At 45.6% G+C, this 144,179-nt stretch overlaps 1 protein-coding gene across 1 annotated transcript; it reads left to right on the forward strand.

The window, feature by feature from the left end:
* Positions 1 to 17,419: 17,419 nt before the first annotated feature.
* Positions 17,420 to 115,746, forward strand: ANKS6 (ankyrin repeat and sterile alpha motif domain containing 6). Its single transcript, XM_073587790.1, has 16 exons — positions 17,420 to 17,956; positions 42,556 to 43,058; positions 53,533 to 53,577; positions 56,399 to 56,603; positions 57,964 to 58,070; positions 69,403 to 69,545; positions 71,314 to 71,524; positions 79,328 to 79,377; positions 95,627 to 95,827; positions 97,305 to 97,431; positions 108,045 to 108,214; positions 108,303 to 108,492; positions 108,921 to 108,988; positions 109,617 to 109,733; positions 110,490 to 110,586; positions 114,501 to 115,746. The coding sequence occupies exons 1-16, from the start codon at positions 17,664 to 17,666 to the stop codon at positions 114,548 to 114,550; spliced, it is 2,577 nt and encodes an 858-aa protein (XP_073443891.1). The 5' UTR covers positions 17,420 to 17,663; the 3' UTR covers positions 114,551 to 115,746.
* The last annotated feature ends 28,433 nt before the right edge of the window (positions 115,747 to 144,179 follow it).

Consider the following 144,179-nt stretch of genomic DNA (forward strand, 5'->3'; position numbering starts at 1 on the left):
TATTTGGGCGCATGGCAGAGCTCGGAAGGGAAGCAGCGCCATTTGACGTTTTTGGCTGGAATTGAGATCGGACACCATGTCGCGATTGGAAAACCCCTGATGTACCAAAACAGTGGAAACCCCCCACAAATGACACCATTTTGGAAACTAGACCCCCTAAGGAACTTATCTAGATGTGTGGTGAGAACTTTGAACCCCCAAGGGCTTTGTCAGGAACACCGCACTGCACTTGCTCACTGAGCCAGGGCGCGTGTCCTGAGTACAAAGACTGTGCACAAAGATAACTGCGGAGCGAGCAGCAGTGGTGACAATGCATGCTCCAGGAACTGAATCACGTGACTGCTGGGGGCGTGGCCTAAGCTCCACAGAGCTAGGAGCTGCAGGGAAACTCCTAGAAGGGTAACTACAGGACAATGTTACCAAGGAGCATAGACAGAGACAGACACCAGATCAAGCCAGGTCAAAGCACGAGATAGCAGGACAGTACCAAAGGGCTTAGACAGAAAGAATAGTCAGGACGTAGCAATAGATCAGAAAACCAGAACAGGTATTAGACAGTACAATAGGGGTAAACTGTAACGGAGTAACGATAGCCAAGCCAGGAGGTCAGAACCAGAAAAGACAATGGTACCAAAAACGAGAGACGGAGTACAAAGTGAAGGAACAAGCCGGGTCATACACGGGAAGCAAACAAACAATGCAGACTACACACACACCAGGGGTCAGACACACCAGAATAGCAGTATAACTGACAGAGAATGCCAGTATGGAGTGAGCATAAATACCCCTCCCAGATCCAAAGAGAGGCCGGCAATGTTAACCCTGTCAGAACAGGACATTAACCATGTCCTAACCATGACAGTACCCCCCTCTTAATGGGGGGCCACCGGACCCCCAGGTTTCTCAGGGTACCTGGCATGAAAAGCCCGCACCAGTCGATCAGCGTGCACCGAACTGGCCGGAAACCACGATCGATCCTCAACGGAATATCCCTTCCAATGGATAAGGTGCTGAAGTCTCCGGCGCACCCACCGCGAATCAATGATGCGCCCTACCTCGTACTCCAGTTGACCCTCTACCAACACTGGTGGAGCCACGGATGAGGGATCTTCTCTAACTGTCCCCACAGGTTTTAATAGGGACCTGTGGAAGACGTTAGAGATTTTGAAGGAGGTGGGCAACTGTAATCTGTATGCCACCGGGTTGATCACCTCTACAATCTTGTATGGGCCAATAAATTTGGGGTCCAACTTCATAGAGGGTATTTAAGTTTGATGTTACGAGTGGACAACCAGACTTTTTCTCCCACTGTCAACGCAGGAACCACCCCCCTCCTCCTGTCTGCAAAATGTTTGAACTTCTTCTGGGCTTTGGATATGTTCCCCTGTACCTCCTTCCAGAGGGTTTTTAATTGTTGTACCATCCCCTCGGCACCAGGGCAATCCGAATCCATACGGGAAAATTCCCCAAACTGCGGAACAAGCCCATAATTGACCAGAAAGGGAGGCTTTCCGGTAGACTGATTAACTCGACAGTTGAATGCAAATTCTGCCATGGGCAATACCTCACACCAGGCTTCCTGTCTTTAGGAGGCCAGGCATCTCAGAATCTGCTCCAATGACTGGTTGGTGCGTTCCGTTTGTCCGTTAGATTCCGGGTGATAGGCAGAGGAGAATGACAACGTGACCCCCAACTTCATACAAAACGCTCTCCAAAACCTGGCCACAAATTGCACACCCCTGTCTGACACCACGTTCACAGGCACTCCATGCAGTTGAACAATGTGCTGTATAAACAAACGAGCCAAGGTTTCAGCAGATGGTAACGCAGGTAATGGCACAAAGTGGGCTTGCTAAGAAAATCTATCAACCACTACCCATACCACTGAGTTGCCCTTGGAATGTGGAAGGTTAGTGATAAAGTCCATGGACAGGTGTGTCCATGGTTTATCCGGAATTAGCAAAGGCACCAATTCCCCGGCCGGCCGGACCTGAGAGCTTTTAGAGCGCGCGCACACCCCACAAGTATTCACAAACCTTTTTATATCAGTACCCATAGAGGGCCACCAAAAACCCCTAGCTACTGCCCCTCGGGTAGCTGCGATACCAGGGTGTGCACTTAACATAGAGTCATGAAATTCTTGGAGGAGTGTGGGACGGAATTGTTCGGGTACAAACAATTTACCTGGGGGTTTATTCCTGGGAGCTTGTGCTTCCAGAATCTCTCTCTGTAACTCAGAGGAGATTTCGGCTACAACCACTCCCGGTTGAAGAATGGAGGAAGGAGGTTCTGGAGGGGACACAGAATCAAAACTTCGGGATAAGGCATCTGCCTTTACATTTTTAGACCCTGGTCGGAACGTGATGGTAAATTGAAATCGAGAAAAAAAAAGTGCCCACCGAGCCTGTCTGGGGGTCAATCTCTTAGCAGACTCGATATAGGCCAGGTTTTTATGATCAGTGACGACCGTAATGGGATGAGCGGCCCCCTCCAAAAAATGCCTCCATTCTTCAAAGGCCAATTTAACTGCTAACAATTCCCTGTTACCGACATCATAGTTTCTCTCGGCCGACGAGAACTTCTTAGAGAAAAAGGAACAGGGTTTGAGGTTAGTCAGGGTAGAGGGACCCTGTGACAATACTGCCCCCACTCCCACCTCCGAAGCGTCGACCTCGACGATAAAAGGTCTTGACGAATCGGGTTGTACCAACACAGGGGCTGTAGTAAAACACTTCTTTAATGCCAGGAAGGAATTTTTTGCGGCCACAGACCAACTTTTTACATCTGCCCCTTTAAGAGTGAGGTCCGTCAAGGGTTTTACCACCTGCGAGAACCCTTTAATGAACTTCCTATAATAATTAGCGAAGCCCAGAAATCGCTGCAACCCCTTCAGGTCATGAGGCTGCACCCAATCTGTAATGGCCTGAACCTTCCCTGGATCCATGCGGAATCCCTCCCCGGATACAATTACACCCAGAAAAGACAGTTCTTGCATAAAAAATGAGCACTTCTCCAGCTTAGCATACAAATGGTTCTCCCGGAGTCTCATAAGCACCGTACGCAGATGATGCAAGTGTGACTGACTGTCCTCAGAGTAAATCAAGATGTCATCCAGGTAAACGACTACATAACGTCCAATCAAGTCAGAAAAAACAACATTAATAAAGTTCTGAAAAACCGCAGGAGCATTAGTGAGGCCGAAGGGCATAACCAGGTTTTCAAACAGCCCCTCAGTTGTCAGGAACGCTGTTTTCCATTCGTCCCCGTCCCGGATCCTTATAAGGTTATAAGCCCCTCGTAGATCGAGCTTAGAAAACCATTTGGCCCCCGTGAGTTGATTGCATAGATCAGGAATCAACGGGAGAGGGTACGTGTTCTTAACAGTAATTTTGTTCAGTTCTCGAAAGTCGAGGCACGGTCGCAACCCACCATCTTTTTTCTTTACTAAGAAAAACCCCGCTGCCACGGGTGAGACCGAGGGCCGAATATGCCCCTTGCGAAGGCTTTCTTTAATGTACTCTTTCATAGCTTGGCGCTCAGGCCCAGACAAATTAAACAAACGAGCCTTGGGTAATTTGGCTCCAGGTACTAAATCGATAGCACAATCATATGGTCTATGTGGTGGGAGCGCCTCGGCCTCGCTTTCGGAAAACACATCTTTAAGGTCTCTCAGGTACTCCGGAATACCCTCCAGACCGACAGATGACACAGATACAGATTTTATCGGATTGACAAAAGGAACCGGGTTACAACACAGACCATTATCATTACATCCCCAATGGGTGATCTCCCCCTTCACCCAATCGATAAGAGGATTGTGGCGTTGCAACCAGGGTATTCCCAATACCAGTCCTGCAGGCAGATTATTCATAACGAAACAACTTAAATTTTCCACATGAGTGGAACCCACTTTCATAGAAAAAAACTTCAGACATAAAACAAATTCCATCCCGGGTAAGAGGGGATGAATCCACAGCCACAATTTTAACAGGGTCTTTTAACCTGACTGTCCCTATCTTATTAAGAGTCACAACTTGGGCATCAATCAGATTAATGGAGGAACCACAGTCAACAAAGGCGGTGGTCATAACAGGACCGCCAGCAATTTCCAATTCAACCTGGAGGACCATTTTTATACGTGAGAAAAAATGTACCTGGGAGTCTGGACAACCTCCTCGATTGTTGCCCAGACTCAGTCGTTTCTCTGAAGGTTTCTCTGAAGAAGGGCAGGAGGGACAATTCCTTTTCCAATGTCCAGAGGCTCCACAGTAAAAACATAGTAGGTTGTCTCTGCGGTGCCTTCTCTCTTTCTCCTTAACCGAGACTGACCCAACGTTCATGGGCTCAGATACGGGTGAAGTGTCACACAATTTGGGGTACAAGGGAGACTTGTTGCATCATTCCTCTAGCACGGAGTCTCCGGTCCATACGGACCGCCTGCATCATGGCGTCCTCCAGGGTATCAGGAGGCGGATGTAATGCCAGAGCGTCCTGCAGAAGGTCAGAAAGGCCCCTGCGAAACAACCCCCTCAGGGCGGCGTCATTCCAGGATACTTCGGCGGTCCAACGTCTAAACTCTGAGCAGAACCATTCAGCAGAGTGCCTTCCTTGTGTCACACTCATCACCATATCCTCTGCCAGACGCACTCTATCAGGCTCGTCATAAATGTGCCCCAGAGCCTCAAAGAACAAGTTCACTGACATACGTTCAGGAGCAGAGGAAGACAGAGAGAAAGCCCATGCTTGCGGAGCCCCCCGAAGTAGGGAAATAATGACCCCCACCCTCTGGAACTCATCCCCGGAGGAGCGGGGCCTTAGAGAAAAAAAAAGCTTGCATCCTTCTCTGAAAGACCTGAACTCCTTTTTATCCCCTGAGAAGGGATCGGGCAATTTGACTGGAGATTCGGGGGACGCTAATGACACATTCCTACCCCCAGAACTAGAAGCCCCTGCATCGACAGCCCCCTGCACAGTAACCACCAACTGTTGCTGGGTATGGGCCATCGTGCGCTGTTCCACATTGAGTTTATGGAACATTTGGGTCAGGTGCTTGACCTGATCAGCCAACGCTTGTATGGGATCCATGAGGATAACACACACTTTTTTTTTTTTTTTTTCCTTCAGAGGAAAAAAAACTGAAACGGTCAGTTATAATGTCAGGAACACCGCACTGCACTGGCTCACTGAGCCAGGGCGCGTGTCCTGAGTACAAAGACTGTGCACAAAGATACCTGCGGAGCGAGCAGCAGTGGTGACAATGCATGCTCCAGGAACTGAATCACGTGACTGCTGGGGGCGTGGCCTAAGCTCCACAGAGCTAGGAGCTGCAGGGAAACTCCTAGAAGGGTAACTAAAGGACAATGTTACCAAGGAGCATAGACAGAGACAGACACCAGATCAAGCCGGGTCAAAGCACGAGATAGCAGGACAGTACCAAAGGGCTTAGACAGAAAGAATAGTCAGGACGTAGCAATAGATCAGAAAACCAGAACAGGTATTAGACAGTACAATAGGGGTAAACTGTAACGGAGTAACGATAGCCAAGCCAGGAGGTCAGAACCAGAAAAGACAATGGTACCAAAAACGAGAGACGGAGTACAAAGTGAAGGAACAAGCCGGGTCATACACAGGAAGCAAACAAACAATGCAGACTACACACACACCAGGGGTCAGACACACCAGAATAGCAGTATAACTGACAGAGAATGCCAGTATGGAGTGAGCTTAAATACCCCTCCCAGATCCAAAGAGAGGCCGGCAATGTTAACCCTGTCAGAACAGGACATTAACCATGTCCTAACCATGACAGGCTTCACAGAAGTTTATAACATAAAGCTGTACAATTAAAAAATCATATTTTTTCCATGAAAATGATCTTTTCACCCTCAATTCTTATTTTTCTAAGGGTAACAGGACCCTAAAAGTTATTGTGCAATTTGTCCTGAGTATGCTGATACCCCACATGTGGGGGTAAACCACTTTTTGGGCGCATGGCAGAGCTCGGAAGGGAAGCAGCGCCATTTGACATTTTTGGCTGGAATTGAGATCGGACACCATGTCGCGATTGGAAAACCCCTGATGTACCTAAACAGTGGAAACCCCCCACAAATGACATCATTTTGTAAACTAGACCCCCCAAGGAACTTATCTAGATGTGTGGTGAGCACTTTGAACCCCCCAGTGCTTCACAGAAGTTTATAACGCCCGGGCGTGAAAATAAAAAATTTGTATTTTTTCCACAAACATGATCTTTTAGTCACCATTTTTTTATTTTCCCAAGGGTATCAGGAGAAATTGGACCCCAAAAGTTGTTGTCCAATTTGTCCTGAGTATGCTGATACACCATATGTGGGAGAAAACTACTGTATGGGCACACGTCGGGGCTCGGAAGGGAAGTAGTGACGTTTTGGAATGCAGACTTTGATGGAATGGTCTGCGGGTGTCATGTTGCCTTTGGAGAGCCCCTAATGTACCTAAACAGTGGAAACCCCCACAAATGACCCCATTTTGAAAACTAGACCCCCTAAGGAACTTATCTAGATGTGTAGTGAGCACTTTGAACCCCAAAGGGCTTCACAGAAGTTTATAATGCCCGGGCATGAAAATAAAAAAATCATATTTTTTCCACAAACATGATCAATTAGTCCCCAATTTTTTTATTTTCCCAAGGGTAACAGGAGAAATTTGACCCCAAAAGTTGTTGTCCAATTTGTCATGAGTATGCTGACACCCCATATGTGGGAGAAAACTACTGTATGGACACACGTCGGGGCTCGGAAGGGAAGCAGTGACATTTTGGAATGCAGACTTTGATGGAATGGTCTGCGGGTGTCATGTGCGTTTGGAGAGCCCCTGATGTACCTAAACTATTGAAACTCCCCACAAGTGACCCCATTTTCGACACTAGGCCCCCCACGGAACTTATCTAGATGTGTGGTGAGCACTTTGAACCCCCAAGTGCTTCACAGAAGTTTATAACGCTCGGGCGTGAAAATAAAAAAATCATTTTTTTCCACAAAAATGATATTTTTGCCCCCAATTTTTTATTTTCCTAAGGGTAACAGGAGAAATTGGACCCCAAAAATTGTTTTGCAATTTGACCTGAGTAGGCTGATACCCTACATGTGGGGGTAAAACACTGTTTGGGCGCATGGCAGAGCTTGGAAGGGAAGGAGCACCATTTGACTTTTTCAACTCAGAATTGGCTGGAATTGAGATCAGACGCCATGTTGCATTTGGAGAGCCCCTGATGTGCCCAAACAGTGGAAACCCCCAATTCTAACTCCAACCCGAACCCCAACACACCCCTATCCCTAATCTCAGCCCTAACCCTAACCCTAGCCCTAACCCTAGCCCTACCCTAACCCTAACCCTAACCCTAGCCCTAACCCTAATGGAAAAATGGAAATAAATACATTTTTTTATTTTATTATTTTTCCCTAACTTAGGCTGGTTTCACATTTGCGTTTTTTTGCGCTGGAAAAAAATGCATACGTGCGCATGCGTTTTTTCCCCTATATTTAACATGGGTGCGCATACCTGCGCGCTGGTAAGCGCACGTATGTGATTTTCATGCGCTGCGTTTTTTTGGGGTGTGCGTTTGTATTTTCCAGACGCAGCATGTTGCATTTTTTGGCCCTGCAAAAAAGCGCATGCGCACGTATGCGCACGTTTTGCGCTAAAATTGGCCATTATAGCCTATGGATGCGCATATGTGCGCACTGGCATGCTCATGTATGCGTTTTTTTGCACATGCGTTTTTTTTTTACCATTAGTTTAGACAATGGAATTTAGGGGTTTGGGTAAAGTTAGGGTTAGTTAAGGGGGTTTAGGGTTAGGGTTAGGGTCAGGGTTAGGGTTAAGTATGGTTTGGTTAAGGGTTAGGGTCAGGGTTAGGGTTAGGGTTAGGGTTAAGTATGGTTTGGTTAAGGGTTAGGGTCAGGGTTAGGGTTAGGGTTAGGGTCAGGGTTAGGGTCAGGGTTAGGGTTAAGTATGGTTTGGTTAAGGGTTAGGGTCAGGGTTAGGGTTAAGTATGGTTTGGTTAAGGGTTAGGGTTAGGGTCAGGGTTAGGGTTAGGGTTAGGGTCAGGGTTAGGGTCAGGGTTAGGGTCAGGGTTAGGGTTAAGTATGGTTTGGTTAAGGGTTAGGGTTAGGGTTAAGTATGGTTTGGTTAAGGGTTAGGGTCAGGGTTAGGGTTAGGGTTAGGGTCAGGGTTAGGGTTAGGGTTAGGGTTAGTAAAGTCATGGTTTGGGTTAGTGTGAGGGGCCACCTAATGTTGGAAAAAACCGCAAACGCGGTAAAAACGCACTAAAAACGCATACAAAGGCATAAAAACGCTGCGTTTTTTTCATGCATGCTCATAAAAATGCTTGAAAAAAACGCAGCAGTTGTATGCTTTTGTATGCGTTTTTTCAATGCGTTTTTTTGCGGGAAAAACGCGCTGCAAAAAAAAGCAAGTGTGAAACTAGCCTCAGGGGGTGATAACGGGGGGTTTGATTTACTATTTATGGCGGTTTTTATGTTTGGCGGCTGTCACACGCTAAAAGACGCTTTTTATTGTAAAAATAGTTTTTGCATCACCACATATTGAGAGCTCTAATTTTTCCGTATTTTGACCCACCGAGTCATGTGAGGTCTTATTTTTTGCGGGACGAATTGACGTTTTTATTGGTACTTTCGGGCACGTGACATTTTTTGATCGCTTTTTATTCCGATTTTTGGGACGCAGAATGAACAAAAACCAGCGTTTCATGAATTTCTTTTGGGGGGGTGCGTTTACACCGTTCCGCGTGCGATAAAATTGATAAAGCAGTTTTATTCTTCGGGTCAGTACGGTTACAGCGATACCTCATTTAGGTTGTTTTTTTATGTTTTGTTGGTTTTATGCAATGAAAACAATTTTATATAAAAAATAATTATTTTTGCATCGATTTATTCTGCGAGCTATAACTTTTTTATTTTTTTGCGGATGATGCTGTGTGGCAGCTCGTTTTTTGCGGGACAAGATGACGTTTTCAGCGGTACCATGGATATTTATATGCGTCTTTTTGATCGCGCGTTATTACGTTTGGCGGTATGATAATAAATCATTATTTTTTGCTTCGTTTTTTCTTTTTATTTTTTAAGGGGTTCGCTAAAGGGGTTAACTAATGGGACAGTTTTATAGGGTGGGTCGTTACGGACGCGGCGATACCTAATATGTGTACTTTTATTGTTTTTTTTTTTATTTCTAAAAAATGGATTTATTTGGGGAATTTTTTTTTTTTTTTTTTTTTTCTAATTTATTTGGCGATTTTTTTAAATTTATTTTAACACTTTTTTTTATTTTTTTTTTTACTTTATTAAATAGTCCCAGGTGGGACATCACTGTCCTGTGACAGATCGCTGTCTGATCAGCAATCTGTCACAGGCACTGCAGAAGGCTTCCTCATGCCTGCGCTTTGCAGGCACTGAGGAAGCCAGCTTCCTGCAGGCCCCCGAAGGCCCCCGTCGCCATCTTGGATTCGGGGGCCTGCAGGAAAGGAGCCCCCGGCAGCAGCTCTGCACATTGCGCTGCCGTGGGGGGCTCAGGGAAGCACGGAGGGAGCCCCCTCCCTGCCGATGCTTCCCTTTAACTCCCGGTACACCGCGATCGTGTTTGATCGCGGTGTACAAGGGGTTAACGTGTAGGGGGGCGGTCCGTGACCGCCCCTGACACATTGTGCTGGGTGTCAGCTGTGATAATCAACTGACACCCGCCCGCGATCAGCGGCGCTCACCAACGTGGGCACCGCTGATCGCGGTAGACGTACTATCCCGTCCATGGGCATAGGGTCCCGGGTCCCATGGACGGGATAGTACGTCTCATGTCAGAAAGGGGTTAAAGGGGTCTGAATAGTTTTTGAATCCACTGTAAGTGTAATACCGCTGCACTACAACATATACAGTGAAGGAAATAAGTATTTGATCCCTTGCTGATTTTGTAAGTTTGCCCACTGCCAAAGACATGAACAGTCTATAATTTTAAGAGTAGGTTAATTTTAACATTGAGAGAATATCAAAAATAAAATCCAGAAAAATCACATTGTGTAAATTATATAAATTTATTTGCATTTTGCAGTGAGAAATAAGTATTTGATCCCTCTGGCAATCAAGACTTAATACTTGGTGGCAAAACCCTTGTTGTCAACCACAGCAGTCAGACGTTTCTTGTAGTTGATTATGAGGTTTTTGCACATGTCAGGAGGAATTTTGGTCTACTCCTCTTTGCAGATCATCTCTAAATTATTAAGCTTTTGAGGCTGTTGCTTGGCAACTCGGAGTTTCAACTCCCTCCATAAGTTTTCTATGGGATTAAGGTCTGGAGCTGGCTAGACCATTCCATGACCTCAATTTGCTTCTTTTTGAGCCACTCCTTTGTTGCCTTGGCTGTATGTTTTGGGTCATTGTCTTGCTGGGAGACCCAGCCACGACCCATTTTTAATGTCCTGGCGGAGGGAAGGAGATTGTCACTTAGGATTTTACGGTACATGGCTCCATCCATTCTCCCATTGATGCGGTGAAGTAGTCCTGTGCCCTTATCAGAGAAACACCACCAAAACATGTTTCCACCTCCATGCTTGACAGTGGGTACGGTGTTCTTTGGGTCATGGGCAGCATTTCTCTTCCTCCAAACACGGCTTGTTGAGTTAATGCCAAAGAGCTCAATTTTTGTCTCATCTAACCACAGCACCTTCTTCCAATCACTCACAGAATCATCCAGGTGTTCATTAGCAAACTTCAGGCAGGCCTGCACATGTGCCTTCTTGAGCAAGGGGACCTTGTGGGCACTGCTGAAGTTTAAACCTTTACGGCGTAATTTGTTACCAGTGGTTTTCTTGGTGACTGTGGTCCCAGCTGCCTTGAGCTCATTAACAAGTTCCCCCTGTGTAGTTTTAAGATGATCTCTCACCTTCCTCATGATCAAGGATACCCCACAAGGTGAGATTTTGCATGGTGCCCCAGATCAATGTCGATCGACAGTCAATTGATATTTCTTCCATTTTCTTACTATTGCACCAACAGTTGTCTTCTTCTCACCCAGCGTCTTACTTATGGTTTTGTAGCCCATTCCAGCTTTTGCAGGTCTATGATCTTGTCCCTGACATCCTTATAAAGCTCTTTGGTCTTGCCCATGTTGTAGAGGTTAGAGTCTGACTGATTGAGTCTGTGGACAGGAGTCTTTTATAAAGGTGACTATGTAAGACAGCGGTCTTTACTGCAGGTAACGAGTTGATAAGGAACGTCTAAGTGGTCTGTAGGAGCCAGAACTCTTAGGGTGTTTATCTGCGGATTAGCCTGCGGTTTTCCTCTGCAGTTTGACACCTCTACAATGGAGCAGGTGTAAAACTGCTGCGGATTCCGCACAAAGAAGTGACATGCTGCGGTTTTGAAACCGCAGCAAATCCGCAGCATGTGCACTGCGGTTTTTGTTTTCCATTTAAAATAATGGTACTGCTGCGGATCCGCAGGACCAAAACCACTGCGGATCCGCAGCAGAATCTGCAGTGTGTGCACACACCCTCAATGGTTGGTGGGGGATCAAATACTTATTTCTCTCTCACCCATGACAGCACCACAGAGAGAGGGTATCCGCCCTTCAGGGACAGGAACCTACAGATAAAAGGGCGGTACCTCTCCTCCGCCTTCAGTTGGGTTCCTGTCCCTGACGGAGGGATCCACAGTACGGCGTACCTGTGATTTCAAAGAAGAGTTCGGATCCGGGGCCGACCTGTCCGGTATACGGCAGCGGGGAGGCCCCTGTTGCGGCAGGAGCGGTGCCCGAAGCCGCCACCACTGGGGCCGATGCGGGCTGCCGGGTGAGCGGGGGGGAGATGTCGGAGCCGCCGCTCCGGAAAGGAGATCGGGGCTCGCAGGGACCCGGTGGAAGTGCGGGCAGCGCCATGGCACAGAGTACCAAGATGGCCGCTGTCCCGGAAGTAGAAGAGCGGCTTCCGAGTCCCTGGAACCGGCGCATGCGCAGGAGCGCGCTCCCCGGCCAGCGCGGTGCAGGATGGGAGTGGTGACAACACGGGGGCGCCAAATTTAAAAATGGTGGAATCAGAACTCCTGGCTGGAAGCGATCCTGATAATGGGGGATAGCGACCAGCAACAGGAGCAGCATGCCAGGCTCCAGCCCAAGCAGCAGCACCACCAACACCACCACCGGCAGAAGGAACGAAACAGAGATGGCCGTTCCAGCAGTCACTCTACGCGGCGCAGTACGTCGGCGGCAAGGAGCAAATCGCCACCAGGAGATCAGCCTATACAGGACCTGACTCCATCTCCCGAACCGGTACCTGCAGCCGCGCACCTTTGGGGGTAAGTGATCTTCGTGAATGTTCACCCTTGTAATACAATTCATCTCCCTTATTAGGGAAAGAAGAAGGGGAAAAAGAAGAACAGGGAATGCCCCACTTGCACTAGACCCCTACCTGTATCATGGGAGAAAAAACTATGTGAGTCTTGCACAAAAGAAATTCTTTGTCAGGAGACTCCGGATTTCGCATCCTACCTAAGGGCCGCAATCAAATCAGAGGTTCAGAGCGCCCTCGTATCCCTTAAGCATAGTGATAAAACGAGGAAGAAAGACACGATAGGAACCTCCCAGTCAGACTCTTCCACGTCGGGAGAAATCACGTCTAAAACCTCGGAATCCGGCTCCTCATCCACAGACGAGGAAACAGGAGGGCGTCACTGTTTTCCCCTAGAAGAGGTAGACAGACTAGTAAAAGCTGTAAGGTCTACCATGGGGGTATTGGACCCTAGGACGGATAAAACAGTCCAGGACATAATGTTCGGGGGACTAGGCCAGAAAAAACGGAGAGTATTTCCGCTTAACGAAATTGTGAAGGGCCTAATCAAAAAAGAATGGGACAAGCCAGACAGGAAAAATACTACAGTCCCTTCCCTTAAAAGAAAATATTCCTTTGAGGAGGAGGCATCTACGTCTTGGGATAAAGCCCCGAAGCTCGACGTAGCAGTCACAAAGGCCTCAAAGAAATTTGCCTTTCCCTTTGAGGACATGGGCACCCTCAGGGACCCCCTAGATAAAAAGGCAGATACCTTTCTAAAGGGGGCATGGGAGTCAGCAGGCGGTAACCTCAGGCCAGCCATAGCGGCGACATGTACTTCAAGAGCCCTAATGGTATGGGTGGTCCAACTTGAGAAACAGCTGAGGGAAGGGGCACCAAGAGATAAGATCTTAGATTCTATCCCAGTAATAAGGGGAGCGGCTGCCTTCCTAGCGGACTCATCGGCCGATTCAGTCAGGCTATCGTCCAAAACAGCAGCACTTTCAAACGCGGCCCGAAGAACACTATGGCTTAAAAGTTGGCCAGGGGACCTACAGACCAAAATGAAATTATGTTCAATCCCCTGTGAAGGGAAATTCCTTTTTGGGGAGACGTTAGATGACATCCTCCAGAAAGCAGGGGACAAGATGAAAGGGTTCCCAAATTTGGGGCCAGCAGCATTTAAAAGGCCCTTTCGAAATAGGTTTTTTCAGAGCAGACCACCGAGGGAACAAAAGTGGGATGACAAAAGAAGAGATAGAGGGTTCTTCTTTAGTAACTCTTCCCGAGACAAAAAGCCCTCCAAGTGACAGTACACCCAGGGTGGGGGGAAGGTTAACCCTTTTTCTTCCAGCCTGGAGAATTTCAAACAACCCATGGATAGTAAACCTAATCCAGGAGGGCCTAAGAATAGACTTTCTCTCTCTTCCACCTCAAAAGTATGTAACAACGCCGCTGAGATCCAGTACGCGAGAACAGGAAGTGCTAGAAAGCGAGGTCCTAGGCCTAGTAAAAAAAGGAGTCCTCCAGGAGGTTCCCCTGCAGGATATGGGCAGAGGGTTCTACTCCCGTCTTTTTCTAGTAATCAAACTGGACGGCACCTTTCGAACAATCATAAATCTGAAAAAACTAAATGAATACGTCAGGAATCAGAGCTTCAAAATGGAGTCGATCAGGTCCACCACCAAAATCCTGTTCCCAAACTGCTACATGACGGTGTTAGATCTCAGCGACGCCTATTATCACGTCCCTATCCACAAAGACTTCAGAAAATATCTCAGGTTAGCCGTCTCAATAAAGGGCAATATGCAAGAAATCCAGTACAGAGCCCTGCCGTTCGGAATATCGATAGCCCCGCGGGTATTTACCAAAATAGTAGCAGAAATGTTGGCTCATATAAGGGAACAAGACATAGTAATAATCCCGTATCTAGACGATTTCCTAATAGCAGGCAGATCGGCTCAAAAATGCAGGGAACAGAGGGACAGGGTGATGGACACTCTACAAGGCCTAGGCTGGCTTCTAAATCTAAAAAAATCAAGATTGGAGCCCAGCAGGGTACAAGAATTCTTGGGCCTAACACTGGACTCAAACATTCAGGAGTGTCGCCTCCCAGACCACAAAAAGGAGAAAATCGCTTAAATTACAGCAAGAGCAATCCAAAATCCCTCTATGACATTAAGGAAAGCTATGTCACTGCTGGGTTCCCTATCCGCCTGCCTGCCAGCAGTTCAATGGGCTCAGTTACACACAAGAGATCTCCAGTGGGACGTATTAGCCAACCAGGCAGCAATAGGGGGACACCTAGAGGGTCGTATTACCCTAAATTCAAGAACTATTCATTCCCTAGCTTGGTGGGGAAAACAGGAAAATCTGTCCAAAGGGATCCCCTGGGTAACAAAGATAACACACATAGTGACAACGGATGCCAGTCCCACGGGATGGGGAGCACACATGAACAACGAGGTGGCTCAGGACGTATGGGGAGATCAAGAATTAAAAGCTTCCTCAAATCAAAAAGAGCTTCTAGCAGTAGGCTATGCACTGACACACTTCCTACCCCTGCTCCAGAATCACCATGTCCGCATTCTTTCGGACAATCGAGTCACAGTGGCGTATATAAAACATCAGGGGGGAACCAGGTCCCAAGCCCTAATGGACACATCCGCCAGAATCCTCAAACTAGCGGAGGCAAACCTGCTATCTCTGTCAGCCCTACACATCCGGGGTACAGAGAATCAAAGGGCAGACTTTCTGACCCGCACCCAATTATGACAGGGGGAATGGGTACTAAAGTGGTCCATTTTTCGGCAGATTGTAAAAATGTGGGGGACCCCAGACATAGATCTGTTTGCCGATTTCAAAAACAAAAAAGACCTTCTACTCCCTAGATCCCAGGGGGAATCCTCTAACTCTGGACGCGTTTATGCTCCCATGGACACAGATTCTAGCATATGCCTTTCCCCCAGTCATGCTCATTCCAGCGGTCCTAAGGAAAGTCAGGGAGGACAGGGCAAGAATGATACTGATAGCCCCTTTCTGGCCCAAAAGAACCTGGTTTTCCTGGCTAAGAATGCTCTCAGTAACCGACCCATGGATCCTACCGGATCTCCTGGACCTGCTATCGCAGGGCCCAGTGTTACATCCTCCAGCACCGAACCTCCATTTAACAGCATGGAATTTGAAAGGGCGCTGATGAGGGACAGGGGATTTTCAGAGAACCTGATAACTACATTACAAAAAAGTAGGAAACCGGTTACGATGAGAGCTTACGGCAGAACATGGAAAAAATTCCTATCCACTTCTAGGGCAAAGGTTCAGGACGGGGTTCAGATTTATAAGATCCTAGAATTTCTACAAAAGGGCCTAGAACAGGGTCTGGCGGTCAACACATTAAAAGTACAAATAGCGGCATTAGGCGCCCTCTATAACCATGATGTGGCAGGTGACCCTTGGGTAGCACGGTTTATTAAGGCCGCAAACAGATCTAAGCCAATAGCTAGTCAAAGGTTACCGTCATGGGACCTGAATCTTGTACTTTCAACACTGACAGGCCATCCGTTTGAACCAATTTACTTGGCACCCCTAAAAATCCTATCACTTAAAACAGTGCTTCTGGTGGCACTAACATCAAGCTCGAAGAGTGAGCGATATTCAAGCCTTATCAGCGTGGCCACCTTTTGCAAAAATTCTAGAGGATAGAGTCATCCTAAAACCTGACCCGGCCTATCTACCTAAAGTATCATCACATTTCCATAGGTCCCAAGAGGTAGTCCTTCCTTCCTTCTGCCCAAATCCAAAAAATAAGGGGGAAGAAAAATTCCACACTTTAGATGTTAAAAGGTGCCTAGTACACTACTTAGAGGCCACCAAAAAATGTAGGAAGGAAGGCTCTCTCTTTGTATGTTTCCAGGTTCCTCGGAAGGGGCTCAAGGCATCCAAGAGTACCCTGGCAAGGTGGATAAGGGATGCGATTGCCCTGGCATACTCATCCAGTGGAAATACCATCCCGGAGGGGCTGAGAGCTCATTCCACAAGGGCAATGGCGACCTCATGGACTGAAAAATCTGAGGTATCAATAGAACAAATCTGTAAGGAGGCCACCTGGTCATCACCTTCGACCTTTTCCAGGCACTATAGATTAGATCTAGCCTCTACATCTGACCTGACCTTCGGGAGAAGGGTCCTTCAGGCGGTGGTCCCTCCCTAAGCTACCAATCTCTGTAATTCTCTCCGTGGTGCTGTCATGGGTGAGAGAGAATAGCTTAGTTACTCACCGATAACGGTGTTTCTCGGAACCCATGACAGCACCCGCTTATTCCCCTCCCCTTCACGAGTATGGTGAGCACGTTTTACTGTTAGTAGAGTGTTTCCGTTTAGGCACGGTGCTTTTGATAAATAAGCAGTATTATAATATTATGTATATATTTCTGAGGGCCCTGCTCGCAAGCTTACAGTCTATGAGGAAAGAGGTAGACACGAAAGGTGGGTGGTAACAGTTGCCCTGATTGTATGGACCAGCCATAATGTTAAGTGTGTAACAGTACAGACACAGAGGGCTAATGGATGCATAAAGCATGTGGGAACATGATGCGGGGAACCTGGTTATGGTAAAACTTTTGATCTGATATTTTATTGGATTGCACTCATCCGTATTTCTCGTATGAGAGAGAGAGAATGAATTTGTGCCAGAACGAGTTTTGGGGTTAATAAATGTCATGAAAGGAATGGATCCATCACCCATAGGCGTCCATTCTACCAGACGACGGACAGCGACGGATCCGTCACCGTGCGCCTTTTTGACGCAGACAAAGAATGTTCCAATGGAATTTTTTTCTGCCAGACGGACCCCAATTTTATGATGGACCCGACGGACGCAACGGATGGCCAACTGTCACAATCCGCCGCCAATACAAGTCTATGGGGAAAAAAACTGATCCGCCAGGCAAATCCTTCAGATCCGTTTTTTTCCCCAAACGGCAGATTTGAAAACGGAAGTGTGAAAGAGGCCTAAGCAATGATTTCTCTTCTGTATCTCGCCCCCTGGTAACCGGGCATCTGGGGGCTCCTTGCCCCTCACATACCGCTACTATCTGGAGGAGCGGAGCCAAGAGGGGTCAGTGCTAGGAACACATCCATCGGCGCATGCGCAGCTGGCAGATGAGCCGGGAATAGTTGGGAACGTCCCGTTGTCGGGCTCCGGAGGAATGTCGCCGTTATCTGTGTCCAGAGCGGCAGTGACGGTGTAGAGAGCTGGACACCCCCGCACTCCCAGGCTCTGCTCCCAGTGACCGCGGATCCGCTACTTCCTCCGTCCTGGGCTGCTGTGGTGGCAGGCTCCGGCCGCCTCTCCATGGAGTGCACGATCCCGGCTCAGTGCCAGCTGCTCTTCCGAGCCTGTGAGGATGGGGATCTGGACACTGCCCGCAGGCTGCTGGAGCCCGACTCATCCGGCCCCGCGGAGCCTCCCGGGGACAGCCCGGCTCTGGTGCCCGTGGACTCCACTGACGAGGACGGGAACACCGGGCTGCAGCTGGCGGCCGGCGGCGGCGGCCATGAGCCTATCGTCCGGTTTGTGCTGAGGAAAGGGGCCTCTGTGGACAGCAGGAACCATTATGGCTGGACCCCGCTGATGCAGGCTGCCAGGTACAGACGTCACCGCCCTCCCACTGTGGGGGCACTACTGCACCCAGCACGGCCCTATATGGCAGCAGTGTACCCCATAGGTGTCAGGAGGACATCACTACCAGCCCTGTGCACATAGGGTGGGCCCAGAACCCCAGCCCACATCTGTATACCACTGTGGGGGCACTACTGCACCCAGCATGGCCCTATATGGCAGCAGTGTACCCCATAGGTGTCAGGAGGACATCACTACCAGCCCTGTGCACATAGGGTGGGCCCAGAACCACAGCCCACATCTGTATACCACTGTGGGGGCACTACAGTACCCAGCATGGCCTATATGGCAGCAGTGTACCCCATAGGTGTCAGGAAGACATCACTACCAGCCCTGTACACATAGGGTGGGCCCAGAACCCCAGCCCACATCTGTATACCACTGTGGGGGCACTACTGCACCCAGCATGGCCCTATATGGCAGCAGTGTACCCCATAGGTGTCAGGAGGACATCACTACCAGCCCTGTACACATAGGGTGGGCCCAGAACCACAGCCCACATCTGTATACCACTGTGGGGGCACTACTGCACCCAGCATGGCCCTATATGGCAGCAGTGTACCCCATAGGTGTCAGGAAGACATCACTACCAGCCCTGTACACATAGGGTGGGCCCAGAACCACAGCCCACATCTGTATACCACTGTGGGGGCACTACTGCACCCAGCATGGCCCTATATGGCAGCAGTGTACCCCATAGGTGTCAGGAGGACATCACTACCAGCCCTGTGCACATAGGGTGGGCCCAGAACCACAGCCCACATCTGTATACCACTGTGGGGGCACTACTGCACCCAGCATGGCCCTATATGGCAGCAGTGTACCCCATAGGTGTCAGGAAGACATCACTACCAGCCCTGTGCACATAGGGTGGGCCCAGAACCACAGCCCACATCTGTATACCACTGTGGGGGCACTACTGCACCCAGCATGGCCCTATATGGCAGCAGTGTACCCCATAGGTGTCAGGAAGACATCACTACCAGCCCTGTACACATAGGGTGGGCCCAGAACCACAGCCCACATCTGTATACCACTGTGGGGGCACTACTGCACCCAGCATGGCCCTATATGGCAGCAGTGTACCCCATAGGTGTCAGGAGGACATCACTACCAGCCCTGTGCACATAGGGTGGGCCCAGAACCACAGCCCACATCTGTATACCACTGTGGGGGCACTACTGCACCCAGCATGGCCCTATATGGCAGCAGTGTACCCCATAGGTGTCAGGAGGACATCACTACCAGCCCTGTGCACATAGGGTGGGCCCAGAACCACAGCCCACATCTGTATACCACTGTGGGGGCACTACTGCACCCAGCATGGCCCTATATGGCAGCAGTGTACCCCATAGGTGTCAGGAGGACATCACTACCAGCCCTGTACACATAGGGTGGGCCCAGAACCACAGCCCACATCTGTATACCACTGTGGGGGCACTACTGCACCCAGCACGGCCCTATATGGCAGCAGTGTACCCCATAGGTGTCAGGAGGACATCACTACCAGCCCTGTACACATAGGGTGGGCCCAGAACCACAGCCCACATCTGTATTCCACTGTGGGGGCACTACTGCACCCAGCATGGCCTATATGGCAGCAGTGTACCCCATAGGTGTCAGGAAGACATCATTACCAGCCCTGTGCACATAGGGTGGGCCCAGAACCACAGCCCACATCTGTATACCACTGTGGGGGCACTACTGCACCCAGCATGGCCCTATATGGCAGCAGTGTACCCCATAGGTGTCAGGAAGACATCACTACCAGCCCTGTGCACATAGGGTGGGCTCAGAACCACAGCCCACATCTGTATACCACTGTGGGGGCACTACTGCACCCACCATGGCCCTATGGCAGCAGTGTACCCCATAGGTGTCAGGAGGACATCACTACCAGCCCTGTGCACATAGGGTGGGCCCAGAACCACAGCCCACATCTGTATACCACTGTGGGGGCACCACTGCACCCAGCATGGCCCTATATGGCAGCAGTGTACCCCATAGGTGTCAGGAGGACATCACTACCAGCCCTGTACACATAGGGTGGGCTCAGAACCACAGTCCACATCTGTATACCACTGTGGGGGCACTACAGTACCCAGCATGGCCCTATATGGCAGCAGTGTACCCCATAGGTGTCAGGAGGACATCACTACCAGCCCTGTACACATAGGGTGGGCTCAGAACCACAGCCCACATCTGTATACCACTGTGGGGGCACTACAGTACCCAGCATGGCCTATATGGCAGTGAGTGTGCTCCATAGGTGTCAGGAGGACATCACTATCAGCCCTGTGCACATAGGGTGGGCCCAGAACCACAGTCCACATCTGTATACCACTGTGGGGGCACTACAGTACCCAGCATGGCCCTATATGGCAGCAGTGTACCCCATAGGTGTCAGGAGGACATCACTACCAGCCCTGTGCACATAGGGTGGGCTCAGAACCACAGCCCACATCTGTATACCACTGTGGGGGCACTACTGCACCCAGCATGGCCCTATATGGCAGCAGTGTACCCCATAGGTGTCAGGAGGACATCACTACCAGCCCTGTACACATATGGTGGGCCCAGAACCACAGTCCACATCTGTATACCACTGTGGGGGCACTACAGTAGCCAGCATGGCCCTATATGGCAGCAGTGTACCCCATAGGTGTCAGGAGGACATCACTACCAGCCCTGTACACATAGGGTGGGCCCAGAACCACAGTCCACATCTGTATACCACTGTGGGGGCACTACAGTACCCAGCATGGCCCTATATGGCAGCAGTGTACCCCATAGGTGTCAGGAGGACATCACTACCAGCCCTGTACACATAGGGTGGGCTCAGAACCACAGCCCACATCTGTATACCACTGTGGGGGCACTACAGTACCCAGCATGGCCTATATGGCAGTGAGTGTGCTCCATAGGTGTCAGGAGGACATCACTACCAGCCCTGTGCACATAGGGTGGGCGCAGAACCCCAGCCCACATCTGTATACCACTGTGGGGGCACTACTGCACCCAGCATGGCCCTATATGGCAGCAGTGTACCCCATAGGTGTCAGGAGGACATCACTACCAGCCCTGTACACATAGGGTGGGCTCAGAACCACAGCCCACATCTGTATACCACTGTGGGGGCACTACAGCACCCAGCATGGCCCTATATGGCAGCAGTGTACCCCATAGGTGTCAGGAGGACATCACTACCAGCCCTGTACACATAGGGTGGGCTCAGAACCACAGCCCACATCTGTATACCACTGTGGGGGCACTACAGCACCCAGCATGGCCCTATATGGCAGCAGTGTACCCCATAGGTGTCAGGAGGACATCACTACCAGCCCTGTGCACATAGGGTGGGCTCAGAACCACAGCTCACATCTGTATACCACTGTGGGGGCACTACTGCACCCAGCATGGCCCTATATAGCAGCAGTGTACCCCATAGGTGTCAGGAGGACATCACTACCAGCCCTGTACACATAGGGTGGGCTCAGAACCACAGCCCACATCTGTATACCACTGTGGGGGCACTACAGTACCCAGCATGGCCTATATGGCAGTGAGTGTGCTCCATAGGTGTTAGGAGGACATCACTACCAGCCCTGTGCACATGGGGTGGGAGCAGAACTTCTACCCCAAATACTGACCAAGCCCCGTATACAGTGCCAGCCACTTCTACCTCAAATACTGACCAAGCCCCGTATACAGTGCCAGCCACTTCTATCCCAAATACTGACCAAGCCCGGTATACAGTGCCAGCCACTTCTACCCAAATACTGACCAAGTCCCATATACAGTGCCAGCGACTTCTACCCCAAATACTGACCAAGCCCCATATACAGTGCCAGGCACTTCTACCCAAATACTGACCAAGCCCCATATACAGTGCCAGCCACTTTACCCCAAATACTGACCAAGCCCCGTATACAGTGCCAGCCACTTCTACCCCAAATACTGACCAAGCCCCATATACAGTGCCAGCCACTTCTACCCCAAATACTGACCAAGCCTCATATACAGTGCCAGCCACTTCTACCCCAAATACTGACCAAGCCCCATATACAGTGCCAGTCACTTCTACCCCAAATACTGACCAAGCCCCATATACAGTGCCAGCCACTTCTACCCCAAATACTGACCAAGCCCCATATACAGTGCCAGCCACTTCTACCCCAAATACTGACCAAGCCCCATATACAGTGCCAGCCACTTCTACCCAAATACTGACCAAGCCCCATATACAGTGCCAGCCACTTCTACCCAAATACTGACCAAGCCCCATATACAGTGCCAGCCACTTCTACCCCAAATACTGACCAAGCCCCATATACAGTGTCAGCCACTTTACCCCATATACTGACCAAGCCCCGTATACAGTGCCAGCCACTTCTACCCAGATACTGACCAAGCCCCATATACAGTGCCAGCCACTTCTACCCAGATACTGACCAAGCCCCATATACAGTGCCAGCCACTTCTACCCAGATACTGACCAAGCCCCATATACAGTGCCAGCCACTTCTACCCAGATACTGACCAAGCCCCATATACAGTGCCAGCCACTTCTACCCAGATACTGACCAAGCCCCATATACAGTGCCAGCCACTTCTACCCAGATACTGACCAAGCCCCATATACAGTGCCAGCCACATCTACCCAGATACTGACCAAGCCCCATATACAGTGCCAGATTCCCTTGCGCTAACTTCTTTCTGTTCTTGATGTCATGAAGGACATGGATCTGTCCTAGAATAGTCACAACTAGCACTAGAATGGTCCCTATTGACTATAATGGGGGGTCGTTAAGTTTGTCCATCATTCAGAGGCTCAATCACAAGTGGCAGCTAATGTGAGGGATGTCTCCGTGCTGCGATCTCCTCCTCCCTGCTGCGGACACTCAATTGCACATTACAAAATACGTACATTAAGGCTATGTGCACACGATGCTGATTTGTTGCGGATCCGCAGCGTTTTTTTCTGTGCGGAAATGGACCGGAAACGCAAAGGATTACTAAAGCAAGGTTAGTCATTGGGAATCCTGAAGTGCTGAATTGCACATGATGCGGAAAATTCGATCCTTATTGCAGCGTTTTATTTTCTGCAGCATGTCAATTCTTTTTGTGGATCTGCAGTGTTTTTCACCCATTGACTTCCATTGAGTCAGTCAAGTCCGCAGCTAAAACACAGGTATAAAAACGTTTGCGGATTTGCTGCAGATTTGGTGCCAAAAACGCAGCAGATTTCTCAAAGGAAATGATGTCAGAAGGAGGACGAGTGTGTGAGCGTAGAATCTAGAATAGAGCCGATCTTGGATGAAGCACATCAACAGTGGAGGTTGGATTGAAAACGACATCTTTTTTTTGTACGAGACAATATATATTTATTTAGAAAACAAACCCACAAGCAAATCCCATGAATCCGCATCAAAAACGCATAAAATCCGCACAAAAAACGCATGGATTTTCCATTGCGTTTTCTGCCAAGAGATGCAGAAATTTCCGCAAGCAAATCCGCCACGGGCGCACACAGCCTAATATGAGATGAGGCTGGTGTGATACCTCTGCAAACCCTGGTGTAACCTTTCTTTTGACAGTGCTCCTGCTTGATATTTAAAAATGAGAATTTTCAAAGCAAGTACACTAGCCTCATCAGGCCTAGAAGATCTATGCAATAATGTGTGCAGTTTGTGTTCTGGTGACAAATCGTCCTTATATTGGATCTGACATCTGAAAAGATGCCTTTGTACAGGGACTAGCCCCCTACCATTGTATTAGTGATTGTTTCAGAAAAGGGCTTCTTGTATGAATCAGAAGTCACAGTGTGCAAGTTTCAAGACCTTTTATGACCTATGACCATTTTGGTCCTCGGTCTCTACGGGGAATATGGAGCAGACTCTGGAGCTGAGCCTGCTCCATACTAGCCAGTTGTTGGCATGTGCCTGTAGCTGCAGTGACCAGAGCTAGCTCCGATTGCAGCAATTTAACCATCAAATCTCTGACAGCAGCATATAAATGATGCCGGTGCGCACATGTATAAGCTGCCATCAGTACCCTGCGATCATGGAAACCAATGTGATACAGGCTGTGCAAGAAACTGTGCCTTAAACACCACAAAGAAAAAACCGCAATAGTAGAATTGTCATTTTTCGGTTGCAACATTTCTTTCCATAAAATGCAATAAAAAGAGATCAAAATGGCATATGTACCACAAAACAGTAACAATAGAAACCTCTCGGCATGCAAAAAACAATCCTTCACACCGCTCCGTCAACGGAAAAATAAAAGTCCCCAAAAAAGCTAACACAGAATTTTGTTTTTTTTACATTTCAGACCTTTTTTCCCCCGTGTAAAATAATAATACTAATAAAACAGGTTTGATATTGCCCTAATGGTACTGACCTGGAGTCATGTTGGCAGGATATTTATACTATACATTTTCTGAAGTCATTACAAAAGCGTAATGACCCATCTGGTTTTGGAATTAGCACAGTGGGGTTGGCCCACTCATTCCGGGACTCCTCGATGACTCCCTACTGAAGCATTTGCTTCACTTCAGCAGCGATGTCTTGCCTCTGGCACTTGGTACGATTTCATCCGTACCCTTACCCGAGGCTTAGTGGCATTGTCATGCTGTATCACCAACGTCTGCCCCGGCAGCACTGAGAATACGTCCATAGTCCGTTGCACCAGAGCCCGAGCCTCCCGTCACTGCTGTTTTGTGAGAGTGTCATTTATTTTAACCTCACCTCCTGCCTCATCCTTGACTGGTGACAAAGGGTTCCCCATTGGTACAACCGGAGTTGCCTCCATGACCAAACATTTCCGGTCCTTCCAGGTTTTTAGCAGGTTTTCATGATACAGTTGTTCGGGTTTTCTCTTTCCGGGCTGGTACACTCTATAATTCACTTCTCCCACCTTCCCCTGTATCTAATATGGCCCTTGTCACTTGACCATGAGCTTACTGTCTGTGGTGGGCACTAGTACCAACACCCGGTCCCCTTCTTTAAAGGCCCCAACTATGACTCTTTTGTTATACGTGCGGCTCTGCACGGCCTGGGCATCCAACAGATGCTCTTTATGGGCCTGACGGCCGCAATCCAGTCCTGCATGCCCGCCACGTGCTCGATCACACTGATGCGGAGTTGGCTCCTGTTCCCATGTCTCCCATGTTTCCCATGGGGAAAAAGCTGTGCACGCCTGTGGTACATAGGGTGGGAGCAGAACTTCTACCCCAAATACTGACCAAGCCCCGTATATAGTGCCAGCCACTTCTACCTCAAATACTGACCAAGCCCCGTATACAGTGCCAGCCACTTCTATCCCAAATACTGACCAAGCCCGGTATACAGTGCCAGCCACTTCTACCCAAATACTGACCAAGTCCCATATACAGTGCCAGCGACTTCTACCCCAAATACTGACCAAGCCCCATATACAGTGCCAGGCACTTCTACCCAAATACTGACCAAGCCCCATATACAGTGCCAGCCACTTTACCCCAAATACTGACCAAGCCCCGTATACAGTGCCAGCCACTTCTACCCCAAATACTGACCAAGCCCCATATACAGTGCCAGCCACTTCTACCCCAAATACTGACCAAGCCTCATATACAGTGCCAGCCACTTCTACCCCAAATACTGACCAAGCCCCATATACAGTGCCAGCCACTTCTACCCAAATACTGACCAAGCCCCATATACAGTGCCAGCCACTTCTACCCAAATACTGACCAAGCCCCATATACAGTGCCAGCCACTTCTACCCCAAATACTGACCAAGCCCCATATACAGTGTCAGCCACTTTACCCCATATACTGACCAAGCCCCGTATACAGTGCCAGCCACTTCTACCCAGATACTGACCAAGCCCCATATACAGTGCCAGCCACTTCTACCCAAATACTGACCAAGCCCCATATACAGTGCCAGCCACTTCTACCCCAAATACTGATCAAGCCCCATATACAGTGTCAGCCACTTTACCCCAGATACTGACCAAGCCCCGTATACAGTGCCAGCCACTTCTACCCAGATACTGACCAAGCCCCATATACAGTGCCAGCCACTTCTACCCAGATACTGACCAAGCCCCATATACAGTGCCAGCCACTTCTACCCAGATACTGACCAAGCCCCATATACAGTGCCAGCCACTTCTACCCAGATACTGACCAAGCCCCATATACAGTGCCAGCCACTTCTACCCAGATACTGACCAAGCCCCATATACAGTGCCAGCCACTTCTACCCAGATACTGACCAAGCCCCATATACAGTGCCAGCCACATCTACCCAGATACTGACCAAGCCCCATATACAGTGCCAGATTCCCTTGCGCTAACTTCTTTCTGTTCTTGATGTCATGAAGGACATGGATCTGTCCTAGAATAGTTACAACTAGCACTAGAATGGTCCCTATTGACTATAATGGGGGGTCGTTAAGTTTGTCCATCATTCAGAGGCTCAATCACAAGTGGCAGCTAATGTGAGGGATGTCTCCGTGCTGCGATCTCCTCCTCCCTGCTGCGGACAAAATACGTACATTAAGGCTATGTGCACACGATGCTGATTTGTTGCGGATCCGCAGCGTTTTTTTCTGTGCGGAAATGGACCGGAAACGCAAAGGATTACTAAAGCAAGGTTAGTCATTGGGAATCCTGAAGTGCTGAATTGCACATGATGCGGAAAATTCGATCCTTATTGCAGCGTTTTATTTTCTGCAGCATGTCAATTCTTTTTGTGGATCTGCAGCGTTTTTCACCCATTGACTTCCATTGAGTCAGTCAAGTCCGCAGCTAAAACACAGGTATAAAAACGTTTGCGGATTTGCTGCAGATTTGGTGCCAAAAACGCAGCAGATTTCTCAAAGGAAATGATGTCAGAAGGAGGACGAGTGTGTGAGCGTAGAATCTAGAATAGAGCCGATCTTGGATGAAGCACATCAACAGTGGAGGTTGGATTGAAAACGACATCTTTTTTTTGCACGAGACAATATATTTATTTAGAAAACAAACCCGCAAGCAAATCCCATGAATCCGCATCAAAAACGCATAAAATCCGCACAAAAAACGCATGGATTTTCCATTGCGTTTTCTGCCAAGAGATGCAGAAATTTCCGCAAGCAAATCCGCCACGGGCGCACACAGCCTAATATGAGATGAGGCTGGTGTGATACCTCTGCAAACCCTGGTGTAACCTTTCTTTTGACAGTGCTCCTGCTTGATATTTAAAAATGAGAATTTTCAAAGCAAGTACACTAGCCTCATCAGGCCTTGTATGAATCAGAAGTCACAGTGTGCAAGTTTCAAGACCTTTTATGACCTATGACCATTTTGGTCCTCGGTCTCTACGGGGAATATGGAGCAGACTCTGGAGCTGAGCCTGCTCCATACTAGCCAGTTGTTGGCATGTGCCTGTAGCTGCAGTGACCAGAGCTAGCTCCGATTGCAGCAATTTAACCATCAAATCTCTGACAGCAGCATATAAATGATGCCGGTGCGCACATGTATAAGCTGCCATCAGTACCCTGCGATCATGGAAACCAATGTGATACAGGCTGTGCAAGAAACTGTGCCTTAAACACCACAAAGAAAAAACCGCAATAGTAGAATTGTCATTTTTCGGTTGCAACATTTCTTTCCATAAAATGCAATAAAAAGAGATCAAAATGGCATATGTACCACAAAACAGTAACAATAGAAACCTCTCGGCATGCAAAAAACAATCCTTCACACCGCTCCGTCAACGGAAAAATAAAAGTCCCCAAAAAAGCTAACACAGAATTTTGTTTTTTTTTACATTTCAGACCTTTTTTCCCCCGTGTAAAATAATAATACTAATAAAACAGGTTTGATATTGCCCTAATGGTACTGACCTGGAGTCATGTTGGCAGGATATTTATACTATACATTTTCTGAAGTCATTACAAAAGCGTAATGACCCATCTGGTTTTGGAATTAGCACAGTGGGGTTGGCCCACTCATTCCGGGACTCCTCGATGACTCCCTACTGAAGCATTTGCTTCACTTCAGCAGCGATGTCTTGCCTCTGGCACTTGGTACGATTTCATCCGTACCCTTACCCGAGGCTTAGTGGCATTGTCATGCTGTATCACCAACGTCTGCACCGGCAGCACTGAGAATACGTCCATAGTCCGTTGCACCAGAGCCCGAGCCTCCCGTCACTGCTGTTTTGTGAGAGTGTCATTTATTTTAACCTCACCTCCTGCCTCATCCTTGACTAGTGACAAAGGGTTCCCCATTGGTACAACCGGAGTTGCCTCCATGACCAAACATTTCCGGTCCTTCCAGGTTTTTAGCAGGTTTTCATGATACAGTTGTTCGGGTTTTCTCTTTCCGGGCTGGTACACTCTATAATTCACTTCTCCCACCTTCCCCTGTATCTAATAAGGCCCTTGTCACTTGACCATGAGCTTACTGTCTGTGGTGGGCACTAGTACCAACACCCGGTCCCCTTCTTTAAAGGCCCCAACTATGACTCTTTTGTTATACGTGCGGCTCTGCACGGCCTGGGCATCCAACAGATGCTCTTTATGGGCCTGACGGCCGCAATCCAGTCCTGCATGCCCGCCACGTGCTCGATCACACTGATGCGGAGTTGGCTCCTGTTCCCATGTCTCCTTGGCTAAATCCAGCAACCCCCTCGGATGCCTGCCATACAATAGCTCGAATGGGGAAAAAGCTGTGCACGCCTGTGGTACCTCGCTGATAGTGAACATTAGGGCAATAACGTGTCCCAATCCCTCCCGTCCTGGGAGACCACCTTTTTGAGCATGGCTTTGAGGGTCTTGTTAAACCTCTCTACTAACCTGTCGGTTTGTGGGTGGTACACCAACGTGCATAGCTGTTTGATCTGGAGCAGCTTGCGTAGCTCCTTGGTCACCTTGGACATAAAAGGAGTCCCCTGATCTGTGAGGATCTCCTTTGGTAGCCCAAGGCGACAATACAAGGCAAAGAGCTTGCGGGCTATTTGTTTTGCCAAGGTGTAGCGGAGAGGTTTGGCCTTTGGGTACCATGTAGCGTAGTTCACTATGACCATAATATGTTGATGGCCATGGGCAGAGTTGACTATAGGTCCCACCAGAGCCTTTGCTATCCGCTCAAATGGTGCCTCTATGACAGGCAAAGGTACTAATGGACTCCGGTATTTCAAGGTGGGTGAGGTTAGTTGGCACTCCGGACACATGTCACAGTATCTTTGGACCTTCGCGTAAATCATGGGCCAAAATAAACGAGCAGTATGCGCTCCTGCGTCTTTTTGGCCCCCAAGTGCCCTCCCAGCATGTGGGTGTGAGCCATTTCGAGCACCGCCCTATGGTAGGATTGGGGCACTGCCAGCTGTTCCATCATCTCATCCTGGATTTTATCCACCCTGTATAACAAATCATGGTGGATAGCCATGAGGGGAAAAACTGCCTCGGCATTCGGTGGCTGAGCCACTCCATAATTCTCAATCACCCTTTCTCGTGCCCGTCCAGAGTGGGATCCTGGAGCTGAGCTGTCCCGAAATTACCAGGGAACACTTCCAGCTCAGGGATCTGTGGGTTCTCCTCGACCTATCCTGCCAATACCTCTAAGGGAATCCTCTAGGGGTTAAACTCTGACTCTTTCCCTAGGTTGGCAACCCCTACGGCAGGTATCCCTGACACGGGATCTTCGGGTTCCGCGCCCGGAATAACATTTACCTTGGGATGGTTAACCCTGGTCTCCCACAGGGACCAGAATAAGCGCAAGTCTTTTCCAACACAGTCCCATATGAAAGGGTCTTCACCACTCCCACCAAGTTTTATTTCTCCACACGGTGTGGAAAAAGTAATCTTCGCGGTCGGCGGTCGGGTACTCTTGGATTTCCCCATGTATACACTCCACCCCCACTTGCCATCCATTGGGGTTGTCCCTGGCAACAAAGGACCCATGGACCAGAGTCACTAAGCTCCCCGAGTCCAAGAGAGCCTCCGTTTGGTACCCATTGATGGGTACCCATTGATGAGTACCCGGCACAGTTGAGGTTCGTTGCCGACAGTGCCTGTAGTTGTGGTGCATACTGGCTGGGCATACATAGATATATGGCGAGTATACCCGCAGTCCTTGGGTTCAGCTGTCGGGGCAGTTGGCAGCCACATGTCCGGGCCCTTGACAATTAATAGCTGTGGCACGACTAGACCTTGGGGCTGTTTTAGGGGAAGCGGGTCTCTTGTCACTACCACCTCATTACGGGCTTGGTCCTGGTTGGTCACAGCAGAGGGTCAGGGACCTTTCCCCGGCTCCTGGGCTTGCGGTGCCCAACGTGACAGCGGAAGTGGAGCAGTGTCCTGTATAAAGTTCTGAATGGCCGTATACCGCTCAACCAGTCCAACCACCTGGTCCAGAGTGCCTGTGTCCCCTTGTCCCACCCAAAAATGTATGGCTGCTGGCATAGCCCGCACCAGCCGGTCGACAACCACCCTCTATACCATCTGGAAAAGGGTTAAGGTCTCAGGGTGAAGCAATTTTTTTTACCAGCTGCAGCAAGTTATATGCCTGAGACCTGGCAGGTTCAGACTCCGCAAAGGATCACTGGCACACCTTCTGAGCCCGCACATGTGTATTAACCCCCAGTTGGGCAAGGATCTCACTTCTCAGCTTCTCATAGTCCAAGGCACCCTCCCGACTGAGATCCAGATAAGCCTTCTGGGCATCTCACGTCAGGAAGGGGGCCACCACTTCAGCCCACTGTGACATCGGCAAGCTCTCCCGCTCAGCTGTGCGCTCGAGCACGGTGAGGAAGGCTTCCATTTCGTCCTCAGGACTCATCTTCCTCAGCGCTGTCCGGATTTTTTTCCCGGATCTCAGAATGGATAGGGGTCGCTGGTGAGGGCGTTTCGTGCAGGGCTGCAATCTATTGCAGGATCAAATCATTAGTTTTCTGCTGGTGCTTGTGCTCTGCTGTCGTTGCTGCTGCTCTTGCTGCCATTGCTCTTGTTGTTGTTACTCCTGATCTTGTTGTTGCCGCTGAAACTGCAGCTACTGCTGCTCCTGCTGCCGTTGCTGCGTGAGAGCCAACTGCTTGAGTATTTCCTCCATTTTGTCAGTAGGCTTAAGCTGTAGCGTTGCAGGCTTAACTACTGACATGCCGCGGGCTTTGGGTATACCTCAGTTCACACTGCCCGCATTCTCCACCAAATGTAGTGCAGCGGGGTTGGTGCAGTGTGACAGACAAGCAGCGACCACAGAAAAGTTCCAACCAAATGTCAAAATAAACTTTCAACTGGAACACAAAAGATATCCTCCGGATCGCAGCCAGGAAACAAGACAGTCCATAACCGAAACCGGTTGCCGTGGGCGATTGCACCGCCGTGTCATGCGGAGGTGTGCCAGGCCTTTTGGCTCTGCTTCACACAGGTCGAAGCTTTGCCGAGCCTCCTGTTCTTCATGCTTGCAAACCAAAACTGACACATCCAAACTCTTTGCTGCAGGGTTTTGTACAAGGAACCTGTGGCCACTTGGAAGACCTGGCCGGGAGGAAGTGAACCGTCCAATTGCCATCCTGTAGTCCGCTCCAAAAATAAAAATCCATGACAGGTTTTCTTAAATTTGCCTTGGGCAAATAGCTTGCACAAGACCAACACTTATGGTACTTTTATTTTGCATTGCAATCACAGCTATGCCTGTGACTGCAGTTCCCTCCCACGGCCTTAATACGCTTCTGTGCGCATCCTGGGGGACACATAGCGACCCTCGCATATAACACCGGTCACTGCCCCACAATGGACATGTGAAGGAGGCCTAAAGGGAATGTGTGTTGTCAGATAATGATCTAATTTCTTTCAGGTTTTTATATTCCATGTATTTTCTTTTCCAATGTTTTTTCCATATCACCTCTTAACCTTAATAAAAATTTTTATTTTTACACTTTTAGTCCCCTCCTCTTATTCCAAGAGTTCTAAAACGTTTTCAATGTTTTGTCTATATAACTGTATGAGGACTTGTTTCCTGCAGGGAAGTTGTAGCCTTGAAATACACCATTCATTTTACCATACAACATACTCAAAAAATGGGAAAAAAATTGCAAGTTCAGGGAAATTGCAAATAAAAAACAAAAAATTCCACCACAGTATTTTGGGTTTTGTTTTTACGACATTCATTGTATAGTAAAAATATCCTGCCAACATGATTTCAGTTTCAGTACCATTAGGGCAATATCAAACTTGTTTTATTAGTATTATTATTTTACATGGAAAAAAAAAAGGTCTGAAATGTAAAAAAAAAAAAAAATTCTTTGTTAGCTTTTTGTTAATGAGACAACTTTTTTTATTATTCCGTTGACGGAGCGGTGTGAAGGTTTGTTTTTTTTTTGCATGCTAAGAGGTTTCTATTGTTACTGAATTGCTGTTTTTTGTTAATTCCGCCTCCCAAAAATCGGAATACAAAGCAATCAAAAACTGTAATTTGCCCCAAAAAGATAGCAATTAAAACGTCAGCTCGTCCTGCAAAACAAAAAAGCCCTCCCATGACTGCCGAAATATGGAAAAATTATAGCTCTCAAAATATGTTGATGCAAAATCTTTGTTTTGCAAAAGAGAGGGTCTTTTAGTGTGTGACAGAAGCCAAACATAAAAAAAACTGATATACGGTTCTGGTATCGCTGTAATCGCACCAACCTGAAGAATAAAGTAATCTGATCACTTATACCGCATCAGGAACGGCGTAAGAAAATAAATTAAATCAGTTATTCACCTGCTGGTGATTTTTTTTATTTTTTTTTTTCATTCTGCCTCCCAAAGATCGCATTAAGGCTTGACTCGCATTTATCCTGCGCTCTGCGATGAGTTCTTACATCGGGGTTTCTGTGTAAATCTCTGAAACACGTGATTCAGACGGAACCCCAGGCAGAAGATTCCCTATAATGAGGCAGATGGAGACACTGTGAATGCTGTCAAGCCTATGATCCGGCGGTGTCCATCTTTTTAGGCGTTTATAAAAGTGCTCTGCCACAGTTTTGTGCACATTTTAAAAGGACACCGCTGAACAGAGTCCAGAGAAACTCTGCTGCCTCATTATAGTGATTGAATCTCTCGGGGGTTTCATCTGAATCATGTCACTCAGAGAATTCGATGGAAACCCCAATATAAGTGTTCAGCGTAGAGAGCAGGATAAATGTGATCCCAAATGTTATGTAAAATGTTCCCGATAAAAGCTTCAACTCAGTCCACGAATAAAGCAAGCCCTCACTCAAGTCTGTCATCTGTTAACGGGAACATAGGGGTCTTCCCGTTACTGGTAGCATAAAGGCTCTGGAAAAGCGCTGTGGCTCCTCTCCCCAAAAAGTAATTCGGAAAATTCTGTGCTCCCAAACCCAAATGCCCCCCCCCCCTCCTTTCTGAGCCCCACAGTGTACCTAAACCACATATTGAGTCCACATGTTTGGCATTTCTGCAGCGATGAGAGCCCAGGTAATTTACAGGTGCATGTCTCCAGAAGCATTAGCTGGGTCACTACAACGCACTGGGCACTACAATGTTAAAGGCGCTACAATAGCAGTTTACCATTTTCACTAAGCAGCATTCACTGCTGCTTGGTATGGAAAACAACTATGGAGTCAAAATCGTCACTACACCTGTAGAAAAATTTCCAAAATGGGATCACTTTAGAAGGGATTCTGCTCTGCTAGCACTTGGGGGTTCTTGATATGCGCAAACTAGTCTAGCAAAATCTGCGCTCCAGGAGGCAAATAGCGCTCTGTCCCACCCAAGTGTTTGATGCCATTTTTACCCTTTTCCCAGTGTGAAAATATAAAATCTGGGGGTAAAACAAATTTTTGAAGGTAAAAAAGTCTATATGTTTTTTATTCACTGCCAAATGATATAAAATTCAGTGACCCACCTGTGGTGTCAATATGATCACTGCACCCCTAAATTAATGCTTTGAAAGGTTTAGTTTGTAAAATGGGGTCTCTTATGGGGGGTTTCTGCAGCTCTGTCACCTTAGGAGCTCTGCCACTGTGACATTGCACCCTCAAACCAGTGCAGTGAAATCTTAACTCCAATATGGCGCTCCTTCCCATTTCAGCTTTGCACTGTTCCTCAAAAGTAGTTTTCGACCACATACAGTGGGTACAGAAAGTATTCATTCCCCTTTACATTTTTCACTGTTTCATTGCAGCCATTTGATAAATTCAAAAAAGTTCATTTTTTTTCTCATTAATGTACACTCTGCACCCCATCTTGACTGAAAAAAAACAAATGTAGAAATTTTTGCAAATTTATTAAAAAAAACCTGAAATATTACATGGTCATAAGTATTCAGACCCTTTGCTCAGACACTAATAATAATCTTTATTTTTATATAGCGCTAACAAATTCCGCAGCGCTTCACAGTTTGCACACATTAGGATCGCTGTCCCCGATGGGGCTCACAATCTAAATTCCCTATAAGTATGTCTTTGGAATATGGGAGGAAACCGGAGAACCCGGAGGAAACCCACGCAAACACGGGGAGAACATAAAAACTCCTTGCAGATGTCCTTGGTGGGATTTGAGCCCAGGACCCAAGCGCTGCAAGGCTGAAGTGCTAACCACTGAGCCACCGTGCCACCCACACTCATATTTAAGTCACATGCTGTCCATTTCCTTGTGATCTTCCTTGAGATGCATCTACTCCTTCATTGGAGTCCAGCTGTGTTTAATTAAACTGATAGGACTTGATTTGTAAAGGCACACACCTGTCTATATAAGACCTCACAACAGCTCACAGTTCATGTCAGACCAAATGAGAATCATGAGGTCAAAAGAACTGGCCAAGGAGTTTAGAGACAGAATTGTGGCAAGGCACAGATCTGGCCAAGGTTACAAAAGAATTTCTGCTGTACTCAAGGCTCCTAAGAGCACAGTGGCCTCCATAAGTCTTTTTAGACCTGGCCGTCAAGCGAAACTGAGCAATTGTGTGAGAAGAACCTTGGTGAGAGAGGTAAAGGACAACCCCAAGATCACTATGGCTGAGTTCCACAGATGCAGTAGGGAGGGAGATGGGAGAAAGTTGTACAAAGCCAACTATCACTGCAACCCTTCACCAGTCAGGCCTTTATGGCAGAGTTGCCTGACGGAAGCCTCTCCTCAGTGCACGACATATGAAAGCCCACATAGTTTGCTTAAAAAAACACATGAAGGATTCCCAGATTATGAGAAATAAGATTCTCTGGTCTGATGAGACGAAGAGAGACATTTTTGGTGATAATTCTAAGCAGTATTGTAGGGAAGGTGACCGGACGGACGGACTTGTCAGAATAGAGAAAGGAAGGTTTGCACAGTTTAGACAGGTGTCAGTTACTACAGTGGGGAAACAGCTGAGAAAGTGTAGTGGACGTGCAGTACCTTGGGTTGACCATTAGAGGGCAGGGAGGAGTGTGAGCAAAGGACTTGACATCAGCTTAGGAAACCGTTGGTCATGGGGGGCGGAGTCACAGGGAACCCGGGAATGATATAAATTTGACAGGAGGGTCCCAGAAAGTTCCAGTCCCCAGGGGGAGCTCCAGTGACAGGAGGACTACGACAGTTTGTGCGCTGTGAGGAAAACCGTACCAGGGGGGACTGAGGAGAGAGAAAGTCAGGGGGGTGGTCCTGACACACGAGTACCGCAGTATAGACGAGGCACTGAGGTAAAGCATACCGTACTGAGGGAGAGACGACTGATCAGTAAAAGTACTGTTGGTTTACGGGCCTAAGGCGGCCACAGTGACGGATCTAACAGGAGCGTCGAAGAGTGAAGAGGGGACGGTGCGTTTATGTACTTCCCCGGTGTAAAGTACGGTGTGCGGGAAGCGGCCCTGGAAACGGAGGGCCGATACGTGAAGTGAAGCAAAGAGAATTGAAGTGCGGTGTACTTCGGAGGCCGTCAGGCGGACGGCAAGAGAATAAACTTGGACCTGTTGTACCCGAAACCTGCCTCATATTGTGTCTGTACGTTACTGCGCGGTATATCGAGGGACCACCCCCCCCCAGTCCGGCCTACCAATCCTACAGTATATGTGGAGAAAACCAGGCACTGCTCACCCACCTGCCCAATACAATCCCAACAGTGAAACATGGTGGTGGCAGCAACATGCTATGGGAGTGTTTTTCAGCTGCAGGAACAGGATGACTGGTTGCAATTGAAGGAAACATGAATGAAAACATCTTCCAGAGTGCTCTGGACCTCAGACTTGGCCGAAGGTTCACCTTCCAACAAGACAATGACCCTAAGCACACAGCTAAAATAACAAAGGAGTGGCTTCAGAACAAGTCTGACCATTCTTGACTGACCCAGCCTGAGGTAAACCCAATTGAGCATCTCTGGAGAGACTTGAAAATGGCTGTTCACCAATGTTCACCATCCAACCTGACAGAACTACAGAGGATCTGCACGGAAGAATGGCAGAGGATCCTCAAATCCTGGTGTGAAAAACTTGTTGCAACATTCCCAAGAAGACTCATGGCTGTACTAGCTCAAAAGTGTGCTTCTACTCAATACTGAGCAAAGGGTCTGAATACTTATGACCATGTGATATTTCAGTTTTTCTTTTTTAATAAATTTGCAAACATTTCTACATTTCTGTTTCTTTTCAGTCAAGATGGGGTGCAGAGTGTACATTAATGAGAAAAAAAAAATGAACTTTTTTGAATTTACCAAATGGCTGCAATGAAACAGAGTGAAAAATTTAAAGGGGCCTGAATACTTTCTGGACCCACTCTACGGAGTACGTGTACTCATAAGAAATAGCACAACAATTTTGAGGTCTATTTTCTCTTGCCATCCTTGTGAAAATGAGAATATTTGAGGCTAAAACAACATTTTTTGGGGAAAAATATATTTTTTTTCATTTTTTTTTTTTTTTTTTACAGATCAACGTTGTAAAATTCTGTGAAGCACCTGTGGGTTCAAAGTGCTCATCACAAATCTAGATAAATTGAGGGGTCTAGTTTCCATAATGGGGTCAGTTGTGGGGAGTTTCTACTGTTTAGGCACATCAGGGGCTCTCCAAGCATGACTTGGCATCCATTAATGATGCCAGCAAAGTTTGTATTCAAAAAGTCAAATGGTGCTCCTTTCCTTCTGAGCCCTGCTGTACGCCCAAGTAGTAGTTTTCCTTCACATATTGGGTATTGGCATACTCAGGAGAAATGCCACAACAAATTTTGGGGTGCATTTTTTCCTGTTATCCTTGTGAAAATAAAAAAAATGGGGCTAAAAGAACACTTTTGTAAAAAAAAAAAAAAAAAAAAAAAAAAAGTTACTGTAAATGTTTTTTTCCTTCCTCATTGCGTTATTTCCTGTGAAGCACTTGAAGGGTTAATAAACTTCTTGAATGTGGTTTTGCACACTTTGATGGGTGCAGTTTTGAGAATGGGGTCACTTTTGGGTATTTTCTGTTATACTGACCCCCCCAAACTCACTTCAAATGTGAGGTGGTCACTAAAAAAAAATGGTTGTGTAAATTTTGTTGTAAAAATGAGGAGTCACTGGTTAACTTTCAACTCTTATAATTTCCTGGTAAAAAAAGATAGTTTCCAAGTAGTCATGTGGGAAATGTTATTTATTAACTATGTTGTGTGACATAACTCTCTCTGGTTTAAGGGCATAAGAATTAAAAGTTTGAAATTTTCACTATTTTCACAAATGAACCCAAGTGATATTGAAGAAATTTTGCGACTTTCATGAAGTATAATATGTCATGAAAAAACCATTCTCGGAATCAGTGGGATCGGCTGAAGCGTTCCCGAGTTATTACCTCATAAAGTGACAGTGGTCAGATTTGTAAACATTGGCCCGGTCAGGGAGGTGAAAACAGGCTCGGGGGTTAAAGAAAATTCTACCGCAGATCTAAGTGAAAATAGAAGACCCCTATCTTTGGAATTGTATGGCGGATTTGAAAAAAGCAAAAATGTCAATGCTTGGGAGTAGTGGGAATAAAATGGCAGCACTGACTGGAGGTTGTCCAGGTTTGGAATGAAAGCAGACTTGTGAACCCCCACAGTGCGCGCCCCGCCGCATGCTGTCAGGATTCTCCGGTGCCAGCCGTGAGAATGTGCAGTCACTAGTGATGAGCGAGTATACTCATTGCTCGGGTTTTCCGAGCCTGCGCCGTGTCCTCTGAGTATTTTGGTGTGCTCGGAGATTTAGATTTCGTCGTCTTATCTGCATGATTTGCGACTTGTAGACAGGCTGAATACATGTGGGAATTCCATAACAAACAGGCAACCCCCACATGTACTCAGGTTGTCCAGCAGTCGCAAATCATGCAGCTGAGACGACGAAAACTAAATCTCCGAACACGGCAAGATACTTGGAGGACACCCGAGCATGCTCGGGAAAACCTGAGCAACGAGTATACTCACTCATCACTAGCAGTCACGTGACCGCCATCCTGCGATTTGCATACATGTGGTCACATGCGGACTAGACATGCTTGGCTTTGCTGATTTGACCTGTTTTGATCACGGCATTGCACGTCCAGTTAACCCCTTTACTCCCAAGGGTGGTTTGCATGTTAATGCCCGGGCCAATTTTTACAATTCTGACCACTGTCCCTTTATGAGGTAATAACTCTGGAACGCTTCCATGGATCCCGGTGATTCTGACATTGTTTTCTCGTGACATATTGTACTTCATGTTAGTGGTAAAATTTCATTCATATAACTTGCGTTTATTTGTGAAAAAAATGGAAATTTGGCAAATTTTGAAAATTTTGCAATTTTCCAACTTTGAATGTTTATGCTCTTAAATCACAGAGATATGGCACTCACAAAACTTAAGCAACATTTCCCACATGTTTACTTTACATCAGCACAATTTGGGAACCAAAATTTTTTTTTGTTAGGAAGTTATAAGGGTTAAAAGTTGACTAGCGATTTCTCATTTTTACAACACCATTTTATTTTTACGGACCACATCACATTTGAAGTCACTTTGAGGGGTCTATATGATAGAAAATACCCAAAAGTGACACCATTCTAAAAACTGCACCCCTCAAGGTGCTCAAAACCACATTCAAGAAGTTTATTAACCCTTCAGGTGCTTCACAGGAATTTTTTGAATGTTTTAAAAAAAATGAACATTTAACTTTTTTTCACAAATAAAATTACTTCAGGTTCAATTTTTTTATTTTACCAAGGGTAACAGGAGAAAATGGACTGGAAAAGTTATTGTGCAATTTTTCCTGAGTACGCCGATACCTGATATGTGGGGGGGAACCACTGTTTGGGCGCATGGTGGAGCTCGGAAGGGAAGGAGCGCCGTATGACTTTTTCACTGCAAAATTTGCTGGAATTCAGATCGGATGCCATGTCAAGTTTGGAGAGCTCCTGATGTGCCTAAACAGTGGAAACCCCCCACAAGTGACCCCATTTTGGAAACTAGACCCCCCCCAAGGAACTTATCTAGATATGTGGTGAGCACTGTGAACCCCCAAGGGCTTCACAGAAGTTTATAACGTACAGCCATACAATTAAAAAATCATGTTTTTTCCATAAAAATGATCTTTTCACCCCCAATTGTTGTTTTCCCAAGAGTAACAGGACCCCAAAAGTTATTGTGCAATTTGTCCTGAGTACGCTGATACCCCATATGTGGGGGGTAAACCACTATTTGGGCACATGGCAGAGCTCGGAAGGGAAGAAGCGGCGCCATTTGACTTTTTTTGGCTGGAATTGAGATCGGACGCCATGTTGCGTTTGGAAAGCCCCTGATGTACCAAAACAGTGGAAACCCCCCAATTCTAACTCTAACCCTAACCCCAACACACCCCTAGCCCTAACCCTAGTCCTAATGGGAAAATGGAAATAAATACATTTTTTTTAATTCTATTATTTTTCCCTAACTAAGGGGGTGATAACGGGGGTTTGATTTACTATTTATGGCGGGTTTTATATTTGGCAGCTGTCACACGCTAAAAGACGCTTTTTATTGTAAAAATAGTTTTTGCATCACCACATTTTGAGAGCTATAATTTTTCCATATTTTGACCCACCGAGTCATGTGAGGTCTTATTTTTTGCGGGACGAGTTGACGTTTTTATTGGTACCATTTTCGGGCACGTGACATATTTTGATCGCTTTTTATTCCGATTTTTGGGAAGCAGAATAAACAAAAACCAGCGTTTCATGATTTTCTTTTGGGGATGCGTTTACACCGTTCCGCGTGCAGTAAAATTGATAAAACGGTTTTATTCTTCGGGTCAGTACGGTTACAGCGATACCTCATTTGTGTTTTTTTATGTTTTGGCGCTTTTATGCAATGAATATTTTATATAAAAAATAATAATTTTTGCATCGCTTTATTCTGCGAGCTATAACTTTTTTTATTTTTTCGCTGATGACACTGTGTGGCGGCTCATTTTTTGCGGGACAAGATGACGTTTTCAGCGGTACCATGGATATTTATATAAGTCTTTTTTATCGTGCGCTATTGCACTTTTTGTTCGGCGGTATGATAAAGCTTTGTTTTTTGTTTCGTTTTTTATTTTTTAAGCGGTTCAATAAAGGGGTTACCTAGTGGGACCGTTTTATAGGGCGGGTTGTTACGGACGCGGTGATACCAAATATGTGTACTTTCATTATTTTTTTTTTTTTATTATTTTCAAAAAATGAATTTATTAGGGAATATATATTTTTTTTTTATTTAGCGATTTTTTTTTTTTTTTTTATTTAAATTTTTTTATAAATTATTTTTACACTTTTTTTTTTAACTTTATTACAATGTCCTGGGGGGGACCTAACTGTCATGTGACAGATCGCTGATTCGGGGACCTGCAGGGAAGGAGACCCCCGCAGCAGCGCTGCACATTGCGCTGCTGTGGGGGTCTCAGGGAATCACGGAGGTAGCCCCCTCCCTCCTGATGCTTCCCTAAACCCCCGGTACACTGTGATCATGTTTGATTGCAGTGTGCCAGGGGTTAATGTGTCGGGTGTCAGCTGTGATGATCAGCTGACACCCGGCCGCGATCAGCTGCGTTCCCCCCGTGAGCGCAGCTGATCGCGCTAGACGTACTATTCCGTCCATGGGACTTACAGTAGCTCCCAGGTCACGTGGACGGAATAGTACGTCTAATGTATCAAGGTAGTTAAACTATGGGTGGAGGTATGTGAATCGCATACTTTCATGTAACTGCCTGTTCTCACCACCGGCACCAGAGATTCCTGACAGTGTGCGATGTGCTCGCTTGCTAGGGTGCGGACATCTGCTGTCACACAAAGTGTGAAAGGGCAGGGTCCTCTCTCCCCTCTGTATCAGTCTGTGATTGTTAGTTTGTTTACTGTAAGTGATATCTGTAATTCGTATGTAACCCCTTCTCATGTACAGCACCATGGAACCAATGGTGCTATATAAATAAATAATAATAATAATTTTCATCCCAACCTTGGGCAACCCCTTACAACAGAATGAGCATGTTGGTGGAGAAAAGCCCGAGAGATCCAAGCACCTGTGCTGCTTCTATGTCCTCTCTGAGGGGCGCTAGAAGTATGTAATGTAAGATCCTGAGTGTGGATCATGGCTGGGCCCATGTGTGCTCACAGGTACAGAGCTGTAGTTTGACAATAGAACACATTGTTACTTTGCTTCTTTACAAAATGCTGACTGCCAAGGGGTGCGCCATTGTCCAGGGCAGGTGACCTGGGCCTGTGCTATTCAGTGGCCACATGTAAATTGGCCTGCAACCACTACTCTGATCCTCGCAGTGCTGTTTACAGGGCTGCAGTGTTATCCTGCTTACTCGGGTAGTAGGTATGTCACAAAGGCTAGAGATTGGCTGCAGCAATCATTTGTTGTAGACTGGCTAGTTATTCTTAGTTTATCATTTTAAACCTTCTCTGTCGCAGAATATTTTCTGGACATGTGAGCTCCCTTTATGGGTCTCGTACATCAGGACACCTCATTGCACTATTAAAGAGAATGTAACACCAGAGGATGGACCTAATACTATATGATCACAGCTCACCTCCTCCCTCTCCCAGCGTGATGACCTCTTCGCTGGTCAGAGCAGGCCTAGCAGACTTTCCCATAGAAGTCGAGCCCCAGAATTGAAAATTACCCTGGGAACCCCAGCAATTCCGAGAAGGGCGCACCACCACATTCATTGTGGAGTGTTGTCCTGTGCTTTCTTTGGTGGGGATGCACACCTCCGCTCCATTCAAGATGGGGTACTGTAGAGCCTGATTATCTGGATCCAGAGGCCTGTTTTCGGTATCTTTGAGGGCTCCAGTTGTTGCACCCACAGCGATCAGTAAGTTTTCCCCATCCTATGGATATGGGATAACTTTGATTTTGGAAATACCCCTTTTCAGGCATATTGATTTTGTAGTGGGGGGTCATCTGTCTAGAAGGCGAAAACAGAGCTAAATTGATCTTCCCGGCACTTATATATTGGATGAATGATGAAGGCTGTGTGATTTTTTTCGCAGTCTGTTTTATAAAGGTACAGTTGTCTGTGTGCTCTCTCTTTTTATGTATTCCTCCATGAATTATGGTAACGCTGAAGCTACAGCCGACGCTATGTGATATTTAATCTTCTCACTTCTTTTTTGCTTCAGGTCTGGACATTTAAATGTTGCACTTATACTTTTGGAGAACGGCGCAGATGTCAATGCACAGAATCGTCTGGGAGCAAGCGTCCTGACCGTGGCTTCAAGAGGCGGCCACACAAGCGTGGTCAAGCTGCTTCTCGATAGTGGAGCGTTTGTGGACAATTATGACCATTTTGATGCCAACATAGTGACTAGTAAAGGCCACAGAGAGGATATGCCCGAGATTACCGCCCTGATGACGTCTGCCCAGCATGCTCATGAGGCAGTGGTCCGTCTATTATTGGACTGGCGAGCCGACGTCAACTATCGTGTGAAGACTGGATGGAGTCCATTGATGTTGGCTGCTCTTCATGGACGCGTGAGTGTGGCCCAGCAGCTGGTAGATAGGGGGGCTGACCCTGATCAAGTCAACTGTTTGGATAAAACACCTTTTGAGATTGCCTTGAACGCCAAACACAAGGACATGAAAGATTACCTGGATTCTATTACCACAATTAGACCTAAGACCGGTACGGGGCAAGTGTTCCTTTTTTATATGTCTACTTATTCCTGTAAAATTTTGAAGTAAATATTTATTGCATTTTTATACAGTTCACAAAGCATTATTATATCATGTTTTGGCTGTTCACATTAGTTGGAGTGGTTGCTACAAGGCAACATTTCACTCTCTAGACAGTGCCAGTCAACCCTTGATCTGACCCTTAAGACACCCAAAGAGGAGAGCAGAAGCGCTCCGGTAACCTCCAGTATTAGCAGAGTGGTGCACAGACCTATAGACTTTCTATAGAGACAGTGCAAAGCTGTGCTTGTAGATAAGCAGAGGACCTGAACCTCCATGGACTAGGGTAGGTGCACACGCTCAGTAATTGGCAGCACTTTGGATGCAGCACGTGTCTGCTGCCGGTCTGGAAAGACGTGCTGCATGTCCGTCTCCGCAGGTAATCCACGGGCATCTCATAGTGGGCATGGGATTTCTACAAATCATCCACTATGCTGTAACATCTGGACACTGCACAAGTACACAGCGTCCAACCCACAGCGTTTACTGACCGTGGGAAAGTACCCTAAAACTACTATATGGCTGGATGCAACAGATTAAAGATATACAGTTAGTAATTTTCTATTTTTTTTTTTTTTTACTTTCTACAACTACATGTAAATTGGCAATTTTGTTAGTCATATTCTGGTATTCACTCATAAGTAAAAAGTTGTCCAGCTTTCTAATTTCTGATGTTATGCCATGTTGGTACCAGCTCCTTGCTGTACATGCTAAGCTTATCAACATATTTTATGGTATATGTCAAAACTAAGCTGCATAGCAGTGATCCAAGGCATCAGGGCCTTTACCCCTCTGTCCTTCCTCACCGGTCCCAGCCTCCCCTCCTCTCTGTTGACCCCCAGATGCTAATAATTGGCACTGATCTGAGCTTCATTGTTTGGGGGTGTTGAGGGGGAAGCAGTATAGCGTGGTTTGCCTATGTAGCATCAGACGGTAGTGGTCCTGCTGTGCTTACATTGTATATAGCCAGTTATCTGAGAAGTGGCTACAGTCAGATGAGAGCAGGGCTGACCATGGAAAGAATGATGTCTGTATATTACACGGCCCACTTTCACTTACAGCAAACTAATACCTTCAAAGAAACCTTAAAGTATGTTAGAAAGTTATAGAATTTCTCATCTAATCAATGATTAAAGGTGTGGTCCATTACTGACATATTGATGATCTGTCTCATGGATGATTTCAGCAATCTGAAATCCGTGACCCCCACAGATCCGCTGTCACCAGGTGTGACCACGGCCAGATGGAAGCAGTGCATGGAGCGGAGCTGCTCCATTATTCCCAGAAGAAAACCGAAGGCCATGCATCTCTGGGTTACATACTGCTCTATGTTTTAAGGAGCCTTTTACAATAAGTGAAGTTGTAAAGCTTTTTCCTCTGGATTCTAGACCATACATAGCTGAAAACTGTCCTGACGCTTGATCTTGCACCGCACCTATGGGGCAGACTACTAAGGTCTGGGACTGGTGATCTGAACAGGACCTAATGTACAGTACTTGGAGACGGCCACCAGGCAGTGTGCAGGACGGTGGGGTTATGGCCCATACTCTCAGGCTCTGACCTCACCTGGATGTAAACCGCGGGTCCGAGAGTCAGACCCCCACCGATCTCATACTGATGGCTTATCCCATGGATACATCATTCGTGTCAGTGCTGGATAACCATTTTAAGCTTGATTACTGTTATTAACACTTTTTTTATTTTCAGGCAATAACAAACAAAAAAACCTAAAAAAAAGTGACGATCTTCTCTTTACTTGTTCTCTTTCTAATTTTTTCTGATTCGCTAAAAACTACCAAAATCAGTATGAGAATGGAAATTGTGCCGTGCTCTCTGCACAGATACTGACTGTGAAAAAGTGACTTTAATTATGAAAACAGAATATGAGATGTAGCTTAAAGAAAAAGTCTTAAATCCTCTGGTGTTATGGGCACAGAACACTGATACATGTACGGCCGCCATGAAGTAGTAGTGATATGTAAGATGCCCACTGACTTGCAGCAGGTCTATGATCATATGCATCACTGATACATTGGGAGCAAAATGCCATCATCATCATCATCATCTAAATTGATGCATTTTACAACAATGGATACTTTTCCACTTATTAAAATTGATTCCAGGGAAACATGGAGCTGTTGCCTGTAGCAATAACAACAATGCTGTACTTTACAGGATCTATAAATGATATGATGGAATTGTTAAAGGGAATCTGTCAGCAGGGTTCTGCTATGTAATCTGAGGACAGCATGAGGCATGAGGTAGGGTTTAACCTCTTAGCGACCAGAGGTATTTTTGGTCTTGCGTTTTCATTTTTTGCTCCCCTTCTTCCCAGAGCCATAACTTTTATATTTTTCCTCAATATGGCCAAGTGAGGGCTTATTTTTTGCGGGACGAGTTGTACTTTTGAATGCCATCATTGGTTTTACCATGTTGGATAACAGAAAATGGGAAAAAAATTCCAAGTGCAGTGAAATTGCAAAAAAAGTGCAACCCACACTGGTTTTTTGCTTGGCTTTTTTGCTAGGTTGACTAAATGCCAAAACTGACCTGCCATTGTAATTCTCCAGGTCATTAAGAGTTCATAAACACCAAACATGTATAGGTTCTTTTTTATCTAAGTGGTGCAAAAAAATTCTGAAGCTTGTTAAAAAAAAATTTGCCATTTTTTGGGATCTGGGGCTGGGTGAGGGCTTACTTTTTGCGCGCCGAGCTGACGTTTTTATTGATACCATTTTGGTGCAGATACGATCCTTTGATCGACCATTATTGCATTTTATTGCAATGTTGCAGCGACCAAAAAACGTAATTCTGGCGTTTCAATTATTTTTCTCGCTACGCCGTTTATCGATTTGGATTAGTTCTTTTTTTATATTGATCGGGTGATTCTGAACGCACTGATGCCAAATGTGTATATTTGATTTTTTTTTTAATGGTTTTATTTTGACTGGGGCGAAGGGGGGCGATTTGGACTTTTATATTTTATTTTAAATATTTTTAAAACCCTTTTTCCTTTACTCTGTTTCAGCTCTGTTCTATGTAGCAGATATGCTCACTTGCTATGAGCTCCAAACACCAGACGGCGCTCATAGCGATCCATCAATGACAACCACAGGGTTCTTCTCCTAACCCCAGGTTGTCATGCCAACCCGTCGGCGAAACATGGTCATGTGACACGGGCACTGATGGGAGGAGGAAAGGTTGCTCTTCCTGCGCGTGAATATTAAATACCACTGTCATGTCCTGGAAAAGGTGCGGGCTCATCGCCAGAGCCTGCACCAAACAGGGGTAGGTGTCCAATGACGGACTGTGTCCGTCATTGGATGTTAAGGGATTAAACACTGAATTCAAAGACGTGTCACTTGACTTGTCCAGCTGTGTACTAGTTTTCACTTAGACTGAAGTTTGAATCACCTTGTGATTTACATTACTGTGACTAGGTGGTACTGAGTCCTGGTCTGACTCCGCCCCCTCCTGTGATAGGCACCTCACTGTCTATAGACTTGAGTACACACAGCACATTTAGGCTAGTAATGAATAGCCCACCAAGATGAAGAGAACTATGATTAACACAATGAATAAATCTTTATTAAACAATTAAGTAATAAAATTAATAAAGCTCCACAAGGTGCCTCATATAGAGGATGCCGCTGTGTAACTGACCCTATGAGCATATATTTATCAATTGCTGAAATCGTCAGTGAATATAATCAAGTAATTAATTGTATTGGTAATGTAACCAATTACAGAAAAAATCCCATGAATCTGGAGTACTTTAGACCCATGACAGGAATTCAAAGAGATCAGTATATACTGACACACTCAGCCAATAGAAATCTAAACAGCCACGCCAGCCTAAACATGCAAAAATCCAAAGTACTAAGTTCAAGAAAAAGGGGCCTAGTCCTTGGAAATAACAATAGACACATGCCGCACAATAAATCCAAGTAATGAGTAATCTAAGTGATACATCGTTGGATTCCATGATCTTCTCCCAGATGAGACAGGATAACCTGCTGACAGACTCCCTTAGTGAGCTCTGCTTGGTGTCTTTCTATATTTACCTGGAAGATTACTCTACAGTGTAAAAAGCAGTAGAAAGGTGATGGAACAGGAAAACCCTCAGCTTTTTCTCCTTCTCCTCATTGGAGGATACAGGACTGTGGGTGTATGCTACTGCTGCCAGGAGGCTGACACTAAGTGGATGAAAAAAAGGTTACCTCCTCCTCCACAGTATACACCCTCGCCCTGGTTGCCGGCGAGACCAGTTCATGCTTGGTGTCTTAGGGTACACACACGTCTGGTCTTTTTCCAGACTCTTTCATTTTTTCTTTTTTCAATGAAGATGAGACAGGGGCGACGGACCCTATTGAAAGGGTCCGATCTCCCCAAACCAATAATGGGCGAGGGAGTGTCACCTCCACGTATCCTCTCTGGCAACGTGGGACAAGATGCCGGACTCAGCCCTGACCACCCTAAGGTATTGAAACCTTAGGCTGTACAGAGGCATACGACAGTCCGTGCGGCCCCACTGCATCACCAATGCTAGACTGCGGTGATGGAAGGTGGCGGACGGTCAGTCTCATCCCTCGGAGGGAAAGATGGAGTTAGGGTGCCTGCACTGTCCTTTACACGGCCCCCTCCCCTCTAACCTGAAGCTGGTCAGCCGAAGCGCTCCATCCAGGGAAGGAAGGAGGGTGGGCTGGGAGGGCTCCTGAAGAGCGTTCTCCGTGGCAGTCCGGCCCATACTAAGGCCTGGTGTCCAATGCTCTGGCCACAGCTTCCGCCGCAAGACGCTGTCGCAGGCGCGCGCACCACCACCTGTATCGTCCGGCAACACCGGGTCCTTACTCCCCTGGCTGGGCCTGTGCGGTGCGCCCCCCCGTGTCTCTGGGCGGGTACCAAAAATTTAGTCCCCGGCCGGTGTTAGGCCTCAGGTGGAGTCCAACGCCCATCGACGCGTCTACTTACAGCGGGCCCGCCCCCGGGTCCTGGGCGGACGCCAGAAATTCAGTAACGAGAGCTATCGAGTCCCTTCAGGCCCCAGATAGGGGCAGGGACAGAGGCCTGTCTGTTTTGGAGGGACCCTCCACCTCACAGAAGCCTCCGGCCTGCAGGGGCCGCTCTTACGCGGAGGAAACGAACCCATACAGCGTCACCCGGCCATCTGATGCCTCAGGCATCCATGAGCTCCGCCTCTCGCTCTCCTTCACCAGTGGGTGATAGCGAACAAAGCTCGGATTATTATGCCGATGGTCCCTTAATTTGGATGCTCCTGACTACCAGGAAACAGTCGACAGGCTCATTGGGGCCGTCAACCAAACCCTGGGCATTGACGTTGAATCCACCTTGACCTGTGGTCACAAGGTGTCATTCAAACGAGCCAGACAGCCTCATAGGGTATTTTGCTCTCTCCCAGAATTCGAGGACATAGCGCAACGACACAGGGGACAGCCCGACAAACGTTTTTCAGGGTGGAAGGCACTGGATGCAAGATATCTGTTTGCTTCTAAGCTCTGTAAAAAGTGGGCTGAATCCCCAACAGTAAATCCACCTGTGTCACGTTTGGGTTCTAAGACTCTGTTATCCCTACATAACGGTTCTTCTATTAGGGATTCACAGACCATGTCATAGAGAGCCTGGCTCGCTCGGTTTTTGAGGCCTCAGGATCAACCATCACTCCCTCGTTTGCGGCAACTTGGGTGGCTAAGCCCATGATTTCCGTGTCAGAATCATTAAATATAGCCCTGCAGGGCATGGACCTGCCATCAGAAGTGGCTAAAATTTCGAATCAGATCGCTCTGGCAGGAGACTATCTGACTAATGCATCTTTAGATGCGGCTAACTGCGCAGCATTGGCTGCTGCAAATGCAGTTTCCATCAGGAGAGCTCTGTGGTTGAGGACATGGTGGGCGACTCCTTCTTTGCTCTATCAGAGCGGCCGTTTATTCAGTGAGAAGCTAGATCAGCTTATCTCCGACACCACAGGGAGGAAAAACAACTTTCTCCCTCAGCAAGGGGTGAAGCAGACATTCCGTCACCAGCTTCAGGCACGGTTTAGGCCGCGGAGGCCAGCCCCGCCGGTGCAGGTCGGCCCAGTGAGGACAAACATCGTCAGGTCTCATACAGGACCAACCTGTTGGGAAAGATACGGTCTCTCCAGTCAAAATCGAGGGGGATCTAGGTCCCACAGATTTTCAGCCAGATGACTGGAGGCATTCTCCGGTCATCACAAGCAGTGTAGGCGGTCGCCTCCTGTGGTTTTGCCCCGTCTGGCTCACCGCCGTACACGACGCGTGGGTAATAGAGCTGGTGTCCTCGGGGGGTACAAGATCGAATTTATCAGTTTCCCCCCAGGACTATTTTTTTTAGTCTCCCTCTCCCAGATCGGAAACCCATGCACGCATCCTGTTCAAGGCCGTCAATACTCTCCGGCACAGCAGAGTTATCATCCCCGTACCGGAAAACGAGAGACTTCTGGGTTTCTATTCCAACCTGTTTGCTGTCTCCAAGAAGAACGGGACTGTAGGGCCCATTCTGGACCTGAAACTGCTGAACAAATTTGTCAGGGTCAGGCATTTCCGGAGGGAGTCTCTTCGCTCGGTCATATCTGCCATGGAGTAGGGGGAATATTTGGCCTCTGTCGACATCCAAGATGCCTACCTTCACATCTCCATCTTTCTGTCACATCAAGGGTTCCTAGGGTCGCCATCAGCGACCTACACTACCAGTTCACAGCCTTTCCCTTCGACCTAGCCATCGCCCCCAGAGTATTCTCAAGGGGTCATGGCGAAGGTCATGTCCATTCTACACTCTCGGGGCCTAGTCGTCTTGCCATATCTGGACGACCTCCTAGTCATGGGCCCGTCTTTCCGGGCTTTGTGAGGAAAGTGTCAACATCACGCTGAATACTCTTCGCCGATTAGGGTGGCTGATGAATTTTGAAAAAGTCATCCCCTGTTCCAGCTCAAGAGATTGCCTATCTGGGGATGATCTTCGACACCTCCTGGGGTTTGGTGATTCTCCCTCGTGACATAGCCCTAGTCCTCCGGCAGGGGGTCCGGGCACTTCACCGGCTGGTCGCACGTACCATCCGGTTTGGCATGAAGGTCTTAGGGAGAATGGAGTGCAATGGAGGTAATTCCATTTGCCCAACTTCATCATAATCCCTTGCAGCACGCCCTCTTGGCGGCTTGGGACAAGAACCCATTCTCTCTCGAACACCGGTGCTGGCTGTCCGCGCAGGTCAAGCAGTCACTCAGATGGTAGACAAGGAGTTCTTCCCTTCTGCAGGGGAAATCTTTTCTCCTGGACCATTAGCTGGTAGTCACTAACGACACCAGTCCCCTCGGTTGGAGAGCGGTGTTTTCGCCATCGCACAGCCCAGGGACATTGGTCACCTCGGGAATCGCGCCTCCCGATCAGCCTTCTAGAGATATGGGCGATCCGGCTGGTTTACAGCACTTTTTCATCATTTTCTAGCAGGCCATCCTATCCGGATTCAATCAGACACTGCCATGGCCGTGGCATACATAAACCATCAGGGGGGCACCCGCAGCAATTCAGCCATGCTCGAGGTAAAGCATATACTTTTGCTGGGCCGAAAGAAACCTCTGTGATCTCGGCAGTCCACATTCCGGGCATAGAGAACCTTAGCCGGCAGGGTCTTGCGTCCGGGGAATGATCTCTCCACCCTGAGGTTTTCCATCAGATTTGCCAACGCTGGGGAACTCCAAATGTAGAACTGATGGCCTCCAGGTTGAACGCCAAAGTGCCCACGTTTGTCCCTCGGTGCCGGGATCCACAGGCAATCCCCATGGACGTATTTATCCTGCCATGGAACCGGCTTCGCCTTCCGTACCTGTTTCTTCCACTACCACTGCTTCCAAAGGTCATCAGGAAGGTCTAGGCAGAAGGGGTCCCAGTAATACTGAGTGCCCCAGATTGGCCTCCTCGGGCATGGTACGTAGATCTAGTGCAGCTACTCGCCGATGTCCCCTGGCGGCTGCCAGAGCACCCAGACCTATTTCCCAGGGCCCAGTCTACCACCAGAACTCAGGGGCCTTGTGTTTGACGGCTTGGCCATTGAATTTTGGATCCTGACCCAGGCTGGGTTTGGCCGGAATTTGGTTGCTACAATGGTTAGTGCCCGGAAGCCCGCCTCTGCACGTATTTACCGCCACACCTGGAAGGTTTTCGTCACATGGTGTAGGGATTGCGGTTATTTTCCACTGAGATTCTCCTTTCCCAACATTTTAGCTTTTCTCCAGTCTGGCTTAGACTCAGGTTTAGCTCCAGGTTCCCTCAGGAGACAGATATCGGCCTTATCCATGCTGTTCCAGCGCAGGATTACTACCAATCTGCAGGTAAAGACCTTCATCCAGGGAGTCTCCCACTTGGTTCTTCCCTATAGGGTCCCTTTGGACGCCTGGGACCTTAACCTGGTCCTAAGCGTTCTGCAGGAAGCTCCATTTGAACCACTACAGGATGTCTCTTTAACATACCTTTCCTGGAATGTGGTGTTCCCTGTAGCTAAAACATCAATCAGGGCGTCTCGGAGCTGGCAGCTCTATCCTGTCGAGCCCCGTTTCTGATTTTCCACAAGGATAAGGTGGTTCTCAGGCCAGCTCCTCCTTTTTTACTGAAGGTCGTTTCCTCGTTTCACATTAATGAGGATATTGTCTTGCCCTCTTTTTGCCCAGCACTGGTACACGCTGTGGTAGAGGCTCTTCACACGTTGAAGCTCTCAGGAGGTATGCATCATGGACGACATCCTTTCATCAGACAGACACGCTGTTCCTGCTCCCCGAGGGTCGCAGGAAGGGTCTTGCTGCCTCAAGATCGACCATAGCCAGGTAGATTCGGCTGACGATTCAGGAGTCTTACCACATCAGAGGCGCACCTGTTCCAGTGGGGATCAGAGCACACTCTGCTCTGGCGTTAGGCGCCTCTTGGGCTTTTCAGCACCAGGCATCGACAGGACAGGTCTGCAAAGCGGCAACCCGGTCCAGTCTGCACACATTCTCCAAGCACTACTATATCCATACTCAGGCTTGAGCAGACGCGAGCCTGGATAGAGGGATGCTCCAAGCAGCGGTGGCGCACCTTGAGACAGGAGGTGCATATAGCTTGGACTGGTGAGTCAACTTCCCACCCAGGGACTGCTTTAGGACGTCCCACAGTCCTGTGTCCCCCAATGAGGTGAAGGAGAAACATGGATTTTTGTGATACGCACCGTAAAATCCTTTTCTCCGAGACGCTCATTGGGGGACACAGCACCCACCCTGTTAGCCAATTGGCTCTTTTTGTTTTATTGATATGTATTTACTAGATTATGGCCCGATGCTATCTCATCGGGAGGATGCGATAGCATCACACCTCTTGCCATGTTAACCCTCAACACACACACTCCTCAACACACACTCCTCTCACCTTTCACCATCTCCACTCACTCTTTCACTCCACATACGACCCCTTCTCTCACTCCGTCTCTCATACTCACGCCGTCATCGCCGCTGCTCCACGATCCCCGACATCATCTTCCGCCGGCGCCATCCTGGATCCAGACGTTGTCCACGCCGGCGACATGTTCTTGCGGCGACGCCATCTTGAGTATCGTGAAATCCCGCGATAGTCAAGATGGCGTCGCCGGAAGAACATGTGAACATGTCGCCGGCGTGGACGACGTCGGGATCCAAAATGGCGTCGACGAAATCTCGCGAGTTTTCGCCGACGCCATTTTGGATCCCGACGTCTTCCTCGCCGGCGACATGTTCTTGCGGCGACGCCATCTTGACTATCGCGGGATTTCGCAGATCCAAAATGGCGTCGCCGCAAGAACATGTCGCCGGCGTGGAGGACGTCTGGATCCAGGATGGCGCCGGCGGAAGATGATGTCGGGGATCGTGGATCAGCGGCGATGACGGCGTGAGTATGAGAGACGGAGTGAGAGAAAGGGTCGTATGTGGAGTGAAAGAGTGAGTGGACGTGAGTGGAGATGGTGAAAGGTGAGCGGAGTGTGTGTGTTGAGGGTTAACATGGACAGAGGTGTGCGGTGACGTCACCGGTTACAACTGGACGGAAGTTGTTACAACCGGAAGTTGCTTAGGGCATTTATTATTATAGATGATACTAGGTGGGTTTTTCTAGACATGTTACCTGCATTAAGGTTGATTTTGTCTGTTGTTTTGATCTCCTACTGCTTTTGCACCGAACTGGTCTCGCCGGCAACCAGAGCGATGGTGTATACTGCGGAGGAGGAGATAACCTTTTTTTCATCCACTTAGTGTCAGCCTCCTGGCGGCAGTAGCATACACCCACAGTCCTGTGTCCCCCAATGAGTGTCTCGGAGAAAAGGATTTTACGGTGAGTATCACAAAAATCCATGTAATCGCTCTAATATGGTTTATTTCTTTTTACTCCAGATGAAGAAAAGAGACGTCCAGACATTTTTCATGCTGTAAATATGGGTAAGTTATTTGTTTATACAGATTAATGTGAATTTTGTGTTTTCCAGTCTGGGCCATCTATGAAGTGTTTGGTGTTAACCCTGGGAAGTCTGACTCTGTCCTCGTTTCAAAACAAAAAGTGTGTTTTTAACCTGTGTGGGCGATAGGATGTAAATATTTACTCATGTTGGGAGAGCATGTGAGCAGACCCCCTCAGGATCCGAGCTGTCACACTCAGCTGCTGGCTGTGTTACATAGTTGTGTACGCTCTGATTGCTGCTGTTAACTATTTAGATGCCTCTGTCAATCTCTGACAGCAGCATTTAAATGGGGTGCACCAGCTGCCCATAGGCTCCCCGCATTACGGTCGCATGGTCCCAATGGGTTACTTGTGGAAGTAGGTGGCCTGTGATACCTGCCCCACTCATAGTTTTTGTGCTGAAGAGGTCTGGATCTCTAGTTGTGGAGTCTGCAGAGCGTTGGCGTCTTCTATGTTCTGTTTGCCGCAGATCTTGGTGTCCCCGCTCTATAACTTTACATCATTTGCTCCAATGTGGCTGAGTTACTATAGTTTCTAAACGCTTCCACTTTTCAACTGTAGTTCTTGGCGTATTTAGGAAGGCAGGAAACTCAAGAACTGACTTGTTACAAGAGTGGCATACTACTGCAGGACCGCACTCACATCATTGTGTTCTTTACAATGGCTCACTCTTTGGGCTCATGCATGACTGTATTTTCAGTCCAAGTGTGATGCGACAAAACCTCTTAATATCGAGCCAGTGTGAGAGGAGAAAGTCGCAGTATGCATGAAATGTGTTGATTTCAGATTGCCATTAGCCATGCAAGTCAATTAGTCCGTTTAGTATTGGACAGCCGCCTGCTCGCTTAGTATTGGACAGCCGCCTGCTCGCTTAGTATTGGACAGCCGCCTGCTCGCTTAGTATTGGACAGCCGCCTGCTCGCTTAGTATTGGACAGCCGCCTGCTCGCTTAGTATTGGACAGCCGACTGCTCGCTTAGTATTGGACAGCCGCCTGCTCGCTTAGTATTGGACAGCCGCCTGCTCGCTTAGTATTGGACAGCCGCCTGCTCGCTTAGTATTGGACAGCCGCCTGCTCGCTTAGTATTGGACAGCCGCCTGTTTGCTTAGTATTGGACACCCGGCTGTTATGAATGGGTCACCGAGGAGGAAAAAAACCTAAACATGCTAAGCCCAGAAAAACCAGAGAGGTTGGTAACTATGCAGATTGCAGATCCCTGATCCTACCACACAACTAGTAGCAGCCGTGGAGCGTGCCTACGATGAACCTAGACGCCTCGTCACGGCCGGAGGACTAAATAAGCTTAAAGCAAGAAAAGGGAAAACTAACTGCCCCAGAGCAGACACCAAAGGAATAGGCAGCCCCCACACATGTATTGACGGTGAAACAAGATGAAAACACAAACACAGGTAGGAAAATAGGCTGAGCAAACGATGGGGCCCAAACTAACTAGAAAGGAGAGGAAAGGACAGACACTGTCTGCAATCTGACCAAAACCCTACAAAATAATGTCCAACACTTCTGATAACAAAATTAACCCTGAAGTCACTAGACTTCTCCCACTATATCAGCACTCTGAAATATTCTGAGAACGAGCAAAAAGAGGCCAATCTAATAAGGGACAAAAAGCAAATTGGCAAACACAGATAAATAAGAGTGGAAATTCAGCACAGCCCAAGCCGGGGCTGGCTGACCACACAAAAAACTGAATAGAACAACAAAATCAAGTATGAACATTAACAGAGCAACTTAGCTTGAGCTGACTGGAACAGAGCTGAGAACCAAGACCTGACAAGCAGAAGGAATCACCAGCAACTGAATAGGGCGTCGGCTGTCTTAAATCCAATCTGAGACTCCTGAGATCCAATCGTCATCCTCATTCTCAGGTGGCAGATCTCCACCAATCAAATCAGCCTCACTACCTCCCATTACCACCAGAGGGAGTCTGGAAGGAGAACTCACAACTGGTGAACCAGAGAATGAACTCACACCAGGCTTCTTGCTTAGTATTAGGCTGCCACCTGTTTACTTAGTATTAGGCTGCCGCCTATTTGCTTAGCATTAGGCTGCTGCCTGTTTGCTTAGTATTAGGCTGCCGACTGTTTGCTTAGTATTAGGCTGCCGACTGTTTGCTTAGTATTAGGCTGCCGCCTGTTTGCTTAGTATTAGACAGCCGCCTGTTTGCTTAGTATTAGACAGCTGCCTGCTCGCTTAGTATTAGACAGCAGCCTGTTAAAGGTTTCTCAGGGCAACAATGGGGAACTAAAGTCTTCACAGTAAGGGTGTGTGCACACGTTGCGGATTCTGCTGCGGAATTTTCCGTGCGGATTTATCTAAATCCACAGGACAAAAGACCTGCGGTTTATCTGCGGATTTTCTGCAGATTTGCCTGTGGTTTTCTCCTGTGGTTTGACACCTGTCATGGAGCAGATGCCAAACTGCTGCGGAATCTACACAAAGAAGTGACATGCTGCGGATTTAAAACTGCAGCAAATCCGCGCGGAAAATTCTGCACTGTGGGCACTGCGGTTTTCATTTTACATTGCTTTTAATGGTAGTGTACACCTCAGCAGAAACTGCTGCGGGGATCCGCAGGACCAAATCCGCGGCGGATCCTCAGCGTGTGCACACACCCTAACGCTTTTCATTGCGGGATCTTTTCTCACAAGTAAAAGGATGAGGACAAGAGGCAGTTTAGAATTGTTAGAACTGATTTACTATTGATGATGTAAAGTGGCACAGCTTGTTACGTCATAATTTGGTAAAAAAAAATGCATTCACCCTTCTAATTGTATCTTCTAGGAAATCTCTCATTGGTTAAAGAGATTGTGGATGAGGATCTCAGTCACGTCAATGCTGTAAATGCTGATGGGGCATCTCCGCTAATGATGGCAGCAGTCACTGGTAAACTGGACGTGGTGCAACTCCTGGTTGAGAAGAATGCGGATATAAACAGGCAGGACAGTGTCCATGCCTGGACCGCACTGATGCAGGCCACCTACCATGGGTAAGACCACTGATGGCCTCCAGCATGCAGATGGTTCAAGAATTGGGAGCTACAGATGTTTTTTTTCTATACTGATTGTTAATGGTCATAATTAACTGAAATTGAAGATTATATGAAGATTTGATTCAAAACATGACCTTTTTCTTCCTTGTTGCTTTTTTCTATAATCTGAAGTGTGGAAAAAAACAAAACAAAACATATAAAACTCCTAATATGAGCATAAACGAGGATTCACATTGAATTGAGTAGGAAGAATCTTTCAAGCGTTTATTTTAGGCGATGTTTGGGGTGTGTTTTTTGGTGCAGATCAACTCCTAAAACCCTTCATCTGCACATAGTCTTAGAGACCTGAGGGGGATCAGTGAGGTAATTGTGATACAGTCTCGGAGCCGGCTGCTCACTTTACACAAGAATGAGATGGGGAAAAAACTCTTTAACAGGGTTTTCCTGTGAGCAAAGTTCATTTTAATCAATAGATCTTGGAATAATAATTTCCACAATTAGATGAATTAAATGTCCGAGTGCTGAGATAATCTTATAAATGTGCCCCTGCTGTGTACTGTGTAATGGCTGTGTCTGACCGTACAGGAACATGGCCTGATCATACCACAGCTCCTGGGCAGGGGAGGAAGCAAAAGAGTATACAGACAATACAGCAGGGGATCACAGCTGCTGCTTTCGGTGAGGTAAACCCAAGTTTTTAAAACAGGCAGTGAAATGTTTTACTTTACAGAATCAGCTGTGATCCCATGCTGTAATGTCTGTATACGCTCTTGCTTCCTCCCCTTCCCAGGAGCTGTGATATGATCAGACCATGTTCCTGTATGGTCAGACATAGCATTACACAGTACACAGCAGGGGCACATTTATAAGATTATCTCAGCACAGGAACATTTTTTAATGCAACTAATTATGGAACTTATTATTCCAAGATTTCAATGTACTTTGATTGTGGAACAACCCCTTTAAGCACCAAAACACAACTCCTATATCTCCAGTCATTGTGATTGATGTGTCTGAAAGCATTTGGTCTAAAAACTAGGTGCAGAAAAATATCCAAAAATTGCTTTCCTGTTTCTATTAATTTATGTTGTTCAAGTTTTGTCTAAACTGCAACTTTGTCCTGTGTATGGACAAAACATAGAAACTGCTGTTGGGGACTGTCGCTTTAAGCATTTTATTTCTCGATTGGTTCCATGGAGACATAATCGACATTTCCCTATAAGGGAACTAACCGGAAGCTGCTTGTCTACAATTTAATATCCAAAAAAAATACATTTTGGGAAAACCTTTAATGAATTCTCAAGTTAATTGCAACACAATAATTGTAGCCCTTTAATTACTTTTTTTATCATCCTAGAAACAAGGAAATTGTGATATACCTGTTAAATCTAGGAGCCGATGTGAACCTGCGTGCAAAAAACGGCTACACAGCGTTTGACTTAGTGATGCTACTAAATGACCCAGGTTAGGAGATTTCTTTTTTTTTTTTGTTAAACAATGCATTTTTATTGAAGACTAGTTGAAGAGCCTGTCGTTACCCTGGCAAAGTAACTAACTGTGGTTAGTTATAACAAATTATAATGATTATCGTCCATCCCATAGTCCAGTGCTCATATACCCATCATACATCCTCCATCCCATAGTCCAGTGCTCATATACCCATCATACATATCTGCCATCCCATAGTCCCGTACCCATATACCCATCATACATATCCTACATCCCATAGTCCTGTGCCCATATACCCATCATACATATCCTACATCCCATAGTCCTGTGCCCATATACCCATCATACATATCCTACATCCCATAGTCCCGTTCCCATATACCCATCATACTTATCCTCCATCCCATAGTCCCGTGCCCATATACCCATCATACATATCCTCCATCCCATAGTCCTGTGCCCATATACCCATCATACATATCCTCCATCCCATAGTCCCGTTCCCATATACCCATCATACATATCCTCCATCCCATAGTCTCGTGCCCATATACTCATCATACATATCCTCCATCCCATAGTCCCGTGCCCATATACCCATCATACATATCCTCCATCCCATAGTCCCGTGCCCATATACCCATCATACATATCCTCCATCCCATAGTCCCGTGCCCATATACCCATAATAATAATAATAATCTTCATATTCCGCAGCGCTTTACAGTTTGCACACATTTTTTTCATCACTGTCCCCGATGGGGGCTCACAATCTAAATTCCCTATCAGTATGTCTTTGAAGTGTGGGAGGAAACCGGAGTACCCGGAGGAAACCCACGCAAACACGGGGAGAACATACAAACTCCTTGCAGATGTTGTCCTTGGTGGGATTCGAACCAAGGACAACATCTTGGTGGGATTCGAACCAAGGACAACCACTGAGCCACCGTGCTGCCAACCCATCATACATATCCTCCATTCCATAGTCCCGTGCCCATATTCCCATCATACATATCCTCCATCCCTTACTCCTGTGCCCATATTCCCATCATACATCCTCCATCCCATAGTCCAGTGCCCATATACCCATCATACATCCTCCATCCCATAGTCCAGTGCCCATATACCCATCATACATCCTCCATCCCATAGTCCAGTGCCCATGTACCATCACACATCCTCTATCTCATAGTCCCGTGCCCATATACCCATCATACAAATCCTTCATCCCATAGTCCTGTGCCCATATACCCATCATACATATCCTCCATCCCATAGTCTCGTGCCCATATACCCATCACATAGCCTCCATCCCATAGTCCCGTGCCCATATACCCATCATACATATCCTCCATCCCATAGTCTCGTGCCCATATACCCATCACATAGCCTCCATCCCATAGTCCCCAGCCGGGTGGCGCTGAGCAGGAAGTTCCTGGAGTTGTGCTGTTATGTAACCTGGCAGTGTGGCTCTGTGTGCGGCTGCTGATTTTTTATGCCGGTAACAATAGAGCCTGGCAGTAATAGAGGAGGGGGTCATTCACTTCTGTCATGTGCTCTCTGCTCCTTTCTGGGGGGCAGACAATGGCTGGGGAGCTTATGTTCCTGGGGATGCTCGATTTCTCCCACCTGGTCAGTGTTTGCTGAGGTGTTGTGGAGCGGGAAAACAGGAAAGCTGTTTCTTATAGCAACCAATCACAGCTCAACTTTCATTTTTTAAACCGCTCTGGTGTGGTGAAACGAAAGATGCTCAGTGACTGGCTGTTAAGGACAACAGAGGAAATTTAACCTGTGCGTGTGTGTGTGTGTGTGTGTGCGTGTGTGTGTGTGTGTATATATATATATATATATATAATATATATATATATATATATATATATATAATATATAAATAAATATATATATATATTAATATTTTAGATATTATATGGGGCTTTGCGTGTGTAGTGTCCGTGGCTTGATACACACAGATATAATGCATGATGAAAAACAGTAATGCAAACATATAAATGAAGGAACTGTAAGGGGGACGAACACAGAGCATGGAGATATGGGGGAGGTGTAGATGGAGACAGAGGAGGCCTATCAAGCCTCTAGGTTGAAAGTATTTTGTGGAGAATTGAGGACAGGGCGGTAACTGTCTGCAAGCTAAGAGATGGAGTGGCAACAGGGGTGTGCTTGGTGTATTCCACCCAGGGCTGCTAAACTATGGCTGATAGTTTTTCATTAATCGTATACCATATAACATATAAAAAAGACGTCTTTTCACTTCAGCTAGGTCTAATCCTGATTATTTTTTTTTTCCATGATGAGGATCTGGTTTAGTTGCTAAATATATAAAAGATTAGGACTTGAGCGTGTTTAGTGATGTTAAGAATTAAAAATTTCCTAACTCCCGCTAAAATATAACCTTTATTGATAATAGTAAATAAATAACCACCATACTAAGGGCCCCGTTACACATAGCGAGATCGCTGCTGAGTCACAAGTTTTGTGACACAACAGCGATCTCACCAGCAAGATCGCTGTGTGTGACAGTGATCAGCGACCGCCCCCCCTGCCGGTATCGCTGATCGCTGTAGGAAACCGCTGGACTCTTCTTTTGTCACTGGTCTCCCGCTGGCCAGCACGCATCGCTGCGTGTGACAGGCGAGAGACCAGCGATCTGCTGGTAGCTAATGTACATCGGGTATCCAAGGGACGTGCGTCCCTTAGATACCCGATGTGTACGTTAGTTACCAGCGCGCTGATGCATCAGCGCGCTGGTAACTAACGAACACAGCGACGCCGCGCGCTGGGGGTTGCTGTGCTGATCGCTGGTGAAGCTGTCTGATTGACAGCTCACCAGCGATCACATAGCGACTCACCAGCGATCCTGACACGTTGATATCGTCACGTCATTACATTGGAGCCCTCGGTCACCTATCGGAGAGGCCGTAACCTAAGGGACCAACTAGTTCATGGTCATCTGAAATCTAAACCAACAAATCCAACGTGGCGTGATCGCACATCTTTCACAGGCACCTTTAGATGTGGTTCATGTAAAGCTTGTGAATTTATAGAAGGGGTTCATTTGTAAGCGATGTCACTGGCAAAATCTATCAGAACAGAGAATTCATCAATTGTCAAGCTGAAAGAATAGTTTTCTTAGCAAGATGTGACTGTCCAAAAAGCTACATTGGAAAAGCTGGGCGCCAGTTTATGTGAAGGATTTTGGAACACATAGGAGAAATGAGAACATTCCTATCTCGAGACATATTTGGGATAGGCATAGTGGGAATGTAAAGGCAATAAAATTTCAAGGGATTGAGAGGATTTGGGGTTTCCCCCCAGAGGGCGTGATCATGATAATAAGATCTCGAGGAAGGAGGCCCAATGGATCCACAGATAAAAAAACGGCACCAAGGGGCTTAAATGAAAACATTAATTTACTCCCTTTATTTAATACTTTGTTTCCCAGAAACTCCACCTCACTGATGTAGTTATGGTGTTCTTTCATAGGGTAAAAGTATCTTGCATCTGTTCAAGAATCTTTCAATTATTTGCCTTGGGTCATGCTTTTTGATTAGTAACGGGAGAGGAGTTCGTTCTTCCTATCAATTCTACTGACTTACATCACAGTGAGCCTATGGTAATAGGATCCATTTGATATTAACCAGAGCACAAGTGGTTAACTCTCACTGTTTCTGTGCTCCTGTATCTGGGATACCTCCGGTACTCTGGTGACGCTGTGGCATCCCCCACTGACGTGGCCGTATCTGATTGATCTCTTGAGAGAGGCTCCGTGATTGGTCGAAAGGGGATGTGCGTCAGAGAGGAGGGCGGGGATATTCTAATAAAGGTTCAGTGTCCGTGCTGCCAAACGCGGCTCGTTTCAAGGCTGGGAGGAATAGTTCCTGTGCAGCTGTAAAACTGGCAATATCGCTAACCCTCCTGATGTGCCCACAATAATAAGTGGGTGAAACGCGTCGAGGTGCGGGGTATAGACACAAGGACATGGGGGATACCTTATCAAATCCCTAGCTGCTATACAGTGATTGTGCCTCACTGAGATTATAGGCAGATGGTGTATGCACAGAGACCGCCTGCCTTCCAGTGTTGAATCAGGGAGTGACTTTAGTGAGCAGTTCAATTGAATGAGCCACTTTAGATGGCACTGAATATATAGTGTTGGGCATAGTGCAAATTAAAGGTGCCCCTGGATAGTGCAATAGACCCTTTGGAAAGCAATATGTTGCCGCAAGCACAACTTCATATTGAGGTCTCTTAAGAAAACAATATTTGTCGCAATCACAATCTAATATACAAGTATACATTGATAAGATACTTGTCAGTGGGAACAGTCAATTGATTAATAATATTAGCGTCCAACTCTAAGCTACAAGACACAGAGTGGATCAGACTGCAACTTAGTACTGTGGTTATTTTAATACTTTCAATAAAGGTTAGATTTTAGACAGTCCACCTAGTGAATTTTTAAATTTAGTGGGCTCCTAGTCAGAGGCTTAAGGTCGTCATTCAGTGATTTGATGATAAGAATTAGTTTATTGAGCAGGGCTCCCCAGGGGTCTATTTAAAGGTTAAGGTCAGTAACTGAAAGAACGATGAAGTAACCCTAATGTAGAGCCTGCCAACTATGGAGTATAACCACCATATGAGGTCACCAATGGATTTACAGCCTCTGAAGCAATTGGAAGAATAGTTGGAGACTACTTTTGCTACCCTGGCTGGGGTTGGATACCATCTTGTTTATACCTTGTAATTTGTTTCTAACATCAAAGACTTAGCGGTCTCTGTTTCTGTAGGGTATATGATTTAGGAGACTAACCAAGGAAGGGGCTGAGTGCTGGAAGAGGAATAGAGTTGAGGAAACATCTATCATTTGGGGTTGTTAGGTGTAGGGTTGTTGTACAGTTGTTCAAGCTGCTGTTGAAACAGACTTGTGATTTGTGGGTTAGATATGAGACCAGTGTCGGTCCGTAGTCATATCAGTTTGTTTAGTACCTGGAGACATTTTACTGCGACGAGCTGCTGGTTCAAAGAGAAGAAATCATCAAAGTGGCTACTGAGTCTTTGGGATATTTCTGGGTAGTAAAGCAGGGAGTAATTCCGAGCCCAGTTAAATGAGCGCAGTCTTCAATGCAGAGAGAAACAGGTCAGCTGGATTGGAGTGTGGTTTGACCATGGGGATAGAAATGTTCATCATATTGGGTATTAACACTCGATGGGCAAATACATGATCAATTCTAGTGAAAACTAAGTGGCTCAGGGAAAATAGGTGTAGTCTTTGACTGTAGGATGCAGTTCTCTCCATAAGTCTATCCAGTGATGAAGAGAAAGGTGCTAACGGAAGGAGACTGTCTACTGAAGCCGGAATGATAGGGGCCTGGAAGCTGGGGGTCAGTGGACTTATCAAGTTTGGGGTTAAGTATGCAATTCGAGTCGCCTCAAAGCAGCCTTGAGCATGTTCTGGCATTAGATTGAATAGACAGGAAAGAAAGGCAGACAAGAGTGTTCAGGGCATAGTAAGAAATAAGTCTACCAATTCATCCAAACTAGTGTCCGTTACTATTTAATAATGGCTATCCTTGTCAGTAACTTGTGAAGAGAAGACAGTTTAGTTTTATTTGAAGCATTAGCGGTGTTGAAAAGTGGGTGAGAGGGGGACATAAATTTGGAGGGTGATGATTTGGAGAAATGTCTCCTGACGACAAATCACGTCTGCTTGTAGAGATCTGCAGTAACGGAATGCTTAAGGTCCGCACATTGTGGGACAAAATGGATAACGGCATGGTATTGGAGGTTGTGGGATCCTACAGTCAGGTTTTACCTATGGGGTGTAGTTCACATTTGAGGTACTAGTTCGGGTAAGGCAGTTTATTTTACCTCCTCGGGCAGGCGAAAAGGTTGAGAGTTAGGCATGAAACAATTGAACGAGGGGTTACCGCATCAAGGGAGAAGGAGAGGAAGCGTGGTGAGCAACTGAAATGGCTGATCAGTATGCCAAGCAGTAGTGTGTAGTAACACTGGAGGGTCATGACTGTTTTTTGTTAAAAGCAACGCAGTGAGAAAAATAGTGGCAGTGGGGAGAGTTTGAGGGGATGGGGATAGGCTGGGTTATCTTGTAGGGTTATAATCTAACTAAAGCGCAAAGAGGTTAGCTTGACTAACTGTATGGACGGCATTTATGGTTCTAGCAAATAAGTGGGTGGTAGTATGATCTCGGCTAGAGTTGTTAGGTGGGGCGACAGGGAAGTGAGCTCTTCCAGGGGGAAACTAGCGCATGAAACATTTGGTACAAAGTGTAACAGTAGGTTGAAATGAACCCAATAGTGGTTTTACAAGTGTAATAAGGGTAAAATTATAGGGCGATAGGCGGCATAATAAAAGCAAATATTACAAGGAAAATAGTGGTCATAGATATAAAAGTAATCCGAAAGGCATAGCAAGTGTCTCCAAAAGTTGGTAACTCAATGTAGCTAGGTCACTTATCCATCCTGAAGGTGTAGTAAAATGGAGATAAGTAGCCTAAAGTTCACGGAGAATGTACAGGTCACTATGCCTGGAGTGACCATCCTTGTAACATTGTGGGGTAGTTGAGGAAGGAGACTGAGCAATCTTGCTCCAGGAGGCGTAGTTTAGTAAGACAGCGTTTGGCACCTTCCAGGAGAGAGGACTGTGTGAACTAGTTCCAGTTGGGTGAAAATCAGCTTGAACGAGAATCCCCAGTGGTATTTAATGTTTTTGGATCGGAGGATTTCCAGGTATGGTTTCATGGCCTGCCTTTTGGCAATGGATATGAGGCCACAACCGGGAACAGATCATGGGCATGGCCTTGGCACTTCAGGATTGTGGAGTTCCATGCGGCCATTAGGAGCCGCTCTTTTTTCTTGTAGAAATGAAGCTTGAGGATGATTCCGCAAGGGGATGGGCCATCCGATTTACTCTTACTCCGTGCTCTGTGGATGCGGTGCATCTCTATGTGCTCTGTAGGAATTCCTGAAGGTAATTCTTGGAAGAGTGCTATTGCGGTAGATAAGTGGTCTGTTATTGCTTTAGGCAGTCCCCTAATGTGGATGTTTCTGCTGTGGGCGCAATTTTCGAAATCCTTTAGCTTGTCGTTAAGGGAGAAGTTTTCCACGTGAAGCATCTCCATTTCTTTATCGAGAGTGATGAGGAATGAAGTAGTAGATTCCATTTTGTCTGCTTAGTTTGGGATCCTAATTTTCTTATTTCTTTAGATAGCTCTTTGGTCACATTGGTTAAAATTGTGAAATCGCGGGGCTGCTTGGTCCATTTGGGCGTTGCAAGGATTCCTAATTGTGGTCACCTGGATCATTTCGGAGTCCACTCTGTCTGTGGAAGTGGAGCAGGTGTACTTTGTTAGCGAGTGTGGACACGGGGACATATTGATATCAAGATCAGTCAAGGATTGATTTCTAAAGCTAGAATTTGCAGAGGCGGTTCTGCTAGGACAGTTGTGACTTATCCTATAGTCCAGAGGTTATTACCCAGCACCAGAAAAAAATAAGTCATGGAGTAAGCATATTATGTGTTGTGTTCACCAGGGTAGGAAGGAGAGTTAACCCTTTATGAGGGTCTGTATTTCTACTCATAGGAGATTTTGTTGTTTGGTAGACTTGTTTGTTCAGGCATAAGGTGTCTTGATATACCGACAAATAAAGCCTCCTATTAGTATTAATATCGTATTGGAGGCACGGAGAGACAGTGTCTTTAGTTGATGGATTTTGTGGTTGGATGAGCAGTTATAGGGAATGACCACTAGGTGTCAGCAAAGTATAGCAAAGGACAGTACAAGTTAAAAAAAAATTAGCGCTCACTGTGCCAGGAGGTCCTAGATCCCAACAATATCAATGGGCAGCAGTCTGAATTGCAGGGAGAGACTGAATGGCCCCAATTGTATTATAGTACAGAGAGGATTTGCTTGGAGGGCTACAGGGACCAAAGACTTCACCTCTGGTGGATCCTCCGTTGCTGAGGGACCGAGGGTGAAAACTTCAGGTCAGACCCTTCCAGGGGCCTAGTGGTTCCGCACAGAGTCTTCAGAGGGCAGGAAGTTCCCATCACAGGTAAGGGATGTCTCTCTTATAGTGCTGTGCAGCCAGAGGAGGGAGGACCGCTTACTGATGGTGCGCATCTAGCAAGGGCCGTGCAGACCTGGGCATGCGACTGCGCAGGTACTCGCCCCGCAGAGCTGAAGATTTGGAGGGAGATTTATCCCTCAGGAACTCCCACTCTGCCAACATCCTGGCCCCACAGGAGTTGGAGGTGGATGATGCAGGCTTCGAGATAGAGAAGTTCCCCCAGTAAGGGTCACAGCTTTCAAGCCTCCCGGTAGGCCTCAACACGGTGCGGAACCTTGACCACACAGGAGCGGGCAAAAGTGGGCTCAAACAGGGCCCAACCATAACACTGGGTGAGCGGAGGTGTTCTGGGCCACTGATGGACCTTGATATCCTTCGTTTAGCAGGGATTATATTAGTTGGGCTCCGAGCACATCCAGGTGCATCTAGCTGTCCCCGAGATTTATCCTTTTGATTGCGTTAGTGATTACAGGAAAGGGGCTTGCATGGCTAAGAAGTATAAGTTTATTTACAGGTGTGTGAAAGTGTTTGCCCCCTTCCTGATTTCTTATTCTATTGCATGTTTGTCACACTTAAATGTTTCAGATTAATAAATATATGTAAATATTAGACAAAGATGACACAAGTAAACTTAAAATGCAGTTTGTCTTATTGTGTTAAGGAAAAAAGAAATCCACACCTGCAGGGCTCTGTGTGAATATGAGATTGCCCCCTAAACATAATAACTGATTGGGCCACCCTTCACAGCAACAACTGCAATCAAGCGTTTGCGATAACTGGCAATGAGTCTTTTACAATGCTGTGGAGGAATTTTGCCCCACTAATCTTTGCAGAATTGTTGTAATTCAGCCACATTAGAGGGTTTTCAAGCATGAACCACTTTTTTAAGATCATTGCTACAGCATCTCAATCGGATTTAGGTCAGGGCTTTGTCTAGGCCACTCCAAACTCTTAATTTAGTTTTTTCTTAAGCCATTCAGAGGTGGACTTCCTGCTGTGTTTTGGATTATTTTGCTGCTGCATAACTCAAGAACATTTCGGCTTCAGGTCATGAACAGATAGCCGGACATTCTCCTTCAGGATTTTTTGGTAGACGGCAGAATTCATGTTTCCATTTACCACAGCAAGTTTTCCAGGTCCTGAAGCAGCAAAACAGCCTGGAACCATCACACTACCACCACCATATTTTACTGTTGGAATAATGTTCCTTTTCTGCAATGCTGTGTTACTTCTATGCCAGATGTAATGGGACATACACCTTCCAAACAGTTCAACTTTTGTCTCGTCAGTCCACAGAGTATTTTCCCAAACGTCTTGGGGATCATCAAGATGTTTTCTGACAAAGCTGAGACTAAACTTTATGTTCTTATTGCTCAGCCTTGGTTTTGTTCTTGGCCATTTTTTTGCAGGCCATTTGTGCAGTTTTTCTTATAGTGGAGTCATGAACACTCACCTTAACTGAGGCAAATGAGGCCTGCAGTTCTTTGGATTTTGATGTGGGGTCGTTTGTGATCTCTTGGATGAGTTGTCGCTGCTCTCTTGGGTTCATTTTGTTGGCCGGCCACTCCTGGGAAGGTTCACCACTTGTTCCATGTTTTTGTCATTTGTGGATAATGGCTCTCACTGTGGTTCGCTGGCATACCAAAGCTTTAGGAATGGCTTTATAACCTTTTCCAGACTGATAGATCTCAATTACTTAGTATATCATTTGTTCCAGAATTTGTTTAGATCGCAGCATAATGTCTATCTTTTAAGGATTTTTTGGTCTACTTCACTTTGTCACGCAGGTCCTATTTAAGTGATTTCTTGATTGAGAACAGGTGTGGCAGTAATCAGGCCTGGGTGTGTGGCTAGGGAATTTGAACTCCGCTTCCAAAAGATGTGATAAACCACAGTTCATTTTTAAAGGGGTGGGCAATCACTTTTTCACGCAGGGACCTGTAGGTTTGGATTTTATTGTCCCTTAGTAATAAAGACCATAAAGATAGCAAAGTAAATTGTCTAATATTTAAATTTACTTGGTGATCTGAACCATTTAAGTGTGAAAACATGCTCCGAGCACTTTCAGGTGCTATTATTTTAACCTAAGCAAAAACAGGTACAAAAAAATAGTGCAACGTGTCCTTGTTCCCTTTCATGACTTCATATTTTATTCCTGGCTATAGTTACCTTCTAGCTTTGCCTAAAAAGATACAAAACTGTACTAAGCCACTCAATGTAATCCTGGCATTACCGGAATATTGCTTTTATATATTGATCTGGATCTACAAAGCTATAGTGTTTTCCACAAAGAGCTGTAAATAGGACTAATGTCAGAGCAATCATGCAAGGCTGTGATCACTGGCATCCGAGCTATGGGGACATCTTGGGAGAGTGCGGTCAGACAAATAATTGACGTCTTGTACATCTATGGACAGCTTTACAACTGTGGATTTAATGCTGTATAACTGATCACACATTTGGATTGACACTTTTTTAGACTGCTCTTACTGGAATAATATTCAATTACATAAAGAATTCAAATTGTAGTCACTGTAGCCCACCAGTTGGGGGCAGTATTTCACAGGCCTGCACTTCAGATGTCCTACTATAGGCTGTATTGGACTTCTACATCAGTAGGTCTGCATTGTCCGTTCCTAAAAGTAATGTCTGACTGGAGAAGAACAGTTGGCATCGGGCTGTGGCAAGCTGGATTTGGTTACACTTCCAGGTATATACAGTATATATGCCCAGCTAATCCTTTTTATATGACTTGTAAGGTACACCATCATATCAAACAATAGATTTTTACACTTATATTATACCATTCACATCAGTGGGAAATCTGTCAAACATTTGTTATAGAGGGAGAGAGCATTTTCCCATTAACCACTGAGGATCTCTTCGTTTGGGTACGTTCACATGTAACTTTTCTGCTGCGTCTTTTCCATGCTTTTTCTTTATGCGGGAAAACATGCAAGGTTTTACTGTCGCTTTCTAAAATCTCATTCACGCGGTGCATTTTTTTTTTTTTAGCTTTTTAAAGACTGCAGGATGTCAGTTCTTTCAGCATTTTTGCTGATTTTCTTTTGTTTTACCCATTTAATTAAATCAAAAACTCCTAAACTGGTAATAATGTGTGTGTAATGTACGCAGTGTTTTTCCTGTCATCACTCGTTTTTCATACATGAAAAAACGGTGCGAAAAAAGCAGGATCTGAACATACCCTTACAGTCTCTGTTTTATTTGTATTTTTCTTCCAGACACAGAGCTTGTACGACTCCTCGCCACTGTCTGTTTGCAGGCAGACAAAGAGAAGGCGAAACAGAAGAATAAAACTCTGTTCCCCAAGAACAAGCAGTCACTTAGCATCCCGCTGCCACCAGATGACAAGGCTGGATTACAGGTACAGCCTAGATTGTTTATGGCAAATGCACTGTATTACAGAGCTGAATCATTGAGAAAACCCTTTCCTTAGTGCCATTATATTTCCCATTCCTATGCTTTGTTTATTCTGTAATTGTGCTGGAAACAGTGGGTTAGCTCCAGTCCTTGTGTGATATAACCCGCTCAGCTCTGTGGAAAGCTGGCCATACACGTTAGATAAATGTCAGCTTCAACATCTCAGCGGAGCCTCCATACACAGGAGCGCTCACTCAGCCGAGCCTCCATACATAGGAGCGCTCACTCAGCCGAGCCTCCAAACACAAGAGCGCTCACTCAGCCGAGCCTCCATACATAGGAGCGCTCACTCAGCCGAGCCTCCATACACAGGAGCGCTCACTCAGCCGAACCTCCGTACACAGGAGCGCTCACTCAGCCGCGCCTCTCTACACAGGAGCGCCGACTCAGCCGAGTCTCCATGCACAGGAGCGCTCACTCAGCCGAGCCTCCATGCACAGGAGCGCTCACTCAGCCGAGCCTCCATGCACAGGAGCGCTCACTCAGCCGAGCCTCCATGCACAGGAGCGCTCACTCAGCCGAGCCTCCATGCACAGGAGCGCTCACTCAGCCGAGCCTCCATGCACAGGAGCGCTCACTCAGCCGAGCCTCCATGCACAGGAGCGCTCACTCAGCCGAGCCTCCATGCACAGGAGCGCTCACTCAGCCGAGCCTCCATGCACAGGAGCGCTCACTCAGCCGAGCCTCCATGCACAGGAACGCTCACTCAGCCGAGCCTCCATACACAGGAGTGCTCACTCAGCCAAGCGCGCCTGTGTTCTCTGAGACTGATACGTTGTCTGGCGGCTTATATCAGTGAGAACAATGTGATTGCAGGATGAAATCAGACATGCGTGATCAACCTCTGTTCCAACCATCAGTCAGCCGGTGCCCCCATGCACATTAGACTGTCAACTGAACCTGTCAATATTTTCAGGTTTAGCTGCCATTAGTCTGTGTATAGGACCTTGCCTGTCTTCTTAGCTCCCACAATGCACTGTTCTGTTAAGACATGATCATTACCAGGGGGAAGGTACAGTGAAGAAAATAATTATTTAATACCGTGCTGATATGTTTCCCACTGGCAAAGACATGTACTAACCACTGCATACCCGGAACACCCTACAAGTCTTGCCATTCTGCCCCAGTTTTCTGGCCTTCGTAATTTGGTCATCTGATCTGTGTCTGTTTGACCATTTTTCCTGGTTCCAAAACATCAATTTCAAGAACTGACTATTGAAATGCTGCCTAATATATCCTGCCCTTATAACAGGTGCCATTGTGAAGAGATAACCAGTGATATTGACTTCACTTGTTGGGTGTCCTATTGTTATTGCTGCTCAGTGTATCTTTCAGATTATTTGTTGAAATCCTAAATGTTTTCTAGCAGTTCTCCATATGAAGCCCCCAACGTCTGTGCACTCATAACTGCAAAACGTCTTCAATAAAAATGATGAAGGGAAATATTAACTAGAGGAAGTTAAAGGAAATGTTCTAGATCCTTCCAAGTGAAAATCCCAGACTTAAATAGATGTTTTGCCCCTTGAATATTACGTCCTGTTCAATGTTCATGTATTCTTGCAGTATACAGTGGTTTATAGTTTGGATTGTGATTGTAGAGAAAACCACCCTCATTTCAGTTGGATCTTTGATGCTTTTGTTATTGTCTAATTTTAGGTTTTCTCTTTATATAAGGTGACTTTTTTGTTGTAACATGTGTTTCAATTTTTCAGTCGTGGTGGAACAGGATGTCTAATCGTTTCCGTAAGTTGAAGCTGACCCAGACACTGCGACATGGTTTCTCCTCCAACCGCCTTGTGCCTTTGACTGAAAACGCTAGTGCATCTCTTGACTCTATGACAAGAACTCCTTCCCAGATAGATATAAGCAATCCACGAAGACCAGAATCTGCAACAGCCTGGGCAACTTCCTCCAAAGATAGTGGTGAGATCACGCACATGCACCTTTCATACTGTCACATTGTTCCATTATAAGGAAAATCTGAGTGAGCAACGAGCACTGATGCACGATGATGCTAGGACAATTGAAGGCTTTCCGAAGCCAATGATTGCATAGTAACATAGTTATTAAAGTTGAAGGAAGACTTTAGGTCCATCTAGTTCAACCCATATCCTAACCTGCCCTAACATGTTGATCCAGAGGAAGGCAAAAAAAACCCATGTGGCAAACAGTAAGCTTCACATTGGGGGAAAAAATTCCTTCCTGACTCCACATACGGCAATCAGTCTAGTTCCCTGGATCAACGCAGTATCAAGGAAACTATTGTATATACCCTGTAATATTATACTTTTCAAGAAAGGCATCCAGTCCATTCTTAAATTTTAGTAGGGAATCACTCATTACCATATCATATGGCAGAGAGTTCCATAGTCTCACTGTTCTTACAGTAAAGAATCCGCATCTGTGAGTATGCTTAAACCTTCTTTCCTCCAGACGTAGAGGATGCCCTCTTGTCCCCATCACAGGTCTAAGAGTAAAAAGATCATTAGAAAGGTCTTTGTATTGTCCCCTCATATATTTATACATTGTAATAAGATCACCCCTAAGCCTTCGTTTTTCCAAACTAAACAACCCCAACTGTAATAACCTATCTTGGTATTGCAGACCCCCCAGTTCCCTAATAACCTTGGTCACTCTTCTCTGCACCCGCTCCAGTTCAGCTATGTCTTTCTTATACACCGGAGACCAGAACTTTACACAGTATTCTAAGTGTGGTCGCATTAGTGACTTGTATAGAGGTAAAATTATGTTCTCCTCATGAGCATCTATTCCTCTTTTAATGCATCCAGTTATTTTATTTGCCTTTGCAGCAGCTGCCTGACACTGGCCACTAAATGTGAGTTTGTCGGCCACCCATACACCCAGGTCTTTTTCAGTGACGGTTTTGCCCAGTGTTTTACAACTAAGCACATAATTATACATCTTGTTTGTTCTACCCAAGTGCATGACCTTACATTTATCCCCATTAAAGCTCATTTGCCATTTATCAGCCCAAGCTTCTAGATTACATAAATCCTCCTGTAATATAAAATTGTCCTCCTCTGTATTGATTACCCTGCAGAGATTAGTGTGATCTGCAAATATTGAAATTCTACTCTCTATGCCCCCTACAAGGTCATTAATAAATATGTTAAAAAGAATCGAGCCCAATACTGACCCCTGTGGTACTCCACTGCTAACCGTGACCCAGTCAGAGTGTGCTCAATTAATAACCACCCTTTGTTTCCTATCCCTGACACAGCTCTTAACCCACTTACACATATTTTCCCCTATCCCCATTTTTATCATTTTATGTATCAACCTTTTATATGGCACCGTATCAAAAGCTTTTGAAAAGTCCATGTACACCACGTCCACTGCATTTCCTTGGTCCAGTCCGGAACTTACCTCTTCATAAAAGCTTATCAGATTAGTCTGACAGGAACGGTCCCTTGTAAACCCATGTTGATTTTGGGTCATGAGGTTATTCTTCTTCAGATACTCCAGTATAGTATCTCTGAGAAAACCCTCCAGGATTTTACCCACAGTAGAGCTCACTGGCCTATAATGCCAAGTTCAGTTTTTGCCTTTTTGAATATTGGCACCATATTTGCTATACGCCAGTCCTGTGGTGCAGACCCTGTTATTATGGAATCTTTAAAGATTAAAAATAATGGTCTATCTATGACTGTACTTAATTCCTGCAGTACTCGGGGGTGTATTCCATCCAGGCCCGGGGATTTGTCAAATTTTAGTGATTTTTAGATGCCGCCGTACTTCCTGCTGGGTTAAGCAGGTGACATTTAATGGAGAATTTCTATCCCTGATCATGTTATCCGTCATGGGATTTTCCTGTGTAAATACTGTTGAAAAAAAGTCATTTAGCATATTGGCTTTTTCCTCATCCTCATCCACCATTTCACCCAGACTATTTTTAAGGGGGCCAACACTATCATTTTTTAGTTTCTTACTATTTAGTTAAACAATATTTTGGGATTAACGTATATACTCGAGTATAAGCTGACTCGAGTATAGGCAGAGGCCCCCAATTTTGCCACAGAAAACTGGGTAAGCTTATTGACTCGAGTATAAGTCGGGTATACATTGTCCCCTCATCCCTGTCCTGCTCTGTGTGGCTCTCCCCCCTCCCAGTATGCATGGCTTGGCTCTCCAGTCCCATCCTTCTATGTATGGCTCAGCTCCCTGTCCTCCCCCATGCTTCCCTGTCCTCCATGTTCCTTAGTGCACCCCCGTCCTACTCGGTGCTCCCCTTGTCCTGCTCCATGCTCCTCTGTACTTCCCAATCCTGCTCTGTGCTCCCTAGTGATGGGCAGTCCGGCTCTTTTTGGTGATCTGGCTCTCATGGCTCCGCTCACCAAAAAGAGCCGCTCTTTTTGGATCCTAAATGGATCCCTATTGCATCCGTGTTCAGGCGTCCGAAACCACGTGCACCTACCCCATAAACCCCGCCCACTTTCCAGGGACTAATTAAATTGCTGAATGGGCGGACTTTTGTTTGGGTGGGCGGAGTTACGTCTGCTGACCACCGGGATTTTACACCCAGTGAGAGCCATTTGGGGATTTTAGTGGCTCTCACTGGGGTGCCGGATCGTTCGCGAACGACACATCACTAGTGCTCCCCCCATCCTGCTCCATCATACTCGCCCTCCTGTGCAATCGCTGAATGTCCCCTGCATCCTCCAGTATCCCAGGGCTGACAGCTTCTTCCTGCATTGAGCGGTCACGTGGTACCGCTCATTAAGGTCATGAATATGGATGCCACGCCTATGGGAGTGTAGTCACGTCCATATTCATGACCTTAATGAGCGGTACCATGTGACCGCTCAATGCAGGAAGAAGCTGTCAGCCCTGGGACAACGGAGGATGCAGGGGACATTCAGAGTTTGCACAGGAGGGTGAGTATGATGTCCCAGCCACTGGCTCCTGCCTCCGCTCCCCCTCCCCCACTGGTTTATGCACAATGACTCGTGTATAAGCGGAGAGGGCATTTTCAGCACAAAAAATCTGCTGAAAATCTCAGCTTATACATGAGTATACGGTATTTTTACTTTCTCTGGCAATGAGCCTCTGTGTCAATCTTTGCTGTCTTGATTTGCTTTTTGCAGAATTTATTTAATCTGCTGTATTTATTTAATGCCTCATCACTACCTACTTGCATTAATTCTCTAAATGCTTTCTTTTTGTCAATTATTGCTCCCCTTACAGCTCTATTTAACCGTAGTGGTTTCCTCCTATTTCTAGCATGTTTATTTCCATATGGTATATATTGTGCACAGGTCCTATTTAGGATGCTAATAAACGTCTCCCATTTTCTTTGTGTATTTTTATGTCTCAGGATATCGTCCCACTTAATTGCACCAAGATCATCTCTCATCCGTTGGAAATTTGCCTTCCTGAAGTTTAGTGTCCTTGTAACCCCTCTACTACACATCTTATTAAAGGATACATGAAAACTTATTATTTTGCGATCACGATTACCCAAGTGACCCTCAACCTTTATATTTGATATGCAGTCTAGCCTGTTGGTTAATATTAGGTCTAGCAGTGCCCCCCCTCTTGTTGGGTCCTGAACCAGTTGTGAAAGGTAATTGTCTCTCATAGATGTCAAAAACCTATTACCTTTGCTGGAACTGCAGGTTTCGGTTCCCCAATGTATTTCAGGGTAGTTGAAGTCCCCCATAATAATAACTTCTCCTTGAGTCGCAGCTTCATCTATTTGCTGTATGAGGATATTCTCTGTTGCTTCCATTATTTTTGGAGACTTATAACAAACACCTATCAGTAATTTATTATTTTTCCCCCCTCCCCTTTTCTCCACCCACAGCGACTCTAGATTTCCATTAGATTCACATATATTGTCACGCAGGATGAGTTTTAAGGATGATTTTACATATAAACACACGCCTCCCCCTCGTTTATTTGTATGGTCATTTCTGAACAGACTATAGCCCTGTAAATTAACAGCCCAGTCATGGCTCTCGTCCAGCCATGTCTCAGATATCCCCACCTTATCATAATTATGTTCCAACAAAATTGATTCTAATTCCTCCATTTTGTTGGCGAGGCTTCTGGCATTAGTATACATGCACTGTATGTATCTCTCTGTATCTCTATTCTTTCTTAAATTAACTGTTTTAACCCCACCCCCCATGCCACCCCCACCCCCAATTTCATTATTTGTGCCCAGGTCTCTATCTGCACTGTCTTCCCCTCCTATAAAAGGAATACCCTCCCCCCCAGTTCCTAGTTTAAACACTCCTCCAAACATCTAGCCATTTTCTCCCCAGCACAGCTGCACCCTCCCCACTGAGGTGCAGCCCGTCCCTAGCGTAGAACCTGTAGCCAACTGAGAAGTCGGCCCAGTTCTCAAGGAATCCAAACCCCTCCTTCCTACACCAATTCCTGAGCCACTTATTAACCTCCCTAATCTCCTGTTGCCTCTCTGGCGTGGCATGTGGTACAGGAAGTATTTCAGAAAATACCACCTTGGAGGTCCTTGCTTTAAGGTTGAGGCCTAATTCCCTGAAATTATCTTTAAGGACCTTCCACCTACCTCTCACTTTGTCATTTGTGCCAATGTGCACCATGACCGCTGGATCCTCACCAGCCACTCCCAGTAATCTGTCAACCCGATCAGCGATGTGTCGGACTCGAGCGCCAGGTAGGCAGCACACCGTTCGACGATCCCTGTCTTTGTGACAGATTACCCTATGACAGCCCCCTAATAATTGAGTCCCCCACTACCAGCACCTGTCTGGCCTGCCCTGCTCTCCTATTTCCCCCCTTACTGGAGCAGACACTCCTCCGGCTTTTGCAAACTTATTGGGGTGTGCTAGATCAGGACTAGCCTCCCTGGCACTCTTCCCTCTACCCCGACTTCTAAGGGTATGTGCACACGCTGTGGAATCTGCTGCGGGTCCGCAGCAGATTCTGCTGCGTTGTACAGTAACTATTTCCTATGGAAATAAAAACACGCAGTGCACATGCTGCGGATTAATCCGCAGCATGCCAATTCTTTGTGCAGATTCCGCTGCGGTTTCCTACCTTCACCATTGTGAGGTGAGAAACCGCAGGGCAAAACCGCAGGCTAATCCGCAGGTAAACCGCAGGTCTTTTAACCTGTGGATTTACCTGCGGATTTTACAAAATCCGCAGGGAGAAATCCGCAGCACATAGCCTAACTGTCACCCAGCTAGCTGCTTCACTGTCCTGCAGCTCCAACCTAGCATCCCCCCCCTCATCTATCCCAGTGAGCGTCTGCTCATTGAGCAGAAGACTCCTTTCCATATTGTCTATGGATCTCAGTGTTGCCAGCTGCACATTTAGATCCAGTATCTGGGCTTCCAAATGCACAACGTGCTCACATCTCACACAGCAGTATGCACCCTCGACCGTCTGGTCAAGGATTTCATACATGTGGTAAGATGTACACTGGATGGCATTGCCAATAGTGGAACACATTTCTAATGGTGATTGCACCAGACAGAAAAGATAAGTAAAAAAAAAAAACAAGACAGAAGACGGCCATACACTTTAGTTGGCTGTTAGTAGTACAATGCTTCAGTTGACAACAATTTGCACATACCAGATTTTGCACTGCCGATCACATCTCCCCTTACCATCGGTTGGCGGCTTCCCCATACACATTAGACTGTCTGACAAATTGGTCGATATCTGTAGGTTGGCTGAAATTAGTCTGTGTGTGGGAGCCTTTAAAGGCCAATTCATCACTTGTTTTGTGTGTTTTGCACCTGATTTTTTTGGAGGGGCATTTTTTAGTCACTTTTTTGTGTGTTCATCTGTTTTGTTTTCACCTGATTTATCATTTCCAACTTTTCTAAAGAGCCAACATTTTTGCTCAAATTTGCTCCTGTTCCCCTTGGAGTGATGTTATGGATGCCTGAATTTTTTTGTGCTTTAATTGTGACATTTTGTGAGGCACGCAAGTTTTTTTTATGCTAAAAAGTCACCAAAAAGGTTAAAAGACATTTTTGATGTTGCACAAAATTCACGAATTGTGTGTACAGTTTTGAAAAAATTTAGCTCCAATAACCTTTGAGTACCACAAGAAACAAAAAAATAAATAGTGACTTAGAAAAAATCAGTAAATTATGAATCTGTGCCTTCATCTCCACAATCTTCTCAGGTTAAACTCCCATCTCTGTCCAAGCCAATTTTCCCTACAGCCAGGGATTCCTGAAATTTAAAAATAAACCTAAAAGAGTTGAAACTGATGACTCTGGCCTGTACCCTTGGGTGTTCCCCACTTTGTTTTTGGGCTGTCAACTCTGGACTAACATGTCCCAGAGTTCATAAATTATAGACATTTCTAAACCTTTACATTAATGAATACCATGAACACACACAATGTTCCTCATTGCTCAAACTACCGTATATACTCGAGTATAAGCCGACCCGAGTATAAGCTGAGAGGGTGGTGCTGCACAAGGGTTAATGGTGGTCCAAAAAGATGCTCCATAGATAAATAGCCCCCATAAAATGTGGCACAAGGGTTAATGGTGGCCCAAGAAGATGCTCCATAGATAAATGCCCCCATAAAATGCTGCACAAGGGCAAATGGTGGCCCAAGAAGATGCTCCATAGACAAATACCCCCATATATTGCTACTGCTGCAACTAAAAAAAAAATTACATACTCATCTATCGTCGCTGGGAGCCAGGTGCTGGTGTTCTCAGCAGGCGGGGACACCGGCGCGCTATGGGGGACAGGTGCTGGTGTCGCCGCTGGCTCAGGCCTCCGGCACTGTTGATATTTACCGGTCTCCGTTCCATCGCAGGGCGTAGCTCTGTCTCCCGGGTCTCTACAGTGAGGTTCAGCAGAGGGCACTCACTGACTACGTCATCGCGCCCTCTGACCTGAACGTCACAGTCAGAGGACGCGGAGGACGGGGCAGCGGTGGAACGGGGACAGGTGAATATTGCATTGCTCCCCGACCTCCCCCGTTATACGCACCCCCCTGTCTCTGCAGCCCCTGCTTGTTCCATGGTGTCGACGCTGCAGCTCTTCCAGGTTCCAGCGGTCACGTGGTACCGCTCATTAGACTCATGAATATGTGCATATTCATGAGTTTAATGAGCGGTACCACGTGACCGCTCAACGCAGGAAGAGCAGGGGTGCTGAGACCATGGAACAAGCAGAGGCTCTGCAGAGACCGTGCCAGGAGAGGGTGAGTATGATCTCTGACACCCCTACTCCCCCTCCCCTGCCGACCCCCTTATATGACTCGAGTATAAGCCGAGAGGGGGACTTTCAGCCAAAAAAATGGGCTGAAAATCTCGGTTTATACTTGAGTATATATGGTGATCTCATTTTACTGTCTACTTTGCACCCAGAAATGTGTCAAATTTCAGAACATCTAGTAACATTACACATATGATGCTACAACACCTTTCTCAGCTTAACCTACTAGTACCCTTATTTCTCTCTCAGCCTTGTTGCCCTCCTCCATCTGTGTTGGCTTCATTTATGTTTCCACAGTTTCTCCTGTGTGTTGGTACTTTGCTATTAGTTTTTTTTTATAGTGAAGTCCTTTTTTTTACATGCATTTTCTTTTAAAACTACTTTTAGGAAACATAGAAACTTTTCCTTGTAAAGCTATATACCAATACCATTCTGTGGTGATCATAGTTAATCTTGATTTTAACTGAGGTTTTAACTAAAATTGGCTTTAATTTGTTATAAATTGTTATCTGTATTTCATTTTAGGTCTCGGAACCACAAAAACTGAGGGTGATGATTTACTACTGGCTACTATGGTAAGCTTGCATTCATTCTTATAACATACAGCGGGTGCAATAAGTATTGAATACATCACTAATTTGCTAAGTAAATATGCACTGCTCAAAAAAATAAAGGGAACACTTAAACACAATGTAACTCCAAGTCAATCACACTTCTTTTAAATCAACCTGTCCAAATATGAAGCAACATTGATTGTGAATCAATTTATCTTGCTGTTGTTCAAATGAACCAGACAAGAGGCAGTAATGATAGGCAATTAGCAATATAACCTCTATAAGTGAGTGGTTCTTCGGGGGGTGACCACAGACCATTTCTCTGTTCTCATCCTTTTTGGCTGTTGTTTTGGTCACTTTTGTATTTTGCCATTGCTCTCACCCCTAGAGGTACAGTAGCATGTGGCGGTGTCTACAACCCACAGAAGTTGCTCAGGTTCTGCAGGTCATTCAGGATGGCACATCAATTCGAGCTGTGGCAAGAAGGGTAGCTGTGTCTGACAGCCCAGTGTCGAGAGAGTGGAGCAGATACCAGGAGATGTGGAGGGGGCCATAGGAGGGCATCAGCACAGCAGCAGGACCACTACCTCGTCCTTTGTCCCAGGAGGAGCAGTGCCAGAGTCCTGCAAAATGACCTCCAACAGGCCACTAACATCAATGTGTCTGCTCAGATGGTCAGAAATAGATTCCATGAGGATGGTATGAGGGCCTGACGTTCACACGTGGGTGTTGAGCTTACAGCTCAACATCGTGCAGGACAATTGGCAGTTGCCAGAGAACAACAATATGGGCAGATGCAACATTGGTGCCCTGTGCTCTTCACAAATGAGAGCAGGTTCACACTGAGCACAAGTGACAGAGTCTGGAGACGCCATGTAGAATGTTCTGCTGCCTGCAACAGCCTCCACCATGACCGGTTTGGTAGTGGGTTAGTAATGGTGTGGGTAGGTATTTCTTTGAAGCACCACACAGTCCTCCATGTGCTAGCCAGAGGTACCCTGACTGCCATTAGGTACCGGGATGAGATCCTCAGTAGCATTCTGAAATCATATTCAGGTGCACTGGGCCCTGGGTTCCTTCTGATGCAATGACAATGCTAGACCTCATGTTGCTGAAGTGTGTTAGCAGTTCCTGCATGATGAAGGTATTGATGCTATGGACTGGCCTGCCCATTCCCCAGACCTGAATCCAGTCGAGCACATCTGGGACATCATGTCTCGTTGCACCACTGACTGTCCAGGAGTTGACTGATGCTTTATTCCAGGTCTGGGAGGTGATCCCACAGGAAAACATTAACCGCCTTGTCAGGAGAATGTCCATGCATTGTAGGGAAGTCATATAGGCATTATTTCCTTGACTTGATGCATTTCCACTTTCCACTGCACAGTTGCTCGATGGCGCCTGCGTAGAAGAAGGATGAAGACACGTACAGGTGCATCTCACAAAATTGGAATATCATCAAAAAGTTAATTTATTTGAGTTCTTCAATACAAAAAGTAAAACTCCCATATTAGAGAGTCATTACAAACAGAGTGATCTATTTCAAGCGTTTATTTCTGTTAATGTTGATTATGGCTTACAGCCAATGAAAACCCAAAAGCCATTATCTCAGTAAATTAGAATACTTTATAACACCAGCTTGAAAAATGATTTTAAAATCCGAAATGTTGGCCTACTGAAATGTATGTTCAGTAAATGTATTCAATACTTGGTTGGAGCTCCTTTGGCATCAATTACTGCATCAATGCAGCATGTTATGGAGGTGATCAGCCAGTGGCACTGCTGAGGTGTTATGGAAACCCAGGTTGCTTTGATAGCTGCCTTCAGCTCGTCTGCATTGTTAGGTCTGGTGTCTCATCTTCCTCTTGACTAAGAGGAGAGTTTGCTGACCAATCAAGCACAGGGATACTTTTGTTTTTAAACCAGGTATAGGTACTTTTGTAATAAATTCAATGAAAAGATCCAGCTCACCAGAGACAGCATCCTGACATCGGAGCACGAGACCGCTGTGTCAAAGCGCTTGATTTAAAACAATGAAGAAAAGAATGTCCAGCTCCACGATGTAGTGAATACATAAATCCTTTTATTCACTTAGATACAGGAAAGATGTATATCTTTGTACCGTGTTAGCCAGTAGATAGAAAAATATTCAGAATTGAGAGTCCTCAGTGGTTGATACCACTGAGGACTCTCAATTCTGAATATTTTTTTATTCACTTAGTCACTTCAAAGGTGAGGTTAAAAGGCCAGCATAGAAAAACAAGGCTTGCGTTCTCAACTCGTTTCTGGTGACTTTTTTTTTTTTAAATTCTTTATTTTCAAATTTAAACCACACCATAAGGCACAACACCATTTAACAAGTACAGTTAGCGAAGTATTGCTTAGGAGTCGGTCCACGGTGAAAGGAAAGAAAAGAGGGGAGGGAAATGTGGGTGGGAAAAAAAAAATAAAAAAGAAGGAAGGGAAGGGTAAAGAGGGATACATAATAATGAACAATATCAACAACAACAACAAAAAGTAGCTGTCGGCATGAACACTAGCATTTGATGGGTGTATTTAAAAAAAATAAAAATAGAGTAGGTGGACTGTTCTGTAAGCAACCGTGGGATCAGCTACCCCAGTATAAAGGTCATCAGGTCAAGTAAGACTTTACGTGATATTAGATTTCTCACCAAGAGGATTATCCTCTAGATATCTAGTCCACGGGGCCCAGGTCGACACATAAGATTTATGGTTAAAAATCTCCCAGCTAGACAGCTCCTCCAGACGAGAAACCTGATTTATCTTAACGTGCCACTCCTCCAATGTGGGGGGGGCAACATCTTTCCAGTGTACAGCTATCAGCTGTTTTGCAGCACTTAGCATCAGTAGTAGTAGACCATGCTTTTTTGGTAAGAAATCTTTTGACGGGCACGAAAGAAGAACTTCCGTAGCCCTAAGATTAGTCTTTATTAGTTGTAATTTTTTGAGAACTAGCTCAACACCATCCCAAAAATGTCTGTTTGGGACTGTCCCAGAATATATGTGTGTGATGTCCTCCAGAGTTGAGGCATCTCCAACAAGCATCATTATCAGCAAGACCCATCTGAAAGAGCTTTGCGGGAGTCCAATGCCACCTGGTCAATATTTTGTAAGAATTTTCTCCTTCATCTCATTGGGGGACACAGAGACTGTGGGTGTGTGCTACTGCCGTCTGGAGGCTGACACTAGGCATACAAAAAACAAGTTAGCTCCTCCTCCGCCGCATACACCCTCGCCCCGATAGCGGGCGGAAACCAGTTTTTGCTTAGTGTCTTATGGAGGCACACGCAGTCTGGATCTCTCCAGACTATTTTTTTCTAGTTTACCATGAAGATGAGACAGGGGCGACGGATCCTATAGAAAGGGTCCGATCTCCCCAAACCAACAACGGGCGAGCACGCATTGAGTATCGCCTCCGCGTATCCTTTCCCGCACCGAGGGACATATCTGGGACTTTTCCCCAGACATCTATTTTTTTTCTTGTTTTTTTGTCTTATGAAGATAAGACCGGGGCAACGCATCCTATTGAAAGGATCCGATTTCCCCAAACCAGCAACGTGGGACATTAGGCCAGACTTAGCCCTGTCCACCCCTAGGTATTGAAACCATGGGCTTGCACAGAGGCACAAGACTAGTCTGTGCGGCCCCCATGACTCCACCAACGCATGACGGCGGTGCTGCATGGCGGCAGACGGTCCCTCTCCTCGCCCCGGCAAGGCGGTCGGAGCTAGGGTGCCTGCACCGTCTTAAACAGAGTACCTCAGGTATGTGCTGGAGCGAGTGGAGGGCCCTGGGCAGCGTTTTCGGAAAGGCACGCTTTCCCCTTTCCCTCCCCCCCCATCCACCTTTCCCTCCCCCCCCTCTAACCTGGTTCACCTCCCTCCGGGTATTGGCATGGTCCGGGAGACTGTGGGGAGCTGCAGCCGGATGGCCGAGGTAGCGTTCTGCCGCAGGCGGGCGGACCGCCTCTAATTTAGCCCGCGGCTTCGGCCTGGGCCGCGGGCGGAAGCGCCGCACTGGGCGCATGTCATCTCCGGCGCCGCCCCCCGTCGTCAGCCGGGCATGGGGAGGCGGGCGGCCGGGGTAGCGGTCGGGCGGACCGCTTCTAAATTTAGCCTGCGGCTTCGGCCTGGGCTGCGGGCGGAAGCGCCGCCCTGGGCGCACGTCATTTCCGGCGCCACCCCCCGTCGTCAGCCGGGCATGGGGAGGCGGGCGGCCGGGGTAGTGGTCGGGCGGACTGCTTCTAAATTTAGCCCGCGGCTTCGGCCTGGGCCGCGGGCGGAAGCGCCGCCCTGCGCGTGATGTCATTTCCGGCATCGCCCCCCATCTCCAGGGCGGGCGCCGGATTAAATTGAGGCCCCGGCGGCAAGGCAGGGTAGGCCGCGATCACAGAGGAATCGCAGCTTACCAGGAGTGAGGGCACGAACTGAAGCAGGGGGAGAGACGCGCAGGAGCGGGTAAGTGCGACCCCGTCCCGGAGCCACACTAAGGCACTACACAGTACCCTCCTCCCCCTCCGCCTACCCCCCCCCAAGCCTTTAAGGGATTTTTTTGTGTGTGGGCCGACGCCAGCAGTATGTCTGGGAAAGGAAAAACGCACACGTTCCTTTATGCCGCATGCGTTTCCTGTGGGATGATGTTCCCACGAGCGCAAACTATTAAGTTATGTGAAGCCTGCGACTCCGAACGCGCCCAGGAGCCCTCCCCTGCGACAGAGCCCAGGGGTCTGGATCCCCCAGAATGGGCGTTATCACTCTCTCGGTCCATGGTTTCACTCACGAAGGCGATTGAGACCCTTCAGGCCCCGGATAGGGGTAGAGATGACGGCTCGCCTGTTTGGGGGGGTCATCCACCTCACAAGAGCCTCCGGCCTGCAGGGGCCGCACACTCTCTAGGCAGACGCACAGGAAAGAGCCCGTACTGCGTCTCCTGGCCCCTCCGGTGCCTCAGCATCCGTGAGTGCGGCATCTCGCTCACCGTCACCATTTTCTGGGAGCGAACAGAGTTCAGGTGATGACTGGGAAGAGTCCTTGGACCTGGATACCCCGGGGTACCGGGAAACGGTAGACAGTCTTATTGAAGCAGTCAATCAGACTCTGGGTATTGACGATGATGTCTCCCTAACCGCAGGTCATAAGGTATCCTTTAAGAAGACCAGGAGACCACATAGAGTATTTAGCACTCATCCTGAGTTCGAGGATATAGTGCAGCGGCATAGGGAACGTCCAGACAAACGTTTTTCAGGACAAAAAACGCTGGAAACGAGATATCCGTTCGCATCGGAATTTTGTAAAAAATGGGCGGAATCTCCGGTAGTGGATCCCCCAGTGTCATGCCTAGCTTCAAGGTCCTTGTTGTCAGTACCTAACGGTCCTTCCATTAAGTACCCCACGGATCGACTCATAGAAGGTTTAGCTCGCTCGGTGTATGAAGCATCGGGATCAGCGCTCTTTCCTTCTTTTGCGGCAACATGGGTAGCCAAAGCCATGATGTCATGGTCAGATTCTTTAAACAAGGATAGAGATTTGCCGACAGAAGTGGCAGAGATAGCAAGTCAGATCGCGATGGCGGGTGACAATTTAATTAATGCATCCTTGGATGCGGCTAATGGCGCGGCTGTAGCGGCAGCAAATGCAATCGCCATTAGGAGAGCCTTGTGGTTAAGGTTATGGCGGGCTGATTCTATTTCTAAGAAGTCTTTGACTTCCCTGCCTTTTCAGGGCAATCGGCTATTTGGGGAGAAATTAGACAAGCTCATTTCAGATGCTACAGGGGGAAAAAGCAGCTTCCTTCCACAGCAGAAGATTAGGCCGCCTTTTCGTCAACCTCAGGCGCGCTTTCGAGCATTTCGCACCCCCGGGTGGATGGCAGCGGCCAGTACCTCCACCCCAGCTTGCTATAACCAAGACAAGGAGCGTCAGGTCACGTATAGAACCAACCCGCTGGGTAGGATGCGGGGCCGCCCGCCCAGATCAAGGGGGGCCAGGTCCCAGAAGCCCTCAGCGAAATGACTCGAGGCATCCAGTACCCGAGGACAGCAGAGTAGGCGGACGTCTGCGCAGGTTCTGCCGCGTCTGGGTCGCGGTGGTGCGCGACACATGGGTGGCAGAATTAGTGTGTTCCGGGTACAAAATAGTTTGTCAAAGATCCGCCAAGACGATTTTTTCTTTCCCGGCTTCCCAAAACGGAATCCCGGGCAGAGGTGTTGCGGCGCAACAGGGTCATTGTCCCTGTACCAGAGTGCGAGAAGGCCCAAGGATTTTATTCCAATCTGTTCGCAGTCCCCAAGAAGGACGGAACAGTAAGGCCGGTTCTGGACTTAAAGCTCCTGAACAGGTTCATCAGGGTCAGGCGTTTTCGCATGGAATCTCTCCGGTCGGTCATATCGTCCATGGAGCACGGAGAATATTTGGCCTCGATCGATGTCCAGGATGCCTACCTGCACATCCCTATTTTTCCCCCGCATCAAAGGTTCCTTCGGTTTGCAATCGAGGGCCGGCATTTTCAGTTTGTGGCCCTACCTTTCGGGTTGGCCACGGCACCCAGGATATTCACGAAAGTGATGGCGGTCGTCATGGCCGTTCTACATTCTCGGGGCATAGTGGTTTTGCCGTACTTAGACGACCTCTTAGTAAAGGGGCCGTCCTTTCGGGCATGCAAGGAGAATGTGAGCATCACACTGGATACGTATCTCGCCTAGGATGGTTGATCAACGGGAAGAAATCTTCCCTTACCCCAGCTCAGAGGATTTTATTCCTGGGGATGATTTTCGACACTTCCCGAGGGTTGGTAATTCTCCCTCAGGACAAGGCTCGGGCGCTCCGGCAGGGAGTCCGAAGTCTTCAACAACCGGGCCCTCACACTATCCGGTTCGGGATGAGGGTTCTAGGAAGGATGGTGGCGGCGATGGAAGCAATTCCGTTTGCTCAATTTCATCTCCGTCCCCTGCAGCATGCTCTCTTAGCGGCTTGGGACGGGAGTCCGTTCTCCCTCGATCATCAGTGCAGGTTGCCCTCTCAGGTTCGACGGGCGCTGCAGTGGTGGACACACGACTCCTCTCTTCGACAGGGGAAGCCTTTTCCCCCAGATCATTGGTTGGTGATCACGACCGATGCAAGTCTTTTCGGCTGGGGGGCAATCTTCCGGCATCACACGGCCCAGGGGCAATGGTCGCCTCAGGAGGCTCGTCTTCCGATCAACCTGTTGGAGATTTGAGCGGTGCGGTTGGCGCTGCAGAATTTTCAGCACTTGCTAGCAGGACGTCCAGTCCGAGGTCAGTCAGACAATGCCACGGCAGTGGCGTACGTGAATCACCAGGGAGGCACGCGCAGCAGGGCAACCATGCGCGAGATAGAGCATGTGCTCCGTTGGGCCGAGAGGCACCACTCTGTAATCTCAGCAGTTCACATACCAGGTGTGGAAAATTGGGCAGCAGATTTCCTAAGCCGACAGGGCGTTGCGGCCGGGGAATGGTCCCTTCACCCCGAGATCTTCCAGCAGATTTGCCAACGGTGGGGGACTCCAGACGTGGATCTGATGGCGTCCATGGAGAACGCCAAGGTGAGCACGTTTGTCGCTCGGTCTCGGGACCCGCGAGCGATCGCGGTGGATGCGTTGGTCCTACAGTGGAGCCAGTTTCGGCTCCCATACCTGTTTCCCCCACTGCCGCTTCTCCCAAGGGTCATCAGAAAGATCAAGACAGAGGGGGTCCCGGCAATTCTGCTGGCCCCGGACTGGCCCCGTCGAGTATGGTACGCGGATCTAGTGCAGCTCCTCGCAGACGTGCCTTGGCGTCTACTGGAACGGCCAGACTTACTGTCTCAGGGGCCGATCTGCCACCCGAACTTAGGGGCCCTGTGTTTGACGGCATGGCCGTTGAATCTTGGATTCTGACCCAGGCGGGATTTGGGCGTGAAGTGGTTGCGACAATGGTTAGCGCCCGGAAGCCGGCCTCGGCGAAAATTTATCATAACTCTTGGAAGGTTTTCTTTCATTGGTGTCGAGAACACGGGGTTGCGCCATTAACCTTTTCGGTCCCCAACATCCTGGCTTTTCTGCAGTCCGGCCTGGACGCAGGGTTGGCGCCAAGTTCCCTTAGGAGGCAGATTTCGGCCTTGTCGGTCCTTTTTCAGCGAAAGATCGCTACCAATATGCAGGTCAGGACGTTCATTCAGGGGGTTTCTCATTTGGTGCCCCCCTATAGAGCACCTATAGACGCCTGGGACCTTAACCTGGTCCTGGGTGTCCTACAGGAAGCCCTGTTTGAACCATTACAGGAAATTTCATTTTCATATCTCTCCAGGAAGATGGTATTCTTGGTAGCCATAACTTCCATTAGGCGGGTCTCGGAGTTAGGAGCATTATCCTGCAGAGCTCCTTTTCTGACCTTTTTTAAGGATAAAGTAGTCCTTAGACCACCGCCGCCTTTTCTGCCGAAGGTCGTGTCCTCTTTCCATATTAATGAGGACATTGTTCTGCCTTCGTTTTGTCCAGCGCCAGTACACAGAGTGGAAAGGGCGCTCCACTCTTTAGATCTGGTAAGAGCTCTCAGGAGGTACGTGTCAAGGACAGCACCTTTTCGCCAGACGGACTCGTTGTTTGTGATTCCGGAAGGGCGCAGGAAGGGTCTCGCAGCCTCACGATCAACCATAGCCAGATGGATTCGCCTAACTATTCAGGAGGCTTACCGTATTAGAGGCGCACCGATTCCAACAGGGATAGGGGCGCACTCTACTTGGGCAGTGGGCGCTTCGGCACCAGGCTTCGGCAGAGCAGGTATGCAAAGCAGCAACCTGGTCCAGCCTGCACTCTTTTTGTAAGCATTACAATGTGCATACTCAGGCCTCGTCGGATGTGAGTCTGGGTAGGTAAATTCTCCAAGCAGCAGTGGCACACCTTTAGACAGGAGGGCATGCGGCTTGGTTCGGTGAGTTGTCCTCCCACCCAGGGACTGCTTTAGGACGTCCCACAGTCTCTGTGTCCCCCAATGAGACGAAGGAGAAACATGGATTTTTGTGAGTACTCACCGTAAAATCCTTTTCTCCGAGACGCTCATTGGGGGACACAGCACCCACCCTGATAGCCAGTTGGCTCTTGTTTATTTAATTAGTATAATTCCTTATTTAACGTAGGGTGGTCCTTTTTCAGACATATGATTTTCTGCGTTAAGGCTAATTTTTGGATGTCCTCCTACTGCTTTTGCACTAAACTGGTTTCCGCCCGCTATCGGGGCGAGGGTGTATGCGGCGGAGGAGGAGCTAACTTGTTTTTTGTATGCCTAGTGTCAGCCTCCAGACGGCAGTAGCACACACCCACAGTCTCTGTGTCCCCCAATGAGCGTCTCGGAGAAAAGGATTTTACGGTGAGTACTCACAAAAATCCATGTTTCCTGCAAAAGTACACACCTAGAGAATCCCTGCGCACCAGATAGCATTCTAGATATTTGTTTCTCTGTGAATGTAGTGTTGAGTTCCATTTCCCAGGAGTAAATAAATGAGGGTTTAAAATGTGCTTTCGGAGAGATAAGGTGTGAGTAAATACGAGATAAAATTTTTAACCGTGGAGGTGGAAGTTTGACCATAATATCTAGCCAGGACCAATTGGATTTGGTCGGGAATTTCTTCCTAAACTGAAGCGTACGTTGAATGTGCTGGCTCTGAAGAAAATTAGTTGGTTGAATCGTTGCACTTGGTGGCCAAACTCCTCTCTGTAATATTTTATTACCATAAAAGCTATTCAGTGTTTCTCTAGGGAGGGTAGACCATAGATTGTATGGATCTTGAAAATCAAGATCTATTAGATAGGGTATTGAGCCAATCGGCGTTAACGTCGAGGGAAAAGTGTCCTCCGGTAGTTCCCCCAACATCAATCTTTTGATACGTAATGTAGTAGAAGTTATCTCGTCTAGCCTTAGACCGACCGGTGGTTTAGCTTTAGTCCAGAGATAAGGCAAACCCCTCGGGTCCAATAGAGCCAGGTCAACACAAGTTTCCTCCCCACCTTCAGTGCAAGACACCACCTTTAACCATCTGCTAAGATGGATTGCTTTATAATATAAAAAGGGGTCTGGGACTCCCAATCCACCAGAGGAGACTGAATAAGTAAGAAGCCTATAAGGCAACCTAGTCGGTTTAGATTTCCAGATAAATTTTCCTATTAGTGACTTTAACGACCCGAAAAACGTCAGGGGTATCTGAATCGGAACCATATTCATGGCATACAATATGATAGGCATGATATACGCCTTAAACACATTGATGCGACCCATCCAGGATAAAGTGGGTAGGTTATATTTATGCATCAGGTTTGTAACTTTTTTAATTAAGGGAATGAAATTACTTTGAAATAAGTTAGTGGCGTCTCTAGTTATGAATATTCCTAAATATTTAATAGAGCTATTAGCCCAAGAGAAGGGAGTCTGTGTACGAATAGTGGAGAGTTGAGAATGAGGGAGAGTAATATTTAACGCTTCGGATTTGGTTAAATTAATTTTAAAATTGGAAAGGAAGCCAAACTGTTGAAAAATTTGGAGGATGATCGGGAATGCCTGAGACGGGTTGGATATGAGGAAAAGCAGATCGTCTGCGAAAGCTAGCGTTTTTAGTATCCCCGGACCCACCGACAACCCCTCTATGCGTTGTTCTTGTCTGATGCTTTGTATCAAAGTTTCTATGACTAAAATGAACAAGGATGGAGACAGAGGGCATCCCTGCCTAGTCCCGTTGTGAATCTCAAAACTGTTTGACAGGGTGCCATTAATCCTGACCTTGGCCGTCGGTTGAGAGTAGAGAGAGAGAACTGCTGTTATATATTGAGGAGGGAAGCCAAATTTAATCAATACCTGTTCCATAAATCTCCAGTACACTCTGTCAAAAGCCTTTTCGGCATCCGTTGACAGGAGTACAAAGGGGACCTGCCGGGTCTTGGCAAATATTATAGACTGTAGGGCCCTAGTGGAGTTATCTTTCCCTTCCATACCCCTCACAAAGCCCGCTTGATCCACATGAATTAATTTGGGTAAAAAGTTGCTTACTCTGCCCGCTAGTATTTTAGCCCACATTTTGATGTCTGCATTAAGTAATGAGATTGGTCTGTATCTGGTGCACAAGTTGGGATCCTTACCCTCCTTCGGGAGAACCGTGATGTATGCCTCCAGGGATTGCTTAGGGGGAAGCTGGCCCTCCAAATAGGAATTGAACAAGGTCACCAGATGGGGTAAGAATGATTTTATGAACTTTTTATAGTATATAATGGGGAGACCATCCGGGCCTGGGGCCTTTCCATTTGGAATGGTGGAGAGGGTGTCTAAAATTTCTTTAGGGGTAACCGGAGCAGTTAGTAAAGATTGGCCTTCCGGGGTTATTTTAGGGAGATTTAGTGGAATCAGGAACTCTTTGATTTTTTCTATAGCTGTTATTGGGTCTTGCATGCTATCTGGTATGCTTAAATTGTATAAACTGTCATAAAAGGATCTAAACTCCTCGGCAATGTCTGCGGTCTTGAAAATTGAAGAGCCGTCCAGAGCTTTGAGTTGTCTAATAAACGTCTTGTCCTGCTGCTTTTTAAGCAGTGAAGACATAAGTTTACTACTTTTATTGCCGTGGAGATAGAACCTCTGTTTACTTCTCATATAGGTTTTGGCCGATTGAATATTTAGAAGATTTTTTAGTGAATTCCTTAGGTCCGTCAGTTCAGTTTGTATCTTATTTACTTGAGATCTCTTGTGCAATCTTTCCAAGGAATTAATTTGGTGCAAAATAGACACAACCTGTTTTTGTTCTTTCTTTTTTGAGATGGGAACTCAAAGCTATAAATTCTCCCCTCATTACCGCTTTATGTGATTCCCACACCACAGGTAGGGGCGGGCCAGAGTGTAAATTTGTCTGGAAAAAGAATTCAAGAGTGCCAGTCAGTTTTGTAATGTGGGAATCAGAATCTAATAATGTCTCGTTAAGTGACCATGACTTGGCTGGCCGCGGAAGGGTTACTATGCCTATGTCGAGAGAAATAGGAGCATGGTCCGATAGAGAGATAATGTCTATAGTCGCATTTTTAACTAATGGGAGATTAGTTGTTTGTGTCAATAGATAATCAATTCTGTGATAGCTACCACACGGGTGGGAATAAAAAGTGTAGTCTCTGCCAGAAGGAAAGAGTGTCCTCCAGGGGTCTATCAAGTGCAATTCTTGTAGAGAAAGGTGTAATTTTCTTAGTGCCCTTTGAGAAAGGGTCGACTTACCCGTTGAAGTATCTAGGGATGGGTTGAGTGATACGTTAAAGTCTCCCCCCATCAACACCAAACCCTCAGTAAATAGTTTTAAGGTAACCATTGTTTTGCACAGCCATCCAATCTGATTCCTATTTGGGGCATATAGGTTACACAGAGTAACTTTAGTATTGGCTATAAGGCCCTTTAGTATAATATATCTTCCTTCGTAATCTGAGAGGCAATCATGCAAGACAAAAGGAACATTCTTTTTAATAGCAATACTCACTCCTCTAGACGCCGACCCACCCGTACTATGATACCAGGTCGGGTAACGGGATCTAGACATATCCGGGACTCTCCCCACTTTAAAATGTGTCTCCTGTAGGAAGACTATACTAGCCTTTTTTGCATATAGAAGGTTCAATACCTGACTCCTTTTACATGGGGAACGTAAGCCTTTTACATTGTATGAAGCCACTACGATAGTGGCGAAATTGACCTTATCACCCATAGTAAAATAGATGGAGCCAAAAAAAAATAAATGATTAAGTGCCCCATGCCGACGAGCCACAAAAAATACAAAATACAAAATAAAGTAACAGATAACAATAACCAACTACCTGCCTGTGGCAGGGGTAGGGGGTCAAACATACCCCACATAGCAGAGCAGGGAATTACATCACCAATACACGAGTGGTACATGTTAGCTTATAAGGCAGTTAAATGAAAGCAGCAACAAATTAGCAGATGCCGATCAAGGCATACTAAAGTGATCTAAAACATTACAGAGTTATACAAAAAATTTCCGGGTCTATATGTGAGAAAATACGGCTAGACAGAGCACAATGGAACTCAGGGGGGCATCTCTTTTCTCGCCCCAGATTTCCCTCGTTTAGGGGGCATGCGTCTCTTCACTGAGGCCCAGTCCCCCTGACCTCCTGTATAAGCATTGATAGGAGGAGGCGTGCGAAGATCCATGTCTAAAGGTAACCATGAAGGAATATCAATAGGAGCAATGTCGAATGTGTCCCATATTTTGGTTAAATCTTCGGGACTTCTCACTGTTATTTGTTTGCATTCTCCATTGACCGATATTCCAAACGGAAATAGCCATTTATAAAGGATTTACGCGAGCGTAGCATTTCCAATAAGGGTCTTAGAATCCTTCTTTTTGCAAGAGTCAACGGCGCAATGTCCTGATAAAGTTGGATAGCAGATCCTTCATAGGTGAGATTTTTAACGTCTCTTGAGGCAGACAAAATAATATTGGTGTCCACATAGCTCAACAAGCCGCAGATCACATCCCTCGGGGGTTCAGAAGGCTTAGGCTTGGGTCTGAGCAATCTATGGACCCTCTCTATTACAATTTGGTCGCATTTTTCTTGCGGGATTAGGAGGGCAAAGATCTCTTTCGTGGATTTTTCTAATATTTCTGTAGAGACCCTTTCAGGCAAGCCTTTAATCCTTATATTTTTTCTGCGACTCCTATTTTCTTGATCTTCTAAGGCCAGAAGAGAGTTATTAAGCTGTGTTCTGTGGTAGTCCAAATGATCTCTCATGGCGTTGGAGTGGCTAATGAGAGAGGACTGAGATGATTCAAGGGACTCCACTCTATTACCAATATGTGACAAATCTGCTCTCATACCAGATATCTCCGTAACCAAAGGCTTTAAAGCTTGGGCCAGAAGTTTTTTAAAGACTGATCTAGATAACTTCCCAGAGTCTGAGTGGGTAATATCACTGCCTGTGTCATCATCACTTGAGTCCAAGTCCTCGACCTGTTCCTCCACCTCAGCATTTACATGCAGCTATTTAGGTGTGGACCTAGCCGACCCAGGTTTATTTTTCAGAAATTTCTCCATTTCACTTTGCCTGCCCTGATGTACACCAGTAGCCAGCGGTTTTGAACGCTCTTTATTAGATTTAACCATAATGCTTAATTAAAGCGTGCATTTGAATCACCCCTCGTGCATTTAGGGAAAGTCTACTAATGCCTGTTCATAGATGAAGATAACCCCATGCGTCTTGAAAGGTGATGCGCTGACATGAGTGAATAGGGCGGTATCAGCGCTCTAATGTGGTGCACTATATAGAAAGTCTCACACTGCCGTGGCATAAAATTAGGCCGGTCTTGGCGCCTCTGAAAGGGGGGAGCGGTACCCCCAGACCCCAGGTCGCCCCAGTTCCCTGTATGCAGCAGGAGCGACCGCCTCAGATTCCCCGGGCAATGCACCAGGAGCACCCAGCACCGCGGTCACCCTCTGTTCACCAGCCAGGCACGTGCGACCGGCTTACCTCCCTCTCCTCCGGTAAGCTGATCCGTTCCTTCCCTTCCTTGTTAGTCAGCGGTCTCCCTTCCGGCAGAGGCCACGGGCCCTCCACCACCTCCAACGGCTCTCTGCAGACTGTTGTCCGGACCACCTCAGGAAGAAGCAGTAAAGATGGCGCCTGACCGCCTCTGGCACCAAGGCCCGCTCCCCGTGACCGTTCTCCTCACAGAGAGCCGCGGTTCTCTCCTCGCTGTCCTTCACCACCTTCTCTAAGCCCAGCTCTCTCTGGGGGGCATATAGGCACTTTCATTGGGGTCAGAAGAGGGTATATTTCGTGGCTGGCAGCGGGAGCTGCAGCAAAGCGCATCTTCCCTCGTTCGTTTCTGGTGACTTTGCACGCTTAGTCATGATGTTGATCATGATTAAGGGTGCGAAGTCACCAGAAACGCATTGAGAACGCAAGCCTTGTTTTTTTATGCTAGCCTTTTAACTTCATCTTTGAAGTGACTAAGTGAATAAAAGGATTTATGTACTCACTACATCGTGGAGCTGGACATTCCTTTCTTCATTGGTATTTTTGGCAGTGTGGACAGGTGGCAAGTCATGCAGGAGAATTAAATTTCATCTCCAAAAAGCTTGTCAGCAGAGGGAAGCATGAAGTGCTCTAAAATTTCCTGGTAGACGGCTGCGCTGACATTGGTCTTGATAAAACACAGTGGACCTACACCAGCAGATGGACATGGCTCCCCAAACCATCACTGATTGTGGAAACTTCAGACTAGACCTCAAGCAGCTTGGATTGTGTGCCTCTCCACTCTTGCTCCAGACTCTGGGACCTAGATTTCCAAGGTCTAGTGTGAAGTTTCCACAATCAGTGATGGTTTAGGGAGCCATGTCCATCTGCTGGTGTAGGTCCACTGTGTTTTATCAAGACCAAAGTCAGCGCACATCACAGAGAGAGGGAGGGGGGTAGTAGCCAATGAAGACAGGAGGCAAAGATTTCTTACAAGCACTGCACGCCCTGGAGCCTGGAAGAAATCATTTACATAGCAGATTAAAACTCAATTTCTCAACAACTAAACTGAAGATATAAGGCATACATGTAGAACTATTTTAACAATTCTATTACCTGTATGCCCATAGTAATAGCTTAAAAGCGACCAGGAGGTGACAGATTTCCTTTAAAAATAGAAATCTTGCAGTTTTCACACTGACCTCTTTGGCGATTTTAAAAACCAACTTCCTCTTATTTCAGGAAACAACGTGTACACAGCCACAATGGTCAGACCTTGACTCTATCTATTGTAATGAAGTATCTGATCAACCTATGGGAGGGGGAGCAGGGTCAGCTGTGACATCACATATTGTGAATGCTGGATCCTGTGCGATCAGCTGTGCATAGAGATGTTACCTGTCAGTGCAGTCCTGACTCTGATAATATGGGGTCTGCTGAAAACTCTTTCTGAAAGAACAGGAAGACTGTGTCTAAAGAAAAATAGTCATCTGCTATTGTGTTGTTGTTTTTGTAAAAGGAAAATGTTTTTTTAATACCTTATTTAAACAATAGCTAATTTTTTGATGATACGCTCCCTTTACTATTTTTTGGGTGCCATAGTTAATCTCAGTAGAACCATAGGAGGCCCTGATGATGTGACTGTAACATGGATTCTAAAATATGGTAATGTTGTAGTCCTATATAACAAGCATTAGTAAACCTTTTCTAGCAAAAATTAGAAAGTAAAATTCTTCAAATGTTCTTTCTGTCCTACAGCTAAAGAATGGTGCTCCCTTTGCTAAACTCCCCAATGACAAGCTAAAGGCTGTGATACCTCCCTTCTTGCCTCCATCAAACTTTGAGTTGTGGAATTCTGATCGGTCCAGGATCAGTAAGGATGGGAAACTGGAGCAGACTCGAGCTTCAATGGCAAGGCTGTCAAAACCCAGCTGTAACAGCAGTGGAAACTCTGATATTGTAAGTTGAGGACACACACAAAGTGATAAGTTAATGAAGCAATAGTCCAATACCCAATTGTTTCCTCCAAGCTGTACAGCTTCCTTGCATAAGAAAAGCTAGTTCCTTTCACAGAGTTGTAGCTATGGCTGTGTTCACTTTATGTTTTTTGCTCTTTATTTTTTCCATAAACAAATGTGGTGACAGATCCTCAAGTAGGGCATTTAATGCCCGTAAGAAGTACTGGATTATATAATCAAAGGCTCTTGATGAAACTTTTCACCAGATGCATGGGATGAATGCTATACAATAGCAAATATAAACCTAGCACTCAACTTAAAGGTATTTGCAAGGAGGTTTATTGTAGTACACAATAAGTTGAGTGCAAGGTTTATATTTGTTGCTTTAATGGTTTGGGAACCTAACCTTAGCACCATCTTGAGTTGTGCTCACGGTGTTCTTTCTATACGAATGCTATATAATGGCATCCATCACCCATAGATGTCCCATCATAAACAAACCTGTTTAACATACCAAATTTTGTGGATTATAAAACGCACCGGATTATAAGATGCACCCCTAATTTTGAGGAGAAAAATAGGAAAAAAAAACTTTTTTGAATAAAATGGTAGTGCCTCTTATAATAAATGCGTCTTATTGCTTACCGGGGGTGGTGGCTGCGTTGAAGCAGGGTCCCAGGGTTGCTGCTGGAGGAGGCAAGAGTGGCGTGTTGCTGCAGGCCGCAGGCATTTGCGCCGCTGCGGGTAAAAATGGCTGCGGTTCTCTATGGTGCTGGGGGGGCGCCGCCAACACTTTGTGAAAGCCCAGAACCCCCGCATATGAATTACTGCGTGCGGTGGCCTCCAGAAACATGGCAGCCGGGGCAGAGCATGCTCAGATTGAGATCTTGGCAACAAGATCTCAGGTGCCGAGATCTTGGTAACAAGATCTCAGGTGCCGAGATCTTGTCGCCGAGATCTCAATCTGAGCATGCGCCGCCCCCGGCTGCCATTTTCCCGGTGGCCACTGCATTGCAGTAATGAATATGCGGGGTGCTCCGGGCTTTCACAAAATGCCGGTGGAGCACCACAGAGCACCGCAGCCATTTTCACCTGCAGCGGCGCACATCGAAACACTCCCTCATCCCAGTCTGCGGCCTGCAGCAACATGCCCCTCTTGCCGCCTCCAGCAGCAACCCTGGGACCCTGCGGCCGGTAAGGTATATCCACATTATAAGACGCACCCCCATTTCCCCCCCAAATTTTGGGAAAAAAGGTGCGTCTTATAATCCAAAAAATACGGTATGTTTTTTTAATTGTCTTGGTGAGATAAATTGCTGAAATTTCCTCCTTTTAATTTTAAACTTCACAAGTAACAAACCCTTATTACTGTCCTAAATAATATTAAAGAAAAAGTTATTAATTGATACAAGATCAAATGTTTTAGGGGCTTTGTCCAAATGTTTGTTCTTTTCAATATGATTCTGTGTTCTGTTCAGACTTCAGTTAGCAGAGCGCCAAGAACAGTCAAATTTCCTTCCTTGCCAAGAAGCCCCGCTTCACCTTCAAATTCAGGCAACTTTAACCATTCCCCGCATTCTTCTGGTGGTGCTAACAGTACTACAGGTAAGGAGGGGTGTACATACCACATAGCCGGTTATGTTGTCAGCTGTTTTACATTGGGCATTAGAAGTTTGTGTAAAAGGCAAACCCTGTCCGCATGTGATGCTACCGCTAGCTGTAGTGAGCCAGATGTCAAGCAAGGTAGAGTGGGTGCGGTAGGAGTCGGAGGACCGTGAATAGGCAAAGGTAATATTTAATTTTTTTATCATAGGAAAATCATCAAACAGCGGAATTTCTGTAAAGGTATTTAGGTGCTTTGCAGCCTCATGCTGTTGGCTCCCTTTAAGTCATCTTTTTTTATTTTTTAAATGCTAAAAATGTAACGTTTCATCATTTTTGATTGAGCTGTATCACAATTTCTTGTCTATAGTTATTCAGGTTAATTGGTTGATGCAATATACAATACAGCAAAAAGTGTTAAGTTTCAATTTTTTGCATTGCCAGCTACACTTGGTCGAATTTTAGCATCCATGTTATGCCAAAAACACCCTCGCAGAAAAGGGACAGATACCTCTTGAGAAGCTCCGTGCTTGCGCAACTTTTACATAGTGAGCAAAAAAAAGTATTCCGTATAAGCTTAGGCACCTGTTGTGAACACTTTTAACCTGGCTTCTGAGTTTGGGCTCACTCTGGTGGTTGCCGCTGGTAATGGAGCTGGTCTAGCTGATAGAAGTCAATCACCTGAGCAGGATGATTGGAGGTCAGGTGTTACAGACTGGGGAGATTTAAGTGAACAACCTTCCCTCAGCTCTTGCCGGTGATTTGGTTTGCTTCCTGAGCATATTTTGAAGTCTGCTTGTCTCCTGCTCCGTCCTGCGTCTTTCAAATAAGTTATTTGTCTTCTTGAATCTTTTTTTGCATTGGATCCATTTTTGCTTGTGTCTGATTTTTGCTTAGCTGGTGTTAGTTCAGCCTGGTTCCCTGTTAGGACCTGTGCTGGACCCTGTTCCATATGCCACATCGTATGTTAATCTTTTTAGTAACCAGTTCACACCAGAGTTCTGATTTAGTGGGGGAGAGGTCCCGTGGCCTCAGTATTTTTGCATATCAGACGTGTTGGATTTTTCTTAGGGTTTTTTGCGTGATTGCAGACAGTATCCTTGTCTGTCCTGTTCTATCTAGACAGTTTGGGCCCCATCATTTGCTTACTCTATTCTCTGTCTGTGTTTTGTGCTTCATCTTGTCTCACCGGCAATATATGTTCTGGGGCTATATATTCCTTTGGGGTTCTACTCCGAGGCAGTTTAGCTTTCCCATTTCTCTCTTTAGGCTTAGTTAATTCTGTGGCTGTGCCGAGGCGTCTAGGGCATCGTAGGTACGTCCCACGGATAATTCTAGTTGTGTTGTCAGTTTAGGGGTCTGCAATCCGCTAGTTACCAACCTCTCTGGTTATCTGGTTGCCTAGTCTATTCCTCGTTATCCTCCTCGGTTACCTATCATAGCAGGCACCTAATTTACCTGAACAACTGTGAAAACTTACTGACTCAAGTATAAGCAGGGTATGCATTGTCCCCTCATCCCTATCCTGGTACGCATAGCTCCTCATCCTTATCTGGCTATGCATGACTCCTTATTTCCATCCTGGTCTGCATGGCCCTCTCATCCCCTTCCTGGTATGCATGGCCTCGTCATCCCTATTCTGAGATGCATGGCTCCTCATCCCTATCCTGGTCTGCATGGCCCTCTCATCCCTATTCTGGTATGCATGGCCCCCCTCATCCCTATTCTGGTATGCATGGCTTCCTCATCCCTATTCTGGTATGCATGGCCCTCTCACCCCTATTCTGGTATGCATGGCTCCTCAACCCTATCCTTGTATGCATGGCTGCTCATCCCGATCCTTGTATGTATGGTTCCCCATCCTTGTCTGCATGGCTCCTCATCCCTATCCTGGTCTGTATGACTCCTCATCCCTATCCTTGTATGCATGGCCCCCTCATCCCTATCCTTCTAAGATTTGGCCCCCATCCCTAACCTTGTATGCATGGTCCCCATTAAAAAAACCTAAAAAAATAAACTGTCCTACTTACCTTCCTGCGCTCCCTCACAGGGTCTTGTTCCGGTGCCAGCAGCTGCTTTATGCTTGTAAGCAGGGTATGGCATGGACGCCATGCGCTGCTTACAAGCAGAGCACAGCTGCCGGAATACTCACTGCTCTCCATGCTGGGACTATGTGCATGAAGGGCAGTGAGTATTCATTGCTATTATGTAGTGCGCATAGTCAGCCGCAGCCACCGAGTGGTAACGTGTGCGCGCTACTTAAGATAAATGAATATTCACTTCTTTCCACTCCCATGGGAGTGGAGAGAGGTGAATATTTATTTCCAGAACGTCCCTCCTGACAGCACCACCAGAAGGTTGTCCTTCTTATCCTTGATAGGGACAGGAACACAGAAGAGGCTAAATAGCCCGTCCCCGCTAACACCCTTCAGTGTTTTTCCTGTCCCTATCAGGGACAGATGCAGAGGAGCGCAGAGGTGCATGGAAGTACCTGTTGAACCGGCGACCTTCGCGGCGTCGGGACCCGGTGGAGCAGGAGCTCCGGTGGTCGAGCTGCATCCCCCCAAGAGGGCTCTGTGCAGCAGCTGCTGTTCCGGATGCGGGGCAGCCAGTGCCTCGTGCCCCTGACTTCCAGCGCGCCGCGTCTTTAGGAGGCGCGCCGATGACGACTTCCAGCGGTGGGGCCTGGAAAACACGGCGGCGCCCAGGGAGATGCGGCCTTTAGTGTGGAAGAATCCACCGAGGCCAGCGTCTATTGAATTCCGGCGCACCGAGCATGGGGGGCATCGGGAGAGACGGGGACTGAGCCAGACGGATCGGCGCACGTTCCAAGAGGGGCGTGCACAGAATGGCCAGCCACATCATGATAAACAGCAGCTGGGCTCGGAAGGAGGACGAGTCAGATGTCTTGAAGCCGGATAAGGCGGACTATTTAAAGACACACAGACTGACAGCACACCTGACTCAGTAAAGATGGAAACTGTAATCTGTCCAGACGTCCAGTCCCTAGAGCCAGCCCTGGACCATGTGAGTAAAGGGGTAGTAGGGTCCCTTACAGGTCTCCATATGCAGACATACAGGAGCCTCTTTCCTTTACATGTTTTGCAGGCCAAAGAAGCACCTAGGTAATCCACCTCGGCTGCTAAACGGAAGCCTAATAAGTGCCCCCTATGCTCAGCCAGATTCCCATCGGGACATACAAAGAAACCATGTGAAGGCTGCATATCGAGACTCCTGAAACAGGAGCAGTCCTCTCTCTTGGATAATATAAAATCTGTGATTCGAAAAGAGGTACAGACTACGGTCGCAGCACTCGTACCATCACAGACCCTGCAGCCTAAGAGGCCTAGATGGGAATCAGAACAGAGTTCGGAAGGAGAGGTGTCGGACTACTTCAACCCAGACTCCTGGGAATTTTCTTCGGCAGGAATTCTGGAAGAAAGGAAGAGATACCTCTTTTCATCTAACAACTCTAACACGCTCTTACAGGCAGTCAGGAACACGATGAACGTAGAAGATTCTATGGAGCCACAAGCAACCCAGGATGAGATGTTCGGGGGCTGAGAGCCCGAAGTAATAGAATATTTCCTGTTAACAAACACATAACGGCAATGATATAGGAAGAGTGGGAAGAAGCAGGGAAAAAGCTAGTAGTCCCAAGATACTTCAAATACTGCCATCCTTTTGATCCGGAGGAGACCAAGGTGTGGGAGACAGGCCCAAAAATCGATATACCTGTAGCCAGGGTATCAAAGAAGACGGCTATCCCCTTTGAAGATTCATCCGGGAGAGATCAGAGGACCTCCTCAAGAAAGCCTGGGAATCATCGGCAGCCATTATGAAGGCTAACATAGCAGCCACCTCGGTAGCCAGATCAATGAGCGTATGGGTGGGCGAGCTAGAGGATCAGATCAGGAAAAAACCCCCAGAGAAGAGATTCTAAAATCATTACCTCTTTTGAAAATGGCAACCGACTTCATGGCGGATGCCTCAGCGGAGTCAGTCCGATTCGCAGCAAGGGATAAATGCCCTGTCTAACACCGCAAGATGAGCGCTGTGGCTGAGGTCCTGGTCAGGAGATACCGAGTCGAAGAGCAAATTGTGCTCCATACCGTTCTCAGGCCTTCATGTATTTGGGCCCGTATTGGATGAATTACTTGAGAAAGCCTCCGACAAAAAGAAAGGCTTTCCGGAGGAAAGGCCTAAGAAAATGCCATCCTTTCGGAGGACCCACTCCCATCCCAGGCAGGATTATAAAGGGAAAGGGAAGTCTGGCAGGTGGAGCTACCCAAAAGGGGGAAAAGTTCCCCCCCAAGATCAAAGAACAAGACCTAGCAGACAATGACACCAGGAAGGTAGGAGGGAGACTCCTTTTCTTCCAAGAGAATTGGCAGGACATTACCTAAAACCGGTGGATCCTGAATACCATCACAGAGGGGTACAAGAACGAATTCACCGAGCGACCTCCCGGAAGATACTGCGTAACCCAAACCCAGTCTCAGGTAACCCACCAAAGGCTTTTAAAGAACATACAGGAGCTATTGGAGGTAGGGGCTGTAACCCGGGTACTCCATGCTCAATGATTTCAGAGTCACTATTCAACCTTATTCTCCATAATAAAAAAAACACAGGAGGAGAATATCAAACTATAATAAACCTGAAGCCACTAAATCGGTGGGTGACCTACACGAGATTTAAAATGGAATCTCTAAAAGCAGTCATGCCATTAATTAAGGAGAGATCAATGATGAGCACTTTAGAGTGCTTGCTACCACATACCCATTCATACATCATACCAGAGATTCCTCAGGTTTGCAATAAAAGACCACGGGAAGGTGTATCATTACCAGTTTCGCTGCCTACCCTTTGGACTCGCCTCCGCTCCCCGAGTCTTCACAAACTTATGGCGGAGGTCATGGCCTACCTAAGGGAAAAAAAAATATTCTCATCGTTCCATACTTGGACGTCTTGCTGCTGGTGGCAGACTCTCCACAACAGATGGAGAGAGACCTTACAACCACCGTGTCAATCCTACAGAGATTAGGATGGTTAATAAACTGGAAGAAATCAAGTCTCAAGCTAGAAAGAGAAAAAGTGTTTCTCTGAGTCATCCTGAACTCGAAACAAGATTGCTCCTTCCTTCCACTGCACAAACAGCAGACAGTCATACAGGAGATCCAAAAGGTCCAAAGATGGAAGTACGTCTTCATAAGGAAGGCCATGAGAGTTCTGGGTCTCATGATTTCGTGAATTTCCAGCGTTCAGTGGAGCCAGTTCCATTCAAGTCCTTGCAACGAGAGGTCTTAGCCGCTTGGGACGGCAAAGAATCATCACTAGACACAAACATGGCAGTATATAAACATCACTACCGACGCAAGTCTTCGAGGTTGGGGGGCTCACATGGAGGGAAGTTACCTTCAGGGAACATGGGGCCCATCAATACGCAACCGGTCCTCAAATTACAGAGAGCTCAGGGCAGTCTGGGAGGCCCTAAACACATGCCAGGGAAAACTGAGGGTAAGAATGTCAGAATGTCAAGATCTTCTCAGACAAGTCAACTATAGTTCAACTATAGTTGCCTTCCTTCAACATCAAGGGGGGGCCCAGACACCGTCACCTGCAGGACCTAGCTTACACAATCTTCTGGGCAGAGTAGACTATAAAATCAGTTACGGCAGTTCACCTGAAAGGATCAAAGAACCAGGTGGCGGACTTTCTAAGCAGAGAGAAGGTCTACCCCTTGAGAATGGTCACTAAACAAACAAGTTTTCATACAGTTATCCCGGCACTGGGGGACACCAGAGGTCCACTTATTTGCCTCAAGGAGGAACTCAAAAACAAGAATTTTTTTTTTTTTTCTCTAAATCCAGGAGACAACTGGCACAGAACTGGAAAATGGATCTCGCTTACGCCTTTCCACCACTTGCTCTTATACCACGAGTGTTAAGGAAGATCCAAGAAAGCAGAGCATTGGTAATCTTGATTGTCCCTTACTGGCCCAAAAGGAGCTAGTTTTCCCTGCTAAGATGGATGGCGCTGGAAGGTCCAATACTTCTACCAGCAAGGCCGGACCTACTAACCCAGGGACCTCTAGTACATCAGAGGCCAGAGATGCTACAGCTATCAGCATGGATCCTGAGGCGGAGATCCTAAAGTCAAAAGGGCTATCCGAACTAGTGCTATCTACTATGCAAAAAAAGTAGGAAACCGGTAACCTCAGCCATATATTGGAAAATCTGGAAGAAGTTCTGTTCTCAATGTACAGTATCAGTATCCATCACCCAGGGTTCTAATATTCCCCACATTCTCGACTTCCTCCAAGCAGGCTTTGACAGAGGACTGAGGCCTAATACGCTAAAAGTACAGGTGTCAGCCCAGGATCATATTTTGATTATCCACTCCGCCAATCATCCCTGGGTGGTGAGGTTCATAAAAGCCACACAGCGTATGAGACCCACAATCCATAGCTCAATACCACCCTGAGATCTCAGCTTAGTTCTAAATGAACTACGCAAGGATCCATATGAACCACTAGAGCAGGCCCTCCTGAGGTCAGTAACGTTCAAGACCCTCTTTCTCGTAGCAATAACTACTCCGAGATGCATAGGGGAGATCCAGGCCCTGTCCATAGAGCATCCATATTTAAAGATTTTCAGAGGACTGCATTGTCTTAAAATTAAATCCAGCCTTTCTTCCCAAAGTGGTTTCCGATTTCCATAGGAATCAAGAGATTGTTTTGCCTACGTTCTGTCAGAATTACAGCAACAAATAGGAACGCTCTCTCCACCTTTTGGACATTAAAAGAACTGTTCTTCAATACCTAAAACTCACAGAAGACTGGAGAGTGGATTCTAATCTCTTTGTCCAAATGACAGGCAAAAACAAAGGGAAGAATGCGTCAAAAGCTACCCTGGCCAGATGGTTGAAAGCAACTATCAGCGCAGCATATGTATCGGCAGGGAAAGCTCCACCAGAAAACCTTAAGGCCCACTCACTGAGAGCCGTTTCTGCCTCATGGGCAGAGAGTGCGGGAGCATCCATGGACCAGATCTGCAGGGCCGCAACCTGGTCTAAATTTAATACCTTTTGTAAACATTACAAATTAGATGTTATGGCAAATCATCAGACGGTCTTTGGGAGGAAAGTCCTCCAGGCTGTAGTCCCACCCTAATTGGAGTAATTTGCTAATTCTCCTGATGGTGCTGTGAGGAGGGACGTCCTGGAAAGTAGGAATTAGTCCTACCGGTAATGATATTTCCAGGACTCCATAATGACAGCACCCTTTATATACCCTCCCTTGAATTTCCAGTCTGATATGTGATGTAAACATGTGAAGTAGGAAGTTCAATAAAATCACGTTGCATCCATCCTGGTGTGGTACTTAGAAAATCACTGAAGAGAGTTAGCGGGGAGGAGCTATTTAACCTCTTCTGTGTTCCTGACCCTGTCAAGGATAAGAAGGACAACCTCCTGGTGGTGCTGTCATGATGGACTCCTGGAAACACCATTACCGGTAGGACTAATTCCTACTTTCTCTTAAGTAGTAGGTACCCGTGATCGCCCGGCCTCTGCAGGAAGCCGGCTGCTGCGGCTGACACTATGCTCACTATTGCAGAGAATGAATATTCACTGCAGGTGCAGTGAATATTCATTTCTCTTTAGCAGTGTGCACAGGATTTAGCCACAGTAGCCGACTCCTATCTCCTGTGAGCCGCTGCTCTCCCGCTGCCGCTCTCCCTCCATGCTCTTGACCCTCACTCGAGTATAAGCTGGGGGGAGGGGGGGTGTTTTCAGCACAAAAAAATGTGCTGAAAAACTTGGCTTATACTCGAGTATATATGAAGAGAAACACAATAAAAGAATGCTCACAATGGTGGGGTGCCAGTATATATAAGTGCTGATGAGTATCAAAATAACACAGGTTGTGAGACCTCCACCTGTAGGAGCAGGACTGTTGTGGCTAAGAGGACAGTCAAAATATCCCAGATTGAAACAACCAAGAATAAAGAAAAGAAGCCGACCAAAACTTCCAATCAGTGAATAATTTAATATTTTTTATTAATAGTAGTAAAATACAGCAACAAATCTGACAAATCAATGTGTACACACAATAATGTTAAAAACCTAAAAAACAAGGACACACAATCAGGATACCAAAAGGTCTGGCCAAAAATATTAATATCAGGCCACAGGTACCGTGCCAAACACGCTATTCAATTTATTCAATATATGTGCATATCATAAATTAATACAAGAAAAGTAAAAAACGCAGGATATCTGAAGAGAATACATCTTAATAATAAAGTGCTTCATGCAAAATCTTGAAAAAATCAAAAACAAAAGTAATCAGTACCTGTAATCTACATATAATCAAGTGCTATTATATTCATATTATTGTCAAGGAAAGTGCAGGCACAGATAGATAATATATATAAGGGAGAGAGAAGAGACCAAGGTGTGGGAGTATAGTTATATGTCCAATTGTGGATGGAAGGACTACTTACTAAAGTACTGTGGATCTCTTTCTCTCCTGAATGGCGTCCTCCCCAACGCACGTTTCGGCACCCCCTGACGAAGGCAGCATGTCGAAGTTCCTGTATTTTACTACTATTAATAAATAATAAATTATTCACTGATTGAATGTTATGGTCGGCTTCTTTTCTTTATTTTTTTGGTTGTTTGAATCAAGTATATATGGTATATCTATTACAAAAATGATGGCCATATAAGGCATAAATCTTGTGAGTCCTTCCTGGCAGATCCACGTGTCTTTTAAATAAAGTATTTTTATTGAAAATTTCTAGCAGTTATAAACAAACATAATACATAATCAAAAAACCATGTTGACTAAAGAAGCTACATAGAAGGGAAAGGGAAGGGGGAGAGAGGAGGAAAGACAAGAACACAAAAACGATCGTCCAGATCCACATGTCTGCATGATGTGCAGCTACCTGGAGGACAAGCCTATGGATTGATTAGAGGAAGCTTTCTCGATTTTCTTTGTGATACTTTGGTCCAAGAGATATTGAGACACCTGGTCTGAACAAGGTTTGAAAGTGGTGGTGGAAAAGATGACCCTACTTTTATACTGTTTCTCCTAATTTTAGTTGGCAGTAGTCTTACTAGAGCCCATGGGGTGTGGGTGGGTGCGTTCTCCACTGCTTCCATTTGTCCTAGCGTAGTGGGCGTTCTCTGCAGAGAAGAGCCAGAGCGGAGAATGCACCCACATACACTGTATGCATGCTTGCTCTTGACTGTTCTCATGCGCACACGTGGGCAGACAGTGCTCACTCTGGGAAATGAGTGCTGTCATTCAGAAGCAATGGGAGGCCCTGAACATGTGTAATGATGTCACGCCAAGAGTGCACAGAGTCTTCCTTGTTTGTATGTGAATTAAAAGTATTTTTCTCAGGAAATGTACCACCAACAGGTACAGTGCTGGTATCATTTTTTTTATAGGGGCAAAATCCCCTATATAATGGTCTAATTGTCCAGTATAGATTTTGGAGAATGACTTTCTTCCTTTATAGCTGTGCCTAAAATTATGACTTGGCTAGACCCCCGAAGCACCTGTTCACACCTTCATGCACTTAATAGCCCTCCATGTCTGTAGTGTACATATACTCCCTGATGACCGGTTCGTGTAGCGCTATGTGCATACCCTAGTTAGTATATTATGTGTGTACCGTACAATACTTCGTGTCCCCTCTATTTCCTCATAGATTGTAAGCTTCTGAGCAGGGCTCTCACTCCTTTTGATATCTAACTTATGCTTATTCTGCAATGTCTTTTTGATCTGTACTAGTCCCCTCGAAAATTGTAAAGTGCTGTGGAATATGTTGGCGCTCTAAAAATAAAAATGATTATTAATGCCAGATAGGTTGATTGGATTAGAGTAGTGCTGTATTTGGAATAAAAATATGCAGACATTTGTGTTCTCTTCAACCTTATATGTAGTTTAACCATTTCTGAATAGCTGCAGCGACAGGAGAGAGCAGACTTCTCGTAGGAAAGGCAGATATGGCTTCTTACCATCTCTGTCTGTTCGGTAATCTGCATCTAGCCTCTATAATCATGTGATGGCTGCGGGTCTTGCACACCAATATCCCCTCTGCAGTGCATGGTTTGCAGCCTGTATTAAGCTGTGTTTCCTCGATAAACTTCGCCCCGGTTAGAAGCAAAATCGGAAATGCAGAAGCGTTCCTAAACCGTCTCCTCCATGGTGTAAAACGTATGCCAGTGCTGGTCCAAAACGCAGGAAAGCCCTGCTGGACAAACCTGTGCATTCCTTACACGGAAGCAACCAGTAACACAGAATAGTCTGGAACTGGTTAAGGAAATGTTTTACTGGTAAACTTTTACAAACAATCTTCATCATAAACAGGATTGCAACCATTTAATAAATCATATTGCGCAAAGTCCTCTAAATTACTGATTGACAATGACTGAATGATCCACATGTTGTTTTCTCATTATTCTTTCTGCATATAAAATGCCAAATTCCATGAGCACACAACCCGTTTTTACTGGGTAACCTTGGTTTACTAGGTTTGCAGGGCTTCAGTGTAATGGCCAGTAATATCTCGTATGTATAATCCTATTTATTCTTTTGTAAGGAGGAAGCGCAGATAGCGTCTTGTCACAGATAGCAGCTCAAAGACGAAAAGCGGCCTCTTTATCAAAGCAGAAAGAGACTGCAGCACAGAGTCCAGTGAACCCCACCAGCGGATCTGCTGTCCCAGAGCAGCCAGTTGTCCTCCCTACAAGCAATGGTCATGTACCCAAGGTGACTACGCTCACTGACCCAGACATGCCTCTTGTCTTCTTATGTGCCCTAATTACTTAGATTTCCCTCTTCTATTCATTTACCTTAGAAAATTGAAATTGTGAAGCGTCCTCCATCCGGCACTTCCTCTACCTCTAAGAGCACGTCTCCTACTCTGACACCTACACCATCACCCACGCCAAAAGGGCGTCTAGCCGAGTCATCTGTATCATCTTCCTCGTCTCATAAACACTCAAAGAGCAGCGGGGGCTCCAGCAGCGGGACCATCACTGACGAAGGTACATAATTCTGCCATTACAGAACATCCATCCATGAACATCTTGGTCTCTGTACTCTGTGTGAGCCTGAAGAAGCATGTGCTTGCGCGAAACAACTGTTGTTCATTTCACTGATGTTTCTGCCTGCAATCTTGTGTCCAAAATAAAGTGCGTTTTCCTGAAATTGCTGCTTCTGTCTCTCCTCTGACTTTTCATGATCTTTTACAAGGCTATTAGACATGGCTATTATAATCTGGATGTTTTTTGCTTGATCCTATTTTTTCATTGTAGCTGGGTGTAATGGTAGTGCCAGCATTTTTTCCTTTGGTCTCTGGACTTAAACACACCGAGATTTTGCTGAAGTTAATTCATTTTATAATGCGCATCAAACCCAATACCGGTATCCTCTTCCTGATGATATGCCGCTATTGTTTTTTTTCTATTTGCAGATGAACTCTCTGCCATCCTGAAGAAGTTATCACTGGAGGAATATCAGCTCATTTTTGACAAACAAGAAGTAAGATATTAGACTCCAGGGTTGATTATAAAAGAGCATTAATGCCTAAGCCTGTGTGTGCAATGTATGAAGATTGCTCTGGTAGAAGAAAGTGCCATGTACCTCATGTATCTAGCTAAAGATTTAACAACCAAACCCACATATGTAGTGATGGGTAATAATAAATCATTTTGAAATAATTGTGTATATATAGTAAGACTTCATTTTAATTGTAATGCTGTTGATAAATATTCGGTTCCACTCTTTATCCTTCTTACCTTTCCTTTTTACTCTCTTCCTGCGGGGTATGTGTCTGTCTACTCTTCCTTCCAGTCTGCTAAGAAAACCTGGTAAGGGGCTGCATTGTGTGCAGTGATCAGTGCCAAGTGTGTACAGCCTTCCAGGCATGCCAGTGCTTGGCTAATCGGGCCGTGTAGCTGCGACTCCCATATTCCTCCGACAGATCCAGCTTAGGATCAGGACCTTTCCCCGTGCATGTCTGGCTCACTATTGGATGTAGTGTATGAATCCTGTGTTATTGCATGAGGTTTGATAACTTTAGGAAATGTGTGTGATTCTTCCTCATCCCTTTCCTTTTGAAAGAGGAGAAATTCATTATACATTGATGGGATTTGTGATGTCTCCATAGGTGGACATGGAAGCTTTTCTCACGCTGACTGATGGTGACCTGAAGGAATTGGGAATAGAAACAGATGGCTCCAGACAACAGATTTTAGCAGCCATTTCTGAACTCAATGCAGGAAAGGTCAGTATTCTCCTGAAAATGGTGAGAATGGAATGTGGAGGAAACATTACTGGACAGTTTAAAAGGAATCTGTCACCTGGGTTTTTCTCCTCCATCTGAGTCAGCATGATGTAGGAACTGAGACCCTGATTCCAGCAGTATGTCACTTACTGGGTTATTAGCTGCAGATTTGATTAAAAAAACAAAACCGTTCTATTCGCTGCAGATCTAGCAGTTCTCTGGATGCGGAGCTCTGTATAACCCCACCAACACCACTGATTAGCAGCTTTCTGTTTACACAGTGCATAGGCAGAAAGCTGCCAATCAGTGGTGGGGGCTGGGCTACACAGACCCCAGGAGTATGGAGGACTACATGGCTGCAGGTTTACAAGCTCTTTATTCATAAAATCGTTGTTTGAGCAGCTAGAGATTACCAAAACCACAGCAGGCAGCCCAGAAAGTGGCACATGGTACGAATCTGGTTCTCGTATTATTGTGGAAAGACTACACCCTATTACAAGTAGGACAGCACACACTGAGGTCATATGCAAATATCATGCAGGTTTATTCTGGCTCCAATGACAAGTCTCAGTATTGCTCCATTCCTTTATGGAGCCAGACCAAATGAGTGTGGGAAGCGAGTCTCCAAGGGCCGTAGTGACTGAAGTCATTCTTGTAACCTTTCTTTGCAAGTGATGCCGGTGCTTGTGTGTTGTTGGTGAGCGCTCAGTTCGGCTGATAACTACTCTGGTTGTTTTTTTTTTCCTCTTCCTCAAGTGTCGAGAAAGACAGATTCTGCAGGAAACCATTCACAACTTTCATTCCTCATTTGAGAGCAGTGCTAGTAATACGCAGCAAGCGGGGACTCGCCAGTGTAAGTACCTACGTTCTTTGGGCACGTTTTCCATAATGCTGTCGGGGTTAAAGTATATTCCTCATGAGACCTTTAAACATGCTGCACCTAGAAATATGCTGTTCTGTCACAAGACACATGTAAGTGCAGAATGGATTCCACGGATGGCTCGCCTCAGAGAATCCACTGAAAACAGGTCCCTTAAAGGGAACCTGTCACCAGGATTTCCCAAATAAGGTACAGCCAGCACCTGTAGCCCCTATGGGGCAGCTGTCCCCAGTGCGCTCTCCATAAAGCAAATGACAGCTGTTATTACACTCGCAGAGGGCGGTTCTGTCCGATGAGTGTCACTGTTCTTCATCTGGCGCCTCCTCTTTTCTTGCTTTGGGTGGATAACGGATTCTTTGTCATCCACACAGTGTCCTTGGCATCGCACTCCTCCTTCTCTGTAATGCGCATGCGCGGAGAACGTCAAAGAGTGTTAGCACATGCACGCTACGATACTTTGCTCTGCCCTTGTGCGTGGCCTCCCTGAATACAAGTATATTGACTGAGGCTGGATGGAATGCAGCCGGAAATATGCAAAACACATACTTGTGGTCACATGACCCCTGCTCCCGGCTTTTGAGAACCATGACAAGGCGCACTGTGCAAGCTGTGAGGATTCACAAGTAGGCTGTCACCCCAAGTCTGGACAACACCTTTTAAATAAGAAATTTAACATAAAGTGAGTCACCTCATCTTGTAAGTGGCCAAACCCTATAGAATAATGGCAGTCTGCTGTTGTTTTGCTGTGCGCTTAGCTGCTTTCTAAGCACCAACGGTAATGGTTGTAAAGCTTGATGGTTTTTTTTATGTAAAATTTATGATTGCCATGTAACATATTTTTCAAAAACAAAAGAAATGAGCTGGAGCATAAGTTGGTATATGCAATGCGTAAGCGCACGTTCACACCATTGCCATTTTACAGACCGTTTCTGTCTTTTATATCTAAGGTGGTTTTGGCGTTTCACCTTAAAAAAGAGCTTGTCCTACCTTCCTGCTTTCGGAACAGTGATTTTTTTTTGTTATCCCCACCCCAAAGACAGATTTAGGACATCCCATGTTTCCTGCATCCTCCAATGAAGCGACCGAGAAATTAAGATTTTTGGTACTGTAAAGTCTTTCTCATAGCTATTGTACTTTTTTTTTCCATTCTTTCTTTTGCTTCTCCTACAGCTTTCTCACTAATGGAGGAGCTTGTGGCTTGTAGGCAAGGCATAGTCTGTAGGGGAGGATGTGACTTTTTTTTGTTAAGGTATATTGTTAGTTCCAGCAGACTTAACCCATGGTTCCTGTGTCCCCTAATGAAGGCTACAAGAAAGAGAGATTTTACCATACCAAAAATCTTAATTTTCTCATCAAATCACTGCAGAAAAAGTGAAACAACCCTATGTTTGCATTTTATATCTAAATAAAAATGTTAACATTGCAAACGTCATTTGATCCCGCAAACGACAGGTCCTCATTCAGCTCTTTTAGCAGATAAATGAAAAAACTTATAATTATCAGAATATGATGATGAATAAACAGCTTTTTTCCTAGTAAATTATTTGGTGAAAAAAAGGAACCAAAATAAAAAAAAACTATACCGAAGTGACATTGCTGTAATTGTGCTGACTTAATGAATATTTTCTATATACATGCATGCATGTAATAAAAAAAAGTGAATTGCTATTTTAAACTTATTGTGCTTCTCAAAAATTAGAATACAGGGCTATTACAAAATTCTATGTACCTTTTGGAATAGTAGCAATGAAAACTTCTTCAGCTCATCTTGCAAAAAAACAAGCCATCATACATCTTTTTCCAAAGAAAAGTAAAAAAAATTGCTCTCAAATTATGAATTTTTAGTATAACAAAAGCAAAATAGAAAAAAAAAATAGAAATTTGGTATTACTGTAGTCGTACAGACCCGAAGAATATAGCTGTGTACACTTATGCCGATGAACAGCATAACAAAATTAAAAATTCTTTAGCTACTGTTGATTTGTTTATTCTGCCTTTCAAAAATCAGAATAAGGCTTGATTGACATTTATCCTGTTCTCTATGCTGAACATTTACATAGGGGATTCTGTGTAAATCTCATCAAAACTCAGTTCAGACAAAACCTCAGACAGATTCATTCACTGTAATGAGGATGACTGTGTCAATTTAGACTCCATCTGGCCACCTAGGACAACATCTGCAAGGAGTTTGTATGGTCTCCTAGTGTTTGTGTGGGTTTCCTCCGGGTTATCGGTTTTTCGCCCACACTCCAATGACATACGGGAATGTAGATTGTGAGTGATGATGATGTCTGTAAAGCGCTGCAGTCTCTGTGTGTCATATGTTATGGAAAAAAGTTGCACTAAATTGCGCTAAAGCAAGTTTGTGAAGTTCATGAAGTATGACTAGCATAATGGCTTTTGAAATTTGCAAAAAAACACATGAGATGCTTAGCCCAAAATTAGGCCAAAAATTGTGAGCCCATCCACCAACGTCAAGATAAACTCATGAATCGGATTGGTCCCTGACCTAACTGCCTAGTGTGAACACTTGCCTCTGGCTAATGTCTTGGTAAGGCTAGTTTCACACTAGCGTTTTGAGGCACAGCGCACGCTTGCCGTGAAGCTCCGCCTCCTCTGGTCAGCTCCGCCTATGGGCGCATGAAGCTGCATGCGACCTGCGTACCCTATCTTTAGCATTGGGGACGCAGGCTGTGCACAGGTATGCTTTTGCCGGCACATGCATCCTTTTCCGGCCGCACCAAAATGCAACATGATGCGTTTGGCGCAGGTCGGCGCACCGTCAAAAGGACGCATGCGCCGGCAAAAGCATACCTGCGCATGGCCTGCGTACCCAATGCTAAAGATAGGGTACGCAGGTCGCATGCAGCGTCTTGCACCCATAGGCGGAGCTGACTGGAGGAGGCGCAGCAGGGGCGGAGCTTCAAGGCAAGCGTGCGCTGCGTCTCAAAACGCTAGTGTGAAACTAGCCTAAGGCCTATATTTATGGGTAGGTCAGAACAAAGTGTGATTGGATGCAGTTAAAATCACAGCACGGTGAAGGGCGGGGTGTCCAAGTCAGAAAAACTGGTACATTAGTAAGTAATAGAAAACTGACTGAACAAAGAACTAGTCTGAACTAGTGCATACCAAAAACAACTCACATAGCAAATAAAGAAAAAGGTTGCACTAAATTGCACTAAAGCAAGGTCAATGAGAAATACATAAAGTGTGAATAGCATAATGGCTTTTGAAAGCCAATATGCTATTCACCCTTCATGTTCTTTGTTTACTCTTCAGTTCTTTGTTCAGTCAGTTTTCTATTACATCACGCCCTTCACCATGCCATCTTTCATTTTATAAGAACAGAATGATGCAAATTAGAACTGCTCTATGGTTGTCTTTGCTGCACATAGCAAACAATCACACTGCAGCAAACACAGTAATATTCGTCTTCCCTGATATCTTTAGCTGCTGACCTACAGAGGGTCAGGGAGGATGGCGCTGGGTGTGGAGGAGCCTTAGCGTTGGCAGGATGGATGACACCGGTGACGATATGCTGTGTGCCCATTAGCACATGTACTGGACTGTGTGTCATATTGTAGATCAGGTGACCCAACTTCCCATAATAGGAAATGTATAGATGTATCCAGGTAATATGAAATAAATACATAGCGAGAAAGCATATAGTCAATAAGCATTATATATGCAAAGGAAAAATTTGTCTTCTTTAAATAAAACCTTAATTTGCTGAGCTGTCGAGGGGCTTAAATATTCTGCAGGCCCCAAATGGGTTGTGCAGATGTATCACAAAGCCAGATAGCCCGCAAAATCTTTGTATAGTTCTGTTGTATGAGAAAGCGTCTTCTACCATTTCTCTCATTTTACTTATTTTCCTGCTTTTCTAGCTCCTTCCGTGTCTGCAAAACCAAAAGCCTCCGTGTCAAACAAAAGGTAGCACAGCGCTGTCCTTTAGAACAGACCGACTTGGAACACAAGTAACCGGAAGCGGTGTCCTAATCTTATGACCACCAGTGTGTTGTCACAAACGGTGCACATGGACGCTGAAGCATGGTCCGCCGTCACTGTGAGGAACGCTGGGCACCTCGTCGTATGATGTATAAATATGAAGAACAGAAGAGTAGCTGCTTCTAGCAAAAGGAGCTTTATTCAAGATGGAAGTTGCAAGATATAAAGAATTCTCTATCAAAGCCTAATATATTTACTCTATAAATCAAGGTCTTCACTCCCTGGCACGTTATATCTCAGCTGAATTGTTTGATGTGGCCCATTGTACCTACAATATGGAAATGTTCCATCTGGGGCCGAAAGGAGAAGCTATGTGGGGGCCACGATATGCCAGTCTGTAAGAAGGGGTGCTTGTATCCCCCTTACATCTATGAGTGTGGTACTCCACAATGCCAGGTTGTGCCCTGCAGTATTCCCCTTTTAAAACCTTCAAGAGACGAAATGAGAAAAACCCTGCTTTAACTAAATAAGTAAAAAGCAAAAGTGCATCTAAATAACAGAGTTCTTAGTAATACTGTTTTTGATCAAAAATAGCATAAAAGCCGTCCCGCCATCGACAAGGTGACTCTGTGGACGGGGCGGTCTTACACTGTCTAATATTAAAAACCTTATCATGTGTCAAAGTTGACCTCAGTGTGAATAAGGGCAGACAAAAGGACTGAGCCCAACCAGTGGACACCAGTCAGGGGAAGCCTTTAAATACAATTTCCAGCTCAGGAGAGGGAGGCCACACCCCAGCTTGCACAGAATGCAACAATACAAAGAAAAAAAACACAAAAATTGAGCTTGGTTTGAGTTGGTATACATGCAGCTGCAAATTCATAAGAACTCTGTGTTATTTAGATGCATTTTTGCTTTGTACTTATTTGGTTACAGCAGGGATTTTGCTCATTTTTTCTCTTGTAGGTTTTGTATGTTTCATGGCCTGTGTGAACATGCGTTTATGTGCTGCATGTATACTCAAACCAAGCTCAATTTTTGTGGTTTTTTTTCTTAATATTCCACTTTTACAGACACGCATGTCACCAGTAGATGATTCAGTATCAGTGCCCATCTTTTTCAATGTAACCGTGCCAACAACATTGTGTTAATTAAATAAATCAGTCTTTTTTTTATAGACATCTATATATACTTTTGTAATTTTATTTTCCACATTACCTCCAATTTCTGCAAATTTAGTTAATGAGTTTGTCAGATAAATTTCAAAAAATGTTACCAAGGGCATGGATGGATCCCTGCTCATTTGAGGCCTGTGATTGGCTGAAGCAGTCAAGTAACTATAAAGGCACATTGTCAGATGTTCTTTGATGACACATTGCTCTGGTCACCTGACTTATGACAGTGCCAGTTCAAGTACACTACCGTTCAAAAGTTTGGGGTCACCCAGACAATTTTGTGTTTTCCATGAAAACTCATACTTTTATTAATCAAATGAGTTGCCAAATGAATTTAAAATCTAGTCCAGACATTGACAAGGTTCGAAAAATAGATTTTTATTTGAAATAATAATTTTCTCCTTCAAACTTTGCTTTCGTCAAAGAATGCTCCCTTTGCAGCAATTACAGCATTGCAGACCTTTGGCATTCTAGTATCAAAACACCTAACATAGAAAAAATTCAAAAAAACTCATACCACAAGATATGGCCTTACCAGAACCCTGTCTGATGACAAGTGCACATATAGCAGGATGCAGCTGGCCTCCACTAATAGAGGCAAGGGGCAGCTCAGGTGCAAACTACTGATAAAAACAACCACCCCACACCTAACAAACCATGGTGGGGTTGGCTGCCTAGTAGGAAAAATGCACATAGATAAGGCTTGCATAGGACGTCAGTCACACATGTAAGTGTGATTCAAAGTGTCTGGCTTGCAACTTGTTAGTGACGGCCATAGTATTCTCAGACGGGCTGCTCCAGCACTATAATATGCAACACACAGTGACAGACGCCCCAATAGACCAAGTCAACAAAAAGAGGCCAGACTGCATCCTGCAAAAAATGATATAAGTGCAAAAAATTAATGCATACAATGAGTACATTAAATGAGGTATTGGTTAATATTTTGGCCAAAATAGATATAGCCTGCAAGCCACGTCAAGGCTCCTCATAATTTGCAGGTCCCTAACACTAATATAAAAACAGCTAAAATAGAAAAAATTCAAAAAAAGTCACGCCACAAGATATGGCCTTCCCAAAACCCTATCTGATGGATGACAAATGCACATAGAGCAGGATGCAGCAGGCCTCCACTAATAGAGTCAAGGGGCAGCTCAGGTGCAAACTACTGATAAAAACAACCACCCCACACCTAACAAACCATGGTGGGGTTGGCTGCCTAGTAGGAAAAATGCACATAGATAAGGCTTGCATAGGACATCATTAACCAATACCTCATTTAATGTACTCATTGTATGCATTAATTTTTTGCACTTATATCATTTTTTGCAGGATGCAGTCTGGCCTCTTTTTGTTGGCTTGGTCTATTGGGGCGTCTGTCACTGTGTGTTGCATATTATAGTGCTGGATTGTATGTAGCAGGACTTATTATCCAAAAATATAAGTCAAAAATAGCAAATGGATAAAATATAACTTATAATGAGAATATTAAAAGGATCCACAGACAAACATCACCCTTGTGACAAAAACAACCAACCACAACAACGTAGACAATGATAAAAAATACTCACAGGTGAGCACCTGTGCAGTATTGAATGAAGAGGCCTCCTTTATCACAACGGTATGGCATAGGTATAATCAAGTATGGTATACATCACTTAAATGCCTCGCCCAATAAAACCTTCATTAGAGCAAGGTATGAATATTGCCACATGTCAGAGTAGTGGCCACCAAAAATAATATGTACACTCAACAACCTTTTTCTGGGTATCAATAAAGTGCTTGCTGCATCTTTTTAAACCCTCACGAGGAAAATACTTAATGTTGCACAGAATAAATATCATTCATTACTAACACAAAAAAGTGCATTCAGTATATAATAGTTTTGCATCCGACACTTGCCATACGTAGAGACCTGTAATGGAATGAACCAAATGTAGCAGCAAAATAGGGTAGGCAGTACTATGAGATCGCTCTATATATGGTAACAAAAAACAGAACCCTGCTGGGGGCGTGGTCTGGATCGCTTGTGGGGAGGACGTGTTTTGCTGTTGCTCCCGCTGCCAGCCACAAAGAGAGCCCTCTTCAGACCCCAACGAGGGTGTTTGCGTGCCCCCCGGAGAGAGTTGGGCTAGGAGAGAGTGGTGGAGGACGGCGTGGAGAGAACCGCGGCTCTCAGGAGAGCGGTCGTGGGGAACGGGCCTTGGCGCCAGAGGCGGTCAGGCTCCATCTTGGCTGCTTCTTCCTGAGGTGAGCAGGTCGGCAGTCTGCGGAGAGCCGTTGGAGGTGGTGGAGGGCCGCGGCCTATGCTGGAGGAGAGACCGCTGACTATCAAGGAAAGGAAGGAGAAGGTCTGCTTACAGGAGGAGAGGGAGGTGAGCTGGTCGCAAGTGCCTGGCTGGTGAACAGAGGGTGGCTGCAGTGCTGGGTGCTCCTGGTGAATTGCCCAAGGATTTTGAGACGTCGCTCCTGCTGCATACAGTGACTGGGGGTTTGGGGGTACCGCTCCCCCTTTCCAGAGACGCTAAGACAGGCCTTATTCCATACCACAGCAGTGTGAGACTTTATATATAGTGCACCATATCAGGGCCTTATTCGCTCATGACAGCGCTCCATCTTTTAAGACGCATGGGGTTATCTTCATCTATGAATATGCATTAGTAGACTTTCCCTGAATGCACGAGGAGTGATTCAAATGCACGCTTTAATTCAGCATTATGGTTAAATCTAATAAAGAGCGTGCAAAACCGCTGGCTACTAGTGTACATCAAGGCAGGCAAAGTGAAATGGAGAAATTTTTGAAAAATAAACCTGGGGCGGCTAGGCCCACACCAAAAAAGCTGCATGTAAATGCTGAGGTGGAGGAACAGGTCGAGGACTCGGACTCAAGTGATGATGTCTCAGGCAGCGATATTACCCACTCAGACTCTGGGAAGTTCTCTAGATCAGTATTCAAAAAACTTCTGGGCCAAGCATTAAAGCCTTTGGTTACAGAGATATCTGGTATGAGAGCAGATTTGTCACACATTGGTAATAGAGTGGAATTCCTTGAATCATCTCAGTCCTCTCTCATTAGCCACTCTAATGCCATGAGGGATCATTTGGACTACCACAGAACACAGCTTAATAACTCTCTTCTGGCCTTAGAAGATCAAGAGAATAGGAGTCGCAGAAAAAATATAAGGATTAAAGGATTGCCTGAAAGTGTCTCTGCAGAAATACTGGAAAAATCCATGAAAGAAATCTTTGCCCTCCTAATCCCGCAAGAAAAATGCGACCAAATTGTAATAGAGAGGGTCCATAGATCGCTCAGACCCAAGCCTAAGCCTTCTGAACCCCCGAGGGATGTGATCTGTGGCTTGTTGAGCTATGTGGACACCAATATTATTTTGTCTGCCTCAAGGGACTTTAAAAATCTCACCTACGAAGGATCTGCTATCCAACTTTACCAGGACATTGCGCCGTTGACTCTTGCAAAGAGAAGAATTCTAAGACCCTTATTGGAAATTCTACGCTCGCGTAAAATTCTCTATAAATGGCTATTTCCGTTTGGAATATCGGTAAATGGGGATGGCAAACAAATAACAGTGAGGAGTCCCGAAGATTTAAACAAAATATGGGACACTTTTGACATTGCTCCTATTGATATTCCTTCATGATTACCTTTAGATATGGATCTTCGCACGCCTCCTCCTATCAATGCTTATACAGGAGGTCAGGGGGACTGGGCCTCAGTGAAGAGACGCATGCCCCCTTAAAGAGGGAAATCTGGGGCGAGAAAAGAGATGCCCCCCTGAATTCTGTTGTATTCGGTCTAGTCGTATTTTCTTGCATATGGACCCGGAAATTTCTGTATAACCTTGTAATGTTTTAGATCACTTTGGTTTGCCTTGATTGGCACCTGCCTAGGTGTTGCTGCTTTCATTTAACTGCCTTATAAGCTAACATGTACTACTCGTGTGTTGAGGATGTAATTCCCTGCTCTGTCATGGGGGGTATGTTTGACCCCCTACTCCTGCCGCAGGCAGGTAGTTGGTTATTGTTATCTATCGGTTACTGTTATTTTACCTTGTATTTTGTATTTTTTGTAGCCCGTCGGCATAGGGCACTTTATCATTTATTTTTTCTTTTGCTACATCTATTTTACTATGGGTGATAAGGAAAATTTTGCCACTATAGTAGTGGCTTCATACAATGTAAAAGGTTTACGCTCCCCGTGTAAGAGAAGTCAGGTATTGAACCTTCTACATGCAAAAAAGGCTAGTGTAGTCTTTCTACAGGAGACACATTTTAAAGCGGGGAGAGTCCCGGATATGTCTAGATCTCGTTACCCGACCTGGTATCATAGTACGGGTGGGTCGGCGTCTAGAGGAGTGAGTATTGCTATTAAAAAGAATGTTCCTTTTGTCTTGCATGATTGCCTTTCAGATTCCGAAGGAAGGTATATTATACTAAAGGGCCTTATTGCCAATACTAAAGTTACCCTATGTAACTTATACGCCCCAAACAGGAATCAGATTGGATGGCTGTGCAAAACAATGAAAACCTTAAAACTATTTACTGAGGGTTTATTGCTGATGGGGGGAGATTTTAACGTATCACTTAATCCATCCCTGGATACTTCCACGGGCAAGTCGACCCTTTCTCAAAGGGCACTGCGAAAATTACACCTTTCTTTCCAAGAATTACACTTGATAGACCCCTGGAGGACACTCTTTCCTTCGGGCAGAGATTACACTTTTTATTCCCATCCGTGTGGTAGCTATCATAGAATTGATTATATATTGACACAAACAACTAACCTCTCATTAGTCAAAAATGCGACTATAGACACTATCTCTCTATCGGACCATGCTCCTATTTTTCTTGATATAGGCATAGTAACCCTACCGCGGCCAGCCAAGTCATGGTCACTTAACAAGACATTATTGGATTCAGATTCCCATATTACGAAACTGACTGGCACTCTCGAATTCTTTTTTCAGACAAATCTACACTCTGGCCTACCCATACCTGTGGTGTGGGAATCACATAAAGCGGTAATGAGGGGAGAATTTATAGCTTTGAGTTCCCATCTCAAAAAAGAAAGGACAAAACAGGTTGTGTCTATTTTGCACCAAATTAATTCCTTGGAAAGATTGCACAAGAGATCTCAAGTAAATAAGATACAAACTGAACTGACGGACCTAAGGAATTCGCTAAAAAATCTTTTAAATATCCAATCGGCCAAAACCTATATGAGATGCAAACAGAGGTTCTATCTCCACGGCAATAAAAGTAGTAAGCTTATGTCTTCATTGCTTAAAAAGCAGCAGGACAGGACGTTTATTAGGCAACTTAAAACTCTAGATGGCTCTTCAATTTTTGAGACTGCTGACATTGCTGAGGAGTTTAGATCATTTTATGACAGCTTATATAATCTAAGCATACCAGATAGCATGCAAGACCCAATAACAGCTATAGAAAAAATCAAAGAGTTCCTGATTCCACTAAATCTACCTAAAATAACCCCGGAAGGCCAAACTTTATTAACTGCTCCGGTTACCCCTAAAGAAATTTTGGATACTCTCTCCACCATTCCAAATGGAAAGGCCCCAGGCCCGGATGGTCTCCCCATTATATACTATAAAAAGTTCATAAAATTATTCTTACCCCATTTGGTGACCTTGTATAATTCCTATTTGAAGGGCCAGCTTCCCCCTAAGCAATCTCTGGAGGCATATATTACGGTTCTCCCGAAGGAGGGTAAGGATCCCAACTTGTGCACCAGTTACAGACCAATCTCATTGCTTAATGCGGACATAAAACTGTGGGCTAAAATACTAGCGGGCAGAATAAGCAACTTTTTACCCAAATTAATTCATGTGGATCAAGCGGGCTTTGTGAGGGGTAGGGAAGGGAAAGATAACTCCACTAGGGCCATACAGTCTATAATGTTTGCCAAGACCCGGCAGGTCCCCTTGGTACTCTTGTCAACGGATGCCGAGAAGGCCTTTGACAGAGTGTGCTGGAGATTCATGGAACAGGTGTTGATTAAATTTGGCTTCCCTCCTCAATATATAACAGCAGTTCTCTCTCTCTACTCTCAACCGACGGCCAGGGTCAGGATAAATGGCACCCTATCAAACAGTTTGGAGATTCACAACGGGACTAGGCAGGGATGCCCTCTGTCCCCATCCTTGTTCATTTTAGTCATAGAAACTTTGATACAAAGCATCAGACAAGAACAACGCATAGAGGGGTTGTCGGTGGGTCCAGGGACACTTAAAACGCTAGCTTTCGCAGACGATTTGCTTTTCCTCATATTCAACCCATCTCAGGCATTCCCGATCATCCTCCAAATTTTTCAACAGTTTGGCTCCCTTTCCAATTTTAAAATTAATCTAACCAAATCTGAAGCGTTAAATATCACTCTCTCTCATTCTCAACTTTCCACTATTCGTACACAGACTCCCTTCTCTTGGGCTAATAGCTCTATTAAATATTTAGGAATATTCATAACTAGGGACCCCACTAACCTATTTCAAAGTAATTTCATCCCCTTAATGAAAAAAGTTACCAACCTGATGCATAAATATAACCTACCCACTTTATCCTGGTTGGGTCGCATCAATGTGTTTAAGGCATATATCATGCCTATCATCTTGTATGCCATGAACATGGTTCCGATTCAGATACCCCTGACCTTTTTCGGGTCATTAAAGTCACTAATAGGAAAATTTATCTGGAAATCTAAACCGGCTAGGTTGCCTTATAGGCTTCTTACTTAATCAGTCTCCTCTGGTGGATTGGGAGTCCCAGACCCCCTTTTATATTATAAAGCAATCCACCTTAGCAGATGGTTAAAGGTGGTGTCTTGCGCTGAGGGTGGGGAGGGAACTTGTGTCGACCTGGCTTTACTGGGCCCGAGGGGTTTGCCTTATCTCTGGACTAGGGCTAAACCACCGGTCACTCTTAGACTAGACGAGATAACTTCTACTACATTACGTATCAAAAGATTGATGTTGGGGGAACTACTGGAGGACACTTTTCCCTCGACGTTAACGCCGATTGGCTCAATACCGTATCTATTAGATTTTGATTTTCAAGATCCTTATAATCTATGGTCTACCCTCCCTAGAGATACACTGAATAGCTTTTACGGTAATAAAATATTACAGGGAGGAGTTTAGCCACCAAGTGCAATGATTCAACCAACTAATTTTCTTCAGAGCCAGCACATTCGACGTACGCTTCTGCAATTTAAGAAATTCCCGACCAAATCAAATTGGTCCTGGTTAGATATTATGATCAAACTTCCGCTTCCACGGGTAAAAATCTTGTCTCGTATCTACTCACATCTGATTTCTCCGGAAGTACACTTTAAGCCCTCATTTATTTACTCCTGGGAAATGGAACTTAACATTACGTTCACAGAGAAACAAGTATCTAGAATGCTGTCTAGTGCACGGGGATTCTCTAGATGTGTACTTTTGCAGGAAAATTCTTATAAAATATTGACCAGGTGGCATTGGACTCCCGCGAAGCTCTTTCAGATGGGTCTTGCTGATAATGATGCTTGTTGGAGATGCCTCAACTCTGGGGGACATCACACACACATATTCTGGGATTGTCCCAAACTGAGACATTTTTGGGTCGGTGTTGAGCTAGTCCTCAAGAAATTGCAACTAATAAAGACTAATCTCAGGGCTACGGAAGTTCTCCTTTCGTGCCCGTCAAAGGATTTCTTACCAAAAAAGCATGGTCTACTCCCACTGATGCTAAGTGCTGCAAAACAACTGATAGCTGTACATTGGAAAGATGTTGCCCCCCACATTGGAGGAGTGGCATGTTAAGATAAATCAGATTTCTCGTCTGGAGGAGCTGTCTAGCTGGGAGATCTTTAATCATAAATCTTATGTGTCGACCTGGGCCCCGTGGACTAGATATCTGGGGGATAATCCTCGGGGTGAGAAATCTGATACCACATGAAGTCTTACTTGGACCTGATGGCCTTTATATTGGGGTAGCTGGTTCCACGGTTGCTTACAGAACAGTCCACCTACTCTATCTTCATAAATACACTCATCAACTGCTAGTGTTCATGCCGACGACTATTTTTTGTTGATGTTATTGTTATTGTTTAATATTATGTTTCCCTCTTTACCCTTCCCTTCCTTTTTTTCCTTTTTCCCACCCACATTTCCCTCCCCCCTTTCCCTCCCTTTCACCTTGGACCGACGTCTAAGCAATAATTTGCCATTTGTATTTGTAAAATGGTGTTGTGTCTTATGGTGTGGTTTAAACCTGAAAATATAGAATTTAAAAAAAAAAAAACAGAACCCTGCTACCTCACTAATACAGTGAGCATTCCAAATGACCATTATTGAGCACTAGATTATGGCCCGATGCTATTGCATCGGGAGGATGCGATAGCATCACACCTCTTGCCATGTTAACCCTCAGCACACACACTCCTCTCACCTTTCACCATCTCCACTCACTCTTTCACTCCACATACGACCCCTTCTCTCACTCAGTCTCCCATACTCTCACCGTCATCGCCGCTGCTCCACGATCCCCGACATCTTCCGCCGGCGCCATCCTGGATCCAGACGTTGTCCATGCCGGCGACATGTTCTTGCGGCGACGCCATCTTGAGTATCGTGAAATCCCGCGATAGTCAAGATGGCGTCGCCGGAAGAACATGTCGCCGGCGTGGAGGACGTCGGGATCCAAAATGGCGTCGGTGAAATCTCGCGAGTTTTCGCCGACGCCATTTTGGATCCCGACGTCGTCCTCGCCGGCGACATGTTCTTCCGGCGACACCATCTTGACTATCGCGGGATTTCGCCGATCCAAAATGGCGTCGCCGCAAGAACATGTCGCCGGCGTGGAGGACGTCTGGATCCAGGATGGCGCCGGTGGAAGAAGATGTCGGGGATCGTGGATCAGCGGCGATGACGGCGTGAGTATGAGAGACGGAGTGAGAGAAAGGGTCGTATGTGGAGTGAAAGAGTGAGTGGACGTGAGTGGAGATGGTGAAAGGTGAGAGGAGTGTGTGTGTTGAGGGTTAACATGGAAAGAGGTGTGCGGTGACGTCACCGGTTACAACTGGACGGAAGTTGTTACAACCAGAAGCTGCTTAGGGCATTTATTATTATAGATAGATTAATCATGCTGTATACTTAAGTGCCATAACAGCTTAAATTGTCTGATCTCACCCAATTGGAGGAACCCCGTCATTCCATATTCACTTGTGATGACCACGAGCCTGCATGGTGTGAATAGCCCGATACTGCCTCCCTCATGGATTGCGTCTCCCGACGCGTTTCGTTATATTAGTCACTCATCAGGAGAGTCTTTGCAAGGTTCTAGCTGCATTACCGTTGTCCCCAGCTCCTGTGGTTCAAATACCTAATGCCGGGAGTCACGTCCGTCTAGGTCCCGCCCACAGCTTGTGACGCGCTTCTGGTGGGCGGACCTCATAATACATGTTATGTCTGGACAGCTCGTGGAGAGCTTCTTGTCACTATGGTGACCGCTAAAGCAAAGACCAAAAAACTCCACACAAAAGCACGTCATGTCAGAGCATTTAAATCTCCCGCAATCCATGAGGGAGGCAGTATCGGGCTATTCACACAATGCAGGCTCGTGGTCATTGCAAGTGAATATGGAATGACGGGGTTCCTCCAATTGTGTAAGATCAGACAATTTAAGCTGTTATGGCACTTAAGTATACGGCATGATTAATGCTCAATAATGGTCATTTGGAATGCTCACTGTATTAGTGAGGTAGCAGGGTTCTGTTTTTTGTGACCATATATAGAGCGATCTCAAGGTTCTGCCTACCCTATTTTGCTGCTACATTTGGTTCATTCCATCACAGGTCTCTACGTATGGCAAGTGTCGGATGCACAACTATTACATACTGAATGCACTGTTTTGTGTTAGTAATGAATGATATTTATTCTGTGCAACATTAAGCATTTTCCCTGTGAGGGTTTAAAAAGATGCACCAAGCACTTTATTGATACCCAGAAAAAGGTTGTTGAGTGTACATATTATTTTTGGTGGCCAGTACTCTGACATGTGGCAATATTCATACCTTGCTCTAATGAAGGTTTTATTGGGCGAGGCATTTAAGTGATGTATACCATACTTGATTATACCTATGCCATACCGTTGTGATAAAGTAGGCCTCTTCATTCAATACTGCACAGGTGCTCACCTGTGAGTATTTTTTATCATTGTCTACGTTGTTGTGGTTGGTTGTTTTTGTCACAAGGGTGATGTTTGCCTGTGGATCCTTTTAATATTCTCATTAAAAGTTATATTTTATAGTGCTGGAGCAGCCTGCCTGAGAATACTATGGGCATCACTTATAGGTTGCAAGCCAGACACTTTGCATCACACTTACATGTGTGACTGACGTCCTAGGCAAGCCTTATCTATGTGCATTTTTTCTACACCCTCATCACCTCACTGTCCAATAACCCTAAACGTTTCTTTGACACTTTTCATTCTCTACTCAACCCAAGAGTACAGGCCCCAACCACGGAGCTCCGAGCTGACGATCTGGCCAATTACTTCAAAGAAAAAATTGACCAGATCCGACAGGAAATTATCTCATACCATGCACTGTCCTCCCTCCCCTACTGCATCTAGCTCACTCTCTGATTTTGAACCAGTCACAGAAGAAGTAAGCAGGCTCCTTGCATCTTCTCGCCCAACCACTTGCACCAGTGACCCATTTCCGTCACATCTCTTCCAGTCCCTTTCCCCTGCTGTCACCCCTCACGTAACTAAAATATTTAACCTCTCTCTCTCTTCTGGTATCTTTCACTCCTCATTTCAGCATGCCATCATACATCCACTACTTAAAAAACCATCCCTCGACCAAAACTGTGCCGCTAACTATAGACCTGTCTCTAATCTTCCCTTCATCTCTAAACTCCTGGAACGCCTGGTCCACGCCCGTCTTATCTGCTATCTCTTTGATAACTCTCTTCTTGACCCTCTCCAATCCGGTTTCCGCTCTTTACATTCTACTGAAACTGCCCTCACTAAAGTCTCTAATGATCTACTAACAGCGAAATCAAATGGTCATTACTCCATGCTAATTCTCTTGGATCTCTTTGCAGCATTCGACACTGGATCATCAGCTCCTCCTCACTATGCTCCGTTCCATTGGCCTCAAGGACACTGTTCTCTCCTGGTTCTCCTCCTATCTCTCTGACCGCTCCTTTACTGTATCTTTTGCCAGTTCCTCCTCTCACCTTCCCCTTACTGTTGGAGTTCCTCAAGGATCAGTTCTAGGCCCCCTCCTCTTCTCCTTTTACACTGCCCCTATTGGTCAAGCAATCAGTAGATTTTGTTTCCAGTACCATCTCTATGCTGATGACACCCAGTTATACGCTTCTCCTGACATCACGCCAGCCTTTCTAGAAAACACCGGCGATTATCTAAACGCTGTGTCTAACATCATGTCCTCACTATATCTGAAACTGAACCTGTCAAAGACTGAACTCCTTGTATTTCCTCCCTCTACTAATGTACCTATACCTGACATTGCCATTTCCGTGTGTGGTTCCTCTATTACTCCCCAGCAACATGCCCGCTGTCTTGGGGTCATACTTGACTCCGAGCTTTCCTTTGCCCCCCACATTCGATCACTGGCTCGCTCTTGTCATCTGCACCTCAAAAACATTTCTAGAATTCGACCTTTTCTTACTTTTGACTCCGCAAAAACTCTTACTGTTTCTCTTATTCATTCTCGTCTCGACTATTGTAACTCTCCTCTAATCGGTCTCCCTCTTACCAAACTCTCCCCTCTCCAATCTGTCTTGAATGCTGCAGCCAGGATCATATTCCTCGCCAATCATTACACCGATGCCTCTACCTTGTGCCAGTCATTACACTGGCTACCCATCCACTCCAGAATCCAGTACAAACTTATTACCCTCACCCACAAAGCTCTCTATGGCTCAGCACCACCCTACATCTCCTCCCTTGTTTCAGTATACCACCCTACCCGCGCCCTCCGTTCTGCTGATGACCTGAGGTTAGAATCCTCAATAATCAGAACCTCCCACTCCCGTCTCCAAGACTTTACACGTGCTGCGCCAATTCTTTGGAATGCACTTCCCAGGTCAATACGATTAGTCCCCAATCCCCACAAGTTTAAGCGTGCCCTGAAAACGCATTTATTCAGACTGACCTACCACCTCAACACATTAACCTAATCAGTCCCTGGGTGGCACAGTCAAAAGTTTTACCATAACCAGGTTCCCCGCATCATGTTCCCACATGCTTTATGCATCTATTAGCCCTCTGTGTCTGTACTGTTACACACTTAGCATTATGGCTCGTCCAAGCAATCAGGGCAATTGTTACCACACACCTTTCGTGTCTCCCCTTTTTTCTCATAGATTGTAAGCTTGCGAGCAGGGCCCTCATTCCTCTTGGTATTTGTTATAATCTATGTGATTATTGTTATGCTGTAATGTCTATTGTCTGTACAAATCCCCTCTGAAATGTAAAGTGCTGCGGAATATGTCGACGCTATAGAAATAAAATGTATTATTACTAGGCAGCCAACCCCTCCATGATTTGGTAGGTGTGGGGTGGTTGTTTGTATCAGTAGTTTGCGCCTGAGCTGTCCCTTGCCTTTATTAGTGGAGGCCTGCTGCATTCTGCCATATGTGCATTTGTCATCAGACAGGGTTTTGGGAAGGCCATATCTTGTGGTATGAGACCTTTGGCATTCTGGCAGTTAATTTGCTGAGGTAATCTGGAGAAATTTCACCCCATGCTTCCAGAAACCCCTCCCACAAGTTGGTTTGGCTTGATGGGCACTTTTTTGCATACCATACGCTGCTCCCACAACAGCTCAATGGGGTTGAGATCTGGTGACTGCGCTAGCCACTCCATTACAGATAGAATACCAGCTGCCTGCTTCTTCCCTAAATAGTTCTTCCATAATTTGGAGGTGTGCTTTGGGTCATTGTCCTGTTGTAGGATGAAATTGGCTCCAATCAAGCGCTGTCCACAGGGTATGGCATGGCAATGCAAAATGGAGTGATAGCCTTCTTTATTCAAAATCCCTTTTACCTTGTACAAATCTTCCTCTTTACCAGCACCAAAGCAACCCCAGACCATCACATTACCTCCACCATGCTTGACAGATGGCATCAGGCACTCTTCCAGCATCTTCTCAGCTGTTCTGCGTCTCACAAATGTTCCTCTGTGTGATCCATACACCTCAAACTTGGATTCGTCTGTCCGTAACACTTTTTTCCAATCTTCCTCTGTCCAATGTCTGTGTTCTTTTGCCCATATTAATCTTTTCCTTTTATTAGCCCGTCTCAGATATGGCTTTTTCTTTGCCACTCTGCCCTGAAGGCCAGCATCCTGGAGTCGCCTCTTCACTGTAGACGTTGACACTGGCGTTTTGAGTTTACTATTTAACGAAGCTGCCAGTTGAGGACCTGTGAGGCGTCGATTTCTCAAACTACAGACTCTAATGTATTGTCTTGTTGCTCAGTTGTGCAGCGGGGCCTCCCACTTCTCTTTCTACTCTGGTTGGAGCCAGTTTGTGCTCTCCTCTGAAGGGAGTAGTATATAAAATAGTTTTTATTGTATAAAAGCGCCAAAACATAAAAAAAGATATAAATGAGGTATCGCTGTAATCGCACTGACCTGAAGAATAAACCTGCTTTATCAATTTCACCACACGTGGAACGGTGTACTTGTGTGATCATAGAATCGTAGAGTTGGAAGGGACCTCCTGGGCCATCTGGTCCAACCCCCTGCTCAAAGCAGGATTCGCTAAATCATCCCAGTTAGATGTCTGTCCAGCCTCTGTTTGAAGACTTCCATTGAAGGAGAACTCACCACTTCTCGTGGCAGCCTGTTCCACTCATTGATCACTCTAACTGTCAAAAAGTTTTTTCTAATATCTAATCTGTGTCTCCTCCCATTCAGCTTCATCCCATTGCTTCTAGTCTTTCCTTGTGCAAATGAGAATAAAGTTGATCCTTCTACAATGTGACAGCCCTTTAGATATTTGTAGACAGCTATTAAGTCTCCTCTCAGTCTTCTCTTTTGCAAACTAAACATTCCCAAATCCTGCAACCTTTCCTCATAAGACAGGGTTTGCAGACCGGTCACCATTCTGGTCGCTCTTTTCTGAACTTGCTCCAGTTTGTTGATGTCTTTTTTAAAATGTGGTGCCCAAAATTGGACACAATATTCCAGATGAGGTCTGACCAAAGAGGAGTAGAGGGAAATAATTACTTCACGTGATCTAGACTGTATGCTTCTGTTAATACATCCTAGAATTGCATTTGCCTTTTTTGCTGCTGCATCACACTGTTGACTCATATTCAGTCTGTGATCTATTAGTATACCCAAGTCTTTTTCACATGTGCTGTCACTTAGCCCTATTCCTCCCATTCTATATATGCTTTTTTCATTTTTATTGCCCAGATGTAGTACTTTGCATTTCTCCCTGTTAAAAACCATTCTGATAGTTGCTGCCCACTTCTCCAGTTTATTTAAATCTTTTTGAATCCTCTCTCTTTCTTCTCTAGTATTAGCTATCCCTCCTAGCTTTGTGTCATCAGCAAATTTAATCAGTTTACCCTCAATTCCTTCATCTAAATCGTTGATAAAGATGTTGAACAATACAGGGCCCAGGACAGAGCCCTGTGGTACCCCACTTGAGACATTCTTCCAACTGGATGTGCAGCCATTTACGACCACTCTTTGGGTCCGATCACTAAGCCAGTTATGAATCCACCTAACAGTTGCCTTGTCCATTCCATACTTTGTCATTTTTTCAATAAGGATTGTATGAGAGACTTTGTCAAATGCTTTGCTGAAGTCAAGATATACTATATCTACAGCATTTCCTTGATCCACCCAATCAGTAATACCATCATAGAAGGAAATTAAATTAGTCTGACATGACTTATTAGTTACAAACCCATGCTGACTCTGTTTAATCACTTCATTCTTATCCAGGCATTGACATACATGTTGTTTAATAATTTGTTCAAAGATCTTTCCTGGTATAGAAGTCAGACTCACCGGCCTATAGTTGCCTGGGTCCACCTTCTTCCCCTTTTTGAAGATAGGAACAACATTTGCTCTTCTCCAGTCTTCTGGCACTTCTCCTGTTCTCCAAGAATTTTCAAAGATTATGGAGAGGGGTTCAAAAATTTCTTCTGCTATCTCCTTCAGTACTCTGGGGTGTAATTCATCTGGACCTGGAGACTTGAATACATTTAGGTTAGCTAAGTGTTTCCTCACTATCTTTCTGTTTATAGATATCCTGGATTCTTCTATTCCCTTAATAGGACAGTGAATAACAGTTGATGTTACATTTCCTTTCTGAGAGAAAACAGATGCAAAATAGGAATTTAAAAGTTCAGCCTTCTCAACATCCTGTCTTACCATTTCATCATTTTCATCCTGTAAAAATCCTATAGCATCTTTGACTTTTCTTTTACTTTTGACATATCCCCAAAATCCTTTATTATTGCTTTTGACATCTCTTGCAAGCCTCAATTCATTTTCAGCTTTAGCTAATCTGATTTGTGCCTTGCAGGTTCTGCAGACAGCATTATATTCTTCTTTAGATATGCCTCCTTCTTTCCATTTTATAAACATTTTTTGCTTCCTTTTTAGCATGTGCTTAAGTTCTGTGTTCATCCATCCTGGTTTCCTTAAATGCTTCCTATTCTTCCCTCTTTTCGGAATTGTTAACAACTGTGCTTTGAGAATTTCATTTTTCAAGATTTCCCATCCTTCCTGGACATTTTTGTCTTTAAGGATATCCAGCCATTGGATCCCTCCAATTCTCTTTCTGAATCCCTTAAAATCTGCCTTTCTGAAATCTAACCTTGACGTCTGAGTCTTCACAGGTCTTCCGCCTCTAGTTATCCAAAATTCTAAAATAGCATGGTCGCTACCTCCTAGGGTCCCAGCCACTTTTACCTCCTCAACCATTTCCTCCCTGTTTATAAGGATTAGATCCAAGGTAGCAGTTCCCCTTGTTTTCTCCTTTACCTTTTGGAAGATAAAGTTGTCAGCAAGAGAGGATAAGAATTTCCTTGACCTGTTAGTTTTGCCTGAGAGAGATTCCCAACAAATGTCTGGATAGTTGAAATCTCCCATGACAACTATGTCATATTTTTTGGAGAACTTGGCCATTTGATGCATAAAGAGTTCATCCATATCTTCAGCTTGCACAGGCGGCCTGTAGTAAATGCCTACAATGGTGTCCTTTCCATTGTTCTGTCCTTGTATTCTTACCCAAACAGTTTCCACAGAACTCCCAGTCTCTGAAGCTTCAATCTCTGTGCAGATATACGCATTTCTAACATACAATGCGACACCCCCTCCTCGTTTATCAAGTCTGTTTCTTGCAAATAAGTTGTATCCTTCTAGTCTTGTATTCCAATCATGTGTATTGTCCCACCAAGTTTCAGTGATTCCAATGACATCATATTTCTTTTCCTGTGTTAGTAGTGTAAACGCACCCCCCTCCCAAAAGAAATTCATTAATTACTGGTTTTTGCTCATTCTGTCTCCCAAAAATCAGAATAAAAAGCTATAAAATGTCAATGTGGCCAAAAATGGTCAGCTTGTCCCGCAAAAAACAAGACCTTACATGACTCTGTGAGCCAAAATATGAAAAAATTATAGCTTTCAAAATGTGGTGACGCAAAAACTATTTCTTGCATTAAAAAGCGTCTTTTAGTGTGTGACAGCAGCCAAACAGAAAAACCCGCTATAAGGCCTCTTTCACACGTCCTGATATTTCCGGTACTCGAGATGTCAGTGTCCGTGTGTGTAATACTTGCAACACACCTGTGGCATGTGTGTGCTGCGGCACCACATGGACGGGCGCCAGGGAAGAAGCGTTACAGTAAGCGCTGTTCCCCGTGCAGGGTGCTGAACACGGCTCTCATCTTTCTACCCTGCTCTGCTGGCGATCAGCACAAGCAGGGGAGAATGATGAGGGTCGTGTTCAGGACCCAGCGCCGGGAAACTGTGCTTACTGTAACACTTCCCTGGCGCCGACGCGTGTCACATGGATGATATCCTTGTGTGTTATGCGTATGCACGTGAGCTGGATGTTTTGTGGCCCATGCTGACATTAAAAAACGGACATGTCGGCGTGTTTTACCCACAGACACATGGTCCATGGAAACATGGACATGTGCAAAGATCCATTCACTTGAATAGGCAAATAGCGCTCCGGTCCTCCAGAGTCTCTCCGCATGGCTGCCCAATGGTATAAAATTCTGTGACACGCCCATTGTGTCAATATCATCACTGCACCCCTAGATGAATTCATTGAGAGGTGTAACTCGTAAAATGGGGTCACTTATTGGAGGTTCTTCTGTTTTGGCACCAAGTGGGTCATGGCACCTGCAAACCATAACAGTAAAATCTCCTTCCTTTCTGAGCTCTGCCATGTGCCCAAATAGTGGTTTACCTCCACATATGGGGTTCGGCGTACTCGGGACAAATTGCACAATAACTCTTGGGGTCCAATTTCTTCTATCACCCTTTTGGTAAAATAAAAAATTGAGAGGCGAAAAAATCATTTTTGTGGAAAAAATGATTTTTTATTTTTATGGATCTACGTTATAAAATTCTGTGAAGCCCTTGGGGGTTCAAGGTGTTCACCACACATCTAGATAAGTTCCTTGGGGGGGGTCTAATTTCCAAAATAGGGTCACTTGTGGGGGGGTTTCCACTGTTTAGGCACATCAGGGGCTCTCCAAACGCGACATGATGCCTGCAGACCATTCCATCAAAGTCTGCATTCCAAAACGTCACTACTTCCCTTCTGAGCCCCGACGTGTGCCCATACAGTAGTTTTCTCCCACATATGGGGTATCGGCGTACTCAGGACAAAGTGGACAACAACTTTTGGGGTCCAATTTCTCAGTTTACCCTTGGGAAATTAAAAAAAATTTGGATCTGAAGTAATTTTTTTATTTTTTTTTTAAAGATTAATTTTTTTTTAAGCATTCCAAAACTTCCTGTGGAGCATCAGAAGGGTTAATAAACTTTTTGAATGTGGTTTTGGTTGCACGTTGAGGGGTGACGTTTTTAGAATGGTGTCACTTTTGGGTATTTTCTATCATATAGACCCCTCAAAGTGACTTCAACTGTGATGTGGTCCCTAAAAATAAGATGGTGTTATAAAACTGAGAAATTGCTGTTTAACTTTTAACAATTATAACTTCTTAACAAAAAAAAATTGGTTCCAAAATTGTGCTGATGTAAAGTAGACGTGGGAAATGTTACTTATTAAGTAATTTGTGTGCCGTATCTCTGTGATTTAAGGGCATGAAAATTCAAAGTTGGAAAATTGCAAAATGTTCAAACTATTCACCAAATTTCCATTTTTTTTTTACAAATAAACGCAAGTTATATGAATGAAATTTTACTACTATCATGAAGTAAAATATGTCACGAGAAAACAATGTCAGAATCACTGGGAACCATGGAAGTGTTCCAGAGTTATTACCTCATAAAGGGATAGTGGTCAGAATTGTAAAAATTGGCCCGGTCATGAACGTGCAAACCACCCTCGGGGGTAAGGGGGCTAAATAACCCCCTGACTCCCACTGTATAACTGCTAAAAACCTTTTAAAGTTGTCCCACTCTGTATTGTAATCCGGTCGGTCCAGTCTGATAGGCATGGTTTTGATCATCTCCATCCCTCTCTCCGGCTGCTGCTTGTCATCCACTTTCTTTAATTTACGTGAATTATGCCTCGTGTCATCCACATTGCCCGACAAAATCTTGCGACTGCGCACAGAAATTGCAGCTAGCGTCCGCACACAGTGCTTTACCCTACTGTGGTTAGAGTCAAAAACATAGCTGTGCAAGCGTCTGCAGTAGGGCAAAGCACAGTGCGAAGGCGTGAGCCGCGATCTCTGTGTGCAGATGTGACTTTTAACCTGGAAATGTGGATGACAAGAGGCATCATCCACATCTATTTAAGAAGGACGGTGAGCATCAGCTGGGGTGGGGGGGGAATGAGATGAAGAGGCCCGAAGCCATGCCCATTGGACCCAGACCAACCGGATTACCATAAAAATGTTTTTGGGGGGTATACGGAGGGAGTTAGGTGGTTATATAAGCATTTGTGGAATGCAGCACAGGCGCTGCATAAGGTGATCGGTTTAGTTGATATATGATAAAGCTGGTGCCAGGTTCCCTTTAATGGAATGAAAAAAAAGTAAAATTATAGTTTTTTTTTCACAAAAATTTTAATTTGGCCCCAAAGTTTTTATTTTTACAAGAGTAACAGGAAAAAGTGCGCCGATACAATTTGTTGTGCAACTTCTGAGTACGCTGATACACCATACGTGGTGGAAAACTACTGTTTGGGCGCATGTGTGGGAAGGTAAGGAGCACCGATTTGACTTTTTGAAAGCACAATTTTCTCAAATCAGTAGCGGACGCCTACAAGTGACCCCATTTTCGAAACTAGACCGGTCAAGGAATGTGTCTAGATGTGTGGTGAGCACCTTTGATCACCAGGTGCTTCACAGAAGTTTAGAATCTAGAGCCGTGAAAATAAAAAAAAAATCACATTTTTCCCACAAAACTGTTCTTTAGCCCTAAATTTTGCCTTTTCGCAAGAGTAACAGGAGAAAATACACCCTACAATTTGTTGTTCAATTTCTCCTGGGTACACTGATACCCAATATGTGGAGGAAAGCTACTGTTTGAGTGACGGCAGGGCTCAGAAAGGAAGGAGTGACGTTTTGGAACACAGACTTTGATAGAATGGTTTGCGGGTGTCATGTCGCTTTTGGAGAGCCCCTGATGTGCCTAAACAGTGGAAAACCCCCACAACTGATGACCCCATTTTGGAAAGAAGACCTTCCAAGGAATTTGCCTAGATGTGTGGTGAGCACCTTGACCCCACAGGCGCTTCTCAAAATGTTACGTTATGTGAAAAAGAAAAAAAAAATTCCCACTAAAATGTTTTTAACCCCAAATATTTTCATTTTTACAAGGATAGCAGGAGAAAATGGACCCCAAATTTTGTTGTGCAATTTCTCCTGACTACACAGATACCCCATATGTGGTAGAAAACTACTTTTGAGGCACAGTGCAAAGCTCAGAAGGGAAGGAGCACCATATTATAGTGCAGATTTTACTGATAGTTTGCGGGTGCCATGTCACATTGGCAGAGCCCCTGAGGTGCCAGAACAGCAGAAACCCCCATTTCTCAAACTACACCTCTCAATTCATCTAGGGGTGCAGTGATCATATTGACACCATGGGTGTGTCACAGAATTTTATACCATTGGGCAGTGAAGAAAAAAGAATTAAATTTTTACCACCAAAATTTAGTTTTAGCCCTAGATTTTATATTTCCAACCAGGGAAATGGGTAAAAGTTGCACCAAAATTTGTCCCACAATTTCTGCTGAATGTAGAAATACCCCATATGAGGCTGTACACACGGTAAGACTTGGGAGGGATGGAGTGCTATTTGTCTCTTGGAGCTCCGATTTTCCTATAATAGTTTTCAGACTCCATATACAGAGCTCCTAAGGGCTAGAAGAGCAGAATTCTCCTTCACGTGACCCCATTTTGGAATTTATACCCCTTTGGGAATTTAGCTACAGGTGACTCCATGAGGTTTTTCCAGAAATGAGCAGCTGTGGTTGTTGCGGAGTGAAACTTGCCATTGTGGTGCTAAGCTCATGCTTCTGAAGAGACACACCTGTGAATTTGGTGGGCTCTCATTGTTACAGAAATGCCAAACATGTGGATGCTAAATGTGCTTCCCTTAAAAAAATAAAAAAAAATAAAAATTTGAAAAAAAAAGTCTGTCTTATAATCCAAAAAATCCGGTAATGGTGGATTTTCCAGAACCCATGACAGCAACACCCGAGAGAGGGGATTGCCCATCAAGGGCCGGTTACCTACAGAATAAAGGGGCAAAACCTCTTCCCCACATCAGTTGGGTTACAGAGCATTGAGAGGACCTCCATTAACATCAAATAACAAAAACTATAGACAAACATTTTTTTTTTCATCCTGTGAATCACACCTCCACTTCAATCTGTGCACACATATTACTTGTGACTGGGACAGAAATATTTGAGTGCTTTCATGAGTTCTGGAAAATCCCATTACTGGTAAGTAATTCAGTCTTTTTCCTGACTGCACCACTTTGCAGAGAATTAAGTCCACCTTATCGAGGGACCACCACCTGTAGAACCCATCTCCCAAAGGATAAATCAGTGGTGGAGGATAAATCAAGCCTATAGTGCTTCTAGAATGTAGGAGGAGAGGATCATGTTGCTGCCTTATATATCTGGTCGATAGACACATTCGCTCTCTGCGTCTAAGAGCCTGCCGTGGCCCGAGCTGAGTGAGTCTTCAGATCCCTTGGAGTTGCCCTATCACTTGAGGAGTAGGCTAAACTGATGGCCTCCCAGATCCACTTGGCTAAACTATTTCTCAAAACTCCAATCCCCTTCCTAGGATGCTGGAACGAGATGCATAATGATTGACTGTTCCTTCATGGCCCTGTGGCTGCGACATATTTTGTCAGACATCTACTAACATCCAAGGTGTGAAATTTTTCATCCCTAAAATTCTTGGGGTTAGTGAAGAAGGAAGGGAGGATGACCTCCTGACTTCTATGGAATCTAGTGGCATCTTTGGGAAGGTAAGCTGGGTCTGGCTTTAAGCCAACCCTTGTCCAGGATCTGCATAAGGGGAATTCTATCCAATAAGGCCTGAATGTCACTAACTTTTCTAGCAGATGTTAGGGTCACCAGAAGGACTGTTTTCAATATAAATTGGAGAAAGACCGGCAGGCTGTCATTTTAAAAGAATTGTTTGCTTGAGGAAGGGACTCGTGGTCCAGACTAATAGAGGTAGGAACCTCTGCACCACAAAATAAATGAGACTGTAGGTCTTGCTGCAGTGTACACCCTGCTTGCCGCATTTCCCATTGCCGGTGACCAATGTCAACTTCATCCATGAGAACCAAGGTCTTTTGGGCCAGAATGGTTCTGTTAAAACTATCCTTGCTTGATCTTGTCTGATCTTCCTCAGCACTGCAGAAATCGGCACTAGTGGTGGAAAAACGTAAGCTAGGGCAAAGTCCAATATGATTTGAAAGGTGTCTACCATATAAGGATGCTCTCTGGGTTTTAGTGAGCAAAACGTCCTTACTTTTCTGTTGTGTTTGTTTGCAAACCAGTCTATGTCTGGAAGACCCCACAACTCTACAGTCTGTTGGAAAACACCTGGATTCAGACTCCACTTTCCTTGTCTAAACCAATTGCGACTTAAGAAGTCTGCCTTGATGTTCTCTTTAACCCTTATGTGTAACAGCACACCACAATGCGGGATGAAAACTAATGTATGGGAGTTTTTTTTAAAAGAACCATATCCCAACAGAAATTAAACTACCCAAAAATTCTATGATAAAAGTAATTCACCTTTACTAGGTAAGTATAAAAACAGACGATTAAAAAAGCCCTAAATTTAAAGGGGTTCAACAGACACAGAAGTGGTAATACAGGCCATTGACTGAGAGATGCACAATATTCATTGACGTTTTCTGCTATTAAAGCAGATTATTCATAGTGTATTTATACCTTCTTATGTATGTATTATTTATTATTCTTAAATACTGTGCACTGTCAGTTATATGGATACTGAACCATATTGGAGATCTTTATAAGATGTTACTTTGAAATGACATTATCATAAACAACCACTAGAGGGAACCGCAGCACCTGACATTTACCTGATTTTTTTGTAATTCTGTATTGGTACAAGGCTGACAGTTTTTTGCACCTCTTTGCTTTAACCCCTTCACCCCCAAGGGTGGTTTGCACGTTCATGACCGAGCCAATTTTTGCAATTCTGACCACTGTACCTTTATGAGGTCATAACTCTGGAACGCTTCCATGGATCCCGGTGATTCTGACATTGTTTTCTCGTGACATATTGTACTTCATGTTAGTGGTAAAATTTCATTCAAATAACTTGCGTTTATTTGTGAGAAAAACGGAAATTTGGCGAAAATTTTGCAATTTTCCAACTTTGAATTTTTATGCCCTTAAATCACAGAGATACAGCACACAAAAAACTTGATAACTAACATTTCCCACGTTTACTTTACATCAGCACAATTTTGGAACCCAAAATTTTTTTTGTTAGGAAGTTATAAGGGTTAAAAGTTGACCAGCGATTTCTCATTTTTACAGCACCATTTTATTTTTAGGACCACATCACATTTGAGGTCACTTTGAGGGGTCTATATGATAGAAAATACCCAAAAGTGACACCATTCTAAAAACTGCACCCCTTAAGGTGCTCAAAACCACATTCAAGAAGTTTATTAACCCTTTAGGTGCGTCACAGGAATTTTTTTGAATATTTAAAAAAAAAATGAACATCTAACTTTTTTTCACAAAAAAAATACTTCAGGTTCAATTTTTTTTATTTTACCAAGGGTAACAGGAGAAATTGGACTGCAAAAGTTATTGTGCAATTTGTCCTGAGTACGCTGATACCTGATATGTGGGGAGGAACGACTGTTTCGGCGCATGGCAGAGTTCAGAATGGAAGGAGCGCCGTTTGACTTTTTCAATGCAAAATTGGCTGGAATTCAGATCGGACGCCATGTCCCGTTTGGAGAGTCCCTGATGTACCTAAACAGTGGAAACCCCCTACAAGTGACCCCATTTTGGAAACTAGACCCCCCAAGGAACTTATCTAGATATGTGGTGAGAACTTTGAACCCACAAGGGCTTTACAGAAGTTTATAACGTACAGCGGGACAATTAAAAAATCATATTTTTTCCACAAAAATGATCTTTTCACCCCAATTTTTATTTTCCCAAGGGTAACAGGACCCGAAAAGTTATTGTCAATTTGTCCTGAGTACGCTGATACCCCACATGTGGGGGTAAACCACTATTTGGGCGCATGGCAGAGCTCGGAAGGGAAGCAGCGCCATTTGACGTTTTTGGCTTGAATTGAGATCGGATATCATGTCGCGATTGGAAAACCCCTGATGTACCAAAACAGTGGAAATCCCCCACAAATGACACCATTTTGGAAACTAGACCCCCTAAGGAACTTATCTAGATGTGTGGTGAGCACTTTGAACCCCCCAGTGCTTCACAGAAGTTTATAACGCCCGGGCGTGAAAATAAAAAATTTGTATTTTTTCCACAAACATGATCTTTTAGTCACCATTTTTTTATTTTCCCAAGGGTACCAGGAGAAATTGGACCCCAAAAGTTGTTGTCCAATTTGTCCTGAGTATGCTGATACCCCATATGTGGGAGAAAACTACTGTATGGGCACACGTCGGGGCTCGGAAGGGAAGTAGCGACGTTTTGGAATGCAGACTTTGATGGAATGGTCTGCGGGTGTCATGTTGCCTTTGGAGAGCCCCTAATGTACCTAAACAGTGGAAACCCCCCCACAAATGACCCCATTTTGAAAACTAGACCCCCTAAGGAACTTATCTAGATGTGAGGTGAGCACTTTGAACCCCCAAGGGCTTCACAGAAGTTTATAATGCCCGGGCATGAAAATAAAAAAATCGTATTTTTTCCACAAACATGATCAATTAGTCGCCAATTTTTTTATTTTCCCAAGGGTAACAGGAGAAATTGAACCCCAAAAGTTGTTGTCTAATTTGTCCTGAGTATGCTGACACCCCATATGTGGGAGAAAACTACTGTATGAGCACATGTCAGGGCTCGGAAGGGAAGTAGTGACGTTTTGGAATGCAGACTTTGATGGAATGGTCTGCGGGTGTCATGTTGCCTTTGGAGAGCCCCTAATGTACCTAAACAGTGGAAACCCCCACAAATGACCCCATTTTGGAAACGAGACCCACTAAGGAACTTATCTAGATGTGTGGTGAGCACTTTGAACCCCCAAGGGCTTCACAGAAGTTTATAACATACAGCCGTACAATTAAAAAATCATGTTTTTTCCACAAAAATGATCTTTTCACCCTCAATTCTTATTTTTCCCAGGGTAACAGGACCCTAAAAGTTATTGTGCAATTTGTCCTGACGCTGACACCCCATATGTGGGAGAAAACTACTGTATGGACACACGTCGGGGCTCGGAAGGGAAGCAGTGACATTTTGTAATGGAGACTTTGATGGAATGGTCTGCGGGTGTCATGTGCGTTTGGAGAGCCCCTGATGTACCTAAACTATTGAAACTCACCACAAGTGACCCCGTTTTCGACACTAGGCCCCCCACGGAACTTATCTAGATGTGTAGTGAGCACTTTGAACCCCCAAGTGCTTCACAGAAGTTTATAACGCTCGGGCGTGAAAATAAAAAAATCATTTTTTTCCACAAAAATGATATTTTTGCCCCCAATTTTTTATTTTCCTAAGGGTAACAGGAGAAATTGGACCCCAAAAATTGTTTTGCAATTTGACCTGAGTAGGCTGATACCCTACATGTGGGGGTAAAACACTGTTTGGGCACATGGCAGAGCTTGGAAGGGAAGGAGCACCATTTGACTTTTTCAACTCAGAATTGGCTGGAATTGAGATCAGACGCCATGTTGCATTTGGAGAGCCCCTGATGTGCCCAAACAGTGGAAACCCCCAATTCTAACTCCAACCCGAACCCCAACACACCCCTAACCCTAATCTCAGCCCTAACCCTAACCCTAGCCCTAACCCTAACCCTAATGGAAAAATGGAAATAAATACATTTTTTTAATTCTATTATTTTTCCCTAACTAAGGGGGTGATAACGGGGGGTTTGATTTACTATTTATGGCGGTTTTTATGTTTGGCGGCTGTCACACGCTAAAAGACGCTTTTTATTGTAAAAATAGTTTTTGCATCACCACATATTGAGAGCTCTAATTTTTCCGTATTTTGACCCACCGAGTCATGTGAGGTCTTATTTTTTGCGGGACGAGTTGACGTTTTTATTGGTACCATTTTCGGGCACGTGACATTTTTTGATCGCTTTTTATTCCGATTTTTGGGACGCAGAATGAACAAAAACCAGCGTTTCATGAATTTCTTTTGGGGGTGTGCGATTACACCGTTCCGCGTGCGATAAAATTGATAAAGCGGTTTTATTCTTTGGGTCAGTATGGTTACAGCGATACCTCATTTAGGTCGTTTTTTTATGTTTTGGCGCTTTTATGCAATGAAAACTATTTTATATAAAAAATAATTATTTTTGCATCGCTTTATTCTGCGAGCTATAACTTTTTTTTATTTTTTTGCAGATGATGCTGTGTGGCGGCTCGTTTTTTGCGGGACAAGATGATGTTTTCAGTGGTAGCATGGATATTTATATGCGTCTTTTTGATCGCGCGTTATTACACTTTTTGTTTGGCGGTATGATAATAAATCATTATTTTTTGCTTCGTTTTTTATTTTTATTTTTAAGGGGTTCGCTAAAGGGGTTAACTAATGGGACAGTTTTATAGGGCGGGTCGTTACGGACGCGGCGATACCTAATGTGTACTTTTATTGTTTTGTTTTTTTTTTATTTCTAAAAAATGGATTTATTTGGGGGAATATTTTTTTTTTTTTTTCTAATTTATTTGGCGATTTTTTTAAATTTATTTTAACACTTTTTTTATTTTTTTTTTACTTTATTAAATAGTCCCAAGTGGGACATCACTGTCCTGTGACAGATCGCTGATCTGTCACATCACAGATCACTGTGACAGATCAGCAATCTGTCACAGGCAATGCAGAAGGCTTCCTCATGCCTGCGCTTTGCAAGCACTGAGGAAGCCAGCTTCCTGCAGGCCCCCCGAAGGCCCCCGTCGCCATCTTGGATTCGGGGGCCTGCAGGAAAGGAGCCCCCGGTAGCAGCGCTGCACATTGCGCTGCCGTGGGGGGCTCAGGGAAGCACGGAGGGAGCCCCCTCCCTGCCGATGCTTCCCTTTAACCCCCGGTACACCGCGATCATGTTTGATCGCGGTGTGCAAGGGGTTAACGTGTCGGGGGCGGTCCGTGACCGCCCCTGACACATTGTGCCGGGTGTCAGCTGTGATAATCAGCTGACACCCGGCCGCGATCAGTGGCGCTCACCACGTGGGCGCCGCTGATCGCGGTAGACGTACTATCCCGTCCATGGGCATAGGGGCCCGGGTCCCATGGACGGGATAGTACGTCTCATGTCAGGAAGGGGTTAATTATAGGTAAACTAATATAATGAGCTGTGAAAACATATAATTATTTAATGTATATATGATTGATTACCACTTCTGTCTCAGGTGAAATAATGTCTGTTTTTATACCTACCTAATAGATGAATTACGTTTATCATTAGTAATAATAAAGTTAATAATTTTATTTCTATAGCGCCAACATATTCCGCAGCACTTTACATTTTAGGGGGGACTTGTACAGACAATAGACATTAAGCATAACAATAAGCACATAGATCAACAGATACCAAGAGGAATGAGGGCCCTGCTCGCAAGCTTACAGTCTATGAGGAAAAGGGGAGACACGAAAGGTGGGTGGTAATAATTGCTTATATTGTTCAGACCAGCCATAGTGTAATAATCCGGTGTTCATGTAATGCTGTATGAACCAGTTACCAACCGGTATGTGTAAGAGTTCAGACACAGAGGGCTATTACATGCATAAAGCATTTAGGAACATGATATCAGGAGCCTGGTCATGAAGAAAATTTTGAATGGGCAACACAGGGATAATTAGATTAATGTGTTGAGGCGGTAGGACAGTCTGAAGAAATGCGTTTTTAGGGCACGCTTAAAACTGTGGGGATTGGGGATTAAACACATTATCCTGGGTAGTGCATTCCAAAAAATTGGCACAGCACGAGAAAAGTCTTGGAGACAGAAATAAGAGGTTCTGATTATTCAGGACTAGATGGAGGCCCGATGCTATCGCATCAGGAGGGCGGTAAAGGCACGATGGGGGGGCAGGCTTTACAGCGTTGAGAAGCTCCCCCCCCATGTGCTCACCCACCTATTCACACTCTCTTTCCCCATGTGCTGACTTCTCGCATCTGTGCTCTCTTCTTTGACCGGTCTACCCCATGTGTTATCCCCATTGTCTGCTGTCTCTGTCCTTCCTGTACTGTGTTCTCCTCTCATGTGCTGTCCCGTTTGAGCTGTCTCCCCCTGTGCTCTGTCTCTCTCACCCTGTGTCTGACCATGTACAAAACATACCACAGCTCCTGAGCAGGTGAGGAAGCAAAAGACAATACTGACATTACAGCAGGAGATCGCAGAGGATACATTTTGTGAGGTAAAATATTGTTTAAAAATGGTCAGTGAAATATTTTACCTAACAAAATGAATCCTCTGTGATCCCATGCTGTAATGTCAGTATTGTCTTTTGCTTCCTCCCCTGCCCAGGAGATGTGGTATACTCCGTACACGGTCAGACACTGACAATTT

The sequence above is a fragment of the Dendrobates tinctorius genome, unplaced genomic scaffold (genome assembly GCF_039654945.1).
Source record: "Dendrobates tinctorius isolate UK_male_01 unplaced genomic scaffold, ASM3965494v1 ptg000102l, whole genome shotgun sequence".
Lineage (NCBI taxonomy): Eukaryota > Metazoa > Chordata > Amphibia > Anura > Dendrobatidae > Dendrobates > Dendrobates tinctorius.

What these genes read in the sequence shown, in the direction of transcription:
- ANKS6 (XM_073587790.1), top strand. Translation starts at nt 17,664, where the DNA reads ATGGAGTGCACGATCCCGGCTCAGTGCCAGCTGCTCTTCCGAGCCTGT. An exon ending in TTTTCATGCTGTAAATATGG is followed by an intron (nt 53,578 to 56,398) that starts GTAAGTTATTTG and finishes TGTATCTTCTAG; the next exon opens with GAAATCTCTCATTGGTTAAA. An exon ending in ATTTACTACTGGCTACTATG is followed by an intron (nt 79,378 to 95,626) that starts GTAAGCTTGCAT and finishes TCTGTCCTACAG; the next exon opens with CTAAAGAATGGTGCTCCCTT.